Source organism: Amblyraja radiata, chromosome 2 (genome assembly GCF_010909765.2).
Source record: "Amblyraja radiata isolate CabotCenter1 chromosome 2, sAmbRad1.1.pri, whole genome shotgun sequence".
NCBI classification, from domain to species: Eukaryota; Metazoa; Chordata; class Chondrichthyes; order Rajiformes; family Rajidae; genus Amblyraja; species Amblyraja radiata.
In genome coordinates, this window is record NC_045957.1 from 62,557,219 (window position 1) to 62,678,156 (window position 120,938).

Here is a 120,938-nt window from a genome sequence, read left to right on the forward strand (position 1 = left end):
ACACTAAAATAGTTGGTATTATAGACTGTGAAGAAGGTATCAGGAATCACAGTGGGATAATGATCAACTGTCAAAGTGGGCCAAAGTATGGCAAATGGATTTTAATACAGCTAAACGGAGGTCTCTATTTTGGGAGGTCAAGCTAGGATAGGAATTTCACAGTGAAATGAAGGACCCTGGGAAGTGTTGTAGAACAGAGGGACCTAGGAGTATGTTTTCTGAAAGTGGTATCACAGGTAGACGTTGTGCACATAGTGGTCATATTGGTCATCCTGCATAGGAAATATGTCATTAAACTGGAAAGAGTGCAGAAAAAAATATGAGGATGTTGCCAGGATTCGAGAGATCGAGTTAGAGTGAGAGATTAGACAGGCTTAGACTTTATTTCTTGGAGCATAGGAGACTGAGGGATGATCTTACAGATGTGGATAATATCATGAGGGGCATAGATAGGGGATGTAATCTTTCTTCCCTGGGTTAGGGAATCAAGAACTAAACGGCATAGGTTTAAACTGGGAGGGGCAATATAATAGGAACCGGAGGGGCAATATCTTCACAATGAGGGTAGTGCATATTTACAATGAGTTGCCATAAGAAGTGGTTAGGGTGGGTACAATGACAATATTTTAAAGATATTTAGGCCAGTGCATGAATGGGAAAGGATTAGAGGAATCAAATGCAAGCAAATGAGACTACCATAGATAGGCACCTTCGTCAATGTGGATGAATTGGGCCAACGGGCCTGTTTAGGCACTGTATGACTCTATGACACTGCTGAGTGGACTAAGTAGTGGGTGGTGTCAGGGTATGAGTAAAATGGGAAAGAGGCCTCCATTTCAACATAGGTCATTTCTGCCTATTCACTTCTAAATTAAAAGGCTAGTAGTAATAGTTGGTCATAAGGTCATAAGTGATAGGAGCAGAATTAGGCCATTTGGCCCATCAAGTGTACTCTGCTATTCAATCATGGCTGATCTATCTCTCCCTCCTAACCCCATTCTACCTTCTCCCCATAATCCTTGGCACGTGTACTAATCAAGAATCTATCGATCTCTGTCTTTAAAATATCCATTGACTTGACCTCTACAGCCTTCTGGGGCAAAGAATTCCACAGATTCACCACCCTCTGCCTAAGGAAATTCCTCCTCATCTTACTAAAGGAACGTCCTTTAATTCTGTGGCTATGACCTCTAGTCCTAGACCCTCCCACTAGTGGAAACATCTTCTCCACATCCACTCTATCCAAGCCTTTCACTATTCGATACGTTTCAATATCTTATCCTTCTAAACCTCAGCGAGTACCGGCCCAGTGCTGTCAAACACTCATCATGTGTTAACCCACTCATTCTTGGGGTAATTCTTGTAACCCTCCTCTGGACCCTCTCCAGAGCCACCACATCCTTACTCAGATATGGTGCCCAAAATTGCTCATAATACTCCAAATGCGACTTAAATGCGACTAACCAGCATTCAGCATTACATCCCTGTTTTTGTATTCTAATCCTCGTGAAATATATGCTAGCTAGGTAGACTCTCCTGATTGGCTTGAGTAATATTGTGATTAACTTGTCAGGACTAGAGTATAGATCCAGATCAACACTCCATTACTTATAAATTCTATTGATCTTTAAGCTGCAGTTTACAGCATCACTGCCCCCAAAAGGTAGTGACAGCTGCCCTCTGCTGGTCTGTTTCCCTTTAATATAACATCAAGGAATTCTGTTATTATTTTCCGTCTTTTTCATTACCTTTTATTACCCAGCAGAGCTGATGATTGCAGGCGAGGCAGCTACGTTCTGACACAGGGTCTTTTTCTGCTAAACTTCACTGTCATGTAAAATTCTAACTGTTACAAAGAATGAGCGTTCCAATTCATTTTTGCCAGTCCTAATATGAAAACTGTCAGGGCCCAAATTAATGAGTTCCAAATTCCTTACATCACAGTAACTATTTAAGACTGGTCAATTAATTACATAAAAACCTTCTCGATTCATTGTGCATTTCCAGCCTAGACCCTACATATTCCATTACTTCATGACACAGTGTTTCAATGAGGCCTTTTGGCTTTTGTTATTGCACAAAAAGCACCACTTAAGGAAAGACCATCTGCTGCAGCAAATGGTAAATGTCAGTAAAGAATGTTGCCTTTTTCTATCATAACATACCTCAGATATTAACCTTTACAGCACTTGAACAAATGAAATAGTGATAATTCTTTAGGTTAGAAAATGCTGGAGGTTCATTCTTCAAACATTATTGATTTAATGACTATATGACTCATCATCACAAATAAGCTGTTTCGTACTTTATATTAAGGCTACAGAATTTTATCTTTGAAACAATTGCTCGACTTAAATCTGGACATTTCCTGTATCAGAGGAGTGTTTGTCTCATCAGAATTAATTTTCATACTTTTGTCTCCATACTAAATATTCATGTCCAAAATGAAAATGCCTGCAGCCAGATCTACTATATTACACTGTTTTATTTGTCTTCTCAATCGCTGATGATGGTGTTGAGTTGCATTGCTTGTCCAACACCTTTTTGGATGCATTGGATCTGACCTGAACAAACCAGCTAAAAGGAACAGTGTCAACTAAAAGTGAGATCAACTCCAAGATTTAAACTGCATCAGTTTTACTTGACACATCAAATAGATTCATTAGCATGTTTAACTTATACACTGAGAGGTTAGAGTGCAAAGAGACAGCAGTGCTGTCTAATCATGCTTCTGCCTTGGTCCATTATATAGTTAGTCATTTTGGTCTGACAGTGACCATTGTGTACAGCAGCTGGTAGATGTGGTACAGTACTTGAGTGAATTGATATACTGACCTTGTGTTCTTTCCCTCATACTTGACAACTACACTTTGGGAAAATACAAAAACTAAACCCAAGTTGTGTGAAGTTACCCTACAGGTAATTTCGGAATATAAAACACCGTAAATAGTGCAGTTTTTCACCCCTGCCAGCTGGAGGAGTCTCTTGCCATTGGTGAAACAAAAGTGATTGAGTGACAGTGTAATAAGCCTATTAAACAGTGAGCTTGGACCAGGTGTGTACCACTGCAACATCAATTTGCACCCAGCTCCCGGGCCAGCGGGGCTGGCTGCCTGATGGATCTCGATCTGCTTGGTATACCAGGTGAAACCGGATAATTTCCTTTGTGCCTCACAGAAACAAGGGACATTGTTTAAGTCGGGTTTATCTGAGGATACGGCAGTTTGTGGATTTCAATATGAATTAAAATAAACATAGCGACCGTAAGATGAGTGAAGAGTGTTTAAATTTTGAAACATTTTTTTTAATGTGGCAAAGAGCTGCCACGGCCCTCAGAGGATCAATAAAGAGAAAAGTGCGCTGTGAACAGCTGGTTGTTTTCATTACAGTGTTTCATTAGGGAGGCTGTGCCTCAAAGCCAGTTTACATGCCTACATCAATTTCAATAGGCTCATTTTCAACTGATTTAATTGGCCAATTTAAATTAGTTTAAACACTCAAAATGCTGTAAGTGTAAAGTTAAGGGCACAAATTCACACAGGCAGTTTTCCATTGCCGTGGTGCATATCCGCAAAGAGAGTTTCTGGCCCTTGTCGCTCTCTCTGACCCAGCTTCAGGTAGACAGATACATTTCCTTTGTGCTTGCTAACCTAATGGTCCCAAATTTACGAAGCACCTACGTCCAGATGAGATAAGAAAGAAGACCTTGCATAATGTTATTCTCGATGTAAGAGCATAAATTAAACCAGCTCATGTCCCCCATCGGTAAAACCGATTTTCCTGTCTTGATTTACACAAAGCAGATACCCCAAGAAATCTTCATCTTGTAATATACGTAACCGTAATATGCACTTGATTCATATGATAGGAGCTATAAAAAATTGTAAAATCAATTATTAAAAACACGTATTAAGTGCTAATGCAATAACAATAATTTAAGAAAATCAATAACTGCTACGGTCATAACTTCGGAAGTAAAAGCTGTCATTGATAGATTGCCTGAAAGGATAAAGAAAATAGAAAAATTGAGTTTATTTTTGAGATATCCTAGTTTTCTTCGGCAATAAATTGCGTGACCATTGGTGTAAACATTCTTTATTCAGCACCAAAGCCAACGTGTGATCAATTATGTTACTTTTCGGGAATTCAAGCGCAGTCCGCTGGCTCTGGGAAGGGTGAATCTCGCCCAGCCGCTCCAGTGGGACAAGGTGCTCCCACCTTCCAATCAGCTTATATCCTGCATAAATCGCCATCATGTTCTAATAGTGCTTACATCATAAAATAAGTAGGCAGATCTACAACACTGTCTATGTAATTCTTGAAAGCGAAAACATTAGGACTTTGCACACAATCTCAATTCGCCCCAATGAATCTATTGTCACTCCAATCTGCCACGTTCTTTTACCAAGTTTTGTATTCAATTTTAAAGAAATCAAAATGTAGCAATGTTAAAATCTAATCGGGAGAAGGTTTTGACCTATTCCGCACTTTAAAATTAATGCACTATAAATTGATCTTTTTTTTCCCACCTAATACGTACACACTGTAAATCCGCTGAGCAGGCGTTTTAAAAATGTTCCATTCTGCGACCTAACGTGACACCCAGAGGAAAGACGTGTTCGACGAATGGAGGCTCTAACATGGATTTGCCCACTGTTCGACAAAATAATCAATTGATCCACGAAAATTAGATGGCTCATCTGCTTATCATAAATATATTACAGGGTTGAATCTATGCAAAAAATATCGATATTTGATTTATTCTTCATAAAATCGCGTGGTATCTAAACGTATTTATGTGAGGTATACATACATACACACACACACACATATAATATATTACATATTTATATATGTCTATGTATACACACATAGGTATGTATATAGGTCCTGAAATAGAAATGCGTGATAAACAGTTTTGAATTAACCGAATGTGCATAGTTGAATTTACCTTTTGATATTCTGAGCTCTTATTACATGTATGGACTGTTTTTCTCTCTAATTTTAATATCGTGCGACCCCATATCACTAAGTAGGTGCAACACTATATATAAGAAACAATGCCAAAGCCGTATTTTCAATTAAACCATTCTTTGACGTGCATCAGTGCTAATTCGATTGTCAATATCTGGTTTCAGGACAGTCATATATGCAACAACAAAAAAATTAAGGTCACGGAAGTTTATTTATTCGTGCATCATCAGAGATATTGATTAAGAAAACAATTACACTCGCTTGATAAAACGTGCAGGTCCGATATTATCCAAGACTATGATAATGAAACCAGAATTTCCTCTTTAGCGTACGACAGCAACTGATTATACAGAGCTCGAGGAGATCTGCATTGGGAAGCACAGGCTGGTTACATTTTAAAATGAATGCATCTTTTGCAGCTGCGGGGCACACATCTTGCTCAGCGCTGGCCATTCTGATAACGTGTGAGATAGACATTCGGTGCTTCTTGTTTACTAAAATTTCCACACAAATAAATAGTTGGTGTCTGCAACACCTTTCAGCTGGGCGCGGAACGGTATTTTGAGTGGATGCGTCTTCCCATGAACAATGCGCTTATAAACGGCGGGTGTTTGTAGGTAATGAACTACATTGAAGCCCCATTCAGATTTTAAATATATATTTTATAATTCATGGAAGCAACAGCACATGTAAATGAAATATGAAACCGTTTCCTCATTTCTCAGAGTACAAAATCGCAATCATTCAGGAAAATAAATCGCATTGTAACAAAACACGTTTACATTAGGACGTGAAGCTTAAAATATATTATGTGATTTTTAATCACTTCGATTTGCTTGAAAATTGTCAGATTATTTATTTTATACTGCTATTCTCTGTTAACTGACCTAATTATTGGTTGTGTCTAGTTGCAGAGACGCTGTAACAAAGAAGGCTGATTTGTGGTTTCAAAGACAATTGAACAGGGAGCGTGTGTGTTTCCTTCTTTGAATTCACAGGTCTGCCCAATTACAAGAGATAATAAAGAATACCAGATAATATAGAAAACGAGTGTAGCATGCTGCTTCATCTCGCAATCAATTGATACAATTCTCAACATATAATAAAGGTCCAATAAAGATTAATAGAAAGTGGTTCATCCTGTCTCTATAAAGAATAGGTTGATTATATCAACGCGGTGGATTATTCTCAGTTACTTTCTTTTATGTTTGGTAAACCTCATGATTGAGTCGAACAGCCACTAAGAAACAACAAAAGAAATGCTGTAAAGCACAACATACAACATGTTTAATTTGTGTAACACTTTTGCAAAAGTTAAATTTGTGTAAAGGTTAGAGCTAATAATAACAAAAGATTTAAAATATAATCTCTAACTTCCTTTTTTGAAAAGGAAATAGCTCGTGCTATTGATTTTATACCCAGCTAAATATGCTGTTTCACTTTTGTTTCTTTGTTGGATTAATGTACAGAAATAGTCATGGTTCGGTTTTCCAGACACCCACGAAAGGCATTAGTACATGCTGCCCAACTGGTTCAGATATTTGCACAGTTTCCTGGTTTAAATTGGTAACAGTAAAGGTAGATGGTTGGAAGTTACGGGAGAGGAGGGTTGTTGTGTCTCATGCCCCCTCCCTGCCCCAACCGCCCGCGGGCTTGTTGTGTCTGGGCTGCACCAATGCTGACTGCCGTCTCTGGCTGGCTGGCTCGCACGCCGTTGCTATGGGTTACCGCTACCTGCCACTAAAAAGAAACTGGCAGAGAAATACCACCAGCGTCGGCAAACAGCATTTAGGGATAAACTGCCAGAGAAAGCTTTGCAGCAATAATAACAACAACAATGACAAAATTAAAAATAATGGTCGGTGTATGCAAGGAAAGCAGGAAGGTCCAATCCTTGGCTGACGTTGGGCCGGCTCTGACTGAGGTGAGAGTGAGATGGGATATTACACAAGACAGGTACGTCGCTTTGCCGCTTTATTTCGGGAATGTTTGTTGTTGTGGCATGAAACACTATTTAAATTGCATTCTCATCAGAGGAATGGAATCGTAAATTGGTAGTTGTTGGGGTTTTGAAAGGCTGTTTCTGTTTGTCTTGATAGCATTCGTGCCAGTTCAAGTACAAGGTAGTCAAGGGTCACTTAGTTAGTATGGATCACTGCATGTTAGGAATAAGTACACTTGACTTTAGTTTGTTGTTTAACTTATTTAGCTTATTTACAGCGCTGGATGTGCATGCAACAAACTTCATTCGAGTCTCCCTCGAATTGAGGTGCATTGGGTGGTTGAGTTTCTGGCTTTTTTGACAACGGAAAGGGTTTGCTATTCAAACGGTTATTTATAAGCACAGCCACGGGAGATCGGTCAAAACATCTAATGGGGAGAAATATAATTGTAGGAGAATTTCGTTGTACAGCAAGTTTCTCTGAAAATAATACGTAACTCTTTGAAAAGTGCGATGAGCAAATTCAATTGAACCAATCGGATATTATCTTAATGTGTTCCGAATCTCATTCCTAATTTTGATGATCTGCAATTGTTAAGACAGTTTCTGTACACGTGTGGTCCTTTTAAAGTTTCGTGGTGTGTTCTTTAATGACTCGTGTGTCTAATCCAAACTGATGAAAATCGCGGTGGGTGAAAACCGCTATGCACAAAACACAGCAGTTCAAGTCTTTCCAATGCAATTAGACAAGGTCTATGTATTCAGTACTGAATTGGAAATTACGTTCGTAACTTTTACCCATTCTATCCTCTCGTTGAAACGTGCCGAATGCCTGCAATAAATTTAGATCGACTTTAGAAAGTTTGTTAAACGAGTTGTCAGACTACGCATTCTGTGCGCTGTCAGTCATTTCTTTCCCTCTTATTCCAATGTATTGGAATTACTAAAGTAAACAGGAATAAAGTTAAAGTTAGGATGAAAAAGCATAGCGAATGGAATATGTTGTAATAGAGGTATTTCGTACTTCAGTTACGATTAAAGTTATGGACAACTAAAGGGGTGAACTCTGGGCACTGCTTCAAGGCGATCCCCAGACAGGAACAATTGCCTCAATAGACAATACATTACCCCAGTTCAGATGGGGTATTAAACTTAAGAAAATATGCCGAAATCTTTAGATAATCAAAACGTATGTCATCAAAACAGCACCTGCAGTTCCTCGTTTCTGCCAAACCAAATGAATCCTATAAAATCACAGACAGTAGCCCAAGGATATATTTGTTTTCTGAATAGATTTTGGAATAACGAATTTTGTGGGAAATGGTAATTGATTATAGGTGGTAAATTTGAAACTACATTTACATGAATTCTCGGTGCAAAATCGGAAAATTTCAAAACAACTGGTTCATTGACCTTAGTTCAAACTCTTGGTATTTTTAATGGACTACTGCCGTCCTAACTATCAAAGCTGTGGCCACTTTTTTGCATGGCTCGCTGGTTTAATTCTGAGAGCGTCTATACGAATCACGTAACCAAAGTCAGAACAGATACAATTGGAGCAGAGTTGGTACAAATCCATGAAGAGGATCATTATCACTGGGCACTTTGGGTTTATGCGGTTCCTTAAAAAAAGTATTCCCATTAACCTTCCCGAGGAAAGCAAAACGGGTAAATGACAAAAATCAGATATACCGGGTCTTAATTGATACGCTCCCAACAATCCAGCGCATTCTACAATGGCCTTATTTTTTGCACTGTCTATAGGGTCGCGTCCGAAAGACGTTATCCCTGGGGTTATCGCTGATTTCCAAGCCAGTTTTCGGCTTGCTTTGTCTATAACAAAAAATGTTAACAATCACAAAGATCACGTTTTGAAATCAAACAAACGAATAAGTAACTTCAAATTGTGACCTGCCTATAAACCTAATACCGTGTTAATGTTCTTGGTGAAAGTAAAATATTATGATCACTATGTATCCTAACTTACCATTTTCAACACACCTTGCCTTCTCTTGTTGATTTAGGATAATAAAACATTATGAATAGATAAGATCTAGATTCTTAATTATTTTACATAATTGAGTGACAAACATTTTTCATTATTGAGCTCAAATGAAACTAGGTAATTTGGAGATCATGTTGCAGGTACCACTCTATGTATTTATATATCTTATAAATTTAGTGCAGGTTTTCACCAACAAAGAAAGATATAAAATTGAGTAGATGGAAAGACATGCCATTATTCAGTGAGATCATAGCTTATCCATTTTGCCCATGATCTTAACAAAACTTCCTTTGATCCCAATAGAAGTCGACTATGAACACATTCAATTCTTTAGGATCAACTACCCTGGGGACGGAAGATTTCCAAGATTCACAACCTAGTATGTAAAAATCGTTTCTCCCCACAGAGCCAAATAGTTGACTTCTTACCTGGTTGTAATCCAATTTAAAATACTTGTTGATTTTTAATGCAGAGTTTATATTTACCAGTCAGACTAAAATCAGGCTTTTAGTTTCAATCATAACATCTTTCATTGTCTCAACTCCAGAGAGCATAGATATATCTTACTCAAAGGTCAACGCACTTATCCTAAGAATCCATCTGGTGAAAACTCACAGCACTGACTCCATATGCATCCCTGGATAAGGAAACCCAAAATGCATGCAGCAATCCAGATGTTGTTTCACCAAATGCCAAGTAGCTTATTTGGAAAGCAGCTAATAAATGACCAGTGACAAGAATGAGACCAAAAACAAGATTTAGGAAAAAGCAAAAAAAGTTCTCAGATGTATTTGCATTGGTAGTGGGTACCCAAAAGGCTTTGAACGTTTAATAATAAAGGACAAAAGTAAAAATGTGTAAATAAATAATTGCTACAGGTAGGTAAAGTAATCTATTAGCAATGGATAACTATTAGTGAATCAAAGTACTGAATCAATCAGAACACAGGCTTACAAATTATGCTAGGCCTATAGAAGGTAAAAAAGTGTTTGAAACAGTGCTTCCGTTTCTTATTTTAAATTGTTCCATTTAAAACAATAGGAGCAGTTGCAATAGGAAAGATCATAGACTGATTACAAATGGAAAGCGATCAAGCCAAAATATTAGGGAAGAGATTGTTTCTAGGTTTTGCAAAATCAGTAAACCAAACTAAAATTGTTCTGGTTGTCTATTTCAAGGCATCTGCTACATTGTTTTGCAAATACAAAAATATTAGCAAAGCTTTTGATCTGTGTTTGATCATTTCTGTGAGACCCCTTGAGACATTTTCAAAGATGGTATATAAATGGAGCAAAAATACAAATTGCTGGAGGAACTCAGCAGATCAGGTAGCATATGTGAAGGCAGAAGGATGGTCGACGTTTCACATAGATACATACAAAAGAGTGAGCAATCTTTTACGACTTCACATTGTTGTCACGTCTGCATATTGAAAATGCATATACGGCCTGAAAGAAAAATAATCTTAATGTGATGAGCTCTGAAGGATCAGTTGTCCATTTCTAAGCCTGCATTTCATAAAATAGCAAATCTCTCCATCCAGGTATCTATAATAAAGAACAATAAAACTAAAAACATCCCAAATCTCAAAAATAACATTTCAGTTTCAACCGTGACTGCAAAAAAAAGCAAATCAATGAAATTACATATTTTGTTCACTTTAATTTTTATTTGCATATAACAACATTAAAAAAAGTACTACCAATTCCAAGTGATCTTACATTAACCAAGAGGGAAAAATATGAATTCTGCTTCCAGTTCAAAAGTAAGATCGCTCCTGCAAACAAAAACATGTAATGACTTATGGTCAAGTTGACAAACTGCACAAGGACATTTAGATTTCATTCTAAAGCCCACTAAGCTGTCAAACTATGCCAGAGTCCTTTAATTGGTCTAGACAATCAAGTAAGTCTTTCAAAACCACCTAATACCATATGGTCAAGAAGAACAGGCTTCTGTTGACAAACTAAGTGCTAATGGTCTACTGCAGTGCTTATAGAGTTAGAGAGGATCAGTGTACATAACTCACAAGAAGCTGTAGATTTGTTTTTTCCTGGTATTAAACATGTACATTCGTGAACAATCTAAAACTTTGCATGGCATTCCTACATTTTAACCTCAAGATATGAAAGAATTCCTGCTGTTTATCAGAACAAAGGTTCACTTTGCACACACACCATCTCAAATAATCATTACGATACCTTGTTATATTTGTAAATCATAGTACATCACCAATAGTACACATTTGATTAATTTATTATAAGGTAATTGCACAATTCCATGAACATTGAAATATAAAATATAAAACATTTATATAAATGACGTGTAGCATCCAATCAGACATCTCGTAAAGTTCCAGTGTCTTTCATTCTTCCATTTTCTGCAAACCTATCCTTGACTGCAGAGTTTATTTTCACGTTCACAGTGACAACACCAGGTGACCACCGTGACCAGCAGGCTAAATAATAATTCACAACTCCATATTCAAAAAAACTCAGACAGATGCAGATTTCCAATATCAGGAGACAAATAATGATTACAGTTTAATAAATTGTTCTCTTTAGTAACATGAGAACGTCCCATTTTTATTTATTAAAGGTAAAAATAGAAGATGCAGTACTTAGAAAGTTAGGATACATCTGCGGAGGGCCAATAGTTATATTGCTTCATAAATTCCTAAGTAACTTTAAAATCTGAAATCCAAAGATAGAAAAAAAAGTGAAATATTTCAAAACAAATAGCTTTGGGCAGAACACTGAAATTACAATCAAAATCTATCCTTAAAAGAGGAAATTACAGTTTATTTTCTTTTAAAAAGCTAATTTGCAATAAACATTCAATGAACTTTCTCCCTCCAATAAAGATAACTCCCTGCTGTGTCAAGGTTTCGTAAGTAGTGCTCATTTGTTATCTCAACCAAGTGGCCATTTTCATGTAACGCATGGAACCAGTTTTTCTTTAGCTGCCTTTTGTCTAGAAGTGTATCAGAACAATGCCAACACCTACACTTCAAGCAAGGATTAGGCCAATATTCCTTTGCCCAGAGAAGCACCTTACTATTCAGGAAAATAATGGAATTGCTAATTGATCCAAGGGTGTATTTAACAATTTGAAGACTAATAACACATTTTACAAGGAACATTCTGAAAAAAATACCCAATTACCAAATTGGGTAATTCCAAACTAAATTCCTCCTCACATATAAAATAACACTGCTCTGATAAATAAATCAAATGTTAAATTTTACACATCGTCAAGTACAATTCCAACTGAATCTACAGGATAAAACTCAACAGAAAGTTCTGTAAACCAATCCTGCCATAATTAATGCAGAATCACTGAATGATTTAAATGGAATGGATAAGTTAAGGCAAAGAGTTACCCGTTTATTTTACCTCAGTGAATTTTGCTGTCTCAATCAAATGTAGCTAAATTCATAGACTTAAAGAAAAAGCTTGCTTAGCAAATAAGTTATTAAATCAAGGCAATGGATGATAAATTTCCATAAATTAATACAGAAGCAATTTATGAATGGCTGATTTACATTTTCAATGTGCAAGAATAATATTTTCTACCAACAGCTCTTGTATTAAAAACAAACCATGATAACTTTGGGATTGCCATTTTTAGCACACATAATGCAAACTCACAACCAACATTTAGGTGCAATTAAATTTTGTGTTCAGTTCATAAAAAAGGATTCATCAAATGCATTTTACATTTTCAGTTACGTTTAAATTTCTTTCAATTAATTGCAGTCATTTATTTTGGTGCTTTCTACAAATGAACGTCTTACAAAAAAAGCCCAAATTTCTACAGGCTTTTTCTCTCTTTTCATTCCAGAAGTTGCAATTAAAAATAAAACAGCTCAGAGTCCGACATTCCCATCTACAAAAAGAAAAACACTGCATCAAGCTCCGAGCTTCCATGAATTTATTTTGCAAATGAGGTCTATATGGATGATTTAGGTTTGGAGAACAGTCTAGACTGCAGATTTGGAACACATGCCCAAAACAGAAAATGAGCCACAAAACAGATCCTTGCAATTTTCATCTTTTACGACTTCACATTGTTGTCACTGCTGCTATTTCCAAGCCCTGAGGATGAAGTGCTGATGAAAATAAAATAATAAAGAGGAAATTGGTTTCTACAACACAGTTAAAGCCTGAGTAACAGAGGAGAACCTTAATTATCTCCAGTCTTAGAGAGACAGGAAATTTGGTCTTTTAATTAGGTGTTTGCAGTAGAGTCTGATATTTTTTGCTAGATAATTTAAAAGGAAATAACCCAAGTCTAACAAAATGAAATTCAGATAATCAGAGTACAGATAATTGAATTTTCACTGCATTCATTAAGTCAGTGTGGAGGTGTGAGCAGCTTTCTATGATGAGCTGTCACAGCTCTATAACAATGAGATGGATTAACAATGCTTTTAAAAAATATATAGTGGGATTAAAATCCTTGCATCTCAAATTTAAACAGATCTTTACTTTTTACGCTTCCTCGACAGGGAACCTTTGGTTGGACGTTGCGTGCCTATGAACAGCATCAGAAACTGTATAGTCCGTCAGACCAGAGACGCAGGCCTCAATCTCTGTGGTGCTTAGTTGTGACTGCAAGAAGAGATGCAATCTACTGTCGGAAAGGAGGATGTTGCTCTGCAATACTCTGCAAAACAAAAAGGATCATGTCAAGCACTTTCTTTAAAAATGTATACATTGGACAATGAATAGGCTATTATGTGATTAAATACGGAATATGATGGGGGAAGAATAAAGCAAGAGCAGCTGATATATTTCAGTGAACTCCTGCATGTTCTTTGTTTATTAAAAAAAAAGTAGAAGCTGTACAGTCAAAAAATAGTGTTTTCTCACAGCTCAGTTAAAGCAGTAAGTTGCTGACAGGGAGAGAGAGAGAGGTCCTTCACCAGGGAGTCTTGCAATTGAGAAATGACTAATTGAGACAACACCACAGGAAGGTCAAAACCAATCAACTTCACATTCATTGGTTTACATAAAACGTTACAGTTGTGTGTTTGACTAAACTCTGGATGCAGATGGTCTAGGAGATGGAGCAACTGTGGTTCACCAAGATTTCAAAACAAATATAGAACCGCAAGGACTTAAGGAGATGTTGGCCACTCTTAGTCAGCAATTATGCACCACTACTGAGAATTACTTTTCAAAAAAGAAAAGTGCACAGATTATTTACCTATTTAAGCATATTGCAATTTCCCAAATGTCTTCACAAATTTATATTACCTTAAATATAAATCATTATGTCTTTTCATTAAGGAGCCTGCTATGATGTGACCATTGATTGTTTTATTAACATAAGTATTAGAGGGATAACAGTTCTGGTTAAAATAAAAGCTAATGCAATCATATCAAATGCAAACAAACACATGTAACAGCAATCATTCCTCTATTCCGTTCTTTCTCCCACATCAAAACTCTCCTATACTAGCCCACTCTATCCTCTTCAAGATTGGTCGGCACTTTCAAATGCAATACAATACAAATCCTAGGATCTAATGAGCATTCAGCCCAAACTACAGAAACATCATAACAAAACTTGCTAACTTTCATACTTGCACAACATTTCCTATGTTCAGTTCCGACCACAGTTAATAAATTGAATGAATCATTGATTTTAGCTTAATAGTTGAATTTGATAGTCTGAAATGGTAGTTTGTCAAAACCATGATTTGCTGTAATAATATAGCAACATTTTTCATTGCAGGGGACATGACTTGAGAATTAAGGGACTGAAGTTTAGGGGTAACATGAGGGGGAACTTCTTTACTCAGAGAGTGGTAGCTGTGTGGAATGAGCTTCCAGTGAAGGTGGTGGAGGCAGGTTCGTTTTTATCATTTAAAAATAAATTGGATAGTTATATGGATGGGAAAGGAATGGAGGGTTATGGTCTGAGCGCAGGTATATGGGACTAGGGGAGACTATGTGTTCGGCACGGACTAGAGGGGTCGAGATGGCCTGTTTCCGTGCTGTAATTGTTATATGGTTAAATCATTTAAAAAAGCTTAGTTATAGAGTGAAGTACCTCAGTTATAGGTGCCTATTGACCAATATATGGCAAGGAGCTACCATTTAGATGGATGTTTTGATTCATATAGTTTTGCCAAGAATCAGCTCTGCAATGAAAGCCTTTTGGGGAGAAAATAATATTTTCCAATTTATTTGTGAAAATAAATATAAACTGATTTATTTTGGGCAATTCGTAATTATCTAGAATTAGCCCGAAAGCCAAATTTGGAAGATATAGCCAGCCTTTAGACTTGTATGTGCCTTGTATGCAATTGTTGAAACAAATGATAATTTTTAAAACTACAATTATGGCACAGGTGAGTACAATGGGATTTTAGCAGTTTGCATGCAAGATGGTGCTCGCTAGTGCAAATTTCATAAGAGCAATTCCCCTCCAACTTACATACAACAACCATTTCAATGCTTTGAAGCTAAATTCAAAACAAACAAAATTATATATTCCTTAAATATTTCTACAGTATATGTAGTTTATGATTAATAGTCAATGAACATAGAAAAATTTAGCCAGAAACAGCACAGGGCCATTGGGTTTGCACTGACAACAAAGCTAATCTAAATGAATGCCTATAAATGGTCCATATCCTCTATTCCCTGTCTGTTCATTAGTCTGTGTAAATGCCTCAAACCCTGCCATTCTATCGCGTCCCACGACACCGACCACTCTATGTATAACAAAAACATGCCTCGCAATTCTCTTTTAAACTTTTCCCCTTACATCTTAAAACTATTTCTTTGGTATTTTACATCTCTATCCTGGAAAGAAGACTCTGACTATCTACCCTATAATCAATGTTTCATTTTTCAATCTTTACAATCTTCTGATCACGATTGTATGGCTGATAGAAAGAAATACAATGTCATATGAACTATATAATACCTCGTGTCAGCTCTGGACTTAGAATTAAGATGCATAATGTCTTCTAACGTGTACCTTTTTTGTCCCTACATTCAGCTTTTGCCAAGTATCCCTGCAACACTAAAATACTCAAATACATATTTTACTTTCAATAAGCCTTATGGATTTGAATGCTACCATTTGAAATTTTTGATGGGTATATAACAAAATAGCCATCAAAAAAACCTCGTCGAGTAGTCCTTTAGGTTAAAATCATACATACAATGTATTTAGTCTCTTGGTCCTGAAGTCCAAATATTTGCAGATATGTAGCTCCATTATTTAAAAAAAGAACATTAGCCTTTACATTTATTGAATGTAGTATAAAAAGAGACCGTTTTGATAGTCCTTTTCAAGCACATGTTAAACCACACCTGGACCACTGTGTAACATTTTGGGTATTGTTTTTGTCTAGGAAGGAGTACACTATCAAGATAGTGTTTTAAGCATTAAATTATGAAATATTAAATAAACAGATCTTGTGTTATTTGGGATATAGATAGTCAAGGATGATCCTTAAATAGAAACATAGAAACTAGGTGCAGGAGGAGGCCATTCGGCCCTTCGAGCCAGCACCGCCATTCATTGCGATCATGGCTGATCATCCCAAATCAATAACCTGTGCCTGCCTTCTCCCCATATCCCTTGATTCCACTAGCCCCTAGAGCTCTATCTAACTCTCTCTAAAATCCATCCAGTGATTTGACCTCCACTGCCCTCTGTGGCAGGGAATTCCACAAATTCACAACTCTCTGGGTGAAAAAGTTTTTTCTCACCTCAGTCTTAAATAGCCTCCCCTTTATTCTAAGACTGTGGCTCCTGGTTCTGGACTCGCCCAACATTAGGAACATTTTTCCTGCATCTAGCTTGTCCAGTCCTTTTATAATTTTATATATTTCTATAAGATTCTCCCCTCATCCTTCCAAACTCCAGTGAATACAAGCCTAGTCTTTTCAATCTTTCCTCATATGACAGTCCCGCCATCCCAGGGATCAATCTTGTGAACCTACGCTGCACTGCCTCAATCACAAGGATGTCCTTCCTCAAATTAGGAGACCAAAACTGTAAGCAATACTCCAGATGTGATCTTACCAGAGCCCTATACAACTGCAGAAGAACCTCTCTACTCCTATACTGAAATCCTCTTGTTATGAAGGCCAACATTCCATTAGCTTTCTTCACTGCCTGCTGTACCTGCACGCCAACATTCAGTGACCGGTGTACAAGGACACCCAGGTCTCGCTGTACCTCCCCCTTACCTAACCTAACCCCATTGAGATAATAATCTGCCCCCTTGTTTTTGCCACAAAAGTGGCAATCATCCTTGACTATCTATATCCCAGATGACACAAGATCTGTTTATTTAATATTTCATAATCTAATGCTTAAAACACTAATATCTTGATGGTAGGGAAGGACAGTGGTATTAAGGGGAATGTGCAAGAGAATTACTCAGCTGTAAGATAGCGCCACTTAGAGGCCAAACAAAATCAGTCAACAAGGTGGATATGGCGTCACAATGATGTTCCTTGGTGTCCAGAGTATAAAAATGGTGGAACTCGTATGGTCTTTCCTCAAAAAGCTTAATGACAAAGTAGAATGTTAATGTTGACAGTGAAACAGGAATTTAAAAGTTTGCACATGAATTTTAAATGTTATCATTTGAGTGTTTATACAAATCAGAAAAGCTTAAAAATGGTTTAAAATTTGAACTATGCAGCTTTAAATGGAATACTCTATATTCCCTGTGTTCAAAAGGGAACTGCAGATGCTGGAATATCGAAGGTACACAAAATTGCTGGGGAAACTCAGCGGGTGCAGCAGCATCTATGGAGCGAAGGAAATAGGCGACGTTTCGGGCCTGGGCGACCCGAAACGTCGCCTATTTCCTTCGCTCCATAGATGCTGCTGCACCCGCTGAGTTTCCCCAGCAATTTTGTGTACCCACTCTATATTCCCTGTTCTCTAAACCTACCAGTGAATATTTATAGAATTTTTTAGAAAATATGTTCATTTAGCTGTTATATACATATATTTTCCTTAAAGTATGACATTCTTGAGTTTTCTCCAGTTCCCTTTGTGTGTGTGTGTGTGTGTGTGTGTGTGTGTGAGTGTATATATATATACACACACATGTATGTATATACACACACACATGTATATATATATATATATATATATATATACACACACATGTATATATATATATATATATATATATATATGTGTGTGTGTATATATATATATACACACATATATATATACACATGTGTATATATATATATATATATATACACACATGTATATATATATATATAGTTATATAGTTTTAGATGCAGCATCGAATGATAAATTGATTGAGTACCTTTTCAGCTACAGAGGATTGTGAAAAGGCAGAAAAGTTGGATAGAACCATGGAAAATTGAATTTAATCTTGGAAAATGCAAGGCAATGATTTAATAAAGATAAGACATTAACAGTGAATGCTAAAGTCCAAGAATGTATTGTGGAGAAGAGAATCTTGCTGAACAATCCACAAAGCAGAGTTAAAGTGGCGAATCAGGCATGTGGTATGCTGCCCTTCATTAGCTAGGGCTTTGAATAAGACCAGAAAAGTCTTGATACAAATCAATTAAAACATTGGTAGACCACAGCTGAAGTGCTATATGTGGTTCTAACCACCATACTGTAAGGAGGACGTAATAGTGCTGAAGTGGTGCAGAGCAGATTCACTAGGATAGACAATAGGTGCAGGAGTAGGCCATTCGGCCGTTCGAGCCAGCACCGCCATTCACTGTGATCATGGCTGATCATCCACATTCAGTACCCCGTTCCTGCCTTCTTACCATATCCCCCGACTCCGCTATCTTTAAGAGCTCTATCTAACCTGGGATGGAATGTTTCAGTTATGAGGGGAGCATGAATAGGCTGGTTTATCTTCTTTGAGCTCTGGTGGCTGAAGGGAGACCTGACAGAGGTATACAAAATTATGAGGGCATAGATAGGGTAAACAGTAGGAAACCTTTCCCCACAGCAGGCAGACCTACTACGAGAAAATAGACATTTAGACCATGGAGGAGAAGGTTTATGGTGAAGTTGAGAACATATTTTTTCACCCGGAGAATGGTTGCACTTGGATTGCTGAGGTTCAGAAGACTACAGACTAAGTACAGGTACTGGCAAATGGGATTAGTATAGATGGACAATTGGTGGTTGGCATGAACATGGTGGGCTGAATGGCCTGTTTTTGTGCTATATGGAAGAGACATAGTTTTAAATAAATAAAAACAAACCCAGCCATACAATTTGCAAGAAAGTGCATTCCAAATATTCAGTAAAACTATAGCAGTAAATACATGTTTGAAAGAATGAGCAAGTTGCTGCAATCTGTAAATTATCAGATGTTTACCGTGCAGATTATGAATCAATTTACACAACGCAATGTTCATATCTCAACCACTCTGGCATTAATTCTACTCAGTCTAAGTTACATCTTGATACTCCTTTTTTTGGAAGGATGAAAATAAATATTCGTAACACAAATATAAAAGCCTGTTACCAGGAATTTAGTGAAGCATAGTGTCAAGAATGTGACACGTTCACCCGATGAGGCATTGGGGTATATAAGTCTGATACTGGGGACTATGATGAGCAAACAAATAAAGAGGGTTCCAACCCAAAATGTCATCCACCCATGTTCCCCAGAGATGTTGCTTGGCCCGCTGAGTTAATCCAACATTTTGTGTTTTTTTGTGTAAACAAGCAGCTAACTGTGCAACTATGGAATGCTTCTTTTCTGAGGCATTTCAAGTTGATTATCGGAAGCAATCTGTATTATAAGGAACAGTTGTTTTAAGTTTTCGTAATATCACATGTTTAAACTATCATTTCATAAAATCTGTATGCTATGTCTTCAGGATGCATATATCCACTGCATTAGCACCAATAGATTGACTTGGAGCTGTTCCGAGCAGGGTAGAATATTTGCGAGGCCATAAACAATAAAGACTATTTCCACCCCCTTCCCCTCCCCCAAATGCATTTTGGAAACTGGCATGGCAGGTCTCAATAGGTCTTGTAAAATCACTGAAATTATTGAAAGGAAGGTGCTCCAGAACACTCCACTGATTGCATGAGAAGTGATCACCACTTATTCATAGCAAAAGGATTTGAGTATAGGAGCAGGGAGGTTCTACTGCAGTTGTACAGGGTCTTGGTGAGACCACACCTGGAGTATTGCGTACAGTTTTGGTCTCCAAATCTGAGGAAGGACATTATTGCCATAGAGGGAGTGCAGAGAAGGTTCACCAGACTGATTCCTGGGATGTCAGGACTGTCTTATGAAGAAAGACTGGATAGACTTGGTTTATACTCTCTAGAATTTAGGAGATTGAGAGGGGATCTTATAGAAACTTACAAAATTCTTAAGGGGTTGGACAGGCTAGATGCAGGAAGATTGCTCCCGATGTTGGGGAAGTCCAGGACAAGGGGTCACAGCTTAAGGATAAGGGGGAAATCCTTTAAAACCGAGATGAGAAGAACTTTTTTCACACAGAGAGTGGTGAATCTCTGGAACTCCCTGCCACAGAGGGTAGTCGAGGCCAGTTCATTGGCTATATTTAAGAGGGAGTTAGATGTGGTCCTTGTGGCTAAGGGGATCAGAGGGTATGGAGAGAAGGCAGGTACGGGATACTGAGTTGGATGATCAGCCATGATCATATTGAATGGCGGTGCAGGCTCGAAGGGCCGAATGGCCTACTCCTGCACCTAATTTCTATGTTTCTATTCCACAACCGAGTGGTCGTACAGAATCACACATTTTAATTCAGATTACAGCCCATCCTTTTCCTGATCTACTTGCCCTCATAAATTTACAACAATAAATATTCAGCCAAAATAAATACACAAGACCCCCCCCAAAAAATTACTGGATGAGTCACAGGCCTGAGACCAATTGTAAATCATTCAATAAATTACCATTGCAACCCTTGGGGGCAAGCTCTAAAGCAGACATTTTCAAACCAAAAGTTTAAGATCCATTTGAAATATTGATCAGCAGAGTTTCCAGCTCAGACCATTCAGAGATGGAGAGTTTCACCTTGCTGGTGCTACAGGATGCCATGCTCCAGTTAAGTCAGAGCTTGAGGTCCGGAACGCTTGCATTACTTGACAAAAGTAACACCAGCAGAAGCAATGCACAGAAGGCACAGTTATTTCTTATTTTAAAACAAAACATTCTGCAAGAAATAAGGATGTTCAAAGAGATGTGGTTAATTTTCCCACAATCATTGCCCTGATCCAGTGATTTAAAGCTGGAAGTTCTTTGGAATAGTTGGCTTGTACCCGAGTATTTGGGGAAAAGTTCAGTCTTCTTATCTAGAGAAATGACAGAAATCCTGAACATGCTCCCAGCTGAGCTCTGATCTGGGGACTGCTCCCCACTGATGGACTCCCCTAGACTGGGAGATTTGCTGAACCTATGCCAATGCATTCATTTTAAATGACTGCTGAGCTGGGATGGGGAGAGGGACAATATAGTTCCCTTTCTTTAGGTCAAGTTATTTAAATCATTCCAAATGGCTGAAGTGTTTTAATGAGATTTTTAAACATTAAACTCCATTGCAGTATTTTCAGTTTTCAAAACCTTGTAATTTCTTTACATTGGTGAATGTCAGAGATATCAAATCAGCTTGGCAGCGGGAAAGACTGAGAGCACAAAATGTTTTGTGGAGAACATGGCTTGTCAACTTGGATCAGATAGGCCCCGAGCTGCATAGGACATTGCCTGTCAGCAGCAAGATGGTGTGCACCCTGATGCAGAGAAGCTAAGGAAAAAGCAAGTTTATGTTTCAGTGATGTGTTCTCTTGACTGTTCTCTGAGTACAGAACAATTGGGCTATTAAAGCCTTGATTATATAAACCATACAACCTCCATATTGTCTAGTGCACAAATCAGATTCGAATGTCATCGTCAAATCTGCCACAAGCTGCGTACAAGCTTAGGAATAAGTGGTAGGCCATTTAGAACGGAGATGAGGAAAAACTTTTTCACCCAGAGAGTTGTGAGTGTGGAATTCTCTGCCTCGGCAATGGAGGCCAATTCTCTGGATGCTTTCAAGAGAGTTAGATAAAGCTCTTAAAGATAGCAGAGTCAAGGGACATAGGGACAAGTCAGGAACGGGGTACTGATTGTGGATGATCAGCCATGATCACATTGAATGGCTCAAAGGGCCGAATGGCCTACTCCTGCACCTATCGTCTATTGTCTATTGTTACAATTTTGTAGACAATTTTGAACAGCTTCATTTGGCTAGACTATTAAATTTTCTCAATTGAAACAAACTACATTGCCTTCCATAATGTTGGGGATAAAGACTCTTCATTTATTTATTTGCCTCTATACTCCAGAATCTGAGATTTGTAATAGAAAAAAAGCACGTGGTTAAAGTGCACATCGTCAGATTTTAATAAAGGCCATTTTTATACATTTTGGTTTCACCATGTTGAAATTACAGCTGTGTTTATACATAGTCCCCCCATTTCAGGGCACCATAATGTTTGGGACACAGCCATGTCATGTAAATGAAAGTAGTCATGTTTAGTATTTTGTTGCATATCCTTTGCATGCAATGACTGTTTGAAGTCTGCGATTCATGGACATCACCAGTTGCTGGGTGTCTTCTCTGCTCTGCCAGGCCTATATTGCAGCAATTTTTTGCTTATGCTTGTTTTGGGGGCTAGTCCCCTTCAGTTTTCACTTCAGCATATAAAAGGCATGCTCAATTGGGTTCAGATCGGCTGATTGACTTGGCCATTTTTTAGCATTGAAAAACTCCTTTTTTGCTTTAGCACTATGTTTGGGATCATTGTCTTGCTGTAGAATGAACCGCCAGCCAATGAGTTTTGAGGCATTTGTTGAGCAGATAGGATGTGTCTATACACTTCAGAATTCATTATGCTACTACCATCAGCAGTTGTATCATTAATGAAGATAAGTGAGCCAGTACCTTCAGCAGCCATACATGCCCAGGCCATAACACCCCCACCACCGTGTTTCACAGATGAGGTGATATGCTTTGGATCTTGGGCAGTTCCTTCTCTCCTCCATACTTAGCTCTTGCCATCACTCTGATATAAGTTAATCTTCGTCTCATCTGTCCACAAGACCTTTTTCCAGAACTGTGGTTGCTCTATTAAGTACTTCTTGGCAAACTGTAACCTGGACATCCTAGTTTTGCGGCTAACCAGTGGTTTGCATCTTGCAGTGTAGCCTCCGTATTTCTGTTCATGAGGTCTTCTGCGGACAGTGGTCATGGACAAATCCACACCTGACTCCTGAAGACTGTTTCTGATCTGTCGGACAGGTGTTTGGGGATTTTTCTTTATTACAGAGAGATTTCTTCTGTCATCAGCTGTGGAGGTCTTCCTTGGTCTTCCTATGCGATTAGTAAGCTCACCAGTGCTCTCGTTCTTCTTAATGATGTTCCAAACTTGGTTTTGGTAAGCCTAAGGTTTGGCTGATGTCTCTAACAGTTTTATTTTTGTTTCTCAGTCTCATAATGGCTTCTTTGACTTTCATTGGCACAACGTTGGTCATCGTGTTGATAAACAGCAATAAACGTTACCAAAGGTGATGGAAAGACTGGAAGAAAGACTAGGTGCTGAGAGCTCTGATACCTGCATTAAGGAGGCATTTAAACACACCTGAGCAATTATAAACACCTGTGAAGTCATGTGTCCCAAACATTATGGTGCCCTGAAATGGGAGGACTATATATACACACTGCTGTAATTTCTACATGGTGAAACCAAAATGTATAAAAATGGCCTTTAATAAAATCTGACAATGTGCACTTTAACCACATGTGATTTTTTTCTATTACAAATCTCAAATTGTGGAGTACCGAGGCAAATAAATAAATGATGGGTCTTTGCCCAAACATTATGGAGTGCACCGTATAAGGCCAGTGACCACCTTTAAGGTTACCTCAGAGAAGACTCCAGACTGGCAACAGCCATGCAGTCAACAAAGAGAGGAGGAGGCCACACAGCTTCTATCGCATTCCACAGGAAGCTCTGAGAGAACCATGGGGTCTGCACAGTCTGTCAACACATTTAAGCAGCCAAGTCCTCATTAATCCCGGCACTCACTGTGCCAGCTAAGGTGGCTCTTAGTCTCTGCATCACAGTGCTGATCAGTTGAACTGTTCATCCCAGCCCATCCAACACCAGTCCTTCCATGCTGCCTCTGCACATTGCCTCTGCTGTTCAATCCATACTGAGCAAGCAGCACCAAGATTCCCATTTCATTGCTATAAGGGCTCATACCAGGTCCTCAGCACAGTGTTGCACAGCCTGAGTGGACGACAATCTTATGGAAGTGGCAATGGAGCAGTGCACAGGTGTGAGCATTCACACTTCAGGACAAAGAGTGCAATGACAAACCAGTGCTCTTGCAGGGTAAATCTGAGCGATGTGCCTTTGAAGAATAAATACCACCCAAATCCAATAGCTGTTAAAACTCATCTGTAAACCAATAATAACTTCAGCATTTGAGCTAGATGCTGTGCAATTAAATAATTCTACAAATAACTCTGTCCGTACTTTAAAATAAATCCATAATTTGGCTCTAGGTATTAACTGATTTGAATAAAGTGCCTTCATTAAAATAACAAAGGGAATTACAGAGCAACTGAACATATTAAATGTTGAGCATCAATTGTGCATGACTCCATGCGTATTTGCAGGGATTTTGAGGCCTCAGAGATACTTCAGAGGTATTACAAGAATGCACCAGAAACAATTGGTTTCAATGGTGACAAGTCTAAGGTAAAATTCTTGATGATGAGGAGCAATAGTGAGCAATTTCCATGTTTCATTCGATCCAAAGCTCCAGAAAATAAAACAGATTTCATCAGTACACCCCACCTATTTGGATCTGGCAATAAGGGCAGTACAGTGGTGCAGTGGTAGAGTTGCTGCCTTACACCGCAGAGACCTGGGTTAGATCCTGACTACAGGTGCTGTCTGTACCGAGTTTGTACGTTCTCCCTGTCACCGTGGATTTTCTCCAGGTGTTCTGGTACGCCAAAGACATACACGTTTGTGGGTTAATTGGCCTCTGTAAAATGTAAATTGTCTCTAGTGTTTACAACAGTGCTAGTATACTTTGTGGTCATGGTAGCGATTGTGGTCGGCACGGACTCACGAGCCAAAGGGCCCATTTCCACGCTGTATCTCTAGTCTGAAGTCTTAAATTTGTGAATGTTAAAGACCTGTAAAACCGTACAGGCCACTTTGGATAAAGCAGTAACAGGCCACTTTGGATAAAGCAGTAACAGGCCACTTTAGATAAAGGATACACAAATGCATCTTTCTATGAAATAAGACCAATAACTGTATGTACAAAAATGCTGGAGAAAATCAGCGGGTGAGGCAGCATCTATGGAGCAAAGGAATAGGTGACGTTTTGGGTCTCGATTTTTTCCAGCATCTGCAGTTCTTTCTTAAACAGAACAATAACTGTACACAGATGTAACTGCTTGCTTACATTTCATTTTTGAGCAGTTTACTGCTGTTGCTGAATCTGCCTTAGGAATTAATATTATGAAACTGGGTGAATATACAAGGAAAAGCCCATCTTAATTGCAGGAATCACTTTAATGGGCCAGAACAATTACCACATTCACTGCAGTACCAACCTGTAGCCACATGATGGGAGTGGAGATTCAATAAAAGACAGATTAAGACATCCAGGAAACAGGAATATAGCAAAGCTGAGCCAGCAATAATTTATTGGCGATCAAGGGCTAAAGGCATTATTTTTAAACTAAAAAAGTACATATGGAATGCCCAATGTAAAAATTACCTCAAATTATTAACCACAATCTAGAAGCATATATTCCTTAAAATGCAGACCCTCCATTCAATGGTAGATTCAAACCAAGTACTAGAAACAAATCTGCAAACATTCCAGTAATTATTTTCATTTCCACCATGTGTGCTTTTTTTAAGTTGCATCATTTGGTTGAATGCCAAAAGGAGACTGACTTTCCCAGACAGGCCTGAGTAGCTTCATTCAAGTTCTTAAATGGAGCAATCCCATCTCTAGCACTGTGCTATTTCAGATCAAAATAACATGTAAAATGATAAATTAAAGCTCACAAGGCACATAAACTAGACAACAATAAATATTCTGAGCAGTGGAAGATCAGTGCTTGGAGGGAAAAAGAAAAATAGTGAACTGAACAGGTACCCTGAGAATATATATTACTATTACTTTCCAAGTAAGTTGCCCACTCTTGAACGATGGCACAAAAAAGTTATCTTAACCGAGATAAAACCTGGCCTCCACAACAGTTTCAAAGTGAGTCTGAAGAAGGGTTTCGGCCCGAAACGTCGCCTATTTCCTTCGCTCCATAGATGCTGCTGCACCCGCTGAGTTTCCCCAGCAATTTCGTGTAGTTTCAAAGTATTACTTAGTTTAGTTTAGTTTAGAGATACAGCGCGGAAACAAGCCCTTACGGCCACTGGGTCAGTGCCGACCAGCGATCCCCGCACATTAACACTATCCTATACCCACTGGTGACATTTATTTTACATTTATCAAGCCAATTAACCTACAAACCTGTACGTCTGTGTAGTGTGGGAGGAAACCGAAGATCTCGGATGAAAACCCATGCAGGTCATGGGGTTAACGTACAAACCCCATACAGACAGCACCTGTAGTCAGGATCGAACCTGGGACTCTGGCGCTGTGAGGCAGCAACTCTACCGCACAAGCATCACAAGTAATGCCACAATGGCAAAATAAGTTTACATACTTTTCTAGGAATTCCTGAAGTCCTTGACGACGCTGCTCTAAGACCTTGGCGTTACTGGTGCTGAGGAAGGTTATTTTAGGAGGAATCTCTGGTAAACTTCTATAAAGAAAAGAATAGTAGGGTTTTCATGGTCTGATCACATGGCTTTTAACATTCAAAAACATTACAACATCTGATCATCGGGGAGGGGGGAGGAGGGAGGTTTTATGAGAATCTCAAAAATACAGAACAAACTTTATTGTGAAAGGCCGAATAACAGGAAATATTTGTGATAGCCAGTTACATGCAATCAATACATTACACAACCAAGAAAAAACTGAAGATTTAAAAATATATGCATTGCTTAGTCTTAAATTAGATTACAAGTGACAATAAAAACTATTGCAACTGTGGTGAACGCTCATGCTTTAACAATTTTAACACTAATGAGCACTTTTTATTCCTGTTCAGTCTGTGACCAAATGCCAAGTAGAGATAATGATATTCACTGACTAAGACTCAGTGGAAAGAACGCAGTCTAAAACTGGTCAATACCAACCGATGTGAGCATACAAATTGCCCCTGATGGCTCAGGCATGTTTGAGAGAGTTGGGACAGGGGACATTGCAAGAGTCGGGAAAAGGAGGATGATGCTTTTGTGTTACATATTGGGAGGTCCAAATCAGATTTTCACCGGTAAATTGACAAATCATCTTCATATTAGTGCAAGATTCAAAGCTAAGCTAGATAGATTGTTATAGAGTAGACAATAAAAACGTACATCAGCACTGCATTGTCTTGTAGCCGTTGCCTTAGCCAAGCAAATTCCTTGTAACGTCTTCTGACACAAGATGTCTTCTTTGTAAAACACATGCTATTAGTCTAGATTCAAAAAAATTAAAAAGCACTTCATTAGGACAAGCAAACTAAGTGTTTAGCCCATGCATCAAACATGAGGGAAATGAAGAGGAGGGAGATGGGGTAGGAAATGTAGGAAACTATCAATAGAATTAGCATCTTAAATAATTCTAAAACGTCAGTGATACAACACATGGCCAAGAACAGATTTTTTTAAACCGTGGGTACCTCTATTAATACCAGAGTATTGGAACACATTTATGCAACTCAGAGCAAGGGAAAAATCTCTCCAGCTATAGATGAGAAATTGTGTTAAATACTTTGAAGTCTGCACTGTGCAAAATCTAGATACTGCAGTGAATGTTTTTCTTTCTGACCAGTATTAAATCTCAAATTTTCAAAACCTGATAAGGATAGTGCACATGCAGACATCACATCAAGCAAAGATACCTGATAAATACCATGTGCTGGCCTCATGAAAACAGAGCACATGATTTAATCTAACTGCCATTTTTAATGTACTTGAAAACATTTTTTAATAAGCATACTAGACCAAGTGGCACCCGTTCGAAACCGTTCCCCTACACACACGTGCAGTGTCACAGGGGAGGGCTGGGCCCCGAATGCAATATTGCACCACTCACCCATAGGTCCCAATACTCACCACCCCATAGAGAGGGAGGGGGGTAGAGAGTGAGGGGGGTAGAGAGTGAGGGGGGGGGGGAAGAGAGTGAGGGGGGGGATAGAGAGGAAGGGGGGTAGAGAAGGAGGGGGTAGAGAGGGAGGGGGGTAGAGAGGGAGGGGGGTAGAGAGTGAGGGGGGGGGAAGAGAGGGAGGGGGGATAGAGAGGAAGGGGGGTAGAGAGGGAGGGGGGTAGAGAGGAGGGGGGTAGAGAGGGAGGGGGGTAGAGAGGGAGGGGGGTAGAGAGGGAGGGGGTAGAGAGGGAGGGGGGTAGAGAGGGAGGGGGTAGAGAGGGAGGGGGGTAGAGAGGGAGGGGAGTAGAGAGGGAGGGGGTAGAGAGGGAGGGGGTAGAGAGGGAGGGGGGGAGAGGGGGGGGTAGAGAGGGAGGGGGTAGAGAGGGAGGGGGTAGAGAGGGAGGGGGTAGAGAGGGAGGGGTAGAGAGGGGAGTGAGAGGGGGTAGAGAGGGGAGTGAGAGGGGGTAGAGAGGGAGTGAGAGGGGGTAGAGGGAGTGAGAGGGGGTAGAGAGGGAAGGGGAGGGGGTAGATAGGTAAAGGGAGGGGAGTAGAGAGAGGGTAGAGGGAGGGGGGTGGGGCAGAGAGGGAGAGGGGCAGAGAGGGAGGGGGGTAGAGACCCCACCCCATCTCCCTCCTCTTCATTTCCCTCATCCTCCTCCCCTCACTCCCATTCCTTGCCCCAGAACCTACCGGGGCCTGAAACTCGGGCTGGTTCTCGTACTTGGGCCGGCCCCGGCTGTAGACTGCAGCCATCAGCTCGGCCGTCGCTTGGGCTGCAGTCCAGGCCCCAACTTCATCTCCGAGCTCCTCCCTGACCCCGGACCCAGGCTGGTCCTTGGTTCCACCAGCGGCTTCTTTCTCGGCTCCGATCACTACTCCATGCCAAGCCCCGAGCTCAGCCCTCACTCCAGCTCCAGCACCAGGTTCGGCCCCAGGCCAGGCCCAGACCCGATCGAGACCGCGGGCGGGCGGACCCGGGCGGGCGTGGACTCGAGTACCCGAGGACTGCGACTGGACGAGGCAAAGGGAGGGGGTTTCCAGAACATTCCAGCATGGCGGCTTCCACCCCCCGTGAAGAGCCGGAGTATACCCTCCTGCCTTGTGAGTGCATTGTGACGTCACTCAGGGGTTTTTTTGCCGAAAGTCGGTGAGTTTGGGCTGTTTTTAAAATTAAGAATCAATAACTTTGTGGAGATGCAAAGGAAAGATGTTTATCGCCACCATGGGAATAAAGTGAGCAGAATGCGAGCAGTTATAGAACAACTGGTAGTAGTGCCATCCAAAACATTACACTACACCAAAGAGGATGTGCAAAATTAATTACCCATTCTGCAGAGCTATATTGTAAAATAGTACATGGGAATGATTAGAAGCAATGTGTGGCTCAGGATTTTTAACAAAGTTGAGAATTTCCAAGACAGAAAACAGGATTACCCTATATTTTTTTTTTAAATCCAAGGCTTTGCACCAATGCAACATCCAAATAATGCTGATGTTACATTGCATTGGTGGTCATGCCATCATTCTGAAAGTACTCAACATCAATGTGAATTGTAAATAAAATAGCAATAACATGTTGAAACACGCAACTCTGAAGCAACTTAGTATGGAGGTAATCTGATTACACAAGTATAACTATTTTGAAGTTATACCCAATATTTATTTCCAGAAATGACTTACTGAACGATCAAATGTACTTACATGAACACAAATTTCATAATCTACAAACGGATGCCAGGAATCTTCCTTCTGAATTTGCGGGTCTCGTACCCACACCGTGATGAATTCCTGGTTTGGCATATTAGAGAACGTCACTGGAATTATCACTTCACAGCAAAATGTACAGAAACGTTACTGCTTTTGTACAAGCATCCAGAACATGTCGCAATTTCTAGGAAGTTAGACGTGTTGAATCATAGCACAAGTTTCTTTCACCCTCATGATCAGATTTACGAAACCCAGAGACACAATAGTGCCAACAGTAGAATATACAGATATTACAAACATGTTCCACTGTGATACGCGGGGCAGGGCATCGTGGCACAATGGATATGAAGCTGCACTTGTAACAGACTATGTGTTTCCAGATCCCATTGCGATTCGAATCTAAATTCTATAAATATGGTAATTCATAGATGGGGAGACTCATCGCTTCTGCACATTTTGTGATTCACTCAATGCCCTCAGGTTTATGAGGAATCAGACTATAACCACTGCCTTGCCAATGTTACCAACAAAACAAAAAGCAAAAAAATACACAACGTGCTTGACTAACTCATCAGGTCAGGCAGCATTTCTGGAGAACATGAATAGGCAAGGATCATTCTTCACACTGATTAGGGCGGAGGGGGGGGGTGGCATAAGAAATGGAGGAAAGCTGGAAGAGAGGAGGGGCAGGACAAAGCCTGGCAAGTGATAGGTGGATACAGGCGAGGGTTTTTTATTTGCTAACTTGCAAACAAACAAAATTTGCAAATGTATTCTGCTGTGTCACCAGTCCACCATTGGGGGACAACATAATCAAAACAACAATTAAACCCAACAACAAAAGCAAAATGTCAGAGATAATGAAAATCTTAAACAGGACGTACAGATAACGCACATTATAACAGACCAAAAGGGGGGGGGTTAGGAGGATGCTGTCTGTCATTGCCGATTGTCCGCTAGAAACGAGTAAGGAATACACTCCAACCACCGGGCAGTCACTGCGTGAAAGAACAAGTTGTTTTCAAAGTTTTTTTTAAACAGCTAAAAATGTAAGCAAGGTAAAAAATGTAAAGGCTGTTTGTTACATTATTCAATAGTGTTTCATTGCACAAGTCTCAATCAAAGCCATTGCTTGTCAATTTCAATGGCCGCCCGCAGTGTAATTTGCACCCTGCATTTATAAAGAGACAGTGGTGTCTGATTACTATGGGGACACTCAGTCCGCTAAAACCAAAACCCATTATAAAAAGGTCGTTAATAACGAGGATAGACTGTACTCAACTCAACATCAGCAGAACACAAAGACAGAAATGGGCTACTTTTCAGCTCACTATTCATCAGTTTGGATGGTGTCTGACTTTCTGGGCATTTCCAGCATTTATTTTTAAATGAAAAAGCATGTAGATACAGAAAAGGTCTAGAGAAATTCAGAGAAAAATTAGGAGGTATGACACAGCCCTAGGGAGTTAGCCTTTTCACCAATTCCTTCTCAACGGCCTTAATGCTGGAATGTAGCTCCACTACCTGCCATCCTTAGCCTGATCATCAGTCTACCAGTTTACTCATTGACACGTTTGAGTTCAATCCTGTCTCAGTGTAGTGCATTTCCAGTAGGGTTATTGGAAGGCTTGTGATCTATTGTGAAACTTACTTCCACATGCTGAATTATCGAGTTGAATCAGGTTAAGCAACTGTGGAAATTACTGTGGACCTGAAAGCCTAAATGTGAATCACATTTTCTGAATTAAAATAAGTATCTAAAATCTTCAATGTTTAAAAACATTGGCAAGACAGGGAAAAGGAAAAGGTAAGGTAAAACAAAAGACAAAAATGTCTTACCCATAACAGGTCAACATATAATAGGACCTCAGAGATTGTTTCTCCAGTACCTGTTGGTTCACCTCATTCAGACAATACCTTTTCACCCATGTTTATTATTATATACAATACCCTAGCCCACATCCCAGCTTTTCCACATAAGACTTTATCAAAGTTTTTTTGAAAAGAATAAATAGTCACATGTTCGGAGTTTAGTGAGGCAGAGTTTGCTCCGACAAAAGTGATTTTGGCTTTCACTTGCCAAATAACTTCCATGCAAGTTTTCAAGTAGACTTTTAATCTTTTTTACCCAAGCAGAATATGATGCGCTATTCCTCCAGTTTACATGTGGTCTCACTCCGACAATGGAGAGTAGGACAATAAGATCAGTATGGGAATAGGAAGGGACCCTGGGCTGTGTGATTATTAACAGATATTTTCAAATGGTTCCAAAATGTATTGATGTAAAGAGCCAATTGGGATGAAGCCATGTCTTGTTGATAAATTCTACCATTTAATAAAATCTCAATGCTGTATTGTTATTAATTAATTGTGTATGAATCTGCACAGTGTGTTTACAAGACTGTTGTCACAAGATCTAAACCTCACCATGATGGCTTGAAGCAATTTTCTTCTAGATATGTGCACTCAAGTCTGAAAATGCATCTTGCTTAGAAACTCAATGGTACAGAATTCCCAGGAGTTGCAAACACTAAAACTAGAGCATTAAAACTCCACAGCCCTGGAAAGATTTCAAAGTTACTTACATATTTGAAAATATGATAAGAGTTACACTTCTTACCTTTTTCCCATCCTTCATCTTGTTTTCCATTACTTCTAGTTGGAGTCTAGGTAGAAAATCCACATATTATCTCAATTTCTAGGTACAGTGCACAGAATTAAAAACTAAACAATGAGTACATAACAATTATAAAATTAGATAAGGCACACCAATAAAAACATAAAATTAGATAAGGCACACCAAAAAAAACATAAACAGTAGCATTCAGTTCTATAAATAAATCTAAACCCTAAAGTCCAGCATTTCCCCATTCCCTTTCCAAAATTCCCTGCATCTCCAGTCATCTCTACTCCTTTCAGATTTCTTAAACCAGGAACTACTGTCCTAATATTGTGCTGTTTAGGTCAAAACCGGTCCATTATTGCTCCCATGTTGCATCATATGGTGTTAAAGGGTGCCAAACAACTGTAAATCATTGCTTCTGCAGTTGTATAGGGCTCTGGTGAGACTACATCTGGAGTATTGTGTACAGTTTTGGTCTCCTAATTTGAGGAAGGACATCCTTGTGATTGAGGCAGTGCAGCGTAGGTTCACGAGATTGATCCCTGGGATAGTGGGACTGTCATACGAGGAAAGATTGAAAAGACTAGGCTTGTATTCACTGGAGTTTAGAAGGATGAGGGGGCATCTTATAGAAACATATAAAATTATAAAAGCTAGATGCAGGAAAAATGTTCCCAATGTTGGGCGAGTCCAGAACCAGGGGCCACAGTCTTAGAATAAAGGGGAGGCTATTTAAGACTGAGGTGAGAAAAAACTTTTTCACCCAGAGTTGTGAATTTATGGAATTCCCTGCCACAGAGGGCAGTGGAGGCCAAATCACTGGATGGATTTAAGAGAGAGTTAGATAGAGCTCTAGGGGCTAATGGAGTCAAGGGATATGGGGAGAAGGCAGGCATGGGTTATTGATAGGGGACGATCAGCCATGATCACAATGAATGGCGGTGCTGGCTCGAAGGGCCGAATGGCCTCCTCCTGCATCTATTTTCTATGTTTCTATGTTTCTGGAATCAGCTGCAGCCCGAGTTTACAGAAATGCCTTTTTTTAAATTTGTATGATGCTGGCCAATCCTGCATTGTTAAATCTAATATCCCACAAAACTGGTTTTAAAATGTCCAGGTTATTTCAAACTTGGATGCTCAAGCTGGGCATGTCACATCTTTGAAATTCAAAGTGATGACAGATGTGCTCATTTCACGTCAGAAGAATTATTTTTCTGGAGTTGAAAGTGTCTTGCTATCCTGATGATGCAAAAGCCCCTGCAGTCAAATATCAGGTTACACAAGGGAAACATCCCAGAAAAATCATGTAACTGAGGCATTAATGGCCGTGAAAAATAGGGGGAAAGGGACCTGGTACCAACATTTGATAACCTGGTCTGTCTAACACCAGCCCTCAAAGACAGCCTTCCACCACTGAGATGTGGAACAATTAATTGCTGTGGAATTGCCACCAAATGGCAAGGGTTGCTATTATAGCAACGTGCAGCCACTGGGAAGGTCGGCGTTCACACGAGGTTCCCGCATGCCAGCATTGTCAGTTATATAACTCTCTATGTGCAAGGATAAAATGATTTTATCCCTGATTTCATGAGCATATTCACTCCTGAGCACTGAGGTAGTAGCATACATTGTAAAGGTGAAGCTGGGAACCTGTCGTCAAATGATATGGAGTGCGCATATAGGAGTCACTGTAATGACCAATGGCATTTCTTTAGTTACCCCAAAAGAAATTTCAAAATCAATTCCAGATTGTGAAACATTCCATAAAAATGACAATAAAATATAACTTAAAAAAATTAAACTGGATTGTACTTGCATTAATCCAACTGTTAATGTTCATTTAATATTTAATATTTGATTGGCTCTGCAGACATTATTCCAGTGCCTCACAATCTATGTTGCTCATAAGGCTATGATGTGGAACAATCAGATACAGTCTACCCTCGTTATTACGGATTTTTTTATAATGAATTTTGGTTATAAAGGACCGAAGCATCCGTTCATGGTGGCGTTTGCTGGACAGTGCATAGTGCAGTGTTGTGCAGCGGAAAGATGGCTGCAGGGACAGTTCGAGCAGTAAAACATTCTTGAAGAGCATTGCAATGGGCAGGGGTTTGCAGCGGCTGCAATAAAGCGAGGTCTGGGGGGCGGAGGGAAACGCACCTGTGTCACCCTATCAACGCATGCCTCAGTCGCCTGATAACAGCGTAAGGCTTCCTTTGCACTGTCCCTGCTACTACCAGGTTACCCGATAAGCTGGTGCCACATGACGTGCTCACAGTTGCGGGAGCAGAGAGAATGAAGGTGGCATGGGTACCTGCTGCTACCATGTGTGAGGCCAGGGCTCTGCAGCTCCCCGCCCTGTGAATTCCCCATAGTATCACCCCCTGCCCCCCCTCCCCGCTGAGTGGCCTTGGGTTAACCTGGCCTTGGGTTAAACTAGCTAACACTTACCCCCCCCCCCCTTTACTTGGGGGGGGGGGGGGGGTAAGTCTCTGAATTTCTCCCAGTCCTCTGGTAGGCTGCTTTTTCTGGCTAATTTGTACGCTTCATCTTTTGTTTTGATACTATCCCTGATTTCCCTTGTTATCCACGGATGCACTACCTTCCCTATTTTTTTGCCAAACTGGGATGAACAATTATTGTAGTTCATCCATGCAGTCTTTAAATGCCTTCCATTGCATAGCCACCGTCAACCCATTAAGAATCAATTGCCAGTCTATCTTGGCCAATTCACGTCTCATACCCTCAAAGTTACCTTTCTTTAAGTTCAGGATCCTTGTTTCTGAATTAACGATGTCACTCTCCATCCTAATGAAGAACTCAACCATATTTTTGGTCACTCGCCCAAGGGGCCACGCACAACAAGACTGCTAACTAACCCTTCCTCATTACTCAATACCCAGTCTAGAATAGCCTGCTCTCTCGTTGGTTCCTCTACATGTTGGTTTAGAAAACTATCCCGCATACATTCCAAGAAATCCTCTTCCTCAGCACCCTTGCCAATTTGATTCACCCAATCTATATGTAGCTTGAAGTCACCCATTATAACAGTTTTACCTTTGTTGCACGCATTTCTAATTTCCTGTTTGATGCCATCCCCAACTCCACTACTACTGTCAGGTGGCCTGTACACAACTCCCACTAGCATTTTCTGCCCCTTAGTGTTTCGCAGCTCTACCCATATCAATTCCACATCCTCAAAGCTAATGTCCTTCCTTTCTATTGCGTTAATCTGCTCTCTAACCAGCAACGCTACCCCACCTCCTTTCCCTTTCTGTCTATCCCTCCTGAATATTGAATATCCCTGGATGTTCAGCTCCCAGCCTTGGTCACCCTGGAGCCATGTCTCCGTGATCCCAACTATATCATAGTCATTAATAGCTATCTGCACATTCAACTCATCCACCTTATTACGAATGCTCCTTGCATTGAGACACAAAGTCTTCAGGCTTGTTTTTACAACACTCTTACCCCTTATACTATTATGCTGAAAAGTGGCCCTTTTTGATTTTTGCCCTGGATTTGCCGGCCTGCCACTTTTACTTTTCACCTTGCTACCTATTGCTTCTACCCTCATTTTACACCCCTCTGTCTCTACGCTCACACATTTAAGAAACCCTTTCCCTTTAAATCCATCCTCCACTATCCCATTCGACACCCCACCCCCCTTATTCAGTTTAAAACCACCCGTGTAGCAGTGGCAAACCTGCCTGCCAGAATGCTGGTCCCACACCTGTTAAGATGCAATCCGTCCCTTTTGTACAGTTCCCCGTTACCCCAAAACTGATCCCAGTGGTCTAAGAATCTAAATCCCTGCCCCGTGCACCAGTTCCTCAGCCACACGTTCAGGTCCCATATCTCCCTGTTCCTGCTCTCGCCAGCACGAGGAACTGGAAGCAAACCGGAGATAACAACCCTGGAGGTCCTGCTTTTCAGCAATTTTCCGAGCTCTCTAAAGTCACGCTGCAGAATATTCATCCCCTTCTTTCCGACATCGTTTGTGCCGACATGCACTACCACTTCCGGATGATCACCTTCGCCCTTGAGGATTTTCTGCACTCTGTCCGTGACATCCTGGATCCTGGCACCAGGAAGGCAGCACACCATCCTCGCATCCCGTCTGTTGCCGCAGAAACCCCTGTCCGTACCTCTCACAATGGAGTCTCCCACTACAATGGCGTTGCCTGCCTTGGGCCTTTTTGGTTTTGGCTCAACAGCCCTATTCGCATCGCAAGCCAGTCCGCCGCTCAGTGTAAACACGTCTTCTGTCCCGACAGCTTCTAAGTGGGTGAACCTGTTCACAAGAGGTACAACACCCGGGGACGTTGGCATTCCATGATTCCCTCCCTTTCTCACTGTCTCCCACCTTCTCTCTTCCAGTACCTTAGGTGTAACAATCGTACTGTAGGACTTGTCGAGGAACGACTCCGTTTCTCGGACGAACCGGAGGTCATCCACTTGCTTCTCCAGTTCCCCAACACGGCCCTTCAGGAGCTCTACCTGGATACACTTCTCGCATTTGTAGCAGCCAGAGGCACCAGCGGTGTCCTTGACCTCCCACATACTGCAAGCATCGCACTGAATCAGCTTGCCTGACATCTCCTTCTTTCGTCTCTACCTCTCAAGCGCATTGCGTGGTCTCCTCTCCTCAAGACTCTCGAGCCAAAGACTCACACTTCCCTCACAAGGCCGCTCACTCACTGCCGCTCGCTAAGAGCTGTCTTGCTTAAATTGACTGATAATTGCCTGATTTACCAATTTACAAACCAAATTGCTCAGTTTTCAACTTTCCCGGCACTGACTCACTTCTCTCCTCCCACTAGGGCTAGAGCCAATCAGTCGTATCTCTTGCTAAACTCCTGCTGCTGTTGCTCCCAAATCTACAGCAGTTCTGAGTAAAGTCTGCCTGTGCTTGGCCTCTACTTTTCAACTGTTTTCACCCCTCTGACTCACTTCTCTCCTCCCACTAGGGCTAGAGCCAATCAGTCATATCTCTTGCTAATCTCCTGCTGCTGTTGCTCCCAAATCTACAACAATTCTGAGTAAAGTCTGAGAAAGCATTTTATCCGGATGGATCATAACATGAAATTGCAGATGTAGCCCAGACCATCACCCAAATCAACCGCCTTTCCAATGACTCAATCCACACTTCACATTACCTCGACAAGGCCAATTGCATAATCAAGGGACAGTCTCACCTCGGCCACAGCCTCTTCTGCCCTCTCCCATTAGGCAAGAGGTACAGAAGTGTGAAAACGCATATCTCCAGATTCAGGGAGAGTTTCCTTCCCAGCTGTTATCAGGCAACTAAAACCGTCCTTTCACCAGCAAGAGTGTGGTCCTGACCTTCCATCTACCTCATTGGAGACCTTTGAACTATCTTTAATGGGACTTTATCTTGCAGTAAATGTTGTACCCGTTATCCATTATCTATACTGTATATGGCTCGATTCTAATCACATAGTCTTCTTTGACCGGATAGCACACAATGAAAAGCTTTACACTGTTCTTCAGAACACGTGACAATAATAAACTCAACTAAATCAAACAGAGAAGTGGATAGTGTGCCGATAGAGATGGCCTCTTTGTCCTGGATGGTGCTGAGATATCCATTATTATTGTAGCACACAGTCTGTTAACTGCAAGGTATACCATTGACTGTACCTTACAGATGGTGAAAGGCTATAGGTTAGTCAGGAGACGAGCCACTGGCTGAAGAATATCCAGCATCTGACTTCCTGTAACCATATCATCACAACACAGGCACAATAGATTTCTGGTCATAACCCTCAGGATGTGATGCTAATATTTTGAGGAGCTATTGCCCAGCATTCTGGCACAGATTCTGCTGGGCACATATCAGCACAGGTCTGAATTTTGTCTCGTTCTGGCCAAATGTTTACAATATACATGGACTGGCCATGAAAAATTGCAAGATGAAGTAAATATCCCACCATCTCCAGCAGACATGCCTACATCTGTCTTTAATGTGTTGGCAAGGTGGTTGAAGCAGCAAAATAACATAACATAGAGTCCAATTAAAGATAGTCTGAGGGCCTCCAATAAGGTAGATGGTAAGGATCACTCTCTCGTTGGTGATAGGATGGTTCAGTTGCCTAATAACAGCTGGGAATAAACTGTCACTGAATCTGGAGCTATGCATTTTCATACTTCAGTACCTCTTACCTGATGGGAGAGGGGAGAAGAGGGGGTGACCGGGTTAAGACTCGTCCATGATTATGCTAGTGGCCTTGCCAGTTGGCGCGATGGTCTGGGCTGCGGCCACAATTCTGTTTCCAGCTCGTCTAATTCACATCCACTCTGGCTCTATAATCATGAGTGGCGATCTGTTGCTCATTCACTACTGAAATAACGTTCTTTAATCCAAAGCTGCAATGTGTTATGGAGCCTGTGGGTGAGCATTAGTTAAAATTGTTGGCAAGCGAGTGCCACTGATCACACTGTTGACAGCAATTTCCCTCACAATCGTATGAGTGGAAATAGCTGGAAACATCATGTACTAGAGGGGCAAGGTTAAGGTGAGAAGCAAAAACATTTAAAAGGTAAGTTGCAAAGCGTTCTGTCAACACAAATAGGGATAGGTGCCTGGAACATGCTGTCAGGAGTGGCAATGGAAATAAACATAATATAAATATTTAAGATCTGAACTGGACTTTGAACACTGCAGCCACAGTGAAAACAGCCCAGCAGAGACTACTTCATCAGGCTGCTCAGAAAAGCTGGTCTGCACTGTCGCCATCTCACCCAGGTCTACAAAGGACTGATAGAGAGCATCCTCACCACAGGCATCACGGTGTGGTATGGAAACACCACACAGACAGAGAGGAAGGCTCTGCAAAGAGTCATAAAGACTGCAGAGAGGATTATCAGAACGGAACTCCCCTCCATGGACACAATCTACACACAGCGCTGTCAAAAAAGAGCAGAGAGAATTATCAGAGACACACTACATCCAGCTCACTCCCTGCTCAAACACAAAAACTGCACATACAACCTCAGGCACAGACGAGCGGACAGCATCGCCACAAACAGAACACGCTTTTTTAAGAGCTTCTTCCCTGCCACAGTGAGACTCTTGGCCAAAACAAAATGAACTGAGGTCCTGACCTACCTCATAGCATATCATATTATATCATATTGTATTGTCTCCTGGGCCTGTGCAATTTACAATGCAATTGACACTTTTATATAGGGTTTGTGCAAGTTACAATGCTCTCACTTTCCCCTTTATATAGGGTTGTAGGCACTTTCTTTTCTATTTCTAGAGAAGTTTATGTTTTTATAGATTATGTGTCTTTCTGTGTGTCTTTTTAATTTGACTTGACTTGACTCTCTGAACAACCGTACAAGAGTTCCTATGTGTGTAAGCACAAATGGCAAATAAAGTTTTTGACCTTTGACCTAAGAGGCATTTAGAGAAATCAGGAAGTTGGAGTCCAAGAGGAGGAGCTATCCTCCAGGGGCTTTAATGCAACCATAACGCAACCAAAGACTTTGTTCTCAAACATACAAAAACCGCAGTGAAGCTGCACTTACCCAACACCCAGGAAATATTAACTGTTCAGTGTTAGTCTAAATGTTGTCAATTCTTAATCACTGCCTAACTACTTTTCTCTGACGCTAGAAATTTCCTTTCACTTTCTGTTAGTGATTCGTGGTTGCATTAACTCAAAATATTCCAGCACTTGCTGGATCAATAACAAAATGCATTGAATGTTGAAAATTTGACAAATGAAACGCCAACAGGTGCAACAGTACCTCTGAAAGGAGAAAACGCACTGGACATGTCAGAGAAAGGTTCTTCAGACATTTCTTAGTTAAGACTCCGCCTCTTCTCAGTAAACATTCCACAATCTGATTGGCTTGGGAGATACGCAAGTGCACACTCTATTTGCAGTTCCCATATCAAGATCCCCAAATCCAGTGGTTTTCTGCCCTGATTGTTCAACTGCAGAGCCCCTTGAAACGCTGTGGGTAAGTGTTACATAAATACATAGAAAATAGGTGCAGGAGTAGGCCATTCGGCCCTTCAAGCCAGCACCGCCATTCAATGTGATCATGGCTGATCATCCACAATCAGTGCCCTGTTCCTGTCTTCTCACCATATCCCTTGATTCCGCTGGCTCTATATAACTCTCTTTTGAATGCATCCGGTGAATCGGCCTCCACTGCCTTCTGAGGCAGAGAATTCCACAAATTCACAACTCTCTGGGTTAAAATGTTTTTCTTCATCTCAGTTCTAAATTTCCTACCCCGTATTCTTAAACTGTGGCTCCTGGTTCTGGACTCTTCCAACATCGGGAACACGTTTCCTGCATCTAGCATGCCCAATCCCCTAATAATTTTATATGTTTCTATAAGATACCCTCTCATCCTTCTAAATTCCAGGAAATACAAGCCCAGTCATTCCATTCTTTCATCATATGACAGTCCCACCATCCCGGGAATTAACCTCGTGAACCCACGCTGCACTCCCTCAATAGCAAGAATGTCCTTCCACAAATTAGGAAGCCAAAACTGCACACAATGCTCCAGGTGTGATCTCACCAGGGCCCTGTACAACTGCAGAAGGACCTCTTTGCTCCGATACTCAAGTCCTCGCGTTATGAAAGCCAACATGCCATTCGCTTTCTTCACTGCCTGCTGTGCGTGATTACTTTCAGTGACTGATGTGCAAGGACACCCAGGTCTCGTTGCACTTCCCCTTTTCTTAACCAGACACCATTCAGATAATAATCTGCCGTTTTGTTCTTGCCTCCAAAGTGGATAACCTCACATTTATCCACATTATACTGCATCTGCCATGCATCTGCCGACTCACCCAACCTATCCAAGTCACCCTGCATCCTCATAGCATCCTCTTCACAGTTCACACTATCACCCAGCTTTGTGTCATCTGCAAATTTGCTAATGTTACTTTTAATTCCTTCATCTAAATAACCAATATGTTGTAAATAACTGCAGTCCCAGCACCTTGCGGCACCCCACTAGTCACTGCCTGCCATTCTGAAAGGGACACGTTTATCCCTACTCTTTGTTTCCTGTCTGCCAACCAATTTTCTATCCATGTCAATACCCTACCCCCAATACCATGTGCTATAATTCTGCCCACTAATCTCCTGTGTGAGACCTTATCAAAAGCTTTAGTACATGCTTGGTTGTTTTTCCCGCATATATATTATCCGGTTCTGGCTCTCTCTTCTATAATACTAATTTGTAAGGAGCGGAGCTAAATGTAATTGGCATCTACGGAGTATTTCTAGATGCTGTTTTTTCATATTACTTATGTTATTTAGCACCTTTTTTGCTTTTTCTCTATAGTGCACCAAAGTTCAGAAACTGGGAGCACCCACCCAACACCCAAAAGGTTGAGTTAATGTGTTGCACCATCTGAAATAAAGGAACCAATGTAAGTTATAATGCAAGACGACCCTCTAAAGAAAACTGGAGGAATTACGTTCTGTAACTGGAACATTAGGGGCGCTAATGAACCAATCAAAAGGGGTAAGATTCTTGCCCAATTAAAATCACTCAATGCCGATATAATATGTTTACAGGAAACACATCTTAAAGCCCAAGCTCAGACCAGGCTGAAGGCCAATTGGATCGATCACTCCTCCTATCTCTCTAAATCCATAGGCACTGCAATTATAATCCGTAAGGGCATACCATTTAAACATAAAAACACCATTGCAGACAAAGAGGGTAGGTATGTCATAGTCTCTGGGGATATACATTCTACCCCACTTACCATGGTAAATATTTATGCTCCTAACTTTGATAACCCACAATTTTTAAACAAAATCTTGAATATAATTTCTGAGGCCACCCATGCAAAATGTGATAATCGGGGGAGATTTCAACTGTGTTTTGGATCAATACCTCGATAAATCTGCCCAACAAAAAAGACATAATATAAAATCAAAATCCAGTGAACTTTTAAATACGTATATAAAAATACAAATATAACAGACTTATGGAGGATTACAAACCCTGCTGGAAGAGAATGCTCCTTCTACTCATCAGTACATAAAACCTATACACGTATTGACTACTTCCTAGTGGACACTAAATTAATACCCTTCACAACTAACCCTAAATACCATAATAGTATCATTTCCGATCATTCTCCATTAACCTTCTCCTTAAAACTAGAAGGAATGTTTAACAAAAAATCGTTTTGGAGGTTTAATCCTCAAATACTAAATACTTAAAACAACAGATGGAACTCTTTTTTGAGACCAATGATAGCCCAGACATCTCGCCCACCCTATTATGGGAATCTTTTATTAGAGGTTCTATTATTTCATATCAAGCTTATCAAAATAAAAAGAATAGGATGGAACAATTGCAACTAGAAGAACAGATCAGACAACTTGATTTAGAAAACGCGATAGATCCAACTATAGACAAACACAATAAGATAGCAATATTGAAATTTAAACTAAACGAAATCTTATCTGCAAGAGTCATTAGATTATTTCAATTTACAAAACAGGAAAATTTCGAATTTGGCGACAAGCCACACAAACTCTTAGCATGCCAGCTGAGAAAAGTTGAAAAGGACACTATTTCAAAAATTAATTCAGATAAAGGTGAACTGTTAACGCTTCCCAAAGACATTAATGAAAGATTTGCCCAATTTTATCAAAACTTGTACACATCCAAAACATCAACAGAAAGCAGAAAAATTACAAACTTTCTGGACAACTGTAAACTTCCAACACTTAACCGCTCGAACAATAGGAATTAAGAGCACAGATTCAAGTAAAGAAATAGAAGAGACAATCAATTCACTGAAGAACGGTAAAACTCCAGGACCAGACGGGTTCAGTAATGAATTTTATAAAAGATTTTACGAGGTAATTTCCCCACGTTTACACAATCTTTATACACATGCATTTAAAGAACAGACATTATCACAAACACTAGCTGAATCAACTATCACACTTATATCCAAAAAAGATAAAGATCTAGAAGATCCGGGATCATACAGAGCAATCGCTCTGTTAAATACAGATCAGAAAATATTAGCGAAAACTTTGGCAAGAAGATTAAGTAAATACGTCAATAAATTAATACATTCGGATCAAACGGGGTTTATACCCAAGAGACATTCGTTTAATAATTGAGATGCCTTTTTAACATAATGTACTCATACAGAACTAAAGAAGAAGACTTATCAATTATTTCATTAGATGCAGAAAAAGCATTTGACCAAGTAGAATGGAAATACCTTTTCACAGTACTGCAAAAATTTCAGATGGGAGAGAATTTTATTTCATGGATAAAATTATTATATGATAGGCCGACTGCCAGAATACTGACCAACCACATACTTTCTCCGAAATTCCAGCTATCCAGGGGCAATAGACAGGGATGTGCATTATCACCCCTGTTATTTGCCCTTGTGATTGAACCCTTAGCGGAAAGTATAAGAGTACATCCGAACATTCACGGCTACAATACCAAACACTCCAATAATAAAATATCATTATATGCAGATGATGTATTATTATATATTACCAATTCCCAAATTAGCATTCCAAATATATTAAATCTTATAGAGGAATTCGGTTCCTTTTCAGGATATAGAATAAACTGGAACAAAAGTGAAATTATGGCAATAAAACCTCAAGAGCCGACACACCTTTTAAATTTCCCTTTCAGAATTGCTACAGAAAAATTTAAATATCTGGGTGTTCAGGTAACCAGAAAATATACCTCTCTATTCAATGCAAACCTCCTGCCTTTAGTTACTAAATTAAACGCTCTTATTCATTTATGGAAAATACTCCCGATGTCTCTAATAGCAGAATAAATGCTATAAAAATGATCTTCCTCCCACAATTTCTCTATTTATTTCAATCAATACCGATATACCTACCTAAAATTTGTTTTTAAAATCTTGACTCTCGGATTACAAACTTTATTTGGGATTATAAAACACATAGAATTCATAAACGACATCTATGCAAACCCAAAGAAATGGGCGGATTGGCTCTCCCCAATTTCTTATACTATTATTGGGCAACGAATATTAAAAATGTAATTTATTGGCTGGATTACACTTGCCAACAGGTAGACTGGTTAGTAATGAAGAGAGAGGATTGCTCGCCTTTTAATATAGGCGCAATTCTTCTCTCTCCAACAAAGTTGAAGAACACACTATATATTAAAAATCCGATTATACACAGCACTTTACGAATCTGGAGACAAATAAAATCAACTTTTAAACTAAGAAATTTATCTCTTCTTTTACCAATAGCTAATAACCCTTCATTTAAGCCGTCTACTATAGATAAAACATTTACTTAATGGGAAAGACTAGGAATTAAAAAACTTGGAGATCTCTACGAGATGGGAAATCTCCTGTCATTTCAGAATTTACAGTCGAAATACAATCTGAAAGGTAATCAATATTTTAGATATCTTCAAATTCAAGATTATTTGAAAACATATACCCATGACTATCAAACTCTGCTGCCAGATATATTAGACGAAGATTTGAATAGAAACTCAGTCAAACAATTTAATATTATACTTGTACAATACCCTTCTAAATATAGATATTCCATCATCAGACGCAATTAGAAGAGACTGGGAAGAGGAACTAGGCCTGAAAAATTTCAAAGACAGATGGGGAAAAAAAATCTTTTATATATACAAAATTGTTCGATTAATGTTAGACACATTTTAATCCAATTTAAAACACTGCACAGACTATACTACTCAAAGACTAAACTGAATAAGATTTTTTCAAATGTATCGTCTATTTGTGAAAATGTCTCCTTCTTAGAGTATAGAAGCAACTATAACACACTCCTTTGTCTATTGCATAAAACTACATAACTTTTGGAAAGGAATTTTTTCAAAAACATTAAAAACAAAACTGGACCCCCATACGGAACTGATTATTTTCGGAACATCAGAAGCCTGCCCTGAGCTATCAATATTTCAAAGAAGTTTCCTTAATTATGGCTTGAAAACGGCGAATAAATTAATACTTAAATTTTGGAAACATACATCTGCCCCTACTCTTAAAATGTGGATTACAAACATGTCTGAGACGCTACATCTTGAAAATATGAGACTTGTCTTAGCAGGAAAACCAGAGCTATTTTCGAAGACATGGATTCCACTCATTGAATTATTACAAGGATAGTATGGTGCAACACAACTTGGGAATTAAACCGATTTACGGGTTGGGTGATGGGTGGGGTGAGATAAGAAGCAGGTATATCATCACTTTTTGTTTTTCTTTCTGTTTTTATCTTTCTATTTTTTTAATTTTTCTACTTACCTACTCTTCGACTTCACTTATTTGGTAGTCTGGGGGTTCTATTCTTACACATTCACTTTCTCTTTTTCTTACTTTTTTCTCTCTTTTTCTATTTCATCTTAGCTAAAAATTAAAATTGAAGCTGTACAATAAATGTATTATGTCATATACCGCGGTTTATACTTTTTTACGCTGCTTCTAATAAATAAATAAAAAATAAAAAAATTAAAAAACTAATGTCTTCCGTGTTGGTTAATGACTAGGTGGACTTCCTCATTTGCCGCTGACTACAAAATTCGGGCAGTACATTGGCTTGCGCTGACACACACAAATGGTTTACAAAGAAATTTAAGGGTCATCATAAAAACTCATTTTATTCACTCTCAGGTTATGTATCAAGAACACGATACAGAAAACTGCCCTCATTACGTAGTTCTACCTACTTATCAAAGCACATTCAATATTTTTTTTATATCAGTTCAAAAGGTTTGCTCATTGAACATTTATTTCAAAAGTTTGCCACCAAAACCACCATCACATAACAAAAGGTAACTGTAGTCCCAGCACCTTGCGGCACCACAATAGTCACTAACTGCCATTCTGAAAGAGACCCGGGGCTAGCTGGTGACCTGGGAACAGTAGCTAGTCCCGGGGCTCGCATGCGGCCTGGGCGCTACAGCCAGTCCCGGGGCAGGCGACTTGGGAACTGCAGCTAGTCCCGGGCCTCGCAGGCGACCTGTGCATTACAGCCAGTCCTGGGGCTCGCAGGCGACCAGGGAAGTACAGCGAGTCCCGAGGACACGAGGGATCTGGAAACTGCAGCCAGTCCCGGGGCACGCAAGCGATCTGGAAACTGTAGATCGCCATCCGCTCACAAACACGGGTCTTGGCCCCTATGTAAAAAAGGTTTCCAACCCCCCGACTAAACCAAACCCTTGATCCTGCCCCACCAGCCTTTTTTCAACATTTAGCAACTCAAAATGGGGGTGCGTCTTCGACGCAGGTGCGTCTTCATTGCCAGGAAATACGGTATCTAAAATAAAACCTGGTCATCCCCGAGTTAGCTGGGAAAATAATAACATTGCCGGGTATAATTTAGGTGGTAAGTCATTAATTCAACCATTAATAAATATTCAATTTAGAAAATCTGCAGCTACAGTGTGCTCAAAAGTCACATGTTTGGTCAACCTCAAATCTATTGCTATTGTCAAATTTTACAATTGTGAATACCCACCCAGAAAGATTTATGTGCATACATAAAAGTGGTCAACAGATCAAATTTAGTTCTTTGAAAGGCTGTCTTGGCTATCATGATAATTAATCTCCAGGGCAACATTAACAATTTTAATGTATCATGGACACGATACAGAAAACGAGATACTCCAGTCCACACCACATAAAAATAGTGGATACATTTAAATGCAATGTAAAATCCATTCATGTACAACAAAATAAGGGATGCTAAATCATACTTCAATTTAAAAACTTAAATATAGAGTTAACTGTTGACAAATACATGAGTTTTAAAAAAAAATTTAATATCATTTTAAAACTCATTTTTAAAATATCTATTTTTTGGCATCAAAAATCACAAAAACAACTGTGCCGGTGGGAATTAGATCGAGTCAACTCCGAGAAAAATTATTAATACAAAAGACTGATTCCATCGACATGAGATACAATATCCCACTATCTTTCAAGTTTCCATATTTGGATATTCTAGTATTTGTTACAGGAGTAGCCCGAAAATTTAGCACATTTTTACAGTTTCAAAATTTTAAAACCTGAAATTGTAAGTCTGTTAAAATATTTTGAAATAAGATGCAATTAATTATAAAATGATCATGACACTACACCCACTACAACAGAAAAACGAGGTGGAACATAAAAAAGAACTCAGATTTGCACTCACTTTGTCCTGCGTTATTGACATCAGTCAGTAATTTGGTGAATCTGATCAAAGTTCAGTTGGCCAGATAATTCACAACTTCCTTCCCTGACTGTGGTTTTACTAAAGTTTCTTCAGACCATTCGGCTGAATAAAGGATGACCAAATTCAACAGAACTCTTTCTCTCATTATATACAGCATCAATTGCCAGTCTGTATAAACGGATACATTAATTTGTCAATTAACGAGGCAGCAACAGAATTAGACATTTTCATAATAAAGCCCTAAACCTAGATGGAATCTTTACTTGAAGCCTGTAAGTTATCACACAAATGGAACATAAACCAGTGAAAATTTACAATACTTCTCATATAGCCACTGCAGTGTAAACCACCAGTAAAACATACTTTTTGAAAATGGGAAGTAAACATGGCAACAGATTGAATATTACAAATGCATTTATATGCAAGATTGAAAGTATTTGTCAGTAACTCCAATGTTGCTGATCCATCCAGTAAACAACAAGCAGGCAGATTAAAAGTCCAGTGTTTGAACCTGTGTTTAATTAAACAGTGGCAATCAGTTGAGAAAGACAAGGTTAACTCCCAAATATTTATTTTCCAGTTCTGAGGGGTCATTGACCTGATATATTAACCTATTTTTTCTCCACTAAATGCTGTCTGACAGGCTGAATATTTCAAACCCCCCCCCGTTTTTTATTTCAGTTACTCATGGCCACACTTAAATTGGCCAACACGAACTATTAAGCTCAGCTGTTATGTTCCTTGTGACAAACAACATTCACTGAATAAAGAAAGCAGTCAGTAAGACTAAATGCCAACAAAAGAAAGAAATTCATGAAAAGAACCATTAAAAAAGGCAATTCAACCTAATATTACATTACCGTCCTAAATTAGATGACATTTTTTAACTGATGAAACACGATGGGAAATTTGGGAGAAAATGATTGGTGATTTTCAACACATGGGATTGCATGATTGATAAAAGGAGAAGCTTACAAGTAATGAAACATAGAAACATAGAACTGTAGATGCTGGTTAAAACCCAAAGCTCACAAAGTGCCGGAGTAACTCAGCAGGTCAGACAGCTTCACTGGAGAATATGGATTTGTGGCAATTTTGATCAGGTCTGAAGAAGGGTCTCAACCTGATGTGTCACCTATCAATGCTCTCTAGAGATACTGCCTGACCTTGAACATTGAGCACTTCCGAACATTTGCTAATTGCTAGATTGTAAATGGCACAGCAAAAATAAAATGTTGCTGCCTCACAGTTCTAGCAATGTGGGTTAAATGGTGATCTCACATGCTGTCCATGCAGAGTTTCACTTTCTCCCTGCGCTTACATGGTTTCTCCTGCATGCCCAGTTTCTTCCCACAACTCAAAGAAGGTCGGTTGGTAGGTCATCTGGATAATGTGATTCCCTTCCTATGGGAGGCAAGTAGAAGAATCCGGATGGTGGTCATGGGCATGAGAGAATAAGTTACCAGGAAATTTTATTAATTTATTTGCTCTGACTGCTCGCACACTCAATGGGCCAAATTACCTCCTCCTATGTATTGCAAAATAAACAGATATACAGAGAAAAGCACTCCTATTGGCAGTGACTGGAAAAATATATAAAGGAGGCTAGAGATGTATATGCAGCATGCAATTTATTAGTGAAGACAGATTCAATAGTTGCGGACAAAAGGTAGTTGGATAAGCATTAGGAAATAAATAATCTACAGGGCATGGTAGGAGCGAGGTTGGTTTTATATCGACTTGTTATAAACACAATGTCCTCCTGTCATAGTGTAAACAGTTTCTGATTCTATTAAATGTTTATATTGAAGTGCCAATTCACATTTTATGATCTCTGGGTTCTTATGGGTCCACCTCTAACCCATTGTGAACATTAGACTTTATCTACGGAACATATTAATTCCATTAAGACAAGACAGCTTTTTGTTTAATTCTATAGCCAACGAGATGTACACAATTCAGATTGATGGTGTACAAATTACAATTCGGTACAAATTAACCTAATACAACTGGAAAATTATGGGATTAGGCACAGCACAGATTTTGCACATCTGCATATTTCTCACCATTTATTTAAATAGATTTTTAAAAAGTATTACGTGAAGTCAGATGGGAGATTAAAATGCACTCATAAAGTCACTTTGCTACACATCCAGACAACAGTACAGAATGCTATTTAGCATTTTTACTGACTTTCTGGTTCAGTTATCAAAAAAATCCTATCAGGACTACCACAGATCAAAGAAATACTCAATATCAAATTATTACGTGTTCCGCTAATAGGCATCAGTAAAGGACGTGCGATTCATGAGAACCTGTTCTCAATATGTGCCATTCTTGAGAACCTCCTGCCCAACTAGAGGCCCAAACTAGAGGGAAGAAAATATGTTAATGGCTACTTTTTCAGGGCTGCCAACATTGGGTAAGAGTTGGGAGTGAGAAATTGTGAGAGACCAAGCCCGAGGGTGCACCATGGTGCCCCTCCCATGGTACGGAGCTTTTGTATTTTTCAGCTTGAAATTGTGCAATCTGGTGCATATCTTGCGAGTCTTTTAACTTACACTTGAATGCAATATTTATGCTTTCAATTGGATTAGCTATGAATAAGGTTACGCTAAATTGCATATCTAATTATATTCCACAGTGGAGCCAGGCTCTGATAAACAGGTGCAGCACATTAATGATCTTAGTGTATTCATGTATGGAAATCAGATTATAATCAAGCACTTGGCCCATGTTGACCAACCTGGGTGTCACTGCACACCTGTTTCTACTCCTGACCCTGACTCCAGTTGCATACCTTCTCTCATTCCTGACCCTGGGTTCAGCCTAACACTGGCCCCTTATTCTACCCTGATCATAGCTGCTTACCTGCTTAGGTTCCCATTGTCCCAGCTTCGACTGCACACCTAGTACTAGTCCAGACCTTGACTCTGGATGCACACTTGGCCTTGCTCCTAGCCCCTCTGCACAGACAATATATCTGGCCCACACATAAAGCCCCATATCTGACCCCCTGGACTTAACCTATTACGTTGAAGTCCGCAGGTGCTTATCTAATGTGGTAATCTTTTATGGGGCACTTCATGGACCAAATTTTGTATAACAAAATTTGCTGCATCCATTGGCTTCCTTGTATTCTAACATGCTAGTTACTTTGTCAAAGTCATCATCAATTGGTTGAACATAATTTCTCATCCATAAAATTATACTCACTCAGCTGTCTCAGTATTCTGTTACCATTTCCTTCATTTTCTTAACAAACTGTCCTAAAGTAATTTTGACCCCCAATATTTTCAGTATTCTGCTGTCTTCATCTCAGCTGGGACTTTTCCGAAATGCAAAGTCCAATAACAAGATATTTAAGCAATAATATTCTATTTAATGTGATCTTGAGAGTACATAATATTTTCTGTGGTGTTCATAACACAACAATGATAAAAATATATTTGTTTTGATTGCACCTACCAACATGCATACATTATTATATTACAGTTAATATGTACCGAGGGCCAGCTCCAGTGACAGACCACGGACAGCTAGGGCACAGTGTGTGTTTTATACCAGTATCTATAATAAAACATGTAGTGAAGACATCACGAGTTTGGAAGTCTTTACATGGTGTCAAGAAGTCGTACTTCGCGCCTCCTGTCTATCGGGTTTTTTTTGTTTGCTTTCCCCCAGATCCAATTTCCCTTTTATTTGCCATGGCTAACTCGTGTCGTAATCCTGACATGCTGGTGTTTGACTCAGACGTCGTGCACCGTTGGGCGGTCTTTAAACGTGATTTCGAGCATTACATCGCGATCGCCCATGCCAATGCCACCCCGGAGGTGCGGGCACATCTGCTACTCAACCTGGCTGGCCCGGAGGCCATGGAACGTTCGGAGGCCATGGAACGTTCGGAATCGTTCGAGTACGGCGTTGGTGAGGATGCTCAGGACCTGGTATGTCTTTTGGCTAAATTCACCGCGCTCTGTGACATTCCTACTAATTGCATCATTGAGCGGTTCAAGTTTTTCACCAGACCGGGGAGCATATCGACTCTTTCATTGCCTCGTTGCGTCACCTGGCTCGGCGTTGCCGCCTTGACACGGTGACCCCCGACCAAATGATCAGGGATGTCCTGGTTCACGCTCTACAGGACGAGAAGCTACGGGCTGAGCTCTTATGGAAGCCAGACCTGACTTTAAATGAGGCTTTGCATTCCTCTCGCATGGCTGCTGCTGTTGCCTCTGTATCTACACCTGCTGTTCAGGACATTCACTATGCCAGCGCTGCTGGGCGCAGGTGGAACGATGGCCCGTTACGCCAGTGTAGCGCTCCCGCACCAGCGAGGGACGGCCCGCGTCGTTGCCACAACTGCAACTTCGCTAGTCATCAGTTTAATGTTTGCCCCGCGCTGGGGAAAACTTGCAATTTCTGCCGAAAGCGCAATCACTTTTCTGCAGCCTGTCGTTCCATTGGCAGGCCGGTCCCTGCTCCACGGAGGAGCCTAAACAACCTTGCTGAGACTGATAGCGCTCTTGGTTCCCAGCACCATTCAGCCGAACTCCCTGATTCAGATAACGTCTCCTCCCATGATGAATCGTCTATTTTTTCGCTCTTAGGTGCACCTGCTTTGATAAAGGATCCCTCTGTACGTGTTACCGTGAATGGGTCGACCTTTACTGCGAAGGTCGACACGGGAGCTTTCGCAAATGTTATGTCAAGGAGCCTCTTCAAGCAGATAAGATCTGGTGAGAAGGTTACTCCCGACGACTCCCGTCTTCATGCCTATGGGGGAGGAGTGCTCACACCAGTCGGGAAAACAACCCTTATCTGCACAGTTCTGGAGACCTCTCGGCCCCTCACTTTCCTCCTGCTAGACTCTGAGAATGTTACTCTGTTGGGCGCTCGTGCGTGCCAGGACCTCGGTTTGGTTTCCTTCCACCGCGGTATCCACCCGGTGCAGGCCCCCATGGACCCCATGATCGAGTACCCCGATCGTTTTGATGATGTATTGGGGAAGTTACCCTGCAACTACCAGATCGCTATGGACCCGGAGGTCGATCCGGTAATCCGCCCGGCTCACCGCGTCTCCTTTGCCATGAAGGACAGGGTGGAGTCGACTCTGCGCCACATGGTGGCCACGGGCATACTCAAGGAGGTGAGTGATCCCACCCGGTGGGTCTCCACCATGGTTGTTGCCGCAAAGAAGGACAAGAGCGAGATTCGAATCTGCATTAACCCCAAGGACCTAAACCTTGCCATCAAGCGCCCGCACTACCCCATGTGAACGGTGGAGGACGTCGCTGCACAGGTTGGCCCCACCACTGTATTCTCGGTCCTCGATGCCAAGAGCTCTTTCTGGCAGATTCCGCTGGATGAACGTTCCTCCTTCCTGACCACCTTTAGCACTCCTTTCGGCAGGTTCCGTTTCCTCCGCATGCCTTTCGGGATCAACTCTGCCAGCGAGGTTTTCCAGCGCACCATGGAGCAGCTGTTTGCCGGTCTGCCTTGTGCTATCATTGTCGACGACATCCTGGTGTACGGGAGGGACGTCGCTGAGCACGACCTCCACCTCCGCCAAGTCCTGGATACGGCTCGTGAGGTCAACCTCAAACTGAACCCCAAGAAGTGCCGTTTCCGCGTCCCGGAGGTCACGTACGTGGGACACGTCTTCACGGCTGAGGGTCTGAAGCCAGACCCACAGAAGACGGCTGCGGTCTCGGGGATGCCCGCTCTGACCGACGTGCCCAGCCTGCAGCGCTTTCTGGGCATGGTGAACTACCTGGGGAAATTCATTCCCGACCTCAGCGAGCTGAGTGCGCCCTTGAAGGAACTGACCAAGAAGGACACCGCCTGGGTTTGGTTCCCGCACCATCAGTCGGCTTTCGAAGCCCTGAAGTTCCAGTTGGTCCGCGCCCCTACTCTCAAATTTTTCGACTTGAAGCACCCCATCGTCCTCACCTGCGATGCCTCGAAGTTCGGCCTCGGTGCCGCCTGCCTGCAGCTCTACGACAGGCTGCAGCTGCCTGTCTCCTACGCTTCCCGCACCATGATCCCTGCTGAGCAGCGTTACACTCAGATCGAGAAGGAGCTCCTTGCCGTGGTGTTTGCCTGCTCGAAGTTCAAGGACTACATCCTGGGCAACACCTTCACTATTGAGACCGACCACCAGCCGCTGGTCACGATCCTAAATAAGCCGATACACGCTGCCTCATCCCGCCTGCAGCGTATGATGCTGCAGCTCCAGTGCTTCACCTTTCGAATTGTGTACCGCAAGGGCAAGGACATGTTTGTGGCCGACACGCTGTCCCGCGCACCGCTGACGTCCACTGCCCAACACCCGTACGAGTCGTCTGACCTGATGGTATTAAACGTTAACATTGTGCCTTCCCAGCAGATGCAGTCCCTGATCCATCACACTGCCAAGGATCCTGCCCTGCAGCAGCTTGCGGATGTCATCCGCCGTGGCTGGCCCGAACATCGCTCATCTCTGCCTGATGGTGCTGCACCATACTTCCTCATCCAGGATGAACTTGTACTGCACGACGGCGTGGTGGTGAAGGGCCACAAGGTCGTGGTGACTGCTGCGCTGCGGGACCACTACTTCCATCCTGCCCACAGCGGCCATCCCGGGGCCGAAGCCACTCTGTCCCAGGCCCAAAGTCAGTTTTATTGGCCCGGCATGGCGCAAGACGTCCGGGACAGAGTCTCTGCCTGCTCGACCTGCAACTGCCTCGCTCCCCATCAACAACGCCTGCCGCTCCTGCAGCAGCCTGCCCCCGACCTGCCGTGGATGTCGGTCGCCACTGACATTTTTGAGTGGCGTGGCAAACACTTCCTGGTCCTTGTGGACTCCTACTCCAGCTGGTTCGAGGTGGATCAGCTGCCCACCCTCACATTTGCTGCTGTCATCGGGAAGCTGCGCCGCCACTTTGCGACCTTTGGCTCTCCAGTTACTTTGCAGTCTGACAACGGCGGCCAGTTCTCCAGTGCGGAGTTTAGCGCCTTCGCTGCATCCTGGAACTTTCGCCACATCACCAGCAGCCCCGAGTACCCGCAGAGCAATGGCCTTGCTGTGCGCGCCGTCCGCAGTGCAAAGGAGCTGCTGGAGCATTGCAGACTTTCGCGGTCAGATTTTTACCTGGCCATCCTCAACCTCCGCAATATTTCCCGTGACCCTGCCCTGGGCTCGCCTGCTCAGCGGCTCATGTCCCGCACCACACGCCCTCATATCCCTGTCTCCCAGCGATCTCTGCAGCCCGCCGTCCTCAGCCCTGCCACCGTCCAGGAGCGATTTGCCCAGAAACAGGCCATCCAGAAGCGCTCCCACGACAAGTCCTGTCGTCCCCTTCCGCGTTTCTTCCCGAATCAGGTGGTCCGGATGCGGTCCCCCTCCGGCCACTACCGGCTAGCCGTGGTCGTCGGCTCTGCGGGCTCTCCTCGGTCTTACCTCATTGACTACGAGGGTACCATCTACCGCCGGTCCCGCCAGCATTTGCTCCTGGTCAATGAGCCCGCTCCACCCACTGCAGCTCCTTTTGCCCCTCCGGTTCCTTCCTCTCTGCCCTCCACTCCTCGCATGCCCAGGACCCTGCCGTCTCAGCTCTGTGTGCCCCGTTCTCCCCCGGCTCCTCCCAGTCCGCCTTCGCCTACCTCGCCCGCTCCCGTGCCCGCTTCTCCTCCCCGCTCTCCTCGTCCTCCCTCTCCGGCAAGTCCTCCTGCCCGTTCCCCTGTCGCCGCCCCGGCTCTCGTCCCTGCTCTTCCTGCGGAAGGGGGGGAGGGTGGGCTGCGCACCCGCTCTGGGCGGTTGGTCAAGCCGCCTGTACGTTACGGGGAGTTTGCGTGAATGTGTTAACTGTTTCCTGGCGGTGTACGCGCGGGGGGTGTTTCTAGCGTATGAGTCGTGGTCGCACTGTCACTGCTATAATACTTTGTTTCCGAGGGGAAGGATGTAGATCAGTGCATGCTCCTTTAACATAGTGACCTCACCACTACTAACCACTCCCCATTATCTTCAGTATAACTGTAGCCTCCCCACGTCTCTCTCGCTCTCTAGCTCCAGTGACAGACCACGGACAGCTAGGGCACAGTGTGTGTTTTATACCAGTATCTATAATAAAACATGTAGTGAAGACATCACGAGTTTGGAAGTCTTTACAATAACCTCCTCACACATTCCCCTGCAAGTATCTCTGTCACTCCTTTAAAACATGCCCCTTCGTTGAATAAGCTCTTAAACATTGCATCTGAATCAGTTTCCATCTGATTACACTCCTTGAGGATGTTCATCTACTAATTAATGAAACAACGAGATTGGGGACGTTTCTATTCAACCTGTCAAAATAATTTGGGGGGGGGGGGAGGTTAGAAATAGTGAGGTAAACAAACATAATCGTTGAGTGGCAAATGACAATAGTGCTACCTTCACAATATTTAACTGAAGGAAATAATGGGTTATCAGGGCTATATGTTGTGACAGACAGCCTGACACCTTGCATGTCATATTAATGTTACACTTATCCCATCCCCTTGGATATTCCGGATTAATAAATTAAGGTTTTGTCAACTAATTACAAATCAGGCTAATTGCAAATCAATAGGAGAAGCAAGTGGATGACCTCAGGTTCGTCCGAGAAACGTAGTCGTTCCTCGACAAGTCCTACAGTAAGATTGTTACACCTAAGGTACTGGAAGAGAGAAGGTGGGAAACTGTGAGAAAGGGAGGGAAGCACGGAATGCAAACGTCCCCGGGTGTTGTACCTCTTGTGAACAGGTTCACCCACTTAGAAGCTGTTGGGACAGAAGACGTTTTAACACTGAGCAGCAGACCGGCTTGCGATGCTAATAGGGCTGTTGAGCCAAAACCAAAAAGGCCAATGTCAGGCAACGCCATTGTAGTGGGAGACTCCATCGTGAGAGGTACGGACAGGTGTTTCTGCGGCAACAGACGGGATTCGAGGATGGTGTGCTGCCTTCCTGGTGCCAGGATCCAGGATGTCACAGACAGTGCAGAAAATCCTCAAGGGCGAAGGTGAACAGCCGGAAGTGGTAGTGCATGTCGGCACAAACGATGTCGGAAAGAAGGGGATGAATATTCTGCAGCGTGACTTTAGAGAGCTCGGAAAAATGCTGAAAAGCAGGACCTCCAGGGTTGTTATCTCCGGTTTGCTTCCAGTTCCTCGTGCAGGCGAGAGCAGGAACATGGAGATATGGGGCCTGAATGTGAGCGTAGAGACAAAGGGGTGTAAAATGAGGGTAGAAGCAATAGGTAGCAAGGTGAAAAGTAAAAGTGGCAGGCAGACAAATCCAGGGCAAAAATCAAAAAGGGCCTCTTTTCAACATAATTGTATAAGGGGTAAGAGTGCTGTATAAACAAGCCTGAAGGCTTTGTGTCTCAATGCAAGGAGCATTCGTAATAAGGTGGATGAGTTGAATGTGCAGATAGCTATTAATGACTATGATATAGTTGGGATCACGGAGACATGGCTCCAGGGTGACCAAGGCTGGGAGCTGAACATCCAGGGATATTCAATATTCAGGAGGGATAGACAGAAAGGGAAAGGAGGTGGGGTAGCGTTGCTGGTTAGAGAGCAGATTAACGCAATAGAAAGGAAGGACATTAGCTTGGAGGATGTAGAATCGATATGGTAGAGCTGCGAAACACTAAGGGGCAGAAAACGCTAGTGGGAGTTGTGTACAGGCCACCTAACAATAGTAGTGGAGTTGGGGATGGCATCAAACAGGAAATTAGAAATGCGTGCAACAAAGGTAAAACGGTTATAATGGGCGACTTCAATCTACATATAGATTGGGTGAATCAAATTGGCAAGGGTGCTGAGGAAGAGGATTTCTTGGAATGTATGCGGGATAGTTTTCTAAACCAACATGTAGAGGAACCAACGAGAGAGCAGGCTATTCTAGACTGGGTATTGAGTAATGAGGAAGGGTTAGTTAGCAGTCTTGTTGTGCGTGGCCCCTTGGGCAAGAGTGACCATAATATGGTTGAGTTCTTCATTAGGATGGAGAGTGACATTGTTAATTCAGAAACAATGGTTCTGAACTTAAAGAAAGGTAACTTTGAGGGTATAAGACGTGAATGGGCTAAGATAGACTGGCAATTGATTCTTAAAGAGTTGACGGTGGATATGCAATGGAAGGCATTTAAAGACTGCATGAATGAACTACAACAATTGTTCATCCCAGTTTGGCAAAATAATAAATCAGGGAAGGTAGTGCATCCGTGGATAACAAGGGAAATCAGGGATAGTATCAAAACAAAAGATGAAGCGTACAAATTAGCCAGAAAAAGCAGCCTACCAGAGGACTGGGAGAAATTCAGAGTCCAGCAGACAAAGGGCTTAATTAGGAAAGGGAGAATAGATTATGAAAGAAAACTGGCAGGGAACATAAAAACTGACTGCAAAAGCTTTTATAGATATGTGAAGAGAAAAAGATTAGTTAAAACAAATGTAGGTCCCTTGCAGTCAGAAACAGGTGAATTGATCATGGAGAACAAGGACATGGCAGACCAATTGAATAACTACTTTGGTTCTGTCTTCACTAAGGAAGACATAAATAATCTGCCGGAAATAGCAGGGGACCGGGGGTCAAATGAGATGGAGGAACTGAGTGAAATCCAGGTTAGCCGGGAAGTGGTGTTAGGTAAATTGAATGGATTAAAGGCCGATAAATCCCCAGGGCCAGATAGGCTGCATCCCAGAGTATTTAACGAAGTAGCCCCAGAAATAATGGATGCATTAGTGATAATTTTTCAAAACTCTTTAGATTCTGGAGTAGTTCCTGAGGATTGGAGGGTAGCTAATGTAACTCCACTTTTTAAAAAGGGAGGGAGAGAGAAAACGGGCAATTACAGACCGGTTAGTCTAACGTCGGTAGTGGGGAAACTGCTAGAATCAGTTATTAAAGATGGGATAGCAGCACATTTGGAAAGTGGTGAAATCATTGGGCAAAGTCAGCATGGATTTATGAAAGGTAAATCATGTCTGACGAATCTTATAGAATTTTTCGAGGATGTAACTAGTAGAGTGGATAAGGGAGAACCAGTGGATGTGTTATATCTGGACTTTCAGAAGGCTTTCGACAAGGTCCCACATAAGAGATTAGTATACAAATTTAAAGCACACGGTATTGGGGGTTCAGTATTGATGTGGATAGAGAACTGGCTGGCAGACAGGAAGCAAAGAGTAGGAGTAAACGGGTCCTTTTCACAATGGCAGGCAGTGACTAGTGGGGTACCGCAAGGCTCAGTGCTGGGACCCCAGCAATTTACAATATATATTAATGATTTGGACGAGGGAATTGAATGCAACATCTCCAAGTTTGCGGATGACACGAAGCTGGGGGGCAGTGTTAGCTGTGAGGAGGATGCTCGGAGGCTGCAAGGTGATTGGATAGGCTGGGTGAGCGGGCAAATGCATGGCAGATGCAGTATAATGTGGATAAATGTGAGGTTATCCACTTTGGTGTCAAAAACAGGAAAGTAGACTATTATCTGAATGGTGGCCGATTAGGAAAAGGGGAGATGCAACGAGACCTGGGTGTCATGGTACACCAGTCATTAAAAGTAGGCATGCAGGTGCAGCAGGCAGTGAAGAAGGCAAATGGTATGTTAGCATTCATAGCAAAAGGATTTGAGTATAGGAGCAGGGAGGTTCTACTGCAGTTGTACAGGGTCTTGGTGAGACCACACCTGGAGTATTGCGTACAGTTTTGGTCTCTTAATCTGAGGAAAGACATTCTTGCCATAGAGGGAGTACAGAGAAGGTTCACCAGACTGATTCCTGGGATGTCGGGACTTTCATATGGACTGGATAGACTCGGTTTGTACTCGCTAGAATTTAGAAGATTGAGGGGGGATCTTATAGAAACTTACAAAATTCTTAAGGGGTTGGACAGGCTAGATGCAGGAAGATTGTTCCCGATGTTGGGGAAGTTCAGAACAAGGGGTCACAGTTTAACGATAAGGGGGAAATCCTTTAGGACCGAGATGAGGAAAACATTTTTCACACAGAGAGTGGTGAATCTCTGGAATTCTCTGCCACATAAGGTAGTTGAGGCCAGTTCATTGGCTATATTTAAGATGGAGTTAGATGTGGCCCTTGTGACTAAAGGGATCAGGGGGTATGGAGAGAAGGCAGGTACAGGATACCGAGTTGGATGATCAGCCATGATCATATTGAATGGCGGTGCAGGCTCGAAGGGCCGAATGGCCTACTCCTGCACCTATTTTCTATGTTTCTAATAACATTAACCAACTCCAAAACACGAAGCGCTGAGCATTGGGATCCAGATATCACGAACAACTGGCCTCAGTTCCCTGCTCACATCTGGCAGTGCTCTCTGTCTGAACCAGGGGCTGAGTGGGGGGAGGATGTGGGAGGGGGGTGCACCCCTCCCATGGTAGGGACTTTTTTAAATTTGATGTATTTAAATCATGTTTTAGTGCATTGTAGAAGTATGATTTCAATGTTTTTTGTTTATAGTATTTTTAAGAGGTAACTTTTTAAGGGGTAACTTTTTCCACACAAAGGGTGATGGGTGTATGGAACAAGCTGCCAGAGGTGGTAGTTGAGGCAGGGACCATCCCAACATTTAAGAAACAGTTAGACTGATACATGGATAGGCCAGTTTTGGAGGGATATAGACCAAAAGCAGGTAGTGTATCTGGGACATGTGGGCGGTGTGGGCAAGTTGGGCCAAAGGACCTGGTTTCATGCTGTATCACTCTATGACTACATAATACCTCCACCATGCATGAATGCTTCAAAATCAAGTGGTCAAATTTTATTGCCATATATTCAAGCATAGAAACCTAGAGCCAGCATTGCCATTCAATATGATCATGGCTGTTCATCTAAAATCAGTACCTCTTTCCTGTTTGTTCCCCATATCCCTTGATTTTGCTAGCCCCAAGAGCTAAATGTAACTCTCTCTTGAAAACATCCAGTGAATTTTCCCTGTGACCCCTGGTTCTGAACTCCCCCAACATCGGGAACATTTTTCCTGCAGTTACAGTAAGTGAAAATCTAGCAGACAAGCAGGATGCTTTCTTCAACCAGCCCCATTTGAAGCCCACTATCTTCCACCGGTTCTACCCAGTGCTTGGTACCTACTTCCAGCAGCCACTGGTTGTCCTCCAGGATGCACCGAGCCGCAGCCTGGTCCATGCCAGTCACCATGGCAAATCCGGCGCAGAGACTCTCAAGGCAGCGGCGCGATGCTTCCGACGCCTCCGACAGCCCGGGACTCTTGCACTGAGGCTGCTCCATGGCCGGACCTGCAGCGAGCGACTCGCCAGCCCCGGCACCCCGTCTGCATCTGCCCCCACCGCTGCTTCTGCTTCCATCCTTCCCTCCTCCCCGGCTCTCCAACACCCACGACCAGGTTGCTCAGAGCACAGCAGCGCCTCATCCAAAGCCGGAGACATTGAAAGATGTCTAGCCAAAAAAGTGGGGAGGGGGCTGCAGCACCCCCGGTGCCGCAGCCCATGTACCTCTCTCCTGCCGCTCGCCAACCGCGCTCATGTCAGCCGCTTCCTGCACATGGCATTACTTGCTGCGCTGGGTGACACTCATTCACTGCCCGGTCTGTGTCTTTCAATGTAAATTTGCACGGGGACATGGTTTGGAAGTGTGTGACGGTTTGGTCAAGTGAGAATAACAGAGAATAAGAATGCTTCTGTCTTGACAACAGACTCGCACACAAGCAGTTGATATTAGTTTTGAAATTCTCGTTGATCACAGAATTTCTCACGAAAGAGCGTGAGAAATTCTGTGACCAGCGTGAGAGCGTGACAATTGGACGAAATGCGTGAATCTCGCACTCAATGCGTGAGAGTTGGCAGCTCTGCTTTTTATCCAATGGCCCGGATGGCAAATCTCCAACAAGGAGGGTGTAAATAGCTCATTCTAAGCTTCCCCCCAGTCTAGTTTCAGTCAAAAAACACTGAATCAAGCACTTGCGCAACTAATCTTTATTTTGACAAAACACAATTATAATTCAATCAGTATACCTAACCACCGCGGGTTCGATCCTCGTATCTGCCTGATCAAGCCCTCTAGGCCTCGCTCAAACAGAGGCACTCCAGAAGGTCACGCAGTCCTAAGCGCTCTCCCAGAAGATCGATGCAGGACCTTGTGGCAACAGACATTTATAGGTCCCTGGACCTTGATGGGCCAAAGCACATGGGGGTGTTCTCTTTACAATCCAATTACAGATATCGATTTACTCCATACATAACAGATATTTCCCTAACCAAATAATACAGTGGATAATACATTGTATTCACACAGGGCTTCTCGGAGGAAGCAAACATCGCAACATTTACCCTGATCTGCAAGAAAACCAGAGAAGGCTCAATACTTCATCCAATCAACATTCAGTAAAGCAAAGCTTTGCAACATTAGTTACAATTATTTACAAGGTGTACGTATGGTTTGCAGTCATCCAATCCATTCTAGGCATTTTGCACCGAATTGACAGGGTCTGCAGAAGTTCCCATTCCCTTCCTGCAGCTTGGATCTAGGCTCTAGACAAACTGGCACCACTCTGCAGCTTGTCCCAGTTCCACAGAGAGCACTTTCAAATTGACCAAACATCCCAGCAGCCCTGAAGCCATTATCCAATTTTAAAGTCCTCGCCTCTCCAATCTGGCCAGGGTTGACAAGGGCATTCCAATTATGCCTTTGCTTAAACATATTAAAAAGGTTGTTTACCCAGAGGATGTCAATCAGGTACCTCTGCTAATGAAATTTAACTTCAATAGGAATTGCTATGTTTAACAGACTAATCTTGTGCAAATAAGGTATAAGGACAGGGCATATGAGAAAATAAAAGAAAAACATGAACAATCTATCTACAGAATAACTCAACCATGTTCAGATATTTTATACACACGCAAATTCTTGGTTCAGCAAATACTGTTGAGAGTTTTAACAGCATGTCTGCTATACTTTGCTCTCCCTACTGTGACGTTTCTTGTTGTTGGAGTTGGTATTAGGTCATGGTTTCATAGCATTTCCCAAACTGACAGAATTCACAAATGACAGAGGAAATTGAGCATTCAGGAGGAATCTCGGTCGTTGGGAGAGACACACCATTGCCATAAGGGCGGAACCAGAAGTCAGGACTTACGAGACTGCAGTATGACACACTGCACCACTCTGGCATTATTTGAATATAGTTTCAATCGTTCAGTATATTTTACATTCTTGCATGATATGTGTATGGGGAGAATGTCACAGGGCAATTAAAAGTTGTCTTAATAAATTGGCTGTCCCACTGGGGCGACCTAATCCGCAAGTTCAGAAGAGTTTGCCCTCGACTCATACTCGCAGCATGGTCGACACGAGGTCCAAGGAGGTCTTTGTAATTCTCCTTCATGCTTGGGAGTAGTCCCCGCGTACTCGAGGCCTCAGCTAGGTCGCGGCGTATTTTTCAACATGCTGAAAAATGCCCGCGAGGAAAAAAAGGTCGCCATGGAAAAAAATCTATATTTTAAGGTTTAGGTTTAGTTGAGATAGGTCGTAGGTCGGCATGTTATTCGTAGGTAATCGAGGGTAGTCAAAGTTAGACGTAGATAGTCTTCAACATAGTCGAAGGGAGGTCGAAGGCGATCGAAGGAGGTCGTCTTCACTCTCCACTATGCGGTGTCCAATTTTCCCAAAGCTAGTCGAAGCTAGTCTTCCACATAGCCGAAGGAAGTCGAAGGAGGTCTTCCACATAGTCGAAGGAGGTCTTCAACATGACACTTTTTCAAACTCTCCTAAACTCGCCAATTAGGTCGCCGCAGTGAGACAGCCCCTTTATATTCTGTATGCCTCTTCAATGAGCATTCACATGGGATAATAATTGCTCCGAAGGGAACAAAATATTTCATGCGCACTAATATTCCAAGAAAAACAAGTAGGTGTCAACATTCTCACCAAAAGTATTCTTTCAAACACTACATTAAAAAAATATTCAGTTTCCAATTTTGTGGGGTAGTGCTGTCCTCAAATTAGTTGCCAACATAACTTTCAAAATAAATTAGTTATGAATCCGAATAATAAACAAAAGCTGGAAAAACCTGCTCAGTCCCTTATACCTGCTCTGAATAATACACAAAAGCAGGAAAAACCTGCTCTGCCATTCATTATGACCATGGCTGACATTTTACCTCATACCACATCCCTGCAATAATCACAAATATATCCCTTAGTATCTAAAAATCTATCAATCTGCCTAAAATAAACTGAATTATTAGCAACCACTTTCTGTTATTTGCACTACCAGTTTATTTATTCATGTGTGTATATATTTATATCATGGTATATGGACACATTCATCTGTTTTTGTAGTAAATGCCTACTATTTTCTGTGTGCTTAAGCAAAGCAAGAATTTCATTGTCCTATACAGGGACACATGACAATAAACTCACTTGAACTTGAACAAATGAAACTTCACTGTTCTTTTGGATAGAGAATTACAAAAAGACATCACCCTCTGGGTGTTTTCTCACCTCCACCCTTCATGGATGACCCCTTATTCTGAGTTCCAGATAGTCCAGTAACCTCAATTCCTATCTTGTGGTGTCATTTGTAATTCCCAGACAATTAATTATATTTCTGTGGTCTGTTAATCTGGATAAGTAAGTGGAAGGCTCCAAGTGCATCCTGCTGTATTCTCCAAATTTTCAGGCCAACTGTTTTGTGGCACGTTGGCGCAGCGGTAAAGTTGCTGCCTTACAGCACTTGCAGTGCCGGAGACCCAGGTTCAATCCCGACTACGGGTGCTGTCTGTACAGTGTCCATACATTCGCCCGTGACTTGCGTGGGTTTTCTCTGAGATCTTTGATTTTCTCCCACACTCCAAAGACGTACAGGTATGGAGGTAAATTGGCTCTGTAAATGTAAAAATTAGGCATAGACATAGAAAATAAGTGCAGGAGGAGGCCATTCGGCCCTTCGAGCCAACACCGCCATTCATTGCGATCATGGCTGATCGTCCCCTGTCAATAACCCGTGCCTGCCTTCTCCCCATATCCCTTGACTCCACTAGCCCCTAGAACTCTATCTAACTCTCTCTTAAATCCATCCAGTGACTTGGCCTCCACTGTCCTCTGTGGCAGGGAATTCCATAAATTGTCCCGTGTTTGTGGGATATGTGGGGATCACTGGTCGGCGAGGACTCGGAGGGACGAAGGGCCTGTTTCCACTCTGTAAATCTAAACTGTTTGGTGCATGCTTGAGGCTACGAAATAGAAACTTCACTGTCGGGAAACTTTGCTTTTCTACAGGGAAGAGTAGCCCATTGTCGATGAGATTTTTATTAAATGAGTCTTTTAACTTCCAATTTAGCAAAACAAATAAAAACAATAGTGAATGCACTGCTGTAAATGCAGCTATTATAAAGCAAGTTTTGTCACAATAGTGACATTAATAAAAAGGACCAGAAAAAAAATACCAGAACTATATTTGCATTCCACAATAACTGATATTTTAGAATACGACTACAGTTTACAAGGGTGCTTTATGGTCAAACCAGAACTGACAGTGGATGGATAAATCTGTCATTCACCACAACAATACCTGGTCAACTCTACACCCTTTAGATTTGATAGAGAAAACAAAGGCCGCATCAAGAATTGCAAACAGGAAGAAAGAGAGTATTTGTTTTAATTCACAAATACTTCCTCTAAATGTGGTTCTTGGCACTCACTGTAATTCTAACCATGTGCAACATTTTCTGTACCTGGCCACCAACTCTCAATTCCTGCACTAACTTGCCTTTCTCCATTTCGGCTTTCAGTTCTGAAATACAGAAGTCTACCTAGATATTGACTTCAGCAGACTGGTTCCCTCAGTCACCCCATATCACCATTTAACATTCTCAGGTCACGGACAGGATCAAGTCCAGACTCTGAAGTCCCTTGAAGGCAGTCTAAGTCCCAAGTCTGAAGAAAGAGACCCAAATGAACATCACCGAACCATGTCCTCCAGAGATGCTGCCTGCTACGACAACACTTCCTTTTTTTTAACTCAAAGTAATTCTCCAGACATCTTTGAAAATCACAAGAGAATACCCACCGCCATTTTCACAGGCAGTGTGTCCAGATTGCAACCACACTATAGATCATCCCCTCACATGGTGTCTTCAACCTATGCCATCTGATTCTATTCCTCTCAATATATTACAATTCTCTGTTCCCCTCTCCACTACAATTACGTAGTTTTTGCAACAGAAGCTGTCATATCTAAATATTTCAAACATTATTGGATTTTAGATTTTAATTTTAGGTATGCAATAAAAATGTTTCTATATCATTGATTGTTCATTATTATCCGACAAATATATGAAATTAAATGAGGAAGTGACCAGAGAATGTGTTGGGGAAACTAATGCTGTATTTCTGATTTTAAATAAATTCTTCTGGTTTTAAATATATAATTTCTTTCATTTCATGGACTTCAACTTCACCACCAATTTTCATCCTGCACTCAAATTTACTTGGACCATCTCCCTCCCCTTTCTCGATTTGTCTCCATCACAGGAAATAGACTATTGACTGACGTCTATTACAAACCAACTGACTCCCACAACTATCTTGACTACACTTCTTCTCACCCTGCTTTCTGCAAAGACTCTATCCCCTTCTCACAATTCCTCTGTCTACGCCGCATCTGCGCCCAAGATGAGGTGTTCTATACTAGAACATCCGCGATGTCCTCATTCTTTAGGGAACGGGGGTTCTCCTCTCCCATCATAGATGAGGCCCTCAATCGTGTCACCTCGGTACCCCGCAGCTCTGCCCTTGCTACCCCTCATCGTAACAGAGACAGAGTCCCCCAGTCCTTGCTGTCGCTTACAACACACAATCATCCGAAGTTTCCGCCACCTTTAACGGGGTCCCACCACTAGCCACGTTTTCCGAACTCCACCCCTTTCCGCCTTCCGCAGAGACTGTTCTTTCCGCAACTCCCTGGTTAACATCCCTTCCGACCCAAACCACCCCCTCCCCAGGTACCTTCCCCTGCAAACACAGAAGATGCAACACCTGTTGCTATACCTCCTCCCTCGTCTCTGTACAGGGACCCCGACAGTCCTTTCACGTTAGATAGAGGATCACTTGCGCCTCCTCCAGCCTCATTTACTGTATCTGTTGTTCAAGATGTGGACTCTTATACATCAGCGAGACCAAAAGCAGACTGGGCGATCGTTTCGCGGAACACCTTTGCGCAGTCGCCTGTATAAAAATAAAAGCGGGAAGCCAGAGGATTGGTTAATGTTTAAAGAGCAACAGAAGATAACCAAAAAGGCAATACGGGGAGAAAAGATGAGGTACGAAGGTATGCTAGCCAAGAATATAAAGGAGGATAGTAAAAGTTTCTTTAGGTATGTGAAGAGGAAAAAATTAGATTAAGACCAAAGTTGGACCCTTGAAAGCTGATAAGGGTGCATTTATTATGGGGAACAAGGAAATGGCAGATGAGTTGAACAGCTACTTTGGATCCGTCTTCACTAAGGAGGACACAAACAATCTTCCTGATGTACTAGTGGCCAAAGGATCTGGGGTGACGGAGGAACTGAAGGAAATCCACATTAGGCAGGAAATAGTGTTGGGTAGACTGATGGGACTGAAGGCTGATAAATCCTCAGGGCCTGATAGTGTGGAAGTGGACGCATTTGAGGTGAGGAAGTGGCTCTAGAAATCGTGGACGCATTGGTGATCATTTTCCAATGTTCTATAGATTCAGGATCAGTTCCTATGGATTGGAGGTAGCCAATGTTATCCACTTTTTAAGAAAGGCAGGAGAGAGAAAACAGGGAATTATAGACCATTAGCCTAACATCGGTGGTGAGGAAGATGTTAGAGTCAATCATAAAATATGAAATAGCGGCACATTTGGATAGCAGTAACAGGATCGGTTACGTGGATTTACAAATTGACGTATTTACACATTTTTGAGGCTATAACCAGGAAAATGAACACGGGAGATCCAGTAGATGTAGTGTATCTGGACTTTCAGTTAAGATCCCACATAGCAGATTAGTGGGCAATATTAGAGTATATGGTGTTGGGGGAGTGCTGACATGGATGGAGAAGTGATTGGCAGACAGGAAACAAAGAGTAAGGATTAACGGGTCCCTTTCAGAATGGCAGGCAGTGACTAGTGGGGCACCGCAAGGCTCGGTGCTGGGACCGCAGCTATTTACAAGATTTATTAATGAATTAGATGAAGGGATTAGAAGTAACATTAGCAAATTTGAAATGGCATAAAGCTGGGTGTGAGTGTGAACTGTGAGGAGGATGCTATGAGAATGCAGGATGATTTGGACAGGTTGGGTGCATGGCAGATGCAGTTTAATGCGGATGAATGTGAGGTTATCCTCTTTGGCATTATCTAAATAGTGTCAAGTTGGGAAAAGGGGAAGTACAACGGGATCTGGGGGTCCTTTGTAAATCAGTCAATGAAACTAGGCATGCAGGTACAGCAGGCAATGAAGAAAGCGAATGGCATGTTGGCCTTCATAACAAGAGGGGTTGAACAGAGGAGCAAAGAGGTCCTTCTGCAGTTGTACAGGGCCCTAGTGAGACCACACCTGGCGTATTGTGTGCAGTTTTGGTCTCCAAATTTGAGGAAGGACATTCTTGCTATTGAGGGAGTCCAGTGTAGGTTCACAAGGTTAATTCCCGGGATGGCGGGCTGTCATATGCTGAGAAAATGGAGCAGCTGGGCTCTGGAATTTAGAAGGATGAGAGGGTATCTTATTGAAACATATAAGATTATTAAGGGTTTAGACATGCTAGAGGCAGGAAACATGTTCCCGGTGTTGGGGGAGTCCAGAACCAGGGGCCACAGTTTAAGAATAAGGTTTAAGCAATCTAGAACGGACATGAGGAAACACTTCTTCACACAGAGAGTTGTCAGTCTGTGGAATTCTCTGCCTCAGAGGGCAGTGGAGCCCGGTTCTCTGGATACTTTCAAGAGAGAGCTAGATAGGGCTCTTAAAGATAGCGGAGTCAGGGGATATGGGGAGAAGGCAGGAACGGGGTACTGATTGTGGATGATCAGCCATGATCACATTGAATGGCAGTGCTGGCTCGAAGGGCCGAATGGTCTACTCCTGCACATATTGTCTATTGTCTATTAAACCAACCTGATCTCCCGGTTGCTGGACACTTTAATTCTCCTTCCCATTCTTACACAGGTCTTTCTGTCCTAGGTCTCCTCCATTGTCAGAGTGAGGCTAAACAAAATTGCAGGAACAGCATCTCATATTTTGCTTGGGCAAGCTTGCAGCCGAGTGGTTTGAATATTGATTTCTCTCACTTCCGGTAGCCCTGGCATTCCCAGTCTGAAGAAGGGTCTCGACCTGAAACGTCGCCTATTCTTTCTCTCCAGAGATGCTGCCTGTCCCGCTTAGTTATTCCAGCATTTTGTGTCTACCTAGCATTCTCTCTCTCTCTCTCTCTATCCTTCCCCCTCCCAAGTCGCACCAGCTTCTCGTTTTCACCCTACAAACAGCTTACAATTACTGTTTCCTTTATGATCATTACTTATTTTGCATACAGTGCCCTGCATAATGTTTGGGACAAAGACCCATCATTTATTTATTTGCATCTTTACACCACAATTTGAGATTTGTAATAGAAAAAAATCACATGTGTTTGAAGAGCACATTATGATATAATAATAATAATAATAATAAACTTTATTTATAAAGCGCTTTAAACAACCGCAGTTGCCACAAAGTGCTGTACATGAGAACTCATGGACAAAAAGTTATTATAAACCATTAAAAAACCGTAAAACGAAGGACTAAAAACAGTAAAAATTAAAAGACATTAAAAGCACTAAGAACAGGAGCAATGTCTCAGCCAGTGTCGAAAGCCAGAGAATAAAAATTAGTTTTTAGGGAGGATTTGAAGATGGACAATGAGGGGGCCAGTCTGATGTGCAACGGCAAGGTGTTCCTAAGTGCCAGAGCAGCAACAGAAAAGGCTCTATCCCCTCTGAGCTTCCGCTTAGACCGTGGTACCTCAAGGAGCAGCTGATCAGCTGACCTGAGGCACCGGGCAGGAGCATATAGGTGGAGCAGCTCAGAGAGGTAAGGCGGGGCGAGCCCATTCAACGATTTGAAAACAAATAAAATAATTTTAAAATGAACTCGAAAGTGCACTGGGAGCCAGTGAAGGGAGGCCAAAATTGGCGTAATGTGCTCCCTCTTTCGAGTTCCGGTCAAAAGGCGAGCAGCAGCATTTTGAACCAGCTGGAGACGAGCCAATGAAGCTCGTGCGACTCCAGAGTAGAGTGCGTTACAGTAATCCAGCCTAGATGTAATAAAGGCATGGATTACTGTTTCAAAATGCTGCCGCTCGAGGATGGGCTTCACCTTTGCCAGCTTCCTTAGGTGAAAGAAGCTGGACTTAACCACCGCGTCTATTTGTTTATCTAGTTTAAAATCACCGTCCATCCTAAAACCCAGGTTTAAAACTGTTGGCTTTACGGACAATGCCAGTGGACCCAAGTCAACAAAGGGAGGTTCACGGCAGCCATTGGGGCCAAACAAAATCACCTCTGTCTTTTTTTCATTAAGTCCCAGAAAGTTTAAGGCCATCCAGGACTTAATGTCCTCAAGACAAGACAGAAGTGATTTTAGAGAATAGTCGTCATCTTTCCTGAGTGGCATATATAACTGGCTATCATCTGCGTAAAAGTGAAAGGAGATGCCATGCCTTCTTAAAATTGAGCCCAGAGGAAGTAGGTATAGAGAGAAGAGCAGGGGCCCTAAAATTGAGCCCTGTGGAACCCCATATGGCCATTATGGCCTTTTAATAAAGGCCATTTTTTATACATTTTGGTTTCACCATGTAGAAATTACAGCGGTGAGTCCCCCCATTTCAGGGCACCATAATGTTTGGGACACATGGCTTCACAGGTGTTTGTAGTTGCACAGGTGTGTTTAATTGCCTCCTTAATGCAGGTACAGGTGCACAACCTTTTATCCGAAATTCCAAATAACGAAAAGCTCCGAATAACGGACATTTTTTCGGTCCTTGAAAAAAGGTCCTTGAAGACGTTCACCGAGGGTGGCCCGCAGAGGTGACAGCGGAACCTCCGGTCGGTCTCGAAGAAAGGGGAACTAAATCCCCATTCATAAAAGAGAAGGTGAGGGTATATTGCGCGGGAGGGTTAATAATTGACAATCTGCTGCTGCCTGCCCGCTGAGTTAAAAAGTTCCCACGGTAGACTCACGATACACAGTGTATCGTGAGTCTTGCGTGGGAACTATTTAACTCAGCGGGCAGGCAGCAGCAGATTGTCGCTCCCTTCAGTTTCACCCCACCTACACCCCTCTGCTTCCCGGCCATGTGTGTGACCCCTCCCCTCCCCTCTCCAGCTCCCCGCCCATTGCACCGGCGCGGGGGCTTTGCACTGTCTTCACGTTGGCGATGCCAGCAGGTCAGCGCCAGTCACCGGAGACATCAGGACCAACGGGACACTGACCCCCAGGCCCACTGCAAGCACAGAGATCCCAGAGACCCACAGCCAGCAGCAGCCCAGCCCCGTTCCAACTCCAGAGGAACACGCTCCCCGTAGGGACAGAAGCTGATGGTGTGCAAGGTACGTCTTATTCTTGGGGTTGTGGATGAGGGGGCGCAGCTCGGGCTGTGACGTCTCCGGCCACCCCCCTGTACAGGAGCTGAGACTGGGAACTGTACCGCCCTTGCAGGAGAGTGGGGTTGTTTGCAGTTGCAGAGGGAGGGGGCAAGGGCAGTACAGTTCCCAGTCTCAGCTCGTCCAGGTGGGTGGCCGGAGACGTCAGGACCAACGGGACACCGACTGCAAGCACGGAGATCCCAGAGACTCACAGCCAGCAACAACTCTAGCCCAGCCCCGCTCCAACTCCAGAGGAACCCGGGTTGCGGATGAGGGGGCGCAGCTCGGGCTGTGGGCGAACTGCCACTTGTCGCTGTAGTGGCCCATCGGGGAGCGGGTTCCTGTTGGTCCTGACGTCTCCGGCCACCCCCCTGGACAGGAGCTGAGAGACGTCAGGACCACCAGAAGCCGCTCCCCGATGGGCCGCTACGGCGACAAGTGGCAGTTCGCCCACAGCCCGAGCTGTGCCCCCTCATCGGGACACCGACCCCCAGGCCCACTGCAAGCACGGAGATCCCAGATCAGCAACTCCAGCCCAGCCCCGCTCCAACTCCAGAGGAACACGCTCCCCGTAGGGGCAGAACCTGATGGTGTGCAAGGTACGTCTTGTTCTTGGGGTGGCGCAGCTCGGGCTGTGGGCGAACTGCCACTTGTCGCCGTAGCAGCCCATCGGGGAGCGGATTCCTCTGGAGTTGGAGGGACAGGGAGACACAGCGGCTTTTGAGAATGGTGGGCAATCACTTCCAAAGTTCTGCCCACACAGTCAGTACACCTCTCCTACACTTGTCTCCCGCACTAAGATCATCTCGCAGAGAATGATCCCAGCCTAACCCTCCCTATTCTCTTCTATTCTGCAAGAAAAAACTACATTGAAGACTCAAACTCGTGATCGAGTAACTGCCGGGATCGAGGCGTAAACTCGCGACCTTGCGGATATGAGCCGAGCACTCTACCACTGAGCCAGCCGTTAAAATCTACGCTAAAAATCTTCCATTCCGAATGCCGAAAAATTCCGAATTACGAAAAGTGTCTGGTCCCAAGGCTTTCGGATAAAAGGTTGTGCACCTGTATAAGAGAGCTCTCAGCACCTAGTCTTTCTCCAGTCTTTCCATCACGTTCGGAAACTTTTATTGTTGATTATCAACACGAGGACCAAAGTTGTGCCAATGAAAGTCAAAGAAGACATTGTGAGACTGAGAAACAAGAATAAAACTGTTAGAGACATTAGCCAAACCTTAGGCTTACCAAAATCAACTGTTTGGAACATCATTAAGAAGAAAGAGAGCACTGGTGAGCTTACTGATCACAAAGGGACTGGCAGGAAGACCTCCGCAGCTGATGATAGAAGAATTGTCTCTATAATAAAGAAAAATCCCCAAACACCTGTCTGACAAATCAGAAACACTCTTCAGAAGTCAGGTGTGGATTTGTCAATGACCACAGTCCGCAGAAGACTTCATAAATAGAAATAGAGGCTACACTGCAAGATGCAATCCACTGGTTAATTGATTAGATTCGTTTTATTGTCATTCAGACCTTTCGGTCTGAACGAAATTTTGTTTCCCTGCAGTCATACATATAATTTAAAAAATGGCAACACACAATCAACGCAAATTTAACATCCACCACAGTGAGTTCACCAAACACCTCCTCACTGTGGTGGAAGGCAAAATCTTAAAGTCTCTGTCTCTTCCCCCTTTGTTCTCCCTCTGCGCCGAGGCGACGGTTCAAACTCCGCGGGTGGTTGCTGCCTCCGCCACAACTCCAGGGCCGAGTCGGGTCTCCGCTGCTGCTGCTGCTGCCGCCGCCACAGCTTCTGTGCCGAGCCGGGTCTCCGCTGCTGCTGCTGCCGCCGCTACAGTTTCGGGGCCGAGTCAGGTCTCCGCTGCTGCTGCTGTTGCTGCTACAGCTCCAGGGCCGAGCCGGGTCTCCGCTGCTGCTGCTGCCGCCGCCACAGCTCCAGGGCCGAGCCGGGTCTCCGCTGCTGCTGCTGTTGCTGCTACAGCTCCGATGCCGCCAGCTCCGCCATTAGGCCTCGGCGCAGACGGAGACGGGGAATACGACCGATGAAAAATTCGCATCCCCCGAAGGAAGAGACCAAAACATGTTACTCCCACCCCACCCACACACATACACAACTTAATAAAACAAAATTAACTAAAACATGACAATGAACAAAACGAAAGAAGGAAAAAAAAAAAAGAAGAAGAAAAAAAACAGACGGACTGCAGGTGGGCTGCAGCTGTTAAGCCAGCGCCGCCATCTTGGAAGGTTTGCAACAATAGAATGGCCAGGTTACAGTTTGTCAAGAAGTACTTAAAAGAGCAACCACAGTTCTGGAAAAAGGTCTTGTGGACAGATGAAATGAAGATTAACTTGTAACAGAGTGATGGCAAGAGAAAAGTATGGAGGGGAGAAGGAACTGCCCAAGATCCAAAGCATACCACCTCATCTGTGAAACACAGTGGTGGGGGCGTTATGGCCTGGGCATGTATGGCTGCTGAAGGTACTGGCTCACTTATCTTCATTGATTTATAGATAGATATAATTTTTATAGATATAATGCTACAACTGCTGATGGTAGTAGCGTAATTAATCCTAAAATGTATAGACACATCCTATCTGCTCAAAACTCATTGGCCGGCAGTTCTTTCTACAGCAACCCAAACATACTGCTAAAGCAACAAAGGAGTTTTTCCGCCTAAAAATGGTAAATTCTTGAGTGACCAAGTCAATCACCTGATCTGACCCCAATTGAGCATGCCTTTTCTATGCTGAAGAGAAAACTAAAGGGGACTAGCCCCCAAAACAAGCAAAAGCTAAAGATGACTGCAATACATGCCTGGCAGAGCATCACCAGAGAAGACACCCAGCAACTGGTGATGTCCATGAATCGCAGACTTCAAGCAGTCATTGCATGCAAAGAATATGCAACAAAATACTAAACATGACTACTTTAATTACATGACATTGCTGTGTCCCAAACATTTTCAAGTTCCTAGCTTCCTGGAGAGAGGTGATCAAGTTTCGGATCACATTCACCGGGCCGTGCGGCCTAACATCAATGGAGCTGGAAGCCGCCTCGGACTGTCGTGTGCCTCACCACGGGGTGCGGACTTACCATCGGAGCGGATCCCTTGCCTGGGATCGCTCCCACCGCGCCTGCTGACTTACCATCAAGGGCTCGCACTCTCGGGAGAGGCTAGTCGGGAGCTCCAATGTCGCAGAAGGTTTGTCCAGCCCTGACGCGAGGTTTGATCACCCGGCGCAGGGTAGCTGACATCGCCCCGTTGCAGGAGCTGAATGCCTCGACGCAGATGGCCCGATCGCCGCCGGCTACGGGACTCAAGACCGTCCCGTTAACAGGGGGGCTCGAGGCCCCCGACCAAGGAAGAACAACAAGGGAAGGACTTGAACTTTATTTTCGCCGTCCATCACAGTGAGGAATGTGTAGGAGTCACTGTGATGGATGCTTATGTTAAAATGTGTTTTCTGAGTCTGTTGCTTTTTTAAATTGTATGACTGACCTGACCAGTGAATTTCACTACACCAATTGGTGTATGTGACAATAAATGAACCTTATGAAGCTTATATCTCTCATTTCCCTTATCTCTAACCAGCATGAAGTAGGGTCTCCACCCAAAACTTCACCCATTCCTTCGCTCCAGAGATGCTGCCTGTCCCGCTGAGTTACTCCAGCTTTTTGTGTCTATCTTCGGTTTAAACCCGCATTGCATTTCCTTCTTACACATTTATTTGTTTTAAGAACAAAAAATGCCAGTTTTTCTTAATCCTTCAGTGGGTTGTGTAATCTATTCAAATCCATAATTCAATCACCAATTTGACTGTGAAAGTGTTAAAAGTTATCACCCAATGCCACATTACTTCCATTCTCAGACAAAAATATCAAATGAGTCAGGGATCAGCTTAGCAGAAATGCATTTTTCATTTCCTCCAAAATTATTTGCAACATTTTTGCTGGGTTAGTCTGTGTACAAGATGCTGGCTGGACATCAATGTCTCGTCTTAATTTAACCTGAAAAACAACTTCTCAATGTGTGGGGGAATATGTGTAAAACATGTATTTGTTTTGAATTAAAACACATTTGATATGTCTCATATTTTTGTTCGCAATTCCTATAATCACAATCGTCACTGTTTTCCGGTACTCATGAAGGGTCAACATGAAAGTTAACCCTGCTTTCCTTGTTACAGATGCCGCCTGACCTGTTCAGTGTTTAGAACATGTTCTATTTATAATTTCAGACTGCAGTTTTTCCCCCCAGTAATTTCTAGCAATGGTGTCATACGATTTTAAGCCGTCGCATATTTGAAAAGTGAACAGCAAGGGATCCGAATGTTCTTTACAAACTTTCACTTTCATGAGATTTTTTAAATATACCACCAAGCAAGCTGAAAAACAGAAGTCCAATTATCAGCTAACAGATAGCGATTTCGTCCATTGAAACGGCGCTACAGGAGTTAGTTCCTCCATTTAAAATCGTACCCCAAATATGCGGTCTAAACAGCCAACAAGTCGAAATATGGCAAATACAAATGAAAAATGCCAAAGAAAAAAACAAAATTATTTCAGCAGATTGTTACGGGAAACACCAAAACACAAGTTGGACGCTGATCCAGTGGATTAGAAATGTTGCAATTTACAGCTATGGCGACTGATAGTTATAATGTCAACGTGCGACTAGTATCCCAGTGTCGCTGGCAGCGACCACCCTCGACTTACCTGAGACTTCAGCTCTCCCCCACCTCCAGCGTTCGCGACCCGTGCCCGCCTCCTTCACTGCTCCGCCCGGGACTGGAGCGTCAGATCACATGCCATCGATGAATAAGATCAGCTCTTCGTAGTGCTTCCGCCCTGGCTCGGGGTTTGGAAATGAAAATTCCCGTCTAACGCCACCCCGTTCGATTGTGCAAAACAGGCAATTTTCACAGTAGGGATTTTATTTATTGGTGGCTTTTAATGTGACGTCGAATATTTCATCATGATTGCGCAAACCTACAAATTTCCCTTCACATAATTTCCCATATTGTATCTTTTTCATCCAACTACAGAATCAAATAAAACTGTTAATGGAAATAAATGCCATTAAACATAAATTATTATACATGTATGTACAGATTCGTGTATATTACATACTTTGTAACAAAACCATGTACCAAATAGTATATTTTTAAAACTGATTTTATTTCCTGTAAAATAGGAAAGACTGCAAATACTGAATATTTTGAGATTTAAATGGAAGATGCTGTAAATATATCACATCCAAAATACATATAAGATTGACAGATGAACAAAATTGGTCTTATCCTTTTACAATTACAATCGTATTCTCCCCTTCTTCCCCAAAATCAACCTCTTTCTCACATGCTAAATAAACGTAGCCATAGGTCTATGTGATGAAGTATGGAACCATCTTGGCACAATCATGACTCGGGTATTTACACGTTCATAAGTTAAAAAAGTGGAATTAAGCAATTTGCCCCATCAAATCTAATCTGCCATTCAATCATGGCTGATCTATTTTTCCTTCTCAACCCCATTCTTCTGCCTTCACCCCATTAACCCTGACATACTAATCATTTGGTTGTTTGAGAAATTCACAACTGAGGTCAATCATGTATATCAATACCACGGTGCACACACAATAATTTTGTGTGATATGTGGGCCACGTACAGCTCTTCACTGCCTTACGTGTGACCCACTTGAAAATCTTATCACGTTAATCAAGTTAGAGATCCTGATTTGTGCATATTGTTTACCAGTTGACCTCCACAAGACCTTAAGGACAGGTAAATTAGGCAACAAAAAGTAACCCAAATCTCTGCAAAACACTTGTCATGTTATAGTTCTACAAGGCGTTTGTGAGGCCACATTTGGAGCATGGCTATCTGGACTTCACTCCTTCCCACCCTGCTTCCTGACTCTATCCCCTACTCCCAAATCCTTCGTCTACGCCACATCTGCACCCAGAATGAGTAGTATCTGGAACTCTGAAAAGACAGGGAGGAGTCTCGTAAACGTATCGGGAACTCAGTGGTTAAAGTACAATAGACAGAAAATGCTTTTAACCAATTCTGAGAATTTAATCATAATAAAGACGTTTGCTTAAATTTTTTTATTTGAATTTGCGTACTAAAAGGACAATTGGTTAAGAAAGTAACGAGCTGGAAAATTTTCAATCCAAATTTACCAAATTCAGGACCTCATACTGAAGTGCTGGTTAGTTCCTATTCCAGACCTTCATATTGGAAGCTGGAATATGTAGTAAAATGTTGTAAAATGTATATTTTCTTCCAGGTTAAACTGTGTACAATAAATACTTTGTTAAACTTGTTAATAGTTAAAATGTGTTAAACTGCATTCGAGTGTATTCAAGATTTGCTGTTGTTTCATTGTATTTACTGTGTATTGCTTTTGATTTAAAGTTTTGAATGTTAGATACACTGTTGTAATAGTGGTTTGAATCAACTGTATAAGAACATAGTTTGATTGGGACTGTTATTGTAATTGGAGTCCAACTCGTGGCTGTTCAACCAGGGGTTCGTATCCTTCCGATCGCTGTACTGAAGTGATTGTTCTGTTGGTTGAAAACAGCATGACAAGGGATTAAAATATACTGTGATTTGCTTTTGGAACTGTACCGTTAACTAATGCAATATTAGACGAATGCTTGTATTTTATATTGGAGTATGTTTTTGTTTGATAGTAATAAGTGGTATAATTTCTTGTATGTGTACGATTTTGCTTGCGTGTTTTGAGCTCATTTGCATGTTTAGATTAAGGTTGCTTTGGCTATATGAAACTGGCTGCCGAAAAGTTTTTCGATTTTGTTTGTAGGCTGTGGGGGGGGGGGGGGGGAGTCAAATGGGATAGTCAAGGACGGAGTTAAAGGGAAAGGGAGTAAAGGGATAGTTAATGACCCCAGAATTAACGGGAAAGAAAGCGCACAAAGGGATAGGAGAGTATGGCCAAGTGTAATAGGGATCGATGTGAAAGGTGAGATGTGTAAGGAATTAAAAATATTGTATATGAATGCGCGAAGTATAACAGGTAAAGTAGATGAGCTTGAGGCTCAGTTAGAGGTTGGTAGATATGACATTGTGGGGATTACTGAGAAGTGGCTGCAGGAGGATCGGGCATGGGAACTTAATATTCAGGGTTATACATGCTATAGAAAGGACAGGCAGGTAGGCAGAGGAGGGGGGGTAGCTCTGCTGGTGAGGGATGAAATTCAGACACTTGCAAGGGAAGACATAGGGACTGACGGGTAGAGTCACTATGGATTGAGTTGAGGAATTGCAAAGGCAAGAAGACACTAATTGGTGTTGTAAACAGCTGTACAGACACAGTCTGGTGTTTAAATCACCTTTAATCATCAGTCATGGTGGTGCAGTACAATACGTTGTTAGTTCATCTCTATCACTAGTGTAACTACGTAATATGGGAGATGGGTGTTAATATAAAGTGTACAGTAAGATGGAGTTAGTGGTAGTACATTACTCTGATTGGTTCACATGCAATAACCAATCTACATCCTTCCCCGTAGAGAAAAGAGTTGTTAAACAGATGTTAAAACACATGCGGTTAAACATACGCGCCGTGCCTGCCAGACGATCTGCTAACCCGACCCGTGTATGGACAAACCCTTCCCCTTCCGTACAGTAAAAGTTAGTAGGGTTGGGTAGTGAGGAACCGAGAAAGAGAACGCAGCCGGGGAGCCTGGAAAGGAATGGCAGGGCGAGCTTGCAGGACTTGGGGCACTTGGGGATGAGGGAACCGAATGACGCGGAGAGTACATGCTGGGGTCAGGGGATAAGGGACGAATAATAGCAGCAGTTGTCTTGAACAAAAGAGGCAGTGCATGGGGACCGGGAAGCAGGGACGGAAAACCCAGGGGGGCCAGAGGGGACACGTCACCCCCATGTTTTGAGAGGTGGGGGACACTCCCCCCAAGTTTTTGTCATGCGGATTTTAAAATCTCCGCTTTACGCGAGACAGTGGAAGTGGGGCTGCTGATCGAGTGCGCCGATTGGACGAGAGAGACGTCGGTCAGCAGGCAATGGGGGCGGGACATGATGATTCAGCGCGATGATTGGAGGAGGGAGGAGTGGGGGGGTGGGACTGAGGATAGAGTGCGGTGATTGGAGGAGGGAGACGTGGCACAGACCTGCGCCTCATCCGTAGCCAGGATTGATCCCCGCCGGGTCTCCTGTGTTGTCCCGTCCCCACCCGAGTGCCCCCCCCCATGGGTGGCCAGAGACGTCGGCAGTCGGACGGGAGCTGTACCCACAGCCCGCGCAGAGAAGCAGCGCTAAACCCAGCTCAACTTTGCCTGTCCCGCCAGCTTAACCTGCCTTGGCTTGCGTGAAATATGGCCAGCGCGGAGACCCTTGACAATGATCCCGTCTTGTATCACCAATTCATCGCAGGCTAAGAAGAATGGCTGTTTCTCTAACAGTGTGCTGGATTGTTTGGTGGGCCAACCCCTCTTGATAATGGAGGAGAGCAGCTGTAGAGTTCTGTCAGCAGCTGTGAGCTCTGAGGCGACGCAGACGTTCCATGGGGACGAAGTCGAGTTTGAGCACAGTGAGCTCGTCCCACTCAAAGGGATGTTGTTCACATGACGCCCGTGGCGATTGAGAGATAGTGTCGGCGATGAGCATATCCTTGCACTTTTTGTAAACAAGCTGGAAGTCAAAGCGCTGGAGCTGCATCATTATGTGCTGCAAACATGCAGGTGCTGCGTGAATAGGCTTGTTCAGGTCAGTTTCAATTGTAATAGTTTCCCCAAAGATAAAGTCTTTAAACTTGGAACATGCGAAAATGACGGCCAGCGGCTCCTTCTCAATTTGGGCATAGCGCTGCTCGGTGTCTGTCATGGTGCGAGAGGCGGACGATACAGGTAGCACGGTGCTATCAGCTGATGTTTACAGGCAGGCTGCGTCTAAACCGGATTGCAAGGCATCACAGGTGGTATGAACGTCCCCAGATAGTTAACCATACCCAGGAAACGCTGAAGGCTGTGTACATCTGTGGGAGAAGGCAGTTTATTGATGGCTGCAGTCATCTTAGGGTCTGGCTTTAACCCTTCGCAGGTGAACACATGTTCGACGTAGGCAACCTCTGAGACAAGGAACTTGCACTTCATGGGGTTGAACTTTAAGTTAATCACATGTGCCCTGTCCAGAATATTTTTTAAATTGGAGTCGTGCTCCGCTAAGTCACGGCCATACACCAGAATCAATGATGAGAGCACATGGGTAGCCTGCGAACAGCTGTTCCATAGCTCTCTGAAAAACCTCGCTGGCCGAGTTCATTCCAAATGGCATTCTGAGGAACTTGAATCTGCCAAATGGTGTGGCAAATGTAGTGCGGTTCCAGGGCGTGTCATCTAGAGGTATCTGCCAAAACGAGCGTTTGGCATCTAGTACAGAGAACACTGTTGCGCTACCGATTTGAGTTGCAACGTCTTCAACGGTTCTCATCGGGTAGTGTGGGCGTTTAATAGCTGTGTTCAGGCCTTTTGGGTTAATGCACACACGGAGCTCCTCTTTATCTTTCTTCTTTGTAGCAACCATGGTGGAGACCCAGTCTGTGGGTTCACTTATTTCAGCCAGTAACCCTATGGACACCATGTGTCTCAGTTCAGCTTGAATTCTGTCATGCATAGCATGAGGTACGCGGTGAGGGGCAAGGATAGCTGGGACAACAGTGGGGTCAATGGTGATTTAAAAAAAAGTTATTGGCAACTTGCCCAGTTTGTCGTCAAACAAATCCTGATAGACTTGTGTTGGTTGGTCGGATAGGCATAACCTGTGGACAGCGCGTCCGAAGGACACTAACCCCAGGTCTTGGCACGCATGGATTCCCATCAAAGTCTCAGAGTTCGATTTTACAACATAGGAAATCAGGATTTTAGTGACATTGTCCACTACGCACTTGAAATCAGTTTTTCCGAGAGGGTGCAGCACCTCCCCCCCCCGTAGGCATGCAAGGTAGAGGCATCCTTAGTCAAGGTCTCATTATTTCTTATCTTGTTGTAGACTTTCAGGGACATTACGTTCACGCGCGCTCCCATGTCCAATTTAGCAGTTACAGACTTGTTATTAATGTGCACAGTAACAGCCGGGTCCAAGAGCTTAGCAGATGTACGGAGGAGAGTGTGAACAGCAGACTCAGGCATATGAGATAATTGGTTTGTCCTCGTGGGCAGCTTCAAACCATTCATGGGAATCGGAGAATGTTGGGTCTTGCTGCAGCAGGTTTAGATTAGACTCTGAATTGGCGTTACGGTTCCCATGAAAACGAAACAGCAAGCGGCAAAATGATTAATTTTCTTACAGTATTTACATGGTTTGCTGTTTGCTGGGCAAAACTATCGACCTTTATTATGGAAGTAGTTGCAGTAAGCGCACCTTTGCGGTGGCTCATTCACAAATCTTCTAGTGGCAGTTGACGCGGCAGTCAAGCTGATCACTCAGTGGGGCTACAACCTCCGACGTACGGCAGGCATGCACAGCCTGTTCAAGAGTCAGGTCAGCATTTCGGAGTAGCTCTGTTTTGAGCTTTTGATCAGACATGCCAGACAAGTAGTAAAAGATCAAGACTAATAAAAAGCAAATTAAAATCGATAAACAGACGCAATGGGTAATTTCCAGCTGTCTAACACCATGTAAACAGCTGTACAGACACAGTCTGGTGTTAAAACACCTTTAATCATCAGTCTTGGTGGTGCAGTACAATACGTTGTTAGTTCATCTCTATCACCAGTGTAACTACGTAATATGGGAGATGGGTGTTAATATAAAGTGTACAGTCAGGTGGAGTTAGTGGTAGTACATTACTCTGATTGGTTCACATGCAATAACCAATCTACATGTGTTATCTACAGACCCCCAAATAGTAGCCCGGATGTAGGGTGTAAGTTGCAGCAGGAGTTAAAACTGGCATGTAACAAAGGTAAAGCCACTGTGGTGATGGGGGATTTCAATATGCAGGTAGACTGGGAAAATCAGGTTGGTTCAGGACCTCAAGAAAGAGAGTTTGTAGAATGCCTCTGAGATGGATTCTTAAAGCAGCTTGTAATGGAGCCGACCAGAGAAAAGGTAATTCTGGATTTAGTGTTGTCCAATGAACCAGATTTGATAAGAAAACTTGAGGTAAAGGAACCGCTTGGAGGTAGTGATCATAATATGATTAGTTTTAATCTGCAATTTGAGAAGGGGAAGGTTAAATCGGAAATGTTAGTGATGCAGTTGAACAAAGGGGACTATGAAGGCATGAGGGAGGAGCTGGCCAAGGTAAACTTGAAAGGGATCCTAGCAGGAATGACGGTGGAACAGCAATGGCAGGAATTTCTGGGCATAATCCGGAAAAGACGCAATTTTCATTCCAAAAGGAAGAAAGATTCTAAGGGGAGTAGGCGGCAACTGTGGCTGACAAGAGAAGTTAGGGATAGAATCAAACTAAAAGAAAAGATGTATAACACAGCAAAGAGTGGCTGGAAGCCAGAGGATTGGGAAACTTTCATAGGACAACAGAAGGAAACAAAACGGGCAATACGGGCTGAAAAGATGAAGTACGAAGGGGAAGCTGGCTAGGAATATAAAGGACAGTAAAAGCTTCTTAGATACAAGATAATTCGTCACATGTACCAATTGGTACAGTGAAATGTGTGGTCGCCATACAATCATACAAATAATAAAGAACACAGAACACGATAGATTTTAAAACACAGACATCCCCACACAGCGGGATCAAAGTTTCCCACTGTGAGGGAAGGCTCCAAAATTCAGTTATCCTCCTCCGTTGTCCTCCCGTGGTCGGGGGGCACCAGAACCCCCGCTGTCGCCACTACCGGCAGCCCGATGTTCAGGCCCACTCGCCGGGGTGATGGAAGTCCGACGTCGGGACTGGAGGCTTGGACATCCGAAAACAGCCACCTCCGACCAGAGTCTGCGGCTCCCGAAGTCCACAGACCGCGCCGGGCGGAGATTCAATGCTGGCGGCCCTCGGCAAAGGGTCCCAGGTCTCCGCGATGTTGAAGTCAGCGCCACCCGCGTTGGAAGCTCTGCAAACCACAGCTCCGATGTTGAAGCAGCAGGCCCAACACTCCGGACCTTCCACTGCGATCCCAGGTGAGGCATCGCCCGCTCCGCGATGAATCCAGTGCTGCTCCGCCGCTGCTGGAGCTCTGGTCCGGTCCCCGGCAGGAAAGGCCACTCCAATCCAGATGGTAGGCCCCGAGGAGGGGGACGAGGACACGACTCGGATAATAGTCGCATCCTCGCCAGGAAGAAACGGTTTCCCACTTACCCTACCCCCCTCCCACACATAGAAAAACTAAAGAAAGGGAATGTTAAGGGAAAAAGAATAGCAAAGTCAAATGTGGGTCCCTTGAAGGCAGACACGGGTGAAATTATTATGGGGAACAAGGAAATGGCAGAAGAGTTGAACAGGTGCTTTGGATCTGTCTTCACTAAGGAAGACACAAACAATCTCCCAGAAGTACTGGAGGACAGAGGATCTAAGGGCGTAGAGGAACTGAAATAAATTTTCATTAGGCATGGAATAGTATTGGGTAGGCTAATGGGACTGAAGGATGATAAATCCCCTGGGCCTGATGGTCTGCATTCCAGGGTCCTCAGGGAGGTGGCTCTAGAAATAGTGGATGCATATGTGATCATTTTCCAATGTTCAATAGATTCAGGATCAGTTCCTGTGGATTGGAGGATAGCTAATGTTATCCCACTTTTCAAGAAAGATGCGAGAGAGAAAACGGGGAATTACAGACCAGTTAGCCTGACTTCAGTGGTGGGAAAGATGCTGGAGTCAATTATTAAACAGGTAATAATGGGGCATTTGGATAGCAGTAAAAGGATTAGTCCAAGTCAGCATGGGTTTATGAAAGGAAAATGATGCTTGACTAATCTTCTGGAATTTTTTGAGGATGTGACAAGTAAAATGGATGAAGGGGTGCCAGTGGATGTAGTGTATCTAGACTTTCAGAAAGCCATTGATAAGGTCCCGCACGGGAGACTGGTGAATAAAATTAGAGCACATGGTATTGGGGGTAGGTTGTTGACATGGATAGAAAATTGGTTGGCAGACAGGAAGCAAAGAGTCGGAGTGAACGAGTCTTAATTCGCGGGTTTAAAAAACAAATGTTGCTGGAAGTTTGCGTCGCTGGATTAAATTTAAACGCGACTAAAAACGCCTTCAACATCATGGATCGCAATATCAGGACAAAACAAAAGGTATGTCGTTTATTTAACATATTATTTTGCTTTATGGTGTACATTTATTTTAATCTTATGATGCAAAAAATGTTATTTAGGCACACATACGAATCGGCCGTGTCTTGCCTGCTGATATGGGCTTAAATTTACGGCAACGGCAACATTCCAATCGATCACATTCCAGAAACACCCACTCTCAAGATAATCAAATTCATTATTTTTTTTGGACAATTATGTCATAAGAACATCTAAATCATCTATATTTTGTGTTATTGTCTATCCATGATCAATATTTTCACACTAAATATCCAGAGTACAGTTTTAGTCAGATGTATTGTGCAAAAAATAAACAATTTGATCAAAGATTGATTATCTTGAGTGTGAATGTTTCTGGATTGATTTATGGGGATTAAACATTAAATTCCTTCCATTTGACATATAAATTCATGACAAAGTGAGATTTTAAAAAACATTATATTTTGAATTTGTGTGTAAATGGTATCACTTTGTTATTTGGATACTTAGCTATTTTAAAATGTTAGCCTTTTCTTGAGAAATGGATAGATGTTTAGATCTAGTAATTGAATTTAGATTAATTTTATTGAATAGATGAATTTAATTGATTTGATAAAACTGATGAATATGAATTTTTTGTTGGGCATTTACTATTTGTTTTAGTGTTTAACTTTATCATTTCTACCTTTTTTCTAAAACTGCAAATAATAACTTGTTTCTGTTAATGCTGTTCAGTGGTTTTTTTTCCTTTACATATTGAACAGATGTCTCCAAAGAAGAAATGCAAAATTGTCAATCCAAATGCCCAGCAAAAGGGACTGATATAGACAGCATTCGCAGAGATTATCAGAATTTGGGCTACTCCAAATGTGATGATCTACAGGACATTCTTAATGGGAAAGTAGTGGGCAGAAAGGCATGTCATGCGTGGTTTGAAGAGCAAAAACCTGTAGTTTACAATGCCAAAATTAAAAAGTTGAGGAAAAACAAGGTGTACAGAGTTGCTTATTGGTTACAATCTGAGGAGTATGATGATGCTACTGATTATGATATGCCAATGTACCAGCTAGCAACTGAACTTCTCCATAAAGACTTGGTCCATTGCTAGAATTTGTAATTTATTTATCTATCTGTTACAGACTTACAGCATATAATACAATAATATTAAAGTTCTGATCTTGAGAATATCCCATTTTTGAATTTTCAAGGCAGTCTGGGTGTTTATTACTATTTCTGTCACAACGGTCAATTTTGTAATTAGCTACAATTAGGTAACTAACTAATTATATGCTTTGATTTCAGGTCATCCAAGTAAGATGTTTTATATTTGTTTCAGAATGCTTCAATCTATAATAACTGAAAATTACATTCAGTTCTATGATTTTTAAGAAAGTTATGGGCTTTTGACTGTCCTCGATCACAGCTTTTGTGTTAAGTCAATGGAAAAGCAATAGGGAACAAGATGTTAATTTCCGAGTATGAAAATGGCCATAACTTTTTTAATACTGAAGATATGAAAGTGAATTAGATATCAAAGTTCTTTTTATGCTTTATCTGATGGAATAAATTACAGGCTTGATTTTTAAAATCTCAAAATTTTACAAACATTCCTAAATTAATGGGTGAGGGCAGTTCCTGTGGGTTCCCCCGTTTACTGAATCCCACTGATTGCCAGTGTGCAGAATGGGGGTCACGGCCATAGTGGGACTGGGGCAGTGCCAGGTTGGGGGAAGGCTAAGGATCTTCCACTGACAGGAAAATGCATAACCTTAACCCTAACCCCAACTCTACCCCCTTCCAGAGCTGCCCACGGCTGGAGCTGGAGCAGCTTTGGGACCAGCTGCGGGCTCCGTAAGTGTGGCCGCTCAGCGCGTCCGCCTCGGCCAGCATGCCCTTCTCGATCATCGTGGTGATGATGGTGGGGAGCAGCCCACCCTGCACACCACCTGGGCTGCCTTCAGCACCACCATAATGCCAGCTCCATCAGACCACTCGCTCGCTCGCTGTCATCCGAAAGCCCGACCGACCCCTTGCAGCACCCACCGGCCGTCCGACCACTTGCAGCACCCACTGGTGGAACGACCACTCTCACGACCCACTGTCAGCCCAGCCACTCTCACCACCCACTGTTGGCCCGGCCCGGCCGCCCACTCTCACGACCCACTGGCAGCCCGACCACTCTCACCACCCACTGTCGGCCCGGTCCGGCCCGGCTGACCACTCTCATGACCCACGGGCGGCCCGACCACTCTCACCACCCACCGACGGCCCAACCGATCTTCCACAGCATCCTTCGGCCTACCGACAGCCCGACAGACTGACTGACTGACCGACATACGGAACTACCGACTGACCCTGACCCTAACCCTGACCCTTACCCTGACCCTAACTCTACATTTGTTATTTATCATTTTTATTTAATAGTTTACATCATAACTTTATAAAGATAAATCAATTGAAAAACAAAATTATCAGCAAGGTTAGCATTACCTTTATTCCTTGGAAACCTTGCTATTTCTATAATGAGGAGGCAGCCATGATCCCAGGGTCCTCGCTGTAAATGACCATAAAACAAAGCGTTGGATTGGTCAAGTTGAGCCCAACCTCGATGTCAAACGTGCATTGATTGGACAATTACTACACGGAAAATGTGAAATTTTTGTCATCTATCTATATTACCAAATCTCTGTTCTTGACCGCTTTTGGCCTTCTGTGCCGCGATTTCCGAGAGAACGCCACCACCTACGGCCGTCATATTTGGCCACCTCGCTCAGAGCCCCCCTCCGCCACATGTGTGGCGAGGATTTTTCCCGTCGATGAAAAATGACAGAGATATTAATGTTTTTACAGAATTCCCCATTCTCTCTGCTGCCCCTGCTGGAGGGAGGGGGAGGGACTATAAAACCAGGAAGTGGTGTGCCCCAATCAGTCTCTGCAAGTGGTGTGCCTCAATCAGTCTCTGCAAGTGGTGTGCCTCAATCAGAGCTCTGAATAACACTGAACAAATGTCTCCACAGCTGTGAGTACCCGTAATGTGGTTTGAAAATGAAAATATGGTTAGTTTGAGGGAAAAAAGCACTGCCTGCAAATGGTTGTTTGGGTTGAAGTAAAAAGGCACCCTCTCTCTCTCTCCCATTCCTCTCTCTCCCCCCGTCTCTCTCCCTTTCTCTCTCTCTCTCCTCCTCTCTCCCCCCCCTCCCCATCACTCCCCCCCTCCTCTCCCCCCCTCCTCTCCCCCCCTCCTCTCTCCCCCCCTCCTCTCTCCCCCCCTCCTCTCTCCCCCCCTCCTCTCTCCCCCCCTCCTCTCTCCCCCCCTCCTCTCTCCCCCCCTCCTCTCTCCCCCCCTCCTCTCTCCCCCCTCCTCTCTCCCCCCTCCTCTCTCCCCCCCTCCTCTCTCCCCCCCTCCTCTCACCCCCCTCCTCTCTCCCCCCTCCTCTCTCCCCCCTCCTCTCCCCCCCCCCCTCTCTTCCCCCCTCCTCTCTCCTCTCCTCTCTCCTCTCCTCGTCCCCCCCTCCTCTTCCCCCCCCTCTCCTCTTCCCCCCTCTCCTCTTCCCCCTCTCCTCTCCCCCCCCTCTCCTCTTCCCCCCCCCTCTCCTCTTCCCCCCCCCTCTCCTCTTCCCCCCCCTCTCCTCTTCCCCCCCCTCTCCTCTTCCCCCCTCTCCTCGTCCCCCCCTCTCCTCTTCCCCCCCCTCTCCTCTTCCCCCCCTCTCCTCTCCCCCCCTCTCCTCTCCCCCCTCTCCTCTCCCCCCCTTTCCTCTCCCCCCCTTTCCTCTCCCCCCCTCTCCTCTCCCCCTCTCCTCTCCCCTTCCCCCTCTCTCTCTCTCCCCCTCTTTTTCTCCCCTCCATCCCCACCCACACCATCCCTCCCCTAAACCCCCCTCCCCTCCACACACCCCTACCCCCTTCCCTCCACACACCCCTACCCCCTTCCCTCCACACTCCCTCCCCCTCCCTGCTCCCCACCTCTCCCCCTCACCCCCCTCTCAGCACCCCCTCTCTCCCCCTCACTCTCACCCTCTCTCTCTCTCCTCCCCTCCTCCCCCACCTTTCCCCCCTCACCCACCCCCCTATTCTCCTCCTGTCCACCCCCCATCCCTCTTGCCCCTCTCTGTGTCTCTGTCTCTCTCTCTGTCTCTGCCCCTTCTCTCTCTGCCCTCACTCTCTAACCCCGCCCCCCCCCCCCTCTAGATGTGACTGCAAGTTGGGGGCTATGCGTCAGTAGATAGGGTGGTTATGGGGTAAAAGGAGCAAATTAATAATATTAATATAATATCAAGGGGGGTAATTAGCGTGAGTGCGGGGGGGGGATAGTTAGTGTGTGTGACGCTGCATGCTGCCTCCCCCCCCCACAACCGCACGTTGGGGAACAGACCCAACGGGTCTGCACTTGGTCTAGTATATATATATATCTATCTATTATTATATAAAACTCTCGCCCCAGATTCCGAAACGGAACTCCGTCCGGCTGCCTGCCTGCCTTTCGATTCGTTCCCGCCGTGCGATGTCACAATGCCCGATGCTCGCAGACGTCCAATCGCGATGCCCGACGCTCGCAGACGTCCAATCGGAACGGATCCATTTACATGTACGGCTTCCGGCCTGGCTTCCGGCCACATTTCTTCCATTGATTCCCTGCAACTCAGAAACCGGACGCAGAATCGCCGACATCTTTTCCATTTCGGTAGAGATTTCACTTTTCTTTCTAAGTATCCGCTCCTCATTACATTCCGTCGTGTTTAAGCACACGTTTTTAATCAAATCCTTCCCCCCCCCCCCCCAAATATTTCAAAACTAAACTGGCTTCGCACCCATAGATTCAGCTTCAGCACCAGCCCCTGCTGAACGTTCCATCGTGTGATGTCACAATGCCCAATGCTCACAGATGTCCAATTGGAATGGATTCATTTACATATGCCTATGCAGGAGCCCAAGCCCATGGTGAACGTTCCATCGTGTGATGTCACAATGCCCAATGCTCAAATACATTGTTGCCATAGAGAGGGAGTACAGAGAAGGTTCACCAGACTGATTCCTGGAATGTCAGAACTTTCATATGAAGAAAGACTGGATAGACTCGCCTTGTACTCACTAGATTTTAGAAGATTGAGGGGGTATCTTATAGAAACGTTTAAAATTCTTAAGGGGTTGGACAGGCTAGATGCAGGAAGATTGTTCCGGATGTTGGGGAAGACCAGAACAAGGGGTCAAAGTTTAAGGATAAGGGGGAACGCTGAATCGCCGACATCTTTTCCATTTTGGTAGAGATTTCACTTTTCTTTCTAAGTATCCGTTCCTCATTACATTTCGACGTGTTTAAGTGTACGTTTTTAATCAAATCCTAACCCCCCCCCCCCCCCAATATTTCAAAACTAAACTGGCTTCACACCCACAGAACCTTCACCAGCCCCAGCCCCTGCTGAACGTTCCATCGTGTGATGTCACAATGCCCAATCTTCACATATGTCCAATCGGAATGGAACCATTTACATATGCCTATGCAGGAGCCCCAGCCAATGGTGAACGTTCCATCGTGTGATGTCACAATGCCCAATGCTCAAAGACATCGTTGCCATAGAGAGGGATTACAGAGAAGATTCACCAGGCTGATTCCTGTTATGTCAGAACTTTCACCACTTAAAAGTGTAATGCCCCAACGCAAAAGTGTAATGCCTCCTCCCCCACCCCCCCAGTTTTTCAAATAAAAACTGGCTTCTCACCCATACAAGCAGCCATTTCTGTAGACATTTCACTTTCCCTTCCAGCTATCCACTCCTCATTACATTTCGTTATGTTTATGTCCATTTTTTTCATTAAAACCTTCTCCTCCCCCCCCCCCCCCCCCCACCCTCACTCATTTTGTCGCCTCCTGCTGGCCAGCGACCATAACGGCTGCTGGCGCCCACAGCACAACCTCACGCGACGCCATTTAAAAACGGCCTTTCGGGAACGGCTCTACTTCGAGGACCACGTCTCCCGTGAGGGCTGCGGGTAGGCAACGGCTGCGTTGGGGCATTACACTTTTAAGGCTCAGTGTGTGGGGATGCTTCGTGTGTGTGATGCCGCCCCGCCACCCCCCCCCCCCCCCCCCCGCGTTGCCGAGACGGACCCGACTTCGACGACTTCAAGATACGCTATTTTAAGTCGGCCGGAACCCGACTTCGACGACCACGTCTCCCCTGGGGGCTACAGGTAGGGAACGGTCTTTATACACTTTTCCAACTCTGTGTGTGGGGGTGGTTAGTGTTTGTGATGCCGCCCCCCCCCCCAGTGGGGGCTACGGGTAGGGTACGGCTGCGTTGGGGGATCAGACCCAACGGGTTTGCCATTGGTCGTCGTGTTTAAGTGCACGTTTTTAATCAAATCCTTCACCCCCCCCCCAATATTTCAAAAATAAACTGGCTTCTCACCCATAGAAGCAGCACCAGCCCCAGCCCCTGCTGAACGTTCCATCGTGTGATGTCACAATGCCCTATGCTCACAGATGTCCAATCGGAATGGATTCATTTACATATGCCTTTGCAGGAGCACAAGCACTTGGTGAACGTTCCATTGTGTGATGTCACAATGCCCAATGTTCAAATACATTGTTGCCATAGAGGGAGTACAGAGAAGGTTCACCAGACTGATTCCTGGGATGTCAGGACTTTCATATGACGAAAGACTGGATAGACTCGGCTTGTACATGCTAGAATTTAGAAGATTGAGGGGGTATCTTATAGAAACTTACAAAATTCTTAAGGGGTTGGACAGGCTAGATGCAGGAAGTTTGTTCCAGATGTTGGGGAAGTCCAGAACAAGGGGTCACAGTTTAAGGATAAGGGGTAAATCTTTTAGGACCGAGATGAGAAAATAAATTTCACACAGAGAGTGGTGAATCTCTGGAATTCACTGGCACAGAAGGTAGTTGAGGCCTGTTCATTGGCTGTATTTAAGAGGGAGTTAGATTTGGTCCTTGTGGCTAAAGGGATCAGGGGGTATGGAGAGAAGGCAGGTACAGGATACTGAGTTGGATGATCAGCCACGATCATATTGAATGGTGGTGCAGGCTCGAAGGGCCGAATGGCCTACTCCTGCACTTAATTTCAATGGTTCTATGTTTCCCTCTCCACACCCCTCTCCCACCCATCCCTCTCTCCCCCACCCCCTTCCCTCTCTACGCCACCCCCTTCCTCCTACCCCTCTGTCCCTCTTCCATCACTCCCCCTACCCCTCTCCACCACCCTCCCCACTCTTCCACCTCTCCCCCTTCCCCCTCCACTCTCCCTCCCCACTCTTTCCCCTCTCTCCCCCACCCCTCTCCCCCTCCCTCCCTCCTCCCCTACCTCCCCATCCTCCCCATCCCCCACATCTCTCTCCCCATCCCCCTCTCTCACCCCCTACCCCGCTCTCCTTTCCCTCCAAAATCTGTCCCATTTCCTCCACCTCCTCTCCCCTCTTCACATCCCCCCCCCTCCCCCCACCTGTGTGTTTGGGGGTTGGTTAATATGAGTTTGATGCCGCAGCCCCCCCTCCCCCCCCCCCTGCAAAACGCTGTTGGGGAAACAGACCCAACGGGTCTGCACTTGGTCTAGTTATTATATAAAACTCTCGCCCCAGATTCCGAAACGGAACTCCGTCCGGCCGTCCGTCCGGCAGCCTGGCCCACTCCCTCTGCTGGCGCGCTCCCTTTGATTCTCCGCAACTCCAAAACCGGACGCAGGACCGCCCGCGTCTTTTCAACTTCGGCAGAGATTTCGCTTTTCTTTCTAAGTATGCGCTTCTCATTCCATTCCGTCGTGTTTAAGCGCACGTTTTAAATCAAAACCTTACCCACCCCCCCCCCCCCCCCCCAAAAATCTCACAACTAAACTGGCTTCTCACCCACACAAGCCTCACCAGCACCAGCCCCTGCTGAACATTCCATCGTGTGATGTCACAATGCCCGATGCTCACAGATGACCAATCGGAATGGATCCATTTACATATGCCATCACCAGCCCCGGCCATTGGAGAACATTCCATCGTGTGATGTCACAATGCCCGATGCTCACAGATGCCCAATCGGAATGGACCCATTTACATATGCCTATGCAGGAGCCCCAGCCAATGGTGAACGTTCCATCGTGTGATGTCACAATGCCCAGTGCTCATAGACATCGTTGCCATAGTGACAGTACAGAGAGTCAGATGTGGGCCGAGGAGCCTTCAAGACAACATGAGATGTTCCCATATTGTGTGAAAATATTTACGTCATTCACCCCTGAACCTCGATAAGAACACCACCTGCACATCTTAATTAAATTAGAAAAAAACGGAAAAGAGGTCGGGCATTTACACTTTAAAGGCTCTGTGTGTGTCGAAGCTTCGTGTGTGTGATGCCGCACCGCGAACCCCCCCACCACCCCCCCCACGCGTTGCCGAGACGGACCCGACTTCTACGACTTCAAGATACGCTATTTTAAGACGGCAGGGACCCGACTTCGACGACCAAATCTCCCCTGGGGGCTACAGGTAGGGAACGGTCTTTATGCACTTTTCCAACTCTGTGTGTGGGGGTGGTTAGTGTGTGTGAGGCGCCCGCCCCCCACCCCCCCCCCCCCCGTGGGGGCTACGGGTAGGGAACGGCTGCGTTGGGGGATCAGACCCAACGGGTTTGCAATTGGTCGTCGTGTTTAAGTGCACGTTTTTAATCAAATCCTAACCCACCCCCCCCCCAAAATTTCAAAAATAAACTGGCTTCTCACCCATAGAAGCATCACCAGCCCCAGCCCATGGTGAACGTTCCATCGTATGATGTCACAATGCCCAATGCTCAAATACATCGTTGCCATAGAGGGAGTACAGAGAAGGTTCACCAGGCTGATTCCTGGGATGTCAGGACTTTCATATGACGAAAGACTGGATAGACTCGGCTTGTACATGCTAGAATTTAGAAGATTGAGGGGGTATCTTATAGAAACTTACAAAATTCTTAAGGGGTTGGACAGGCTAGATGCAGGAAGATTGTTCCAGATGTTGGGGAAGTCCAGAACAAGGGGTCACAGTTTAAGGATAAGGGGTAAATCTTTTAGGACCGAGATGAGAAAAACATTTTTCACACAGAGAGTGGTGAATCTCTGGAATTCACTGGCACAGAAGGTAGTTGAGGCCTGTTCATTGGCTGTATTTAAGAGGGAGTTAGATGTGGTCCTTGTGGCTAAAGGGATCAGGGGGTATGGAGAGAAGGCAGGTACAGGATACTGAGTTGGATGATCAGCCACGATCATATTGAATGGTGGTGCAGGCTCGAAGGGCCGAATGGCCTACTCCTGCACTTAATTTCAATGGTTCTATGTTTCCCTCTCCGCACCCCTCTCCCACCCATCCCTCTCTCCCCCACCCCCCTTCCCTCTCTACGCCACCCCCTTCCTCCTACCCCTCTGTCCCTCTTCCATCACTCCCCCTACCCCTCTCCACCTCCCTCCCCACTCTTTCCCCTCCCTCCCCACCCCTCTCCCCCTCCCTCCCTCCTTCCCTACCTCCCCATCCTCCCCCTCCACCACATCTCTCTCCCCATCCCCCTCTCTCACCCCCTACCCCGCTCTCCTTTCCCTCCCAAATCTGTCCCATTTCCTCCACCTCCTCTCCCCTCCCTCCCCTCTTCACATCCCCCCTCCCTCCCCCCACCTGTGTGTTTGGGGGTTGGTTAATATGAGTTTGATGCCGCAGCCCCCCCTCCCCCCCCCCTGCAAAACGCCGTTGGGGAAACAGACCCAACGGGTCTGCACTTGGTCTAGTATATTACTAAAAGTCTGTTCTTTACCGGTTTTGGCCATCTGTGCTGCGATTTCTGAGAGAACGCCGCCACCTTCGGCCGTCATTTTTGGCCACCTTGCTCAGAGCCCCCCTCCGCCGCATGTGTGCCGAGGATTTTTCCCGCCGATTAAAAATGACAGAGATATTAATGTTTTTACAAAATTCCCCATTCTCTCTGCTGCCCCCGCTGGCGGCAGGGGGGAGGGACTATAAAACCAGGAAGTGGTGTGCCACACAGTCTCTTCAAGATGGAGGAAGGCAGAGGGTCACGTTTCTCTGAGCTGTGAATAACACTGAACACATGTCTACTCAAATGTAAGTGCCCTTAGTGGTTCTAAAATGCTTGCAGAATGTGTCTATTGGTTCTAAAGCTTGCAAAAAAATGTCTACTGGTTCTAAAGCTGGCAAAAATATGTCTATTGGTTTTAAAGCTGGCAAAAAATATGTCTATTGGTTCTAAAGCTTGCAAAAAAATGTCTATTGGTTCTAAAATGGTTCATACTAGCACTCCAGAAAACCTCCCCCCCCCCCCCCCCCCCCCCCCCCCTTTGGCTTTGGCTTGAATTTGAAAGGCACTAATACTGCAAATGGTGGCTTGGGTGTGGCTTGAAGTTGAAAGGCACTAACTGCAAATGGTGGATTGGTTGCTTTGGCTTGAAGTTGAAAGACACCACTTACTGCAAATGGTGGCATGAAGTTGAAAGGCACTACTTACTGCAAATGGTGGATTGGTTACTTTCTGCTTCTTCTTCTTGTAGGATTCCGGCAGTGTAGACGCTGCTAAGCGTATTACTGCCCTCCACAGGTCAAAGTTTGAACTAAATCCTTACATACAGTCCTGTAACTTGCAGGAATTGAAGAACAGCCCTGGATATCAGTTGATGTTTCTCACTGTGTCCAAACAAAGATGAAACAGAAAAAGCCTCAACTCCAAGTCCTGTCAGTCTAACAAACAATACTTCTCTTTCTACCCTGTACTTTTTACATTCTAGGAAAACATGCTTAACTGTCTCATTACTCCCACATTCACGGTTGCTTTGACTTGAAGTTGAAAGGCACTACTTACTGCAAATGGTGGATTGGTTGCTTTGACTTGAAGTTGAAAGGCACTACTTACTGCAAATGGGGGGGCGTGGGTGCATTGGCCTAAAGTTGAAACGCACTACTTACTGCAAATTGTGACTTGAAGTTGAAAGGCACTACTTACTGCCAATGGTGGCTTGGGTGCTTTGGCTTGAAGTTGAAAGCACTACTTACTGCAAATGGTGGGTTGGGAGCTTTGGTTTGAAGTTGAAAGGCACTATTACTGCAAATGGTGGCTTGGTTGCTTTGGCTTGAATTTGAAAGGCACTATTACTGCAAATGGTGGCTTGGTTGCTTTGGCTTGCAGTTGAAAGGCACTACTTACTGCAAATGGTGGCTTGGGTGTGGCTTGAAGTTGAAAGGCACTACTTACTGCAAATGGTGGCTTGGTTGCTTTGGCTTGAAGTTGAAAGGCACTACTTACTGCAAATGGTGGCTTGGGTGTGGCTTGAAGTTGAAAGGCACTACTTACTGCAAATGATGGGGCGTGGGTGCATTGGCCTAAAGTTGAAAGGCACTACTTACTGCAAATTGTGGCTTGAAGTTGAAAGGCACTACTTACTGCAAATGGTGGCTTGGGTGTGGCTTGAAGTTGAAAGACACCACTTATTGCAAATTATGGCTTGGGTGTGGCTTGAAGTTGAAAGACACCACTTACTGCAAATGGTGGCTTGGGAGCTTTGAAGTTGAAAGGCACTAACTGCAAATGATGGCTTGGGTGTGGCTTGAAGTTGAAAGACACCACTTACTGCAAATTATGGCTTGGGTGTGGCTTGAAGTTGAAAGACACCACTTACTGCAAATGGTGGCATGAGGTTGAAAGGAACTACTTACCGCAAATGGTGGCTTGGGAGCTTTGACTTGATGTTGAAAGGCACTACTTACTGCAAATGGAGGCTTGGGAGCTTTGGCTTGAAGTTGAAAGGCACTATTACTGCGAATGGTGGCTTGGTTGCTTTGGCTTGGTTGAAAGACACCACTTACTGCAAATGGTGGCATGAAGTTGAAAGGCACTACTTACTGCAAATGGTGGATTGGTTGCTTTGGCTTGAAGTTGAAAGGCACTACTTACTGCAAATGGTGGCTTGGGTGTGGCTTGAAGTTGAAAGGCACTACTTACTGCAAATGGTGGATTGGTTGCTTTGACTTGAAGTTGAAAGGCACTACTTCCTGCAAATGATGGCTTGGGTGTGGCTTGAAGTTGAAAGACACCACTTACTGCAAATGGTGGCTTGGGTGTGGCTTGAAGTTGAAAGACACCACTTACTGCAAATGGTGGCTTGGGAGCTTTGAAGTTGAAAGGCACTACTTATTGCAAATGATGGCTTGGATGTGGCTTGAAGTTGAAAGACACCACTTACTGCAAATGATGGCTTGGGTGTGGCTTGAAGTTGAAAGACACCACTTACTGCAAATGGTGGCATGAAGTTGAAAGGCACTACTTACTGCAAATGGTGGCTTGGGAGCTTTGACTTGAACTTGAAAGGCACTACTTACTGCAGATGGTTGCGTGGCTGCATTGGCTTGAAGTTGAAAGGCACTACTTACTACACATTGTGGCTTGAAGTTGAAAGGCACTACTTACTGCAAATTGTGGTTTGAAGTTGAAAGGCACTACTTACTGCAAATGGTGGCTTGGGAGCTTTGGCTTGAAGTAGAAAAGGCACTATTACTGCAAATTGTGGCTTGAAGTTGAAAGACACTACTTACTGCAAATGGTGGCTTGGGTGCATTGGCTTGAAGTTGAAAGGCACTATTTACTGCTAATGGTGGCATGAGGTTGAAATGCACTACTTACTGCAAATGGCGGCTTGGGAGCTTTGAAGTTGAAAAGCACTACTTCCTGCAAATGATGGCTTGGGTGTGGCTTGAAGTTGAAAGCCACTACTTACTGCAAATGGTGGCTTGGATGCAATGGCTTGAAGTTGAAAGGCATTACTTACTGCAAATGGTGGCATGGTTGAAAGGCACTACTTACTGCAAATGGTGACGGGAGCTTTGAAGTTGAAAGGCACTACCTGCAAATGATGGCTTGGGTGCATTGGCTTGAAGTTGAAAGGCACTATTTACTGCTAATGGTGGCATGAGGTTGAAATGCACTACTTACTGCAAATGGCGGCTTGGGAGCTTTGAAGTTAAAAGGCACTACTTCCTGCAAATGATGGCTTGGGTGTGGCTTGAAGTTGAAAGACACCACTTACTGCAAATGGTGGCATGAAGTTGAAATGCACTACTTACTGCAAATGGTGGCTTGGGTGCATTGGCTTGCAGTTAAAAGGCACTACTGTAAATGCACTTCCTGTTTGCACTGTATATTGATTTTAGATAAAACGCTACCACTTACGGCTGTGATTTTTGGCCATCTTACTCAGTCCCCCTCCGCTGAGCAGGTGCAGAGAATTCTTCCCATCAATGAAAAATAAAAGTGTTATTAGTTTTAAAAAAAAATGTTGAGAATCTCTCTCCTGTCAATCACTCCATGAAAGCCACACCTTTTCCGGTGTGGGGGGGGGGAGGGGTTATAAAACCCGGAAATGTGGGTGTGGCTCAGTCTCTGCAAGATGGAGGAGGGAGAGGTCACGGCTCGCTGTCTTTAGTGGCTTTGCACCCTACTTCAAATGGTATGAAACTGCACTTGAATTTGGTGGCCTTATACCCTGCTTGAAATAGAATTTCAAGGATTAGCCGTGAGTCAACTACCAGCCCACCAGCCGTGAGTGAGTGAGTTGCCAGCACAACAGGCTTGATTGACTGAGACGCCAGCCCAAGAATCCATTTGGCGCACAATTTGCATACTAGCCCTCTGGAAACCAGTCCCTTCAGCCCATAACACCCATACTAGCGCTCCAGAAAGCGCCCCCCCCCCCCCCCAACAACTGGCCACCAATATTAGAATTGGTGGAGAGGTGGAATATTGCGTTGGATGACCAGCCCTCCTGTGTGATGCTGGGACCCAACGGGTCCCACTTAGTCTAGTATTTTATAAAAATGTGCAGGTTTTGTTCTTGATGAGTCATTTATGATTTATATAATATTTTTACACAATATCTTTAAAATTCAGGTAGTTCCGTGAGTAGGGTCACGAACGAACAAACCAGCTCCTTGACCCACAGCCTATTGACTGTGTTTGAATGTTCACTGAAGCATCTTAACCTTTTGAAGACTGAGGATTGTTAAAATTGTTGAAGTTGAAATTGTGTGGATTTGTGGGAGACTGTAGAGGAATTTGGGTACCCGATTGAAAGGATTGATTGTACAATTGTGTTGTGAGAAGTGCGAGACTGCTGGCGCGTTTCGAAACTTTTTGCCATTGTTTGAGAACGAGTTTGATAGCCTCGGAGATTGTGGGAGAAGTGTGAGTTGCTTAGGAGTTTGTTTCCAGTCTGCAAATATGGGAAATCACATGGAGCAAGATATGACAGAGGAAGTCCATTGCAATTAATATGCAGTGAATTTCCACAAAAAAATGAAAGATTAAGAGACTTTTCGGGAGCAATGAATAAGAAATTAGAGGACGAATTATGGCACAAGGGAGGCGTTAGAGCATTAAAGGGAATAAAGTATATAGAATGAATTATTTGGCAATATAGTGACACTGAGGTAGGGAAGGAGTTAATAGGATTGTGGAGAACATATTATGCGACTCGGAATGCAAATAAAGAGGTTATAAGAATGGCAAATTGGAAGAGAGCAACAAGACTTGGGATAGAGCTGAAAGATACGGAAGTCTATCAACCGATCATATTGAATGGCGGTGCAGGCTCGAAGGGCCGAATGGCCTACTCCTGCACCTAATTTCTATGTTTCTATGTTTCTAACCTCTAGACACCTGGAGAAAGGATCAGGATTGTGCTCCCAGAATGACCTGGATAGGGAGCAGGAGCAGGGAAGAGGGAAATCTTCAGAGGGGAAATTGGCACCAGCAGATCTTGAATTTAAGGACGCAGTGGGTACCATTGACCTTAAAGGGGAAAAAGACAACTATTTGAAGAGGTGGGAAAGTATTCTAATTAGAGGTTCACAGCCTTCCCTTTATTCTTCTCGCATTCCCAGTACTTCAGACATACTTTGTTTAGCTTGTAAAAACAACACATGTTTGGATTCGGCAGGACCTTTAACACCACCTACTGAATTTACACCAAACCTTGCTTCACTAACAGTGGTGATGCCAGCACGGGATTCTTTAACCCCGATTACATTAACGATAGATAGTTCAGCAGCTCACGGTACTAGGAGGAAGGTTAGAATAGAGCCAGTATTCAAGAATAAGAGCTTTGAAGAAATAATACAACCCCCGAAGTGTCCTTGTGAGCCTGTGCCTAGACGGGCAGCGGGGGATCATAAGGACCCATTTGACAAGTACCGTGATTCCCTTTGTGAGGAGGAAAGTGCCTCTGAGGGTGAGAATAGCGGGAGGTACTAAAACAGATCCCGATATAGCAAATATTATGAGGGAAGAGTGAATAACCCGTAGGCAGTTCCTAGTTAGGAAAGTGCCTACCTCTACATTCAATTCGGTTAGTGCAGCGGGTGCAAATAATCCCTGTACGACAGATGCCCATACCCCATGGAAGCCCGACAAGATGATGACAGTGTTAGGCAAAATCCCTGATAGAAAGAAGTCACCTGCTTCCTTTGCAGATTACTTGATCACGACAATGCATAGGTATTATGCAGACTCCCGAGACCTATGGGATGTGATACAACAGACAATTACTCCAACAGAACACATTAGATTTCTTGCAGCCTTAGGACATCCAACACATGAAGCATTGGCATATATAATAGCAGATAGTAGTGCAAGGAAAGAGGCAGTTTTAATTGCCGTTGCGAATACCTTTCAGAACCCAATTGAGCTAGCTAGAATTTTGGAGATAAAACCAAAGAAAGAAGGGGGAGCAGATGAGTTCTTGGAAAGATTTTCAGAACTGTACATGGATCAATCAGGTGACCTAGATTATCGGAGTGGGGCAAATTATCCGCAATACTGTGCCATATTGTTGAATTGTCTTCCTACCAACGTGGCTGAATCAATCAGAACTAATAATATGGACTAGTCGAACAACTAGTCCAGATGGCTCGGGCAGTGAGATACCACTGGAGAGATATAAAAGAGCAGGAAGGTCAGCCTGAAGATAAAACAAAGACAGAGTACGTGGCTAAAAAGGAGTTGCCAAAATCAGACTTAGGACGGGGGAATCCAAGAGCAATGACAGATCGTGAATTTAAAATTTGGGAAAAACAACTCCCAGTGGATTACTTTGATGACATACCTGCCTTTGAGCCGATTTTCCCTAGATTAAATTGGAGAAGGAATAAAATGGTGGGACCAGATCAGTGCTATACTTGTGGTGAAACAAGGCATTGGAGTAGATATGTCCAATGAAGGAACAAATAGGAGGAAGCGGTCAAAGAAGAGTCACAAGGTCAGTGGAACCGTTGGGACCCTAGAAATTACAGGAGCACTCGAAATCCTAACGATCAGGGAGAGCCGAGAGTAAGCTGATCAGAAGATCAGGGATCAAGAGGTCAAACACCTTGTTGTGTATTTGGGTGCTTTGAACAGACTTGAAATAAGGCTCGGACACGGGAGTAATCATACAAGCTTCTTTACTGCAGGACGCCACCTTGAGTCTCCCCGTGCACATGCGTACTTGCACAAGACATCACTAGACACTAATTACATATGCTAATTATCACATACCTAACACTCCTCCCCCTTTAAGTCCATTTCACCTGTACGGTATATGCTCTTTTCCTACCTATCATTGAATAATACACTGTTGCACAATGGTATTATACTTAAACCAATTACATCACCCCTTGCTTTATGGGTAATCATTTATACAGGACGCAATCCCCAAATCTGTTGGGTGGTCTTTTTATCCTCTCCGACCTGCGTCTCTCTGGCTGTGTCGGACTTTGTCGGTTATCCGAGACCTCCGGCTCTGGCTGTGATGATGTACTATCACTAAGGGCTAGAGGTTCCCCGCTCTCTGACTTTCCTTCAGGATCTACCCTAGCTGTGGGAGCAGTCAAAACTATCAGCGGCTTTTCGATTGGTTGACCCTCTTCTCTTGGCTGGATGTTCACGTGCTCCTTACTGGTTGGCCAGTATGCTCTTATTTGATCGACATGACGATGCACGACTCTGCCGTCATTCAACTTTACATTGTACATTACCTCACCGATGACTTCTTCTATCATTCCATAAAGCCAAGTAGGGCCGGAAGTAAAGTTCTTGACCATGACATGGTCATTCACTTCAAAGACTCGTCCCTTGCTTCCTCGATCTGCTGTCTGTTTCATTGAAGCTTGCTTCCTTCGAACAGATTTGTTGAGATCGGGTCGCAGACTGTCTAGTTTAGTGCGTATTTTCCGTCTGAACATCAGTTCACTAGGTGACTTTCCCGTCGTTTCTTGAGGTGTGACTCTGTACATCAATAAGAACCTCTGGAGCTTTATTTCCAGATCTGATCCTTTCCCTTTTTTCACACCTGATTTCACCGTCTGTACACTTCTTTCGGCTAGTCCGTTGCTGGACGGGTGTTTAGGTGATGTTTGGATATGGCAGATGTTGTTACTGCTGAGGAACCGGGCAAACTCCTCCGACACAAACTGCATACCATTGTCTGTGACCACTGTTTCCGGTAACCCATGAGTTGCAAACAACCGTCTCAGGGCCCTTACTGTGGCTGCTGATGTTGCATGTCTCACCCGAATGGCTTCAATCCATTTGCTGTGAGCATCGACCACAATCAGCAAATTCCCCTCGTCCAGGCTTGCATAGTCACAGTGAATCCTACTCCAGGGTTTCTCCGGGAACTCCCACGGGTGGATTTGGGCTGCCACTGGATTATGTTGACTCTGCTGACAGCCGGGACAACTTCTTACTTGTTGTTCCAACTCTTTGTTGATCCCTGGCCACCAGACATATGACCTGGCCAAGGCCTTCATGTTCACGATGCCCGGGTGCGTACTGTGCAGCTCTTCCAGGATCCTAGTCCGCATCTCCACGTTATCCGGTATTATCACTCGTGATCCCCACAGGATAACGTCATCTTCCACCGACAGCTCCTCTCTCCTGCAGGCAAAGGGCCTCACTTCCTCTGGTAGACACCCCTGCATGATGTGGCTCCTTGTATCTTGTATCTTGTACCCTTGAGAGGACTCTGTCCTTTCTGGTAGCCCTTCTCACTTCCCGTGCCTCAACAGGACGCGTGTCCAGATCGGTGAGCAAGTTGATGCGTGCCTCTGGTGCTTCATCGAGCTCCGCGAGCTCAGGGTGGTTCCAAGAAGAGTCCTCTTTGTGGATTGGCACGCGCGACAACGCGTCGGCATACTGGTGTTTCCTGCCTTCCCGATGGACAATCATAGGCAGACAGGATCATATGCCATCTTGCTACTCGGGCCGATGCCATTGGGCTTGCAGGCTTGTGGTCTCCAAATAGTCCCATCAGAGGCTTATAATAAGTTACAATGGTGAAAAACCTCCCATGTAGCTGCTTGTGGAACTTTTTTAGTCCGAAGATGATAGATAAACCCTCCTTCTCATATTGTGCGTAATTCACTTCGCTGGGCTTGAGAGTGCGTGAGGCAAACGCTATTGGACGTTCCTGTCCCTCTGCATCCACATGGCTTATCACAGCACCCAAGCCACAGGGGCTTGCATCCGTTTGGAGCAGGATTGTTTTGGCTGGATCGTAATGTGTCAGCACACTGTCACTCTGCAGGAGACGCTTCGATCTCTGGAATGCCTGCTCTTGTTCCTTTCCCCATTTGAACCGGGGATCGGGCTTGCCGCGTTTCTTCCCACCCTTCGACTCCGCTGACCGGTATAATATCCCAGTAATCCCAGGTATGCCTGCAGTTGGCTTTGGTTCACCGGTCGCTTGGCTTCCCGCACCGCCTCGACTTTGTCTTGAAGCGGACGAAGGCCCTTCCGACTCAGTCGATGTCCGAGATAGTCGACGGACTCCTGCATCAGTGCACACTTCTCCCCCTTCAGGCGCAACCCACTGGTTTCTAGTCTTGATAGGACCGCTTCCAGGTTCTTGAGGTGCTCTTCGTCAGTCCTTCCGCTGATGATGATATCATCCAGATAGGGCTTGCACATAGGAATGTCCGTTAGCAGGCTCTCCATTGTTCTTTGGAACATGGCTGGTGCGCTAGATATCCCAAAAGGTAATCTAGTATACTCAAAGAGCCCTTTGTGTGTATTAATGGTTGTGTACCTCAGAGCGTCTGGGTCTAACTCTATCTGATGATAGGCATGGGAGAGGTCTAGTTTAGAGAACTTCTCTCCTCCTTCTAGTTCCTGCAGGAGATCCTCCAATGTTGGAAGTGGATACTGTTCCACTTTCAGCACCTTGTTTGCTGTGAGCTTATAATTTCCACAGACTCTCATGGCCCCATTCAGTTTCTTAACAGCTATGATTGGGCATGCAAAATCCGCTGTCTTCACTGGCTTGATAATGCCCTCCTGCAGCAAGTCATCTAATGTGGCATCTATTTGCTTCCTAGCTGCATATGACACCGGCGCTGCTTTGTAAAATTTGGCCCCACTGTTTCCGTCTTGTGGGTACACTTTGGCTTGGTACCCCTTCAGTACTCCATGGGTGCTGTTATCAAACAGCTTGGCGTGCTTGTTTAGTACTGAGCCCAAAGCCTCTCGCAAATTGGTGGTCTTAGACTTGAACCCGGCGTCTGCTGGCTGGCCATATTTGACAGCACTTCAGGGTACCTCCCCAACAAATCTCTTCCCATTAGGCTTGCCCCTTTCTTGACCACCACTATGGTCAGCATTTCTGGCTTCCTGTGAGGATAGAGCCGTACCTGTACCGCTGCTTCCCCGATAATGTCCACCTTCTCTCCTGTGTAGGATTTTAGTTTAAGGCTACAGGCATCCAGTCTGGGTTTCGGACAGAGTTCTTTGAAGGCTTCCACTGGTACTATAGTCCATGGACTTCCCGTGTCCACTTCCATTTGTACATCCTTGCCATTTATTATCACCGTGGTCGTATACGGTTCAGCGTTCGACAATTTGTTAATTGATTCATCGTACAAGTGGCCTATATCATACTCTGATGAATCCGACTCAGTCTCCTCCAAGCGGTTTGCCTTTTTCCATAACCGTCTTCTCCCCTGCTGGTAGGCTCTAACAGCATCACACTGCCTTTTGATGTGACCCATTCCCGAGCACCTGAAGCACCTACTATCTCGGAACCCGGAACCTCCACATTGCCGGCTCATGGCTACCGCCACATCTCCAGCACCTCTTGGAGTTGGGAATCTTGTCTTCAGATGCCCTTGGTGGACCATGTCTTCTTCCGTCTCAGCCCCTTGTCTCTGGATACCCTTGGACGACTCCTTGTCCCTTTTAGTCTAGGTTCCTTCCTTTGGATCTGATGGACAGGGTTAAAATCATCCTGGGACCTTCCAATCTTCCTGATTTGCTCTACATCCTGTCCCGCGACCTTCAATGCCGTTGCAATAGTGACTGCGGTCTCGAAGGTCAGATTCGGGGTACCCAACAGTTTCCTCTGGATGTTACTATCTGCACATCCTACCACCAACCTATCCCTTAGCATCTTTTCCAATTCCTGAAAATTACACCCCTCACTTAACTGGCAAAGCTTTGCTAGGAATTGCGGGATAGTTTCACTTGCTTGTGTGTAGGTATAAAACCGATACCTTTGCACAATTTCTGTTGGTTTAGGTGAGAAGTGAGCAATTAATGCCTCTTTACATTCCTCGTACGTTTTAGTCGTGGGCTTTGCTGGCTGCAGCAACGCACGTAAGGTGTGATAACCCTTGCTTCCTAAGCCTGTGAGGAAAATTGCTTGTTTCTTCTATAATAATAATAATAATAATAAATTTTATTTTTGGGCGCCTTTCAGACATCTCAAGGACACCTTACAGAGATTAACAGGAATAAAAAACATATAATCAGAATAAAATAAATAATAAAGGCATCATAGAAACACAAATTAAAAACAGAATTCAGTCCAAAAACAAAAAATCAAAAACACAATGTGACGAGAGAGCAGCGGCAGCTAAAGCGCGCCAGCATCCACTCTCTCTTCACTGCAGCCATCTTGGACAAAGACTAACAGGATTATGTACAAACAAAAAATCATCCCCCCACAATGGATACCACTGTGGGGGAAGGCACAATGTCCAGTCCCCAACCCCAAGTTCACCCAAAGTCAGGCCTATTAAGGCCACCGCAGTTGCCTCTACGGAGGCCCGATGTTCCTGGCCATTCTTACTTAATCTTATAATAATAGATTTATATTATTAACTAACCCTTTTCTATTCCTATTCCTTCTATGCACACAGATTTACTTAAATTATTGATAACAGTGACCCATACATTAAATCCAAACAGTCCTGCTTTTACTGTGACAATGCATTACATTCACAGAGGATTTTTACTATGAAGGCTTTCACTGCTCCAGCTTGCGGCCTGTGGACTCTGGTGCCTCCTCCACCCCTCGAGGTGTCCCCGCCGGTACTTCTGCTGATGGCCTCACCGGACCTCCACTGCTGCTTTAGCTGGCTCAGCCGTTACTGTTGCCTCCGCTGGCTCTGCTCCAAGCATCAGGACTGTGCCTCTCTCGTGGTCGGCTTTCTCCACTCTCTTCCCCGAATGGGCTGACTGTTCCCGGTTGGGCTGAAGACTCAGCTTCTCTCGGTGGCTCTCTGGACCTGTCTGTGGCCTACACGGCACGAAGCCCTCACCCAACGTTTGGGGCTGGCTGTGGGCTGCAGGTAAGCTGCCACCGTCGCTCCTAGCTGTGCTCGGTGAGCCTTACTGCCCTGCTTGTTTTCCTTCGCTCTTCCCTGAGCTATTGCTTCCCGTTCCTACCTTTTTTTTTCTTTCTTTTTGGCGCCAATTTAAAACCATTTGGCTTGGTGCTGTTTCCAACTTGTTTCCAAATACTACTTCTATTTTTAAACTTGTTTTCAATTCTTCTTGCTGGCCTTGTTCTTATCTTCGTTCTTTTATCCTCTTCGCCAATTGTTGTGTAATTGGGTGCTTTGAACAGACTTGAAATAAGGCTCGGACACGGGGGAGTAATCATACAAGCTTCTTTACTGCAGGACGCCACCTTGAGTCTCCCCGTGCACATGCGTACTTGCACAAGACATCACAAGACAACACAAGACATCACTAGACACTAATTACACATGCTAATTATCACATACCTAACACACCTTTTTCACTAACCAACCATTTTCACAGTCCTGATCCGCCAGTCAGTCCAGAATTTACGGACAAAACAACCTGACCCCTACCTCAAAACCTATTAAAGTAATCTAAAGGATACACCATCACCATAAACACTGAGAATAGTACAGGGAAGACAGTCGGGGAGAATAACCCAGGATCAAGAAACATTTGCAAAAGGCCCCATACATACCCTGAGGAATATTCTAAAGTAAAGAAAGTGGCAGCCTCGGAAGTCTGCTTCAATTGTAACTAATTAGGTCACTAGAGCAGGGAAAGCCCAACGAAAAGACAAAATAGAACAAAGTATGAGAAGAACAAAGAAGCAATAGACTAAGAAAGGAGACAAAGTAACTGTTGTTGATGTGCAGGAACTCGATGGGAATAAGATTTGGCACGAGTTGAAGGAGAGAAGGGAGCTGTAGAATACACTGAGGTACCAGTAAGATTAAATAAATTATCCAGCAAGTACAAGAGACTCGGGAGCAATAGTTGGAAAGGAGCAATCCCTATGGCAGAACTGAACAATTATAAAGCAACTGTGTCTGAAGAAGGGTTTCGGCCCGAAACGTTGCCTATTTCCTTCGCTCCATAGATGCTACCACACACGCTGAGTTCCACCAGCACTTTTGTCTACCTTGTATCTAACTAAAATGTTGTTGAGTTTTATTAGGCCTCCAGGACAGTCTTACCTACCTATATCATCATCTGGGGAGTGATGCATACGAGTATGTGAACCCTCAAGAATGGGCATAAGTCACAGCTCAGGTCGGATGTGTGAACATCAATCCCATCTGAGTAGCTCCCCAGAAAGCGGTAACACTTTTCCTTTAATATCCAAGAAGACCACAGGCCACCGACAGCATTGATAGATTGATTTGGGGAATGCCAGAATAAAACTGCTAGTCAATCCACAAGAACTATACAGGTTGCTCCTTACAGTAACATCCCTACTCTTGCAGTTCTGAAACTGAAAGAAGATCAATATAGACAAAATCTAACAACAATTAACTCAGTTGTAAAGCTGCTCCATACATGTACTGGTGCCAAACCCTGCTAACAACTCCGAAAATTAAGGCATTAACACCTCATACCAGCGAAGAAGTTGAATCGAGTCAGTGAATTAATTGAATTGAATTGAATTGAATACCTTTATTGTCATTCAGACCTTACGGTCTGAACGAAATTTCGTGCCTGCAGTCATACATACAATCATACAATAAAAAACAACAATAAACACAAATTAACATCCACCACAGCATATCCTCCAAGCACCTCCTCACTGTGGTGGAGGCAAAAATCTTAGGGTTACTGTCTCTTCCCTCCTCTTCTCCCTCTGCGCTGAGGCGATTCCCCACCGGGTGATGGCACAAACAGTCCCGCGGCTCACCGAACCCCGCGAACGGGCCGGTTCAAACACCGCGGCCCGGGGTGGTCGAAGCTGCCGCCCTCCAATCCAGCGGACGCAGCCGCTGGCCCGCGGCTCAACCCCGGACTCAGGTCACAGCCGCCAGAACGCCGTCCCAGCCACCGGAGCACCGTTCCAGCCCCGAGCCGGATCGCCCTCATGTGATTGCCGTTCCACCCTCGGGCTGGGCCACTCCGACGGGAGTGCCGTTCCACCCTCGGGCTGGGCCACTCCGACGGGAGTGCCGTTCCACCCTCGGGCTGGGCCAGTCCGACGGGAGTGCCGTTCCACCCTCGGGCTGGGCCACTCCGACGGGAGTGCCATTCCACCCTCGGGCTGGGCTGCTCCGACGGGAGTGCCGTTCCACCCTCGGGCTGGGCTGCTCCGACGGGAGTGCCGCTCCTCCCTTGAGCTGGGCCACTCCGACGGGAGTGCCGTTCCACCTCGGGCTGGGCCACTCCGACGGGAGTGCCGTTCCACCCTCGGGCTGGGCTGCTCCTACGGGAGTGCCGTTCCTCCCTTGAGCTGGGCCACTCCGATGGGAGTGCCGCTCCTCCCTTGAGCTGGGCCACTCCGACGGGAGTGCCGTTCCACCTCGGGCTGGGCCACTCCGACGGGAGTGCCGTTCCACCTCGGGCTGGGCCACTCCGACGGGAGTGCCGTTCCACCCTCGGGCTGGGCTGCTCCGATGGGAGCGTCACAGCCCCTCACGAGAGAGTCTCAGCCCCTCGTCAGGCCGCCCTCACGGGAGCGAGCCCAGGGCGAGTCCTGACAGGCTCTGCCTCCGGAGCCTCGAGGTCGCCAGCTCCGCCATTAGGCCACAGCGCAGACGGAGGCAGAGAAGGGGGATACGACAAATAAGAAGGTACAGGAAGCCTCCAGAGATTAAAAGATCATTGAGGCAGGCTCCAACTTTGGAAAGATCATTACGCAACCGTCTCTTCTAGTCCTACTGCATTGTTTTGTCTGAATGGGTAATTTCAAGTCTGACATAAAAATATGGGAATAGATATAGCTATAGACACCCACTCTGCACCCAAATTTTAACAACAATGTATAACAATTTATAACCAATTGCAAATTTGACTCTATCAGGAAATCATAGGACATGGTTCATGTCCATGACAGTGTTATTGAAATGACTTTAAAACCTAGCACCTAACAATGTCTTACCAGAATAGCATGGGATCTATTTCAGAAATAATTGAAATTTTTGATTTGGGCACTGTACATAAATTAACTTAGTATCTTTTCTTGTCTCACCCCCAGAAAGACAATCAGAAATGGGACAGGACTATTTAGTGATCGCCAAGGAAAGGACAGACCCTAACAGATATCTGGAATTGCGGTGCTAATCTGACAGTTAAAGAATACACTAGGAATGCAAGATGATAGTACAAAAATAATAAGGTAGACTAAAAGTTTAAATAACAAGCTCCAAGAGGTCGATGCTAACCACCTAGAGAGGAAGAACCATTATTGCCTATGGGACTGTTCAAGATATTATAGAAGGATTACATCAAATTAGAGGAGGTGCCAGGGTTATAGGTACGTGTTTGTCAATGTCATTGCATTCGGCCGGTGGATTAAAACTTGCCCAACCCTTAATAATAAAGCGGCTACTGTTATCAAGGAATTAAAGAGAAATTATCCCTAAATTTGGCATCCTTTTTTGACTTGGTTTAGATAATGATCCACATCATATTAGAACAAACTAATATAAATTATGCGAACAACTGAAGATCCAGCAGCAATTGTATTGTGAATATCGGTCACAGGCTGCTGGATTCGTAGAAAGTTAAGATCAAACCCTTGAAACTAAATTAGCTAAATTGGAGGTGAGAACAAAATTACTTCCCATAGTTTTGTTTCAAATAGGAGTCCTGCCTGTAGCAAAATCTAGACTGAACCCAACAGAAATCATGATAGACCCTTAAGAATACCCTAGAATCAAAATGCAATGAACATAATCAATTTCCATCGTGACGGCGGAGATGACGACTACATTATAGCTTTGACTATAGTGTTGAGAGAATTATGTTGTAGACTAAAAGCAGCATATTTTGTTGAAGGTAGAAGAGAGGAATGCATGGGTACCACTCCACCACTGCAAGATTATCAGTGTAAGTATGTACTGCTAACTTACTTTATTCCAGGCTCTTTTTGAAACTTCATACTCTACTATGGATCAAACACAGATGAATTATCAAGATGGATGGAGGGGATTTGCACCCATGAAAACTTGGGAGGTGAAGACATCATCAGATGGAAATCATGAAGCTACGCCCACGCAAACTCAGGAAGCTTGGTGAAATTCTGGGAAAATACATCAGCATATTTTTGTTAAGATATCTGTTAGAATAAAGCAGTCACTGTTGTACTGTGGTTATCATTAATGAAGGGTTATCATTATGATAAAATGGAGGAATCTTAATATTGCCTAAAATAGAGCTAATATCAAATGGAGGATCTTTGCATTTGCAAGGCCTGCTTGGTCTTTTTCTGTGGAAAGCAACAAGCTGCGAGCTGGTACCAGAAGGTCTAAGGTCCTAGATTGAAATATCAGATAAGGTGAGGTCCAGATGTCCTCCCCATAGTTAAAATGTATGAGGACTCTGCAGAAAAGCTCAGAGGAATTGCAGATGCATAATCAGGATTGGCCAGCTGCAAAGGGATTGTAAATACTGTTAATAATGTTGCAAGGTTTGTGCTGATGTTTGATGATTGGCTGAAGTGTGAAGCCTTGTTTGAATTGCCACCGCCATGTGGTTCTGCCCCACAGGGTCCAATGACCGAAAAAAGTGATCCCCACTAGGATCGTTGTCGATCTTCTGGAGGAGCGCTTGGAACTGCGTAACCTTTTGGAGGTGTCTGCTTGCACGAGGCTGAAGGGCTTGGACAAGCAGAGACAAGGATCAAACCCACGGTGGTTAGGTATTGTATAGGTAGCTCGTTGTTTCAAAAAATAAAGTTTAGTCGTCCAGTGCTTGACTCAGTGTTTTACGGAACTCGACAAAGGGGGGTTAGCTCTAGGAGCATAATTACACCTGCATCCTCATAGCATCCCCCTCACAGTTCACACTGCCACCTAACTTCCTGTCATCTGCAAATCGAATGTTATTTTAATCCCTTCATCTAAATCATTAATATTGTAAATAGCTGCGGTCCCAGCACTGAGCCTTGCGGTACCCCACTAGTCACTGCCTGCCATTCATAAAGGGTCCCATTTATCCCTACTCTTTGTTTCTTGTCTGCCAACCAATTTTCTATCCACGTCAGTACCCTACCCCCAATACCATGTGCTCTAATTTTGCACAATAATCTCCTATATGGGACCTTACCCAATGAATTTCTGAATCCAGGTACGCTACATCAACTGGCTCTCATTTCCATAGTTACATCGTCAAAAATGCCAGAAGATTAGTTAAGCTTGATTTCCCCTTTATAAACCCATGCTGACTCGGACCGATCCTGTTACTGCTATCCAAATGTACTGCTATTTCATCTTTATAATTGACTCCAGTATCTTCACTGCCACCGATGTCAGGCTAACTGGTCTATAATTCCATGTTTTCTCTCTCCTGCCTTTCTTAAAAAGTGGGACAACATTGGAGCTACCCTCTAATCCACAGGAACTGGTCCTGAATCTATAGGATATTGGAAAATGATCACCAATGCATCCACGATTTTCAAAGCCACTTCTTTAAGTCCCCCGGGATGCAGGCCATCAGGCCCCGAGGATTCATCAGCCATCAGTCGAGTCAAAACACCGTTTTTTTAATGTTTCGGCCTCGTTTCCATTGGTTCTTTTGCTTTGACCTCTTTGCTTCGGCTTCTCGTCCGTCGGCGCCACATCCGGGTACCGGCTGGTCACCCTTCACTTTAAGAAAGTCCTGTGTCCTTTAAGAAATCCTTGACCGTGCTTCTTGGGAGGCAAAGAAACTATCCTGGAATCTTGCTCATGGCCACAGAAATGCTAGTCTGTAACCCTGACTATAAAGTGCCCTATCACTACCGATTGCCTACAATTCAAGCCTCCCTGCAGAACAACAAAGCCTATTGTGGTCTCACTGATTTGGCTGTTGCTGTTGCTTTCCTCTGAGTGTGCATTCCCTGTGATGTTAGACCGTCACTGCAAAGGTGTCTCCAATGCAGGGCTCGAAATTAGCAGTTGCCCGGGTGCCAATGACCACCCAAAGTGCTTGGCACTGCAGATACTGGTTTATACCGAAGATAGACACGAAAAACTGGAGTAACTCAGCGGGTCAGGCAGCATCTCTGGAGAAAAGGAACGTGACGTTTCGTGTCGGCTGCGGCGACGACATAGTGCTGAGCAAAAATACGGGGTGTGGGGTGACGAAGGGTCGGAGCGAATGACGGGCTCCGTACAGCAGCAGCCGCATTAGTGGCTCCTCCTCCTCCAGCACCCCGCCCGCCCTGATAGCGGCCGCTGCTTGCCAATCCACTAATGGCGATACCGCTTTCAAAGCAAACCATTCCACACGCCAAGGCCGGGAGGGAGGGAGGGGGAGGCCCTATTCCGCCGTCTGAAGCAGCTGCACCACTCGGCCACACACCTTCCTGTTGGCTGACGGAGGAGCTCCCAACCCTCCCCGTTTGGCGGCAGCACTTGGCGGTGGACAGGGACGGCCAAGGCAGCGGGGTGATGATACCGTTCCTGTCCTCTCTCGTACCCCCCCCTTATCCTGGGACCCCTCCTCTCCACTGATCCCCATTCCCGCCTCTATTCAGTCCCCACTGACATCCCCTGTGCTCCCCTCCACATCAACACACCTCCCCCCCCCCCCCCCCCATCCTACACTGGTCCCCCAATTCATCCTGTACTCATCCATCCTGCACTGTCACCCCCCATTCATCCTGCACTGATCCCACCATTCATCCCGTACTGACCCACCCTCCATTTATCCTGCACCAATCCCATCCATCCTGCACGGATCCCACCATTCATCCTGTACTGATCCCCTCATTCATCCTGTACTGATCCCCCCCCCCCCATCCATCCTGTACTGATCCCCCTCATTCATCTTTTACTGAACACCCCATTCATCCTGTAGCGAATCCCCCCATTCATCCTGCACAGACCCTCCGATCCACACTGCACTGAGTCCCCCCATTCATCCTGTATTGATCCCCATCCATCCTGTACTGATCCCCCATCCATCCTGTAACGATACACCCATTCATCCTGTAGTGATCCCCCATCCATCCTGTAGTGAACCCCCATCCATCCTGTAGTGATCCCCCCATTCATCCTGCAGACCCTCCGATCCACACTGCACTGACCCATCCCCCATTCATCCTGTACTGAATCCCCATTCATCCTGTACTGATCCCTCCATTTATCCTGTAGTGATCCCCCATTCATCCTGCACCGACCCCCCCCCCCCCCCCAATCATCCATCCTGTACTGATTCCCTCATTCAAGAATGGGGGGAACAGTCTGAAGAAGGGTCGACCCAAGACGTTGCCTATTTCCTTCGCTCCATAAATGCTGCCTCACCGGCTGAATTTTTCCAGCATTTGTCTACACCCATTCCTCCTGTACTGATCGTCCCATTGATCCTGCACTGATCCACCCCATTCAACCCCATCGACATCTCCCGCGCTCTCCCCTCACAATTTTACCTATTCCAATCAACACGCACTAATTCCCCTGCCTCAATCCATCCATCCTGCACCTTGCCTTCTCACCCCCCCCCCCCCCGCCATCTATCCATCCCGCACTGATTCCCAGCCCACCCCCCCCCCCCCCCCCCCCCCCCCCGACCCTATTGTGCTGGAAATGACTTCAGTGAAAATTGACTATGTTTGCTAACGGAATGCAATCAAATGTGTTTTAAATCCCAATGTTATTATTTGTTTTAATCCATAAACATGGATTAATTAAATTGTGAACATGTGAAACGTTAAAACCGCAGTGTTCGATTGTCACTGCTACCGTTGACACGTTATTACAGAATTAATTTTAACGGCAAATCAATGCTCTTAATATGGAGTATCAGTACTGTTATTTAATGAGCAACATTCACAACTATACATTGGATTTATCCAGGTTTTACTTCTAGTCGGTCATATACATCACAAATTTGGTCAGGAGATATTTCAGTTGAAATTTTAACGTTAATTCTGAAGTGGGAATGATGGAAACAGTGTTTATCAATAATTTTTTTTTAAAAATCAGGTGCATACAAACTGGGTATCTTCATTGTTGTTCACAACACATACATTTAATCTGAATGTCAGGTAATGTGGCGTTTTGACATCTTTAAACATATTACCAAAAGAACATTTGTTGCAGTTATGTCCTTTGGCCATCTCTTGTCAGTTAGTGCAATGTTTAACCTGTCAGATGGGTATAGTCAGTTTTAACAGCTATTATCATAAAATGCCTTAAGAAATTTCCTTGCAACCTGTATATTTTGTTGTGGATAAATTATGTGGGAACCGAGAGTGTTTCTGTACCAATAGCAATAACAACACATGCTATGGCCATGTCATTGATAATTTTCGGTCCTTCACAGAAAACATGCTTGCATCAATCTGTAGTCTGCACGGTTAAGCATATATGTTACCATGGTCCAGGATTTATTGACACAGGTTGATCATACGCTGAATAATCCAACGACATTTTTGTTGGAAAGTGGAAAGAAATAATAGAAATTGCATTAATTGCAATGTGTAAAAAGTTGAGATACTGTATTTTAATTTTGCTGCATGTCATTGTGGTATATATCATGTCTTGGTTGGTGAATATGTTTAGTTTGCGACTTTATTTGAAACAGAAATAATATGTGAATGCTTCATTGAACATAATTCCGACTGGTAATTACGCACTTCGTTCGAGCACATTATCGCACGCGTCATGCAAGCCGTCTTAAATTGACCACCTAAACTGTCATTTGGCAACCTAAAAAGCTGCCTAAGTTGCCCAGTTGGCAACAGGGAAAAAAAGTTAAGTGACAGCCCTGCTCCATGCCCCGCAACGGGCCTTAAATGATATACGACTGGCATATTCCAAGGTTTAGGAAGGTGTATAAAACAATGCACTAAAGCCTGATGCAGCCAGCATAAAGGTTCCAAAAGGAAGAACAGTCCAGGGATGACCTGCCACCATTGAGGAGCCAAGTCGTGTAAGCCTCTTAAGATATTGAGGAACCAAAAGTGGCATTGGCATACTGTACGAGAAACATGTCACAATGGCATTTACTGTTTATATAATGAAAACAGTATATTAATTATATAAATGAATATATATATATATATAGATATATAAAATATATAGATTGGTGACACCACATCAGGAATACTGTGTATAGGTATGTTACATACTTGCCTTCAGCGGCGCTGCAGTTCTGTCACTGGCCGTGTGAGCGAGTTTGGCGCCTTTGACGGGGGGGGGGGGGGGGTGGCGCGATTAAAATGCCGTTTTCTCCTGCCTGTCCGAGATATATTTTCTCGGGCTACTACCTAATGCTGAATAATCGTTCCGAATGCCGTTCTCGGAATTAAAAAAACAAACCGCAGGACAATTTCAGCGCTGGAGTAAAATAAAAAGCGACTTCTAACGCCGTCAACGCAGGCAACAGAACGGATCTCACGTGCGGGACAAAACATAAGGTAAGTCGTTTATTTTACATATAAACTTGCTTCTTAGTCAAATTTCTTAATCAAAATTTCATCAGCAAAAATGTGATTATGTAAATATACGAACCGGCAGTGTTTTTCCTGCCGATATGGGGTTTAAATTCACCGCAACTACAACGTTCCAATCGATCGCGTTCCACAGAAACCCACTCGCAAGATGATTAAAATGGCCATTAATTTACGGGAATTAAACACTAAATTACTTCCATTTGGCCTATAAATTCATGACAATGAGATTTAAAAATCATGTTATAGTGTGAATTCTTGTGTGAATGGTATTTGGACACTTCGACTATTTAAAAATGTTAGCCTTTTCTTAAGAAAATTATAGATGTTTAGATCCAGTAATTGAATTTTGTAATTAGCTACAATTAGGTAACTAACTAATTATATGCTTTAATTTCAGGTCATCCAAGTAAGATTGTTTCATATTTGTTTCAGAATGCTTCAATCTATAATAACTGAAAATATCATTCAGTTCTCTTAATTTTTAAGAAAGTTATGGGATTTTGACTGTCCTCGATCACAGCTTTCGAGTTAAGTCAATGGAAAAGCAATAGGGAACAAGATGCTAATATCTTAGTATGAAAATGGCCGTAACCTTTTTAATACTGAAGATATGAAAGTGAATTAGGTGTCAAATTAAACTTATTTTTATGCTTTATCTGATGGGATAAATTGCAGACTTGATTTTTTTAATCTAAAAATTTTGTAACATTGCTACTGTGTACAGTATTATTCTTATTTAATTAAGGGTGTAAATGCTTTTGAAGCAATTTGGAGGTATCTGGAATGAAAATCAGTTGGAACAGTGGTGCAGCAGGTACAACCACTGCCTCTTGTCAGAGACTTGGGTTTGATCCTGGCCTCGCGTGCTGTCTGTATGGACTTTGCACTTTCTCTCCTTGGACACTTGGATTTCCTCCGGGTGCTTCCGTTTCCTCCCACATCCCAAAGACAAGTAGGTTTGAAGAAACATAGAAAATAGATGGAATAGGCCACTCCGCCCTTCGAGCCAGCAGGATAACTGTAAATTGCCCCTAGTGTATAGCAATTAGATGAGAAAGTGGGATAACATAGAATTAGTGTGAATGGTGATCGATGGTGGGCTCTGTAGGCCGAATGTCCGGTTTCCTTGCTGTATATCTAAACTAGTCAGGCTGGGGTTGTATGGGTTGAAGCTTATTATGAGATGGTCTGACTGAAGCACATAAGATTCTATGGGATCTTGTCAGGGTGGATATGGAAAATATATTTTTTCTCTGGTAACATCTGGAAGTAAGGTCAAGTCAAGAGTGTTTAATTGTCATATATACCATCATCAGTGAAATTCATAGTTCCTGTAGCTTTGCAGGCCCATTAATGCAATAACACATCAAGCTATCCAACATACAATAAATTATCAAGTAATACTGGGCAACAAGACTGTAACAGTGCAACCAAAACAAAGTCAAGAGTAGATCACAGCTGCAGAGGTTGATGTTAGCATGGTGCTGGGTTTAAGAGCCTGATAACTGTTTGGAAGAAGCAATTCTTGAACCTGGTCACAGTTCTCAGGCTCCTGTACCGTTTTCCCCCATTGGTAGTGGCGAGATGAGAGCATGGCCAGGGTGGTGTGGGCCTTTGATATTAGCTACCTTTGCGACAGTGCCTCTTGCAGATTCCTTCCTTTCCCATCAGAAAACAAATCACATTCTACAGCCTCCTTTGTTCCTGTGCATTTGATTTACTGAAACAGGCCATAATCCAACCAATACAGTGTACACCATGATGCAACTAATCAATATGTTCTCAGTAGTAGTTTGAGAAGAAGCTATTCAGTGGCATACCAGTGCTCCTCAATCTTCTAAGGAAGTATTGACAAGATTTATTTGGGATTGCATCAGTTTGCTGGGCCTAGAACAGATCTTCAGAGATTTGAATTCATTTGCAAACCAAGGAACTTGAGGCTGCTAACTCTCTCCACCATCAACCTACTGAAAAGACAGGTTCATGGATCTTTGGCTTTCCCTTCCTGAAGTCAGCAAACAGCTCCTTAATGTTGCTAGTGCAGAACATCATTACTGTTCTGGCATCATTCAGATTATCAATCTCCCTCCTATAGACAGAATCATCGTTACTGTTATTCATCCACCAATGGTGGTATCTTTGGTGAATTTAAAGGTGGCATTGGAACCATGTCTGGCCAGTCATGGGTATAGAATAGAGTACAGTTCTAAGCAAAGTCTTGAGGTGCTTCTGAGTTGATTGTCATCAAGGAGGAAGCTTGCCAACGAGAAAATCAAAGATCCAACTACATAGGGACAAGCAGAGACCTAGTGTTGAACACTAAGCTGTAGTCAATGAACAACCACCTGATATTTATATTCTTATTGCCCAAGTGGTCCAGCGTAGAATGGAGAGTCAGCAGGATCACACTCCCTATTGATTTTTTTTGTGAAGCTAAGAAAATTGTTGTGGGTTCAGGTCTTAACTAAGGCAATAGTTGATCTGCATCATAACTGACCTCTCAAAGGACTGCAAACACCAATGCCACTGGTCCGCCATCACTGAGGCATATAACCTTGCTCTTCATTATTATGAGTGGCCTTTTAAGGCAAGTGGGGACCTCAAGTCTACTGAGCTACAACTTGGTTTTGCCTTATAGGAAGTAATGGCATGCAAGTTCTGCCACAGCAGTTGAACATCTGCCTGATCCTCTAGTTTAGAATAAAAGTGTCTCTTTACTTTCTCAGTTGCCTTATCAAAGAGGTATCCAGAGTTATTATATGACCTAGTATCACCAGACTTGAATTCCCAAGATCTTGTTCTCAGCAGACGGCAGACCTGTTTTATCAAAGACTTCTGGTTTGGGAACACTTATGGGTATTAGACTTGGGTAAAGTGGCGGCGCTGTTGAACAGCTGCGGCTCGCCTGCAGTCCGTCTGTTTTTACTTTTTTTTTTGTTTTTTGTCTTGTTTTAGTTAAATTTTAGTTTATTAGGTTGTGTTGGGGGGGGAAACATGTTTTTTTGTCTCTTCCTTCGGGGGAATGCGACTTTCTTGTCGTATCACCCTTCTCTGCCTCTGTCTGCGCTGAGGCCTAATGGCGGAGCTGGCGGTCTCCAACACTCCGGAGGCAGCCAGCCAGGACTTACAACGCGAGGCTGGCCGACTTCGGGGCTGTGGTGGCGGCGGCCCGACTCGCTGATGCGGCGTTCTAGCTTTCGGCAGCGGCCCGACTCGGAGCTGAGGCAGCGGTGGCCCGACTCGCTGAGGCAGCGTTCCAGCTTTCGGCAGCGGCCCGACTCGGAGCTGAGACTGTGGTGGGCCGACTCGAAGCGGCGACATCACTACGGAGGTCCGCTGGACTGGAGGGCGGCATCTTCGGCCTGGATCGCCTCAGCGCAGAGGGAGAACAAGGAGGGAAGAGACAGAGACTAAGACTTTTGCCTCCATCAGTGAGGAGGTGCTTGGTGAACTCACTGTGGTGGATGTTAATTTATGTTTATTGTATGTTTTGTTATTTATTATTATTGTTAATAAGTTATTAAATTTCGTTCAGACCGAAAGGTCTGAATGACAATAAAGGAATCAAATCAAATCAAATTATGATGGTCTTGGTGGAAACACATTCCTCAGAGTTTTTACCATCTCATCAATCATATCATATGGCATGTGAGATTCACATGGGGGCGCCGTCCTGTACGGGTATGCCCGCCCAGCCTGCAGCTGTCCGTTTCTTCATCTCTTTTTTTAATTTTTAGTTAGTTGAGTTTTTGTTTTTCAGAGTTCTAGTCTTTTTTATATGGGGGTGGGGCGGGGGAAGGGGTAAACTGCTTTCCAGGGTCCCTACCCGGTTGGAGGGGCATTTTTTCCGGGCAGTACCTTCGACCCGTCCTCGCGACCCACCAGCAGGCATGGAGCGGCATTTCCTAAGGGGACCGCCCAAAGCCTCGGCTTCTGCGGCGGCGCAGTGCTGGAGCGGTATCGCGGGCGATACCTTGCTCGGGTCGCCGTGCTGGAACTCCAGTGAGCTGAAGACCGCCGATGAACACCGCGGAGCTGCACTGAACTTTACATCGGAAGCCTGGGATCTCTCGCCGAGATCACCAGTGGTGGAGCTCCATCCAGCGCGGCCTGTCGGCTTCGGAAGCTGCGGTCTCCCGTAAGGAAGCGGCCGTTCCAGTTTTCCCAAGCCAATGTGAGGATTCTCCCGACGCCGGAGCACCATCATCGAGCAAGAACGGCCTGGAACATCGGGCCTCCGTAAAGGCGACTGCGGAGGCCTCAATAGGCCAGACTATGGGTGGACATGGGGATGGGGACTGGACTTTGTGCCTTCCCTCATAATGGGAACCATTATGGGGGATGTTTTTTTATGTTAAATTTCTTTATTATTATGTTGTTTTCTTTTTTATGTGCTGCAATGGCAATACACATTTCACTACACAATTGGTGTATGTGACTAATAAAGAACCTTTGGAGCAGGCTTAAGCAGCCTAGTTTCCGCCTCCTGTTCCAAATTAGGATAGTTGTGCAAGGTGGAAAAGATTTAAATTATGAATTAAAGCAGTGGGTGGTTGGGTAGCACAGAAATGTGAATGTATATGAACAGGAATTAAGGGTATTGAAAATTAGGACTAATATGACAAGAGATTGGGCAGAGGAATCGATTTTGGACCATTATATATCACAACACTGAAAGCAATTAGAGTGGGTTGGAGCAACATAACCTTTAGCATCTGCATTTCTAAACACCATGTGGACTTAATTGGGGTATATGGTGAAATATCAACTCCATCTGTGGGGAAAAATAGGGAACTACAACTCCCAGAATATTTCCAGAGCTGGAATCTCCAGGAAGTTCTTAATTATAAATAAAGGTAGTGACTAAAGTTTGGCTTTGTAAAGAATTGAATTATTATCAAGAAGAAATCTAAAAGAATCTATGGGTATAAGAGATCCTATAATTTCTATCAAACTTTGAAATTGTTATTTCAGTGCAGAAAGTTAAAGCATGTAGGCCATTCAGCCCATAATATCCAATAAAGAACTAC

General features: G+C 43.9%; 2 protein-coding genes and 2 long non-coding RNA genes across 7 annotated transcripts; 2 read left to right on the forward strand and 2 right to left on the reverse strand.

Moving 5' to 3' along the window:
• Positions 1 to 6,815: 6,815 nt before the first annotated feature.
• LOC116990195 lies at positions 6,816 to 13,726 on the forward strand. The gene is made up of 2 exons (XR_004416465.1): positions 6,816 to 6,930; positions 13,432 to 13,726. It is a non-coding gene; the product is annotated as an uncharacterized LOC116990195 (long non-coding RNA).
• Positions 10,571 to 76,351, reverse strand: snx10 (sorting nexin 10). 4 transcript variants are annotated; one of them, XM_033047735.1, is made up of 7 exons: positions 76,205 to 76,351; positions 32,564 to 32,609; positions 29,938 to 30,024; positions 27,465 to 27,565; positions 26,705 to 26,803; positions 13,412 to 13,589; positions 10,571 to 11,614 (listed from the first exon to the last, which is right to left on the reverse strand). In XM_033047735.1, the coding sequence occupies exons 2-6, from the start codon at positions 32,591 to 32,593 to the stop codon at positions 13,415 to 13,417; spliced, it is 492 nt and encodes a 163-aa protein (XP_032903626.1). In that variant the 5' UTR covers positions 32,594 to 32,609; positions 76,205 to 76,351; the 3' UTR covers positions 10,571 to 11,614; positions 13,412 to 13,414. The 4 variants fall into 4 exon arrangements, with proteins under 4 accessions (XP_032903626.1, XP_032903618.1, XP_032903607.1 ...); XM_033047727.1 differs by having other exon boundaries at positions 10,571 to 13,032; XM_033047716.1 differs by having other exon boundaries at positions 10,571 to 13,589.
• Positions 67,706 to 71,544, forward strand: LOC116990203. Its single transcript, XR_004416470.1, has 3 exons — positions 67,706 to 67,862; positions 69,678 to 69,682; positions 71,534 to 71,544. It is a non-coding gene; the product is annotated as an uncharacterized LOC116990203 (long non-coding RNA).
• Positions 76,352 to 101,431: 25,080 nt separating the features above from the next.
• On the reverse strand, positions 101,432 to 104,914 carry LOC116985060 (uncharacterized protein K02A2.6-like). The gene is given in 6 exon segments (XM_033039439.1): positions 101,432 to 102,059; positions 102,099 to 102,715; positions 102,792 to 102,960; positions 102,962 to 103,391; positions 103,394 to 104,306; positions 104,429 to 104,914. Coding segments are annotated over 6 exon segments (3,243 nt in total).
• Positions 104,915 to 120,938: the final 16,024 nt, after the last annotated feature.

Bases quoted from the DNA above. Each gene is read 5' to 3' on its own strand.
- snx10 (XM_033047735.1), bottom strand. From the start codon at position 32,593: ATGGAAAACAAGATGAAGGATGGGAAAAAG. The intron at 27,566-29,937 runs GTAAGTACATTT...TTTTGAATCTAG, and splicing joins ATTATGAAATTTGTGTTCAT to ACTAATAGCATGTGTTTTAC. The intron at 26,804-27,464 runs GTACGTTTTTAT...TTTTCTTTATAG, and splicing joins CAAGACAATGCAGTGCTGAT to AAGTTTACCAGAGATTCCTC.